The 144,179-nt window shown below is 41.1% G+C and overlaps 1 protein-coding gene across 1 annotated transcript; it reads right to left on the reverse strand.

Annotated features, from left to right (window-relative positions):
• Nucleotides 1–4,685: 4,685 nt before the first annotated feature.
• Nucleotides 4,686–83,467, reverse strand: CSGALNACT1 (chondroitin sulfate N-acetylgalactosaminyltransferase 1; the record flags this gene model as incomplete). Its single annotated transcript, XM_084231692.1, has 7 exons — nucleotides 4,686–4,975; nucleotides 8,145–8,226; nucleotides 18,022–18,116; nucleotides 18,982–19,160; nucleotides 28,119–28,220; nucleotides 39,278–39,494; nucleotides 82,843–83,467. 7 exons carry the CDS (start codon nucleotides 83,465–83,467, stop codon nucleotides 4,686–4,688), a joined length of 1,590 nt encoding a protein of 529 aa, XP_084087818.1.
• Nucleotides 83,468–144,179: the final 60,712 nt, after the last annotated feature.

Here is a 144,179-nt window from a genome sequence, read left to right on the forward strand (position 1 = left end):
CTGAAAATGGAAGTAAGAAAATTACCTACCTTAGGAGGTTAGCATTATGTACAGAGGTGCCTGTCTCGGCTTTTTACTTCAAAAGCCTCTAATGTCTCTCAACTGCCTAGGGTGTCAACAACTCCAAATGACTGAGCATGGAGTTGAAGGTAGAAATTATCCATTTTAGTTTATAGTCCTAGTAACCCTTCTTCTGAGAGATTGAGATTGCTTTCAGAATGACAAATAAAGGACAACAGTGTACACAATGGGTTCACAGTCTCTATGTGTGACCCATATGGCCTCTGATTGTACCCAAGAGGTGCTGGCAGCCGGGCGGCACAGCAGACACTGCCAGCCACACAGCAGTGAGGGAGGACTAGGTGGTGAATAATACAGTAGCTGGACATGAATACCTGCTATGCCCTGATGTGTACAAAGGACTCTGCATATGCATTCAATCAGCCTTCACGGCAATTGTGGGATACAGATGTGACTGCATGCACCACCCTGGAGGAAAGACTGCAGAGCGACTGGCTTAAAATCATACAGGCTGAACTGGTCCAACCACTGTGGAAAGCTGTGTGGAGATTTCTGGACCTACTAAACATAGAGCTACCATATGACCCAGCAATTCCACTCCTAGGTATTTACCCAAAGGACACAGAAACATCAATTCCAAAGAACACCTGCACCCCTATGTTTATAGCAGCACTGTTTACAATAGCTAAGCTTTGGAAACAACCCAAATGCCCAAAAATAGATGACTGGATCAAGAAGATGTGGTACATATATACCATGGAATATTACTCAGCATTCAAAAAAGATAAACACATGCAATTTGCAGCAACATGGATGGCGCTGGAAGGGATCATGCTCAGCGAAATAAGCCAAAAAGAAAAAGAAAAATACCGGATGGTCTCACTCATAGCAGGAATCTAGAAAACTTAAATAAGGGACCAGGAAAATGAATAACTATAAGAAAGTGAAAATCAAAATCAACAAAAAACTATGAACCAGAGACACTTTTAGGGGGGCGGGGGCGGGAGGGGAGGGATTGGGGTCAGAATGGGGGGTTGCAATTGTATGGGGAATATAACAATAAAATTTATAAAAAATAAAAAATCATACAGGCTGTAGGTAACTGGAATTTGAACCCAGGAGAACTGCCTGGGGAAGCTGATATTCACGACCACACTGAACTGGATCCTGGTAAGATCAGATACAATTAGAGAACATTGGAAGGTTCTCCCTGAAACAGAAAGTATTCAAATTAAGCACTGGCTAACTATTCCTTTTATGTTTTTTACTTTTCTTCATGTTCGATGTCTAACATGGTTCAGACAAAATCTTTAGAGGAGGCCCAGGTGAATTTTGGTTACCCATTGAAAATTCCTGCCCTGGCCCGCTCCTCATCACTGATATTGGGAGATGAGCGAGTTGGCTACATTTATGAATGCGAAAGAGGGGTAGAAAGTAGATGACTAGAGGGGAAAGTGGGCACTGAGAGAACAGGTGTGTCCCCTGAAGGCTGAGGGGTATAGGCTAAGTAGTTAATGGGCATTTGGGGGTGGAGGGTAAGGGAGGGAGGTCAGGTAGAGCCTTTGTCAATTGCCAGCTTCTAGTGGTGTAAATACTCCCACTGAGTCTTAGGGCAAGTTAGGGTTAATCTGGCAGTCAGGGACAGCGCAGGCAGGGGCTTGGGGAGAGTTAAAGAGGCTTCTCAGATAAGGGAAACAAAAGACATTAGAGAAGCTCCAGAGAGAATGACAATAACTCCCACAGGGGGTTAATCAAGCGCCCCAGGACTAGGGCCAGTGGATGTTCCTGGACAAGGGCAATAAAGAAAGGTATGCTAAGATAAGGGCTGGACACAGAGACTTAGTTCTGGGCACAGAAACAGTAAGACAGTGAGACCACCAAGAACTAGCCAATCCCGAAGAGACTGGTGGAGCTTTAAAATAATTAGGAAAGAAGGTGTATATTCCCTGAGACACAACTCCACTTCAGCTTCCCTCCCTGGCCTGGTTCCATGGCCTGGGAGCCCTACTCTGTTCCTTTTCTCCTTAATCAATTTTTCTTTCTTGAAACAAATCTGCCTCTTCTCACTTGCTTGCCTGAGCGTCAGTCAAGTTCCTGCTGTGGCTTCATGAGACACCAACATTTGTGGTCTAGTGGCTGGGACTCAGCGCTGCCACTGCAACCTGGGATCCGTTCCTGGCTGGGAGACTAGGCCTGAAAACCTGAAATTACACCATCACCACCATGGGCTGCCATAAGGAAGGTGGGAAGAGGTGCTGACGATGGGCTTTCAGGAGGCTGCTGATGGGAGGACACCAGAGGTTTATACGAGACACCCCAACTCCAGGGGAATGATTGGGGCTAGCTACTGGTGATTCATATAGAGCAGGGACACAGGGAGCAGCATGCAGAGAATTGGAAGGGTCTTAGACAAGCCCAAGAGGGCTCCTCTTAGAAGACGGGATGTGACTGTCCTAAAGCCACAGGCTCAGGACCACTTTCCTTGGCTGCTAAAGGTCCTGACACAGGACGTAGTAGTGGGGCTTTTGCCTACGCTTCTGTTGCATGCAGGTTCCCTCTGAGGTCTAAACACAGAATTTTCCTATTTGGTATGATTTGGTAAGTTCTTTTTGGGGTCTAGGAATGCTCAAACTTTTCCCACATAGATGTATGGTAATCGTACATGAAAATATGAAACAATTAGGAAATCACTTCTCAATTTACTATTTAAAAAGTAAGTAAAGTGCATTAACAACCAGAATGTTCATTATGGCTGTCTCTTCCCGCTAGAGCAGTGGTTCTTAACCATTTTCATTTTGCCCCCAAGGGCACTTTTGGCAACAACCGAAGACACTCTGGTTGTTGACCTAAGAGTGTGATACTCATGGCATCTAGTGGGAGAGGCCAGCGAAGCTGCTTAAGATGCCACAGTGAACTGGGCAGCTCCCACAACAAAGAATAACCTAGCTCAAGCAATCTGTTGTGCCAAGGCTGAGAAACCCTAATCCATGCACAAAATACCATTTTCCTAAAGCAAAAGACATAACATTCTTAATAAGAAGAAATTATATCCACAGATCATATTTTATTAGCTGTCCATTGCCACCTTCCATTCATGGCTTGTGTTTTAATTAAATTTTATGAACTACCAGGACAAATCTATACAACGTATTTTTTTGACACACCAACCAGCTTGGATGTTCTTGAAGCCTTTAAACAATGAGTTGACTGTGGGCAAACAAAGGCAAGAAATCAGAGGGGGAATTAGCTCATGCATCTGGTGCTGGCTAATAAATAAATAATTCTCACATGAATGTAGAAACCACTCACTATTAACTGTATTTTTTTAAGTTGTTGAAATCTATAATAAAATGCATATTTCAGAAGCATCTTAATGACTGAGTAGAACTGCTTAGCTTAAAAAACAATTAAGTTACTTCCCCCATCTTCTGTCCCACTTGCCTCTAGCAGGTGGAATGATCCTTCACAAATACATTTTTCTCTATTTCCTTTCATGGAACCGGAAGCCAGGAAGAGCACCCTGCTTTTAAAAAGATTGTTTGGTTCACACAGTACACTTTGGTTTATTTAAACAAACAGGTAAGAAAGTGGTCCCCCATTCTCCTGTGGAGAAACTGTGTTTTCTGACTTTTGAAAAAGTCAGGTTATCACCAGTTGCAAAGAGTTTCCTTTTCTGGAAGGAAAAGCATATTTTCTTTCCCTCCAGTGTTCAGCTGCTCCTTGTCAGAAATCCTCTTCAGATGAAGTATCTCTATGTCTTGATCTGTCAGTCACCGCTCATCAGGCCTTCTGAGGGTGACTGAGGGTCTGCCGAGCAGAGCCTGCAGGTGATCCCGCGTGCCCCCGGACACTGGTATCTGATGCGCTGAATGGAAAGTTCTCGCGATACATGTGAAAACATCTTTTAAAAAAATATAAAAATGTATGCTAACTTGTGCTCTCAGTAAGGCTTGCAAATTGATATTTAAATAAGCAGAATATAACTCAAAAGCAAAAAGAAATAGAATGCTTTAAAATAAAATTAAGATATGAAGATGATTAAAACTATAACCAAAAAGGTGAGCAGATTATTTTTGGTTAATCTTGGCAGGAAGGAATGACATAATAGTTACAGTTTATTTTTCTTTTTAGTCCATTTGGTTTGGCCTAAAATACCCAAAAGGGTGGCCATGCATGTTCTTTGCATTTCTCACGGGTCTCTTTGCCCGCCTTCTGACATTTTAGCATTTCTAGACACCCCAGCCCTGCTGGTACAATCATTCATATGGAAGAATGTGCTTACTTTTCATTCTAATGAACTTTTTACAAAATTCGTCTTAAATCATGAACATTTCAATGAGCATAGGAAACAACAGATCTCACTTTGCTGTAAACACCATATAAAACCTCCACGCTGTAAGGGTTATTATCTCACAATCATTCTGCCTTTGACAGACACTGCAAGGGGAGCATCTGGTCTGCTTTTGCAGGCAAGTGGGAGATTTTAATTCCTGTTGCATAAAGCCAAACAGGTAGAGAGAGGCTGAAGCCCTCTCCTCTCTTTCTTTGACTGTTCAGTCAGATTCTTTCTTTTGCCCTTTATGGAAATCATTTCCTTATTGCAGCCACTCACGTGGCCATCACAGAAGGAAAAATATAAAATGTCTCCCCAAATTACTGGGAGTTCATGTTTTTTTGCTACTTGTCTTCTGTTTCTGCTTGCGAAGGTGCGCCTCTATCTCGTGCCTGAAGACCAGCATGCCCAGCTGCCCGTGGGATGCCTCGTTCATGGCCTTGGACTGCATGCACATCTTGTACTGCTCAGGTGTCAGCTCGTCCACGCAGCGCTTCTCGTGCCACAGATGGAAGAGCCCCCGCACGGGCGTCCGCACCACTATGAGGTTGCTGTGCAGGTATTTGCGATAGAGGTGCACGTCCTCGCCGCCCCAGCCTTTGATGTCCAAGTCAAACCCACCTGTCAGGAGAGAGGACACACCGCATCAGGTTCTGCCCTCCACCTGGTTTACTGAGCTGGGTGTTCAGGAGGGATGTGTGTGCCCCTGCCCCTCTGTATTTCCAGAATGTCTGCCCGGGTCAGGGGACTGAGGAATCCTAAATGGAGGGGACAGCAAGGCTGCCAAAGGAATCTCAGCACCTGCCAGCTTCGAAGAATGAGCAGCAATGTTGGGGAAGAGCCCCCTGCTGCAGATTAAGAGCTGTAACACACCCCAAATCTTTCAACTTAGATCCACGTCACCAGAATTCTTGTGTCTGTCTGAATGTGACCTTCTGCTGACATCCAAAGAGAACAAACCTGGGGCTTGCAGGGTAAAGGTGTGACACGGGAGCTCAGTGTGAAAAAAAGCATGTCCACAAAGGCTCTTTCCCTTTCATTTTTTTTTTTAAAGATTTATTTACTTATACAAGCACTGGAGATTTATTTATTTACTTATACAAGCACTGTGTACAATCAGAAGCGCAGGAGGGTGAAAGAATCCCCCAGAGTCAGAGCGGGGAGCAGAACAGGCAGACCAATGAAATACACTGCTGAGGGGAGCAGCGGGCGCGGCAGGAGACGTCTGCGCGCCATGTGGGACCCCTGCTGGTGGCCGGGGATCGAACCGGTGCTGCAGAGGCTGCGGGCACTTCTCAGCCCAGTGCTCAACCGCTGCACCACCGGGGACGCCCTCTTTCCCTTTCATGATTAAAGAGGACCCACAAAGCTGTGTGGCCCCTGGTGGGTGAAAAGAGGCATCTGAAAGAGACTGGCCTCCCAGTCAGTGCTGATGTTCTACTCGGAAAATCTTGCTTCACTTTGTTGTGGACTCTGTCACAAAGTAATGGTCACCCAAAGTCTCACCCTTGCAAACTGAGATGCCCCATATCTGTTACCCCAAAGCTCACTGCATCCTAGATAGAACCAAAGCAGCACTATCCTTTTTGTCACTTGTCCTTTCTCACCAAGGAGAGTTCCTTGACTCTTACAAGAAACTGACTTGTTGTTAAATATCTTTCTCAGTTACTGCATATGTCCCCACTTTCCACTTATTGCTGGAATCAGAAAGGGAGGCCTAAAGCCAGGGAAACTCACAGCAGAGTCAGGGCCCTGCAGGTGAGTGATCTGTGACCACAGTGGTGGGCAGGCAAAGAAAGACATGCAACCATGAGTCTAAGGCATTGGAGTCTAAGTTCTCTTATAAGCTGGCACTATACTTCTCTAAGTTTTCATTTCTTTAGGCTGAAGTGAAGTATCATTAACAGATGAGACAGTAATGTGAGGGGCAGTGCTGAGTGCTGTAATGATTTATTATTATCATAGGTATCATTACAGCTTATTAAATGGAAGTGCACAGGTAAGATGCTTGCAAACAGACACAAGATTGCAAAGAATGAGTGGGATTCAAATGTGACCCAAGAATTCTGAGGTCAGAGCGAGTTTACTGAGGCAGAGTTTCCTTCTTCACCCACCATTCCCACATTTTTCTTTTCCTAATGTAGCTTTACTTTTATTATTTTTATTTTTATTCAGGTAACATTTTTTTTTAAATCATAGCTATGTCCCATCTTCAGGGAAACCCAATATATTATAGCTCCAAATCTCATAAACATACAGCATCATAAAATCATCTTTTCCTCGTACATATAGGAATGAAACAGCATTTCTTAAAATGGAAAAATCCTCCAGAAAAGTTTTAAAATGTCATTTTTGGAAATCTGATTTGTACAAAATTTAGAAATATTTCTTAGCAAAATCAAAGAACACCTGCGGTTAGCTGCTGAGCATCTAAGAGCAGCCACCACTCCGAGACCAGCATCTTGGGGGTTCTGCTGCTGCTTGCAAGACTTAAGTACTGTTTTTCCTTCAATAACCCAGTGATTCCTGGGAGGGTTCATAGTCCCTGAAGTCCACCTCACCTCTGAACAAAAGCCTGGAGCTACTCACTGGATGAGCTTCAAAATAGATGCCCTGGGCCTCTGTCTAGGAGGGACCAGGATGAGGACTCCTGGGAGGCCCACAGTGGGCAGCAGGTGGGGGTCTCCACACTGTTGAGGGGAAGGCCTTCCTGACTTCATCCTGGCTCAGAGTCTACCCAAGGTTTGAGGCTGCACATCACACCCTAGGCAGGTAAAAGCCCCAATTCTATTCTCAGAGGCATAGGGGTAAGCACCACCATGAGGAGGGGGTTATGATATGCCAAGAGGGGCAGGAGACCCTCTGTTGTCATTCTGACTATGTCGCTCACCTGCTGAGAGGGTCCTTTGCCTCTGAGAGCCACAGTCTCCTCACTGGCAACCTAAGTGCTTTCTTCTCTGTGCTCAGGGAACGTGTGTGTGTCTATGTGTGTGACACTTAGGGTTTAAAGTAACATCTAGAATTTTCAAAGGTTCCCAGGGAGAAATTTAGATCTTTTCTGGTGCATGATTTTCCGAAATCCCCCCACATTGCCCTTATTTATTTATTTATTTTTTTTAAAGAGGCATGTATTTTTATTTATGTATTTATTTGTTTGTTTGTTTGTTTGTTTATACATGCATTGGGTACAGTCAGAAGCACGGGAGGGTGAGAGAATTCACCAGAGCCAGAGCGGGGAGCAGAGCAGGCAGAAGGACCGAAGTACACTGCTGAGGGGAGCAGCGGGCGGCAGGAGAGGTCTGCGCGCCATGTGGGACCCTCCTCCTGTGGCCGGGGAGCAGCCGGGGATCGAACCGGCGCCGCAGAGGCTGCGGGCAGCTTCGCAACCCAGCGCTCAACCGCTGCGCCACCGGGGAGGCCCTGCCCTTATTTATTTTTAATGGCTGCCGTTATTATGGAGGCCCCAGATATGCTGTATGAGAAGGCACAGGAGTCAGACCCAGCAGGAAAGAGGCAAGAGGGGACTTGCTTCGAAGTTGCCTGCATGCAATAAATGGCCTCAGGTTGGTGCCTTACATGGGGCGACTGAGAGGCACTGGTGGAGATGACAGAGGCTCGTGTGCCAGACGCTGCCAGGTCCAGTACACACGGAAGGGCCTTTCTCTGGACATGGCACTACCTCTGCCACCAGACTCCTTGGAACCTGAGGGGACATCCTCGTGGCCACACAGGCCAGTGGCCTCTGGGTGGCAGCAGAGAAGCAGTCTCGCTGCAAGTCCATCTGTCTTACCTATGTTGATGAAGTCTGAGCGATACTGACATGTCATCCCAAATCCAAAGTCTCTCCAAAATCCAGTTTCCTTCTTTATGACCTGCAGGGAGAGCACTGTCATTTGAGGGGAAAGGACAGGGTGGATGCAAATAGTTATTTGCAAACTCAGGTGAGCAAAGTGAAACGAGAGCCACAGCCCAGCCCTGTGTGGGAAATGCAGACGAACTGAGTCCTGTCAGGTAGTCAGGAAGACTAAACTCACCAGTCCCCAAATGAGGCCTTGTGATTTTTGGCACCTCTGACTTGGAATGTTTCTAGGGTGTAGGCATGAACACACACACACACACACACACACACACACGCTCACTCACACAGGCACACACACACACACTCAAAAACAAACCAGGAGAGCAAGTTTTTGAGCAGCACCGTGGAAAAGCCACCTACGTGTCTGGCCCAACAACAGTACCAGTGAGAATTCGAGGCCGCAGCCAACCCCTCACACAGGGCCAGGCAGGGAGCCAGCAAAGGGCTCAGGAAGTTGAGAAAAGGGATAGAGAACAACTCAGAATTCAGCTGCCCTGGCACAGAGCACAAATAGGACTCCCTCAGGGAATAAAACGAAAACCCAAGATTTTAGTGTGTCGCTGCAGCCCAGTCAACTCTCACTTGCTGAGGAAAAGGGCCCTAAGAGTCCAGGTTCTGAAAAAAGACTGTCCATTCATCTTAACACCAAACGGCTCCAAAAAGCCTCTGCAGTGGTGCCAGGCTGCAGGGCTGCCGAGCAGCCATCCAAGCAGCGCTGCCTTTAAAAAGCCGCTTGGCCCTGCTCAGTCTCTTCCTCTGCAAGTAAATTTCCAATGTATTTGCTGAAGCAGCAAGACTTAAAAAAAAACTGTTTATATATTTTTGTCCGAGGTAATTCTGGGGATGGTTTTAGGACCTTCAGGGTTATCTATCATGATTCCTTCTTGTAGTTCACACAGGTGCTTAGATGAGGAGACCTCTGCCCACAGAAGGAGGGGCGGCTGCAGCAGGTTCCATCCTCTCAGAGTCAGCAGTTTCTGCTGGGACGTGCTATATAAACAGTTATTAGTGCAGTGGGGGAGCAGTGCCCGCATCTTGTCCCAGCTTGACCACTGGAGACTTTCTGCTGAGACAGGTGCACACTTCTTCAGGCTATGTCCTTTCCTGCAAGCGAGGACTGTGAGCCTAGTCACCCTACATCTTCTGCAGCTCCAACACCCAAGCCTTCCTCCTCTCACTGCCATCCCACCTTCCAGAAGCTTCGCCTATCCTTTATCTCCACTACTGGTGAAATCGTATTAGACAAATGGCTTGCAGAAGATTGATGAATTTAAAATTTCTTTTACCTTGTAGCCTATGGAACTGTCTTCTTTTCTTTTCTTTTTTTTTTTTTAAGATTTATTTATCTATGCACACAGGAACTGGGGTATAAGCCAGAGATGGGGGGGGGGTGAGAGGATTCACCAGAGACAGAGTGGGGAACAGAACAAGCGGATCTACTGAAATACACTGATGTGGGGAGCAGCGGATGAGACAGGGGAGGTCTGCTGCGCCATGTGGGTTAGCTTCCTGGCCGGCTGGGGATCACACTCATGCTGCAGTGGCTGATGATAGCTTGACAGCGCTGTCTTTAACCCCTGTGCCACCAGGAAGGCCTGGAACTGTTTTATTTTCACTTCTACAGAACCTGGATGTTGCTGACACTGACGCAGCTCATAGGGACTGCCTGAGGAAATGAGGACCAAGGGGTTCAGTGGGGTAGAGCTATCCCTGGCAGATACGCTACAATACTGCTCTAGAACAATAGCCTGTTATACAATATCTCCCAAGTGACAAGACAATTTCATTAGTATCAACTGAAAAGATTGTACAGTGCAGGAAAGTCTGGAAAAATCTCCACTGATTCATCTTTTTTCTAAATGGTTTCTGTTCCATCCCAGTCCTACCAGACTCACTATTTCTGCTGCAGTTACTGGCTTAATGCTTCCTGCTTGCCAGGACACCTAAGTCCACTAACGTCATGGGTAAAACACACTGAGAGAGAAGTGCCAGTATTCAAACTTCAAATATTTGGCTGAGGTCTACATGGAATCTAAAAGAGAAAAGGCCAAACAAGAAGACAAATGGACCTGGTCCCAGGAGGAAACGTAAGAGGGATGAAGAGGCAGCCATCCCATGCCCTGGGCTCAGTGGATGCGATACCTGGTGAGGTTTAAGCAAGGGGAAGTGTGCCCTGGGGACAGTGTGACAGGGACCAAGTGATGTGTAAGCTGGGAACATGCTATGTAAACAGTTATTAGTGCCAGATTCAAAGCTGGCAAACCCCACCAAGCCACAACTAAGGAGCTCTTTGGTGGAGACTGATTTGGTGGTGCTGCAGAGTACAATGTCAGGGTAAGTGGGAGCTCTCCTTGGAGGCCACTCACCACCACTGAGCCAGGTCACTACCTGGGTGGGACACTCCAATATACAGCACATCACAGCACGTTCTCGTTTAAAAATCTGCAGTGGCTTTAACTGCATTCTCCCTAATGCATTAGGCTAAAATCCACAAAGTGACCTCTAGTCCACAAAGGCCCTGCCTGCCTTGGTCATCTCATGTCCTCCTTATATATAGCCCCTTATTTATATCCTGACTCTTGAAGGCACCGGTACACAGGGCTCCCAGGATGGACACTGCAGTCCCTCTGTCTGGTCACCCCTTCCCTGCTCATCACTGGGCTCTGCCCCTTCCTTGCTCACAGCTTTGACACTCCCTCTCCCCAGTTCACTCTCTCACCTATTTATATTCTGGAATATTCTCTAACAGCATGGCTCTCTGAAATTGCCCTGTGTATACATTTCCTCATTTGCCAACTATCTTCAGCCACTTCCACAGGGCAACACAGTCTCAGAGTCTCAGTGTTGTTTGCAGCTATATCTCCAGAATCTGAACACTGTCCAGCACACAGCAGGTACTCAATAAATACTTCTCCTTTGAGTGAGTGGGGCACAACTCCTAGGGCAGAGATGGCTCCACCCGGTAGAAATAGACTCTGTCTAAGTAGGGAATTCTTGTCAGTTTTCAGAGAAGGCCTGGGAATATCAGTGGGGAGCTCTTAAAATTGCGTGGCTCTAAACCAACATACACAGCTGTTTCCCCCTTCTGGGGTCCATGCAGAGTGTTTGACTCTTCAGAACCTTGGGCCCAGTCTTAAGGAGCTGCAGTAGCCTACCTCAGCACTGTAGAGACACACACCGTGCCGTCTCCAACAGCAGAGGAAGCCCTAAGAACATCTCCTTCTGTCCCAAGTTTCATTGATCTGTTTTTAAGGGCTATCATCATTTTTCAAAGTCTTTCAAGGACTGGCTTCCCCTAACTCTCCACGGCACCCTTCTCTCCCACTGTGGAGTCCAGCAAGCACTGCAGGCCATGAACACACCACACCACAAAGGACAGTTGTCAAGTCCTCCCGCCCACAGGAAGTTTTCAGACCCACAGCTCTGTAGGCAAGTCATGTGACTGGGGCGATTATTTTCTATTTGGCCCCAAACACAAAGCACAAATCAGTGTCTCTCCCCAAAGATGTGGGAAGGCGCTGCCCAGCAGCTGCACAGGGATCCAGAGGGCAGTCAGCACTCATCTGGTTTAATGGTGCTGGCTTGGACAACCGCCCGAGAGACAACCCAGGCCCTAAAAGAAAATAAATAACAAATACTCAAGCAGATCATTTCTTCCTAATCCAGGAGAGTCTCCCAAGAATGGAGAATACCTTTGACCAGCCTCACATTTACCAGGAATGCAAGTGGCATGCACGCAAGCAGATAACAGGCTGCATGCTTAGAATCCTGTGACCCAACATCAGGCTCATTGCCTTCCACAGAGTGCTTTAGGACAGAGGACGTGGGCCCTGCCACTCAGCATCCTCAGCCCATTTTCTGTCACACAAAGCACCTGATCCCCACCCCAGTCACTCAGCAAGTGTGGGAGCCTGGGCCAGTACCTTGCGCTGATGAGCTTCCAGTTTCTCATCTGCAAAATTAGCATAATGATGCCTCTGGCCTTACTGAGCATTTCAGGAGGTAACGCATACAGAGCAGGTTCACAAAGGTGGCACAGACAGGGCCCGCTAACATCACGCCAGGTACACAGTAAGAGTCTGCTTCCTAATAACTGAAGACAGATCGCAAGGATGTACTATGGCTAGTCGACAATTTTTTTTTTTAAGAGGCATGTATTTTTATTTTTATTTATGATTTTTATTTATTTGTTTGTTTGTTTGTTTTGTTTACACATGCACTGGGTACAGTCAGAAGCGCGGGAGGGTGAGAGAATTCACCAGAGCCAGAGCCGGGAGCAGAGCAGGCAGAAGGACTGAAGTACACTGCTGAGGGGAGCAGCGGGCGGCAGGAGAGGTCTGCGCGCCATGTGGGACCCTCCTCTGGTGGCCGGGGAGCAGCCGGGGATTGAACCGGCGCCGCAGAGGCCGCGGGCAGCTTTGCAACCCAGTGCTCAACCGCTGCGCCACCAGGGAGGCCCTAGTAGACAATTTTTTAGAAGTTTAAGCTGAAACACAGGTCAGTGGTAAAATTCTTTTTGAAGGGGGAAGAAAGGTAAGGCTGTCATCAGAGAGAAGACAAGGATGAGAGCCAGTGTACTAGCACACACCAAACAGAGTGGCACAAAGATATCAGACTGAAGTGACACGTAGGACTGCAGCGCTGACCGAGGATATTCAGGCCCGGACCTCAGTGCAAGGAATCGGGGAAGGTGTGCAGGCCTGGCAGGGGCCTGGCTTGGGCGTCTACTGTGCTGGTACCTCTTTCCAGGTGCTGGGGATTGCAAACATTTCCTCTGTATGCAGGCAAAGAGTCAGTTTGTAGAGACATTAGTCCCAACACGACTCAGGACGGCAGGGCTGAGTGGGAGTCGGCTGGTACCAGCTCCCCACCCTGGTGCAAGTCTTCTCAGCTCTGTGTTCAGCGGCCTGACTGATGGTCTCCAGTAGCTCACAGCAGAGGGCTGACACCACGGAAAATGCAAACACTAGAAATCAGGGTCTTCCCCCTGATTTCTTCTTCTTCCCTTTCAGAGAATGATGGTGAAACATTTACTGGCACACTATTGAGCTTATGCCATAAAGTTGTTTATTTTTTTAATGGAAATAATTTTTTTTTTTGGAAACATATTTCTGGCAGAGGGTGAGTTAAGATTGGAGTTCAGGGGAGAGAAGTTGTTTAAGAGAGAAGTGGTAAGAGGTTTCTCAGTGGCCTCAACAAGAACTGAAAGGAAAGTAAAATGTCTGAAGTTAATAATCACTTTAGATCCTCCCTTTCAGAGAGCTATTTCTACATTAAAGCATCCACAAGTTTCACCTTAAGGATTAAAACTCAATAAATTAAATATTAGTAAAAATCCCATTACTTCATCTATTCCTTATTACTTAATGGTCTACATTCAAAGTGTACTTGCCTATATAAAAGTAAAGGAAAAAGTAGCTTGAATTTGTAAAAAACCCAAAAAACAAAAGGATTTGGGTTTCTTGCTTTTGTCTGAAGGTGAAATGTTACCAAGTGACAGTGACAATAGCCAGGAGAAGTAAAAACTGGCATGTCGACCAACCACATCATAATTGCAGGGGCTACAGGAAAACACTGTACTGTTTGCAAGGTGACTTTTTTTTTTAAAGATTTATTTTATTTATACAAGAACTGGGGTACAGGCCAGATGTGCGGGAGGCTGAGAAGATTCACCAGAGACAAAGTGGGGAACAGAACAGGCAGACTGATGAAATACACTGCTGAGGGGAGCAGCAGGAGAGACAGGAGAGGTCTGTTCACCATGTGGGTTGCTCTGAGGCTGGTGGGGATTGAACTGGCACTGCAGAGACTGAGGACAGCTTCATAGTGCTGAGCTCAACCACCTGCACCACCAGGGAGGTGCTGCACAGTGACTTTTGTAACAGTGCGGTTGTGGCTGTGTCTTTCCTTCTCTGATAGTGACGTATTTCCGATTTCCAGGGAAGGCTAGCAAGCATTCATTAGTAAAACTGTGTCATATTTTTCAAGGCTGAGCCAAAATGAACCTTTGGTAGAAAGAGTTTCCTGATTTGCTATCTTCAATCATTACTTTACACCTTCTCAGTCCCTGCATGTTCTAGCTCTAGTACATTGCCTTTTGCAGTTCACTTTTGGGATTTCTGTCAGGTCATTTCCTTTTTTTTAAAGATTTATTTATTTATTTATTTATTTATTCATTCATTCATTCATTCATTCATTCATTCATTCATTCATTTATATGAGTACTGGGTACAGTCAGAAGCGCAGGAGGGTGAGAGAATTCACCAGAGCCAGAGCGGGGAGCAGAACAGGCAGACTGATGAAGCACACTGCTAAGGTGAGCAGTAGGTGCAGCAGGAGAGATCTGCGCGCCCTTTTCCTTTATATTTCAATGCTGATCTAGATCTAAAGCAAATCTAATTCCACTGCACTGGTGTGTAGAAATCCTAGTTTTGGACTGAGCTCTGCTACTAGTTGACTGCATGATCTTAAACAAGTCTATAAAAAGAAAAGTGAGCAAGTGAGATGATCTCCAGAATCACTTCCAGGTATATGAAATGTGAACTGTGTCCAGGTATAGAAGCCATTTCAGTTCATCTGGACTCCTCCACTCCCACTCATTCTCTGTGGGCAGCAAGTGCTCAAGAAAAGGTTCGCTCAATAAAGAAAATAATCATTACCTCTTTTCTTTTTTGGATGGAGCACCCTTTCAGAGACAAATGCTATGCTTCTCTGGGCTTAATAGTCATAAATACTGAACTCTCAAACATCAGGCCCATGTGCTCTAAAAAGACTTCAGCGTATTTGGAAGTTCATGTTAAAGATTACAGGGTAATCTAGAGGCTCCAGTTATTGACACAGTAGTGTGAGTTCTATGTCTGGTATGATCACTAAAACTCTGGATCTAAGAAACTGGCTCACTCACACCCTCCTTACCTCCAGCTTCCCTTTACACCTATTCCCCTTTTCCCCTTCAGGGACAGTTATAAAAGAATACAACTCTTAAATTGTAAAATGAATAGAATTCCTTGCAAGTAAATAAAGTCTTTTTGAAGTGGAAACATTCATTATATTTGATGTCAAATGTAAAGCAGTACTTTATTTAAAATCAAAGGAGTTTTTATTCTGATTATTTGAAAGAAAATGAAACCTGTACCCTATTCTTCAAGCCCTCCTAAAAGCTTAGAACTCTTACAGAAAGAAACTAGTTTCTCAGTGGGGGTGATACTGTCCGTGAGTAGATAAAAACTGGTTGGGAATGACAAATTCAACTATGTATAAGGCACACAGACACATACAGTATGTAAGGAGATATACCGTAGGTCTGTGGTATTAGAATTTCATGGGGGTATTAAGAACTACTTTTATTATTAAATATATTTAATTGGGATACAGGTTGGGATGGAAAACACAGGTTTTGCTATTTCCAGAAGCTTAAACACAAAATCATTCCATCAAAGAATTTCACAGAATACATGTTTTCAATGAAAATCAGTTTACCTTCTGTTATATTATAGTTTACAAGAAATATAGAGAGAGATATATATCTCTATACATCTGGCCTGTGCCACAGGTTCTAGCTCACAGCTCTCAGAACCCTTGTAATTTTCACAGTGATTAGAGCAATAGGAGCATCTTTTGTTAAAACAGTTGGTCTCTTGTCCTTGGTTCTTGAGAAATGCTTCAGAGCCTTAAAGGTGAAATGTTGTCTTATTATCCATAACAAATCCCTTTCCACTACAGTGGAATTTAATGAGGTGACTTTAGGAAGTAGCTAGGGTTAGGGCTGGTTGCCAAGGAATCAACTATGAATAGAGCTTTCGAACTTTCTGTCCCAACCCCTCACTGGAAGGGGCTGGAGGCTAATCAGTTGCCAATGGTCAGTTATTTAATCAATCATGCTTAATGAATGAAGCCTCCATTAAAAACCAAACAAGGAGGAGGTTCTGAAAGCTTCTAGGTTGGGGAACCAGAACGCTTCCTCATGCCACTGCGTCAGGCCCTAGACCCTAAGAGGACACAAGTTCCTTTGTTCACAAGCTTAGCCTGTGTATCACTCCATCTACTGTTGACTCCTATCCTTTAATGTTCTGTGTAATAAACCAGTTATCTGGTTTATAATGGGTTTCCTGAATTCTGTGTGCTTCTCCAGCAAATTAACCCACCCCAAGGATAGGGTTGTGGAAACCTCTGATGTATAGCCAGTGAGTCAGAAGTCCAGGTAATAACCTGGACTTGCCATTGGAGAGGTCACTGGAATCTCCACTTTGTAGCTGACTGGTAAGAAGAACCTGACTTCAGACCCCCAAGTGGAGGGCACCATGTCCTTTACCTGTGGAATCTGATGCTATCTCAGGTAGATAGTGCCAGAATTGGGTTGAATTTAGGACACCCAGTTGTTGCCTGGAGAGTTGTTCAAAGAAGGGGGAAACCTGGCCTCCATCTCCCCAAGTTAGAATTAAGTGAGCAGAACCCAAAAGACTCTCCCAGAGAATACAAACACAAGAGATTGGATGCTATCACTTCTTCACATTCATGCACCAGGATTCCTTTCTTGCTCCCTAAGAGGGGAAGAAATAGGGAAGAAATATGGCTTTTCCTCAAAAGGAGATAGCTACCCAAGACAATGAAGAACAGACAGCCTGCAGATCAGAGGTCTCCAAGACTCAGCAAAAGTTCCTCCACCTTTAGATAAACCAGAATCATCTCTGCCAACTCCTAGCCCAGCTTGAGCATGGGAAAAGAGTCTCCTTCTCTCTGCCAATGCTGGAAACAGTAATGGTAAGTTTGGTCTGGGAAGGGCAGGCCAAAAGCACACAGACTCTCTTCTGACTTTACCCATCCTACTCCCCCTGGCTCTGTGTCTCTGCTAAATATCACCACTACCATGGAGACATCTCAGCCTACAGAGATCCTGGGGGCTGTCACCCAAGCAGACAGGATCTCAGCAAGTCTCTCCAGTATTCCTTTCAAAGTCACCTTACCAGTGACACTTTCAATGTGCCATCCCTCCACGGCACTGTGATATGTGGGATGGTGGTGAGATGGGAAGGGCACTGGAGCTGGTCCTTGCCTTCCCAATGACTCAACATGTGCCCTGAGGTGAGAACCACTTTCTGACTTCCTTTATTTATCTGTTGAATGAGAACATAAATCTCACCTTTCTTACTTTGTAGGATGTGTAATCAGAAAAAGAAAACATGCTACATACATCTATAAGGCAATGCAACAATCTCCCCTAATTCAAGGGGATCTATTCTAAGAATGCCAGGGATGCCTACACCATGGATAGGCACAAAAATCACATAGATGCAGTATGTCTTTTCTATACATAATTATAAAGTTGAATTTATAAATTAGGCACAGTAAGAGATTAACAATGAGAACTAATGATAAAGCAGAATAGTTATAATAATATACTGAAATAAAAGCTAAGTGAATTTGGTCTCTTTCTCTGCAAAATACCTTATTGTAGATAGTATTTTCCAGCTGCAATTGACCAGGGTAACTAAAACCAGGGAAAATAAAACTGTAGATGGGGGGGGGGGGGATACTATAATGACAACTTCCAATAACCATAGAAGAAAACTATGAAGGTGTGAAATTACCTTTCTGTACAGAGCTGTTCCTATTTATTTTCCACTTTTAAATATTGCAAGGACTGTGAATCAACAAGGCACTGGAGCAAAGGCCAGAACATGTGCCAAACTTAAAAATTACTCTGGGAATCAATCTACAGGTTAGACTCCCCTTTGCTCATGGTCAGGTGCCCCTGGTAATGAAAGACACGAAACAGCCACACAAAGGCACCTCTGGGGTAATTACTCACCAGCTGCTGTTCTAAGGGAGGGATGGCATCGTGATGGCCGTAGATTATGCCAGGGTTGTACTGACTGAAAAGAACTGGATAAAACACCTTCTTCCCTGCAAAGCAGAAAATAACATCCACATAAAGTGACAGATCAAACTATGAGGTTTATTCATTTACAATCAACCCTTTGAAACCTCCCAGATGCCAGCATCCACTTTTCCTTTCATGCAATGTGAAAACAGATCTTAGAAGTTCTGCACCAGGTAGACCACACAGACTGTTAAATATGTCTGACCTCCTTGCACAGGCCTGATATTCAAAATAATGACAGTCAGTGGCCTTGGGTATCAACGAATGGGAGTGAGTGTGAAGAGAATTCTGGGGCTCTCATCCTGCTAGATACGAACCCTTTATGTGCAGCTTGAAGCATTGCCAAGGGGGCCCAGGTGACTTTGGGCAACAGGATTAGACTTAGGTTTCCCAGACACTTGTCTTTAGCAATGATCACAGAATTCCAGTATTATTAACAACTGACATAGTCATTCCAGTAGTTATCAGCTGAGTATCAGCCACTCAGTATAAGCCTGAAAATAAGTTTTATATTGTTGGTTTTTCTGCTCACAGTCCTTCTCCCTGGATAACCGGCCCTAGTTATGCCTTTCTCTTTAGTTTTAAGCAGCTTTTCCAGGTCCTTGTCTCTCCCGAGACAGGTCAGTAAAGCTGACCTCCCCATTGAAAATCAAGAAGGGGTTATAAACATGAACTTGAGACAGAGCCCCAGAATCATGATGGCTGGCAGACATCATATTGCAACACCAAAGGAGAAAAACCAGATGATTTTCCCTCTGTTGTCACTGGGTAAATAAGGCTGATTCAGTAGCAGGATGTCAGAGAGAACGGTGGAGAGAAAGAGCCTGACTGTGAGCCAGCTAAGTGCCACCTCACGGGAGACAAGGAGTGGATCCAGCAGACCCATACCTGGTTGTGTGTTCAGCCTACACGTATTGAGGAACTCGGAGGTGAAGTAGATGTCAACGTCACAGAAAAAAAGAAGGACGTTGCTTCCTTTCCAGAAGCGGGCTCCAACATCAAGTCCCTTTCCTCGAGAAAATTCTCCATTCAGTTGGATGAAGGTAAAGTTCCTGAAGTTGGCAGCTCTAAAAGGGAAGACCAGATAGTCACTAATATACCCAGTGCATGCAAGGGCGACAGAATCCCCTAGAAAATGCATGACCAGACCCCAACCAGGTCTTGCCACATTTCTCTTATCACCCTGAAGGCACTGAGATGGCTCAGTGGAAACTCAGTGGGACTACAGGTACCAAGATACCTAGTGAAGTTTTAGCATCAGTTTATTTCATTTTTCTACCAATTGCACCATGTTAAAACCATATTGTTATAATTACAAAATTCTCTTTGTGATGAAGAACACTTGAACCAGAGAAGACTAGATCACAGAACCAGGGAAGTTTCCATGTCCCCTGAGCCATCCAAATGAAACCACCAGGTCAAAGATATAAAATCACATTGAAATGGCCCCAGGTAGCACCTTATCTATTCAGCTCCAGGAGTCAGGTACAACAGCCTTGATGTATGTCTGTCCTCAACAGATTCCAACCTGGATTCCCTCCCCACCTTCCGATGAAGCAGGAGCACATGGTAGAGAAAGTGGCAGACTTGGATTCAGAAGACTCAACTTGGCTCTCCTACAGATTAACTCTGTGATCTGTAAACCCATTAATCTCCCAGAACCTCAGTTGCTTCATCAGCAAAATAGGAATAATAACACCTTCCTCAACTATCTCACAGTTATTAGCGAAGTGCTGCCAAGTGTATAAAGTACACTATAAGCATCAGCTACTGTTATTAGTGTGGGCGAGGATTCCCACGTGTGTGGCAGCAAAGCCAATATGTCTCTTCATTTGGCTGTAATTTCCCAGGTACAGAAGAGCCTTTGGAAATGGAGCACATTTGAGCAAAAATTCCAGGAATTCATTTAGGACCTAGTGAGACAGGGACTGTCTTCTACCAGATGAAACCAGAGAACCACTTTTAGTTCTACACTAGCTTGTAACTACTTATGCAGAAGGTTGGCATTTGGCAAATCCCCCTTTTCCTGTTGAAATGACCCTTCTTATGATTTCCTCTTCTGCTTGCTGAGTCCTCTCTGCTATGCAGCTTATCCCCATTCACCAGCTTTTCTCTAATCTTGATATATTCAAAACAAGCACAATAACCCATTTCCATTTTTTTAAGCTTGTATTTTAAGTAACTATCTCGGGTAAAGGTCAACACAAATATAGAATAAAATTTCAAATACTATGTTGCACTTTTATCTGGCAAATTAATCTGTGAAACTCGTTCTGTTACTCTTTCCTTGACTCGTCATCTTTCAGATCTGGGAGTGAGCTTGGTTTTTTATCTTGGGGATCTGCGGGTCCAACCTTGTCTGAGTCTGATGCCAGACATGTTTTTCAGATTGAGATCAAGGCAGGAGGCCGGCTGATTGGAAGATCACTGGTCTACGAGTCAGGGACCCAGATCCAAGGCTGAGAACCACATCTGGCCTCACTAGGTTGCTCAGTAGATGTTTGTGAATAAATATGTGAATAGATGAATGGTTCCCATTCTGGTTCTGCCTCTAATTTATTTGAAGCAAGTCACTTTACTTCTTTGGGCTCAGCTGCCTCCTTGCAAAATCTGATAGAGAGCTCAAAGGCCCTTTACACCTGAAAATTCTATTTTCCTATGATCCTGCATTCAGTCCAAGCACTCTACATTTGAAGGGATTCTCCTTTTTCAAACTTTATCTGATTACTCTCTCTGGATGGGTGACAAATAAGGTGATGGCCTTATGTATTCTTTTTAATGAATTTCTACTGTTTTACATCCTTGTTAATTTTTTGACAATATAGAATTTCTCCCCTCGGGTGTAGCTCTTCCACCACCAAAGCACCACAGTCTTCCACCAAAGTCCACAGTGCTCTCCCACCTGTTCTGACCCCTCCCTTCCATGGGTGGCCCTCCTAAGGTGAGTGTTGCCTCCTAGCTCTAAAGATGTTCGGGTGAAGGGAGGTCTTAACAGTCAAGCTCTTATCTCCTAGAGGATTCTACAAACCATTTCCGTAAGTTGACCTCAACCCACTTCTCCCTGCACCATCAGATCCAATTTTAAGAAAGTATCACCCTGAGAGCTGCCTGGATTTTACCTGCTCATCTAAAAGAGTCTTTAGTTGGATGTCACAGGACTTGTCCATCATCCTGTGCACATAATCTCACATCCAGGAGCAGGTCTTTTTCTTTTTTTGTCTCAAGTCTTATACTCCTAGGGGCCCTCCCAGCATACAGGGATATCTGTTAGCTAATCTGCAGAGCAGGAGGGGCTGACATGCTGAAACAATGAATGAGCAAGGCCTTCCTTATCCAGGCTATATCCAACTCATAATTTAGGTACCTCCTCTAAAAGATTTTCCAGGATCTATCATCAGAGGGCTCAAATACAAAAATACTTGGCATCTGGGCCTCCTTGGTGGCGCAGGGGCTGCAGACAGCTCTCTCAGGCTGTTGCCAGCCACTGCTGCTTGAGTTCGACCCCCAGCTGGCCAAACAGAAACCCACATGGTGCAGCAGACCTCTCCTGGCTTGCCTGCTGCTCCCCTCAGCAGTGTATTTCGGTGGATCTGCCTGTTCTGTTTCCCACTCTCTCTGGTGGGTCCTCTCACCCCCCACACCTCTGGCTTGCACCCCAGTTCTTGTATTTATAAATAAATAAATATTTAAAAAAATACTTGGCATTTGGATACCAGCAAGCAACTTTTGCTAAGGGAAGAGGAATGCAGTTTCTGGATATTCTGTATTAAAGAAATGGCTGGATTTTCTTCCTTGAAAACCAGATAATCTATCTGGGTAGAGATACCAAATACTTACAAAAATCAAGTTATGTTGAATGCTTGAATACAAGCTAAGAAAACACAAAGGCATAAGAAAGTGAGGTAATAGCATTAAAAATATGACAAGACTAGGGCCTTCCTGGTGGCCCAATGGGTTAAGTACAGCACTTTGAAGCGATCCGCAGCCTCTGCAGCAAGAGTTCGATCCCCGGCCAGCCAGGAAGCAACCCACATGGCACAGCAGACCTCTCCTGTCTCACCCGCTGCTCCCCTCAGCACTGTATCTCAGTGGATCTGCCTGTTCTGCTCCCCATTCTGACTGGTGAATCCTCTCACCCCCTGCACCTCTGGCCTATACCCTAGTTCTTGTATGCATAAATAAACAACTCTTAAAAATTTTTTTTTAAATATGACAAACCTAGAGGTAATTAATTGTTAAGAACATGATAGATGAACTCTACAAATTTAGACAGGAGAGTGGTATCTCGGTCTGCAGATGACAAACCCTGACTTATGATGGTCCAACTTAAGATTTTTTTTATTTTACTGTGAAAGCAATGCATATTCAGTAGAGATGGCGCTTGTAATTTTGATCTTTTCCCAGACCAGCAATGTTCAAAGTGATATATTCTTATGACACTGGTCAGTGGCAGCAGCAGCAGCTCCAAGTGAGCCACATAGTCACCAGCATGAACAATCAATACCCTACAGGGTGCTGGGTTACCAGCATCTTTTGGATATTATGTTTTGCATTCCATCATGTCCACAAAACCCCCAACTGTGTCTGAGATATTCAACACTTTATGATAAAACAGACCGTGGTCTTAGATGGTTTTCTCTCACGGTATGAGAATGTAAGTATTCTGAGCATGTGCAAGGTAAGCTAGGCTAAGTTGTAATGTTTAATAGGTTATGGGTATTAAATGCATTCTTGACTCACAATATTTTCAGTATGAGCTTATTGGGATGTCACCCATTGTGAGTTGGGGAAGATCTATACCTTTACTGTACATAAGTTCATCTTAGTGCTGTTCAAACAGTCCCCACATCTTGGATTGAGCTGCTGCTAATAAATTCTGTTTCCCGCTTTGCCTGACAGGGTGGGAGAGAGAGAGGCAGGGCTTGTGTGTCTGTCACAGTCATGGACAAAGGGTGGGAGAATCATTGTTACTAGTGCTGGAGATGAACTTAATTTAGAGGAACTTTTTAAAAGGTCTTACCCAATCAAAAAGTGGGCAGAAAAGCTAAATAAGAACTTCTGCAAAGAAGACACACAGATGGCCGAAGGGACATGAAAAAATGCTCACTGTCATTTATCATCAAGGAAATGCAAATCAAAACCATAAAGAGATACCATCTGACACTTGTGAGAATGGCCCACATAAAAAAGTCCAGAAACAACAAATGTTAACAAGGATGTAGAGAAAGAGGAACCTTTGTCTTTGTACACTATTGGTGGGAATGTAGACTGGTCCAGTCCTTACAGAAAATAGCATGAAGGCTTCTCAAAAAATAAAAATATATCTCCCATATTATCCAGCAATCCCACTCCTAGGTAGCTACAGAAGAATGCAAAAGCACTTCTATGCACTCCTATGTTCAATACAGCACATTTACAATAACCAAGTTATGGAAATAGCCTTAGTGCCCAAGGGCAGATGAGAGGATTAGGAAGATGTGATATATGTACACAATGGAATACTACTCAGCTATGTGTATACACACACACACACACACACAAAGATGAAATCTTGCTATTTGTGATAACATAGATAGGACTGGAGGGAATTATGCTAAGCAAAATAAACCAGATGCAGAAAGATAAATACTAGATAGTTTCACTTGTATGCAGAATATAGGAAACAAAACAGTCACACAACACCAAACCAAAATCAACCCCTAGAACTGTGACTCTAAAACTGAGGCTACCGGTGCTGGGGTGGGGGGTGTCAGAGAGGAAAGGGAGAATAGGGCCCAACGGAACATGGTGGAGGCTACGGGTGACGTGGTGGTGGGTGTAGAGATGTAGCATATACCTGAAGAGGTGGGATCCTGTATTTCTGAATCCTATACTGCGTTGTAAACCAGTAATACCTCAATGAAAAAAAAAAAAAAACAGAAAGTCTTAATCTATGCTTCAATATGTTTCCTCTGGAGAGAGACTTCAAGAAAACGGATGCTGAGGTCTCTCCATATGGTGTAATGGAAAAGGCAATCTGCTTCCTTTTCTCTTCATCCAAGGATAAGGCAATTCATGCTCTATTGGTGGCGCTACCCAAGCTGGATCTGCATGTCAAACTCACTCAATCGTGTCTGCAGGCTGGGAAGAAAGCTGGAGAAGCCAGCACCCAGCTCTTTCCACAGAGCAGCCCCTCTGCCCCAGGAGGGCCAGCGCATGTCCTTCCCTTCTCCCCGACACGGAACCCTGCCCCACCGCTCTGCCTGAAGGAGACCCGCACCGTTACTGCCGGGCTGGCCGCATGCCCAGCGATGACCTAACTCGAAGACCTGGTTAGGGAGCAGGCCACACGTGCACACACAGGCCAGCGGGGACAGTCATCACTGGCCTAGGAAGCATCGTCAGCCAGTCATAGGCTGGAAGAGACCCAGGACTAACTTTATCACCCATCTTTGGTTCCTCATGTGGGTCAGATCAACGCGTTCAGCTAGGAGTCCGCTGCAGATCGATAACGGCACCTAGCACTTCCGGGCGGAGAAACCCCACCTTTTCCCCTCTTGCCCTCAGAAAGGACCGCTGATTATAAACAAGCATTCTCTGCTATGAAGGAGGGCTGAGTTGGAAACATTAGAGAAAGAATCAGAGCAATCTCCCTGTCCCTCTTCTCCAAAAGAGAGAGACTACATTGTCAAGCCAAGGGCCTGGGGGCAGGCTGGCCTCCCCTCATCTCCAATTCACCAGCACCTGCTCCAGAACAGAGGCGACAACAGTGTGGAGAGAAAGTGGCTTCTGCAAGAAAGCTGGGTCCCTTCCCGCCACAAGCCCTGTATCTTTACACAGAAATGCTGCTTCTTGGGCCAGAGCAGCCCCTGCTCAACAATGTATAAAGTAGTGTGTGAAGAGAAGTGAGGCCATGTAAAAGCAAGGACACGTTTCAGTGCAAAACACTCATGTGTCTCCATGGGTCTGACCATTGTGGGTTTGGGGTGTGCACAACATGGCCAGGCCACAGGCCCAAAATGCAGACCATGGAGATGCACAGGCTGGACCCCATTTGGTCCTCTCTCCATCCCACATACACACAGTCACTGGGCTGAATATGGTCACTGATGGTGTGGACATAGCCGGGTCTCTGCTAAGGGGGCCTCCCCATAATGCACTTTCTTTCTCCACTCCAATGAATATCCCATTCAGTCTTCACCCACGTCCAGTGTCCCTGCCTCCCATGCCTTGCTGTAAGCTGAGTCCCTCTGTGGGCTCCCAAGATTTCTGCCCATTCTGCCTCTGTCCTCATGTCCCAGTGCCCACTGTGTCTCTGTTTGTACAGACATGCACACAAAGGCCTAATCCTTGGAGGACAGGGACTGCCTTGCTTTCTTTTTTTCTGTCTTCAGAGATTATCTGCCACTGTGCGGTAAGTGGCACACACAGGACACAGTGGGTGAGCAACAGACACCGGGTGGATTGAAAGCCTCATCAATGGAGAACACTAAGACATCTCAGACTGAGCACTGCTGGAGGGTGCTGTCCTGTGTGCCTCTTCCCTTGGGCGGTTCCCTCTATACATTCTAAGTCCACCTCCACATCAGAAAGTGGGTCCAACTAATGGATTCCCAAGGACAGACACAAATCCAAGCTTTTAAGAGGATGACAAACATGTAAGTAACTGAAAAATAAGCTGCAATTTAATTTACCCATACAAAGAAATGCCTAGCAAGGGCCCAGCATTTTTCATGGCGGAATGAGGGCACTATATTCTACACTACATAAGTTCTAATTGTGAATTGTAGTATACGATTCCAAAGGCCGCATGGTTACTCACGATTATTTCTTCTCAAATTATATTATTAACTGAGAAAGCGCTTGAGTTTCTCACTCAATTTCTTTCTTTTATATAGTAAGTCTGGTTCACGGTACTCTTCAAATTATCATCATTCTAACAGAGGTTATAATGACCCGAGAAAGCTACTGTTTCCACCGGAGATTTAATTTCTCTAATTGACTACATTTCCCAGAATCGTTGAATTAAAAATGATAAAGGATCTTGCTGTCTAATATGATTTACTCTAATACAGGCTTCTTCCCATCATCACTAGGAAATTCTCTTAATGTGATAATTCCCACAATAGCCATTTATTTAAAAAAAAAAACAAACCAACAAATTTTAAGTAGAAACCAGTATTACCTTCAATGTATAATTTGAAATTTTAAATCTAACTGCTCTAAAGACTGACATTGATTATGTGTTCTACTTACTGGAGACATTTGAATAAAGAATTTAAAACTAAACATATTCCTAGCTACTTTTTCATAATCAGCACTTTATCCTGCCAGGAGGAAAGCAGGAAATCTCCTCCCCAAACTTTTGTTATTTATACTTTTATTAAAGGGGGTCAAATGCTCCAAATTATAAATTCTTTGTTAATAAGTATTGACATGCAGCAAAAATCAATTGATTGGAACTGAGGTGGTGGCAGAGGTGATGGTTAGAAGGTGGACCAGGGTGGGAACAGTGGGGGTGGGGGGTTAGGGGGATGGCCATGAGGAAAATGGCTCCACTGACTCAGGAAGTGAGTTTTTCTCACTCCAAAGGAAAAGGAGGTGCAGAAAAGGGTGGCAGGTGATGAGGAAAGAAGGGAGGTGAGGAGGACAGTTCTAAATTTTCCAAAATTTTGAGTAAACCTTTTTAACTGTTCAAATGATTTGATTTTTCTTGGCCAGATACTATTTATTCTTTGTTCACTAAGCAACCTTCTGATGGAGGGGGTTTGAAGGAATAGAAGGCCTTAATAAGAGACCTAGTCATTAGAGTCTATTTCCCAAAACAATGTTTACACTGGTCTTCATTTATCCATGAGACTTGTGTAACTTTGATCATATGCTTCTCCTAACAAATATTTGGCCAACCTTTGTTGATCTGGGAAGGTGATATGCCCCACGGGATGGGGGTTCCCAATCCTGGCTGCAGAGGAGAGGTACCTGGTCAGCTGCTTAGAAATATAGTTAACCCCTGAACAATGTAGGGGTTAGGGGAATTGACCCTGCACCGTCTAAAATTCATGCCTGCTGTTGACTGGAAGTCTTACTGATTACAGAAGCAGTCTGTTAATACATATTTCATATTATATATATTAATACATCTTTATATATTATATGCTATATATTCTAAGACTGAAGAGAATTCTTAGAACAAAGTAAGCTAGAGAAAAGAAAATGTTAAGAAAATTATAAGGAAGAGAAAATACATTTGAGTATTTTTGACTATGCAGGATTCAAGGGTCAACTGCATATTTATTGAAAAAAAATTGCATATAAGTGGACCCGTGCAGTTCAAAGTTGTGCTGTTCAGTGGTGAACTAGCTGTACATTGTAATGGGGATGCTGGCTGCAGTCAAGATTCTCCTGGGCAGCCCCTCGGGTGAGCCAACACCTTCTCAGACAATGGCTCTTAATCATGGCTGCACAATAGAATGATAAAGAAACTTAACTGAAAAAAAAAAAAATCCATGTCCAGGGATGAACACTTCCAGAGATGTTAAAAACTGTCCACCGACAAAGGACATGAATTTGAATCATTCATTCAGAAGGGTGGGAAGTGTGAGCCTATTTGCTAGCGGATGAGACCCAGCATAGGTATCACTCTTAGCCTTACGAGCTGTGCCTTACGAGATGGCACTCACTGCCCAGTGAGTTTTCCCCAGTGCCCCATCTGCCACATCAAGTCCCTGGACCTGCAATGCCAAGAGTGCTGGCATTCTGTCATGTGGATGCCTGAAGCAGCCCATGCTCCCCAACCGTGCTACTCAGGGTAGTTTATATCAACTGTCAAAGTCAACACCCAGCACAATAAGGACCAGTGTCAGGCAGTGTGGTCTCCCAGGAAGGGGGGCACAGAACTCCCCCTACACATGGCCAGCAGCTCATCAATCTCCAGCTTGTTCACAGTGTTAGGGAAAACAAAACAAAAAGAGAAGTTCCAGCCTTGAATCTGTACTTGTGAACTCAAGTTACCATGGTTCCTCGTTACAGCTCCACGTCGTACTTACTTGGAAGTGTTTTCTAGAATTCCTTTGACCTCATTCATTTCTTCTTTGCCAAAGTAAACAACAGTGAGATGAATTCTCCCATCCTGTTGGATGCACATCTCCCTAGAAAACAAAACACAGGTATGTCTGGTCCTCTAGTCATAATAACAGGCAAGGCCCAAACAAGAAGTGCAAATAAAGTAAATGAACTGCTAGGAGAATGGAAAAAGGACACTGAGACACTTCTGGCCCCACAATGCTCTGTATTTGCATTTATTTTACCAAGAGGACAGTGACACTTAATGTACAGATCTACTCAATGAAAACTCAGCTGCAAGAGGCCATAGGTTCATCTCCAACAGCTTCAGCCCATGGGGCCACAGAGTGTCATGAAAAGGACTTTGGTCCTCATGTAAGAAACCAATGAAGTATAGAAACAGCCATGCCATGTGACAGATGGAAAGTTAAAGTTCAGTTAAAGTTCAAGGTAAGACGACTCTTGTCAGTGACCTTCCTTGTGTGTGCCAAACACAAATGTCTTAGAGACTGAAGGAGCAAGGGTGAAAAGCCATTCTTCCACTGAGGACCCTAGTGTCAGCACAGCCAGCGTCATGACAGCTCCCTTTGGGATGGCAGGGCAGGCAGACACAAGTACTGTCATCACCTCCCCATTTCTCTTTCTGTGGCTCTGCCTGTCCTCACACTGGACACCACAAGTTCTAGGGGCCCAGCTGCCCTTCCCGGCCAGCTCTGGTTCTGCACTGGTCTACTTCTGCTTCCCCACAGAGACCCCTAGTTAATCTGGGGAGATCCTCTGCTGAGGGTTTGTCTCATATGTACATACAAGTGTGAGTAAATGCCTACAAGTGTAGACATACATGTATATGGATATATACATATGTGTGAATATGTGCCTTATGTGTGTGAATATGCACATATGTACATGTGTACGTGCATAACTTTAACAGGAATTCTCTGGAAGCTAGTTAATGGAAAATATCTACTGGTGGGATATTTTATGATATTTTGTATGTCCTTCTATCTGTTCTTTTAGTCTCCATGTGGGCTACTTTCCTTGACTCCCAAACAACAATCCATAACACAACTTTCCAAAAATTCCTGAGCTCTAATTGCAGAAGCCAATTTATTCAATGCTTTTATAATGGCATAAAAAATGAGTGACTGCCTTGCAGGGATTGCTGGGGAGAAATTCAAAGAAATAGAAGATACAGTTCCTGCCCTCTAAAACATGTCCTTGAAAATAGAATGAACTCAAAAATAATCAGATACCTTGTGACACTAATAAAAAGTAGACAGAATTCAGAAAGCAGAGTAAGTCCTGTGGGCTGGAATCTGGGGTCCTGAACAATGGGCTGGGTTTAGAGAGAAGGAGGGAATTCCAGATGGAAAAAATATCAGGGAAAATATATTGACCCTGGGCAAGAGGCACGCAGGGTTCACCCTGGTTCTAGGCTTAGTTCTGAGAATTTTGTTTCTTTCTTGTAAGAAATATAAGTGTTGTCTCAGGAACCCAGACTGATGACAGAGCACTTAGAGATCAACAAGAGACATGGAACCCAGGCCTGGAGAATGACAGCACACTTCGAAACCAAGCGCTTCCTCTCGGCCTTTCCTTGCAGACTGAATCACCACCTACACACAACAAAAGCCTCTGGGCATAAAAGATCCCTTTTCACAAACTTGCCAGATAATGTTTTCACTTCCTGTGCCAGGGTAGAATAAAAGCACAGACACAGCGCCAAGCGCCCAAAAAACTGTGCTTTAAAATTGTGTGTGCAGTTGGAAAAAATCCATCCCAGAATCAGGAGAGGGTCACCCACTGAGCATGCATAAAAAGAATTCTCATTTTTCTAGTAGCATCTTTGCTGACATTTTAAAATCCATTCAAAGCACTTCCTGTTTTCAAGGAATAGAACAGAGATACATTGAACTTTTCTCCTTCATTCACCAGCTGAGGCTTCCCACAAAGGGTAAGTGGAATTTGTTCTGACGTCCACCTCTAGGATTCTATTCCATTTATTCATTTATTCCTTTCTTCATTTATGCAAAAAGCAGCAACTAAACAGAAACATACCATGCGCCGCACACTCCCTTAAAGGAGCTTTAAAAATGAAGAAGACATTTCTGCCCTTGAGAAGTTCTCCATCTAGTGTGCGCGGCAAAAACTAAACACAGTTAACACATACTCTGTGAGAACAGGAGGATGGTACTACAGAAATACCATTGCCTGCTGTCTGAAGGCTCTCGAAATTTTTGTGCTTTTTCAGAACAATTCTCACTAGACTCCATCCTCTGGAGAGTGCATATGTGGGTGACTGTGTACCTGGAGAGATGTGTTTGGGTGTGATTATTTACACCTGGACATATGCTGCCTGGCTCCCTTAAGCTAACTTGGGTGCGTCAATAGCACATCTCCATGACAACCATGTAGTGTTGTAGGGAAACTTATGGATGAATCTTGGGGAATACCAACTTCCTGAGAACCTTTGGGGGAGCTCCATTTCACACTTTGCTTTGCTTTGGTGCCACAATCCTGCTTGGTCATTCTTAATCTGGAAAAGCCTGAACATTCTGTTTCTGTGTCATAAAGATCATGTCTTTTCCGGCAGTTTTTCCTAGAAAACAGTTGCTTCTCCCCCAGGATATTTTAACACAGACTACAGAGACCAATGAAGATATATTTTCAGTCAGAAAACTCCTATCACAGTTACTTATATGCCTATGTTTCTCTCCCTCAAGGGGCCCAGTGAACGCCTGCTCTGTGAGTTCTGTTACTGATCTGTTCAAGTGCACCATGGGCAGACAAGCTGGACAGTTGTCCATACCCCAGCAGATGGGCAAAGAGACAGCTAGGCAGGCCAGCCAGGATTCCCTAAGACCAAGCTGGTGTCTGCCTCACCCCCAGGTCACTGTAGCATGATGAGGGATGTACATAGTCTTGCTGTCCAAGACTCCACCACCAAGCTGAGCGGTTTGCAGGGCCGGGTGGGAGGAGACTCAACAAGACTCCAAATGCAAACTGGAAGGACTGGGCACCATGACTTCCTGCAGTCTGACCCCAGGCCTGTTTGGAAGAGAGCTGAACTCTTAGCCTAAGAACTCACCCAAAGGCAGGATTTCTCAGCCTCAGCACTACTGACACTTCCCTATCGCAGGAAAAGCAGTCATGTGCCTTGCAGGATGTCAAGCAGCATCCCTGGCCTCTCCCCACTGGACGCCGGGAGTACTCTGGTGATCCCAATTGTAATGGCACGTCTCCAGACCTTACTACATGACCTAGGACAGTGGTTGCAAAACTGCACCTGCTTCCTCTGTCTTAAGGAAGAATCAGAACAACACCTGAGTCATCAGAGGGAAACGTGACTGAAAATGATGCACATGCTGGGGTCTTCTGCTCTCCAGCTGGTTCCGAGACTCATGGGTGAGTCCTAGGGAGAGTGGGAGTTGCAAGAAACACCAAGAGGCTTTCTTTACAGAAAACTAAATGATGGAGGCTGCTGGAACTCAAGCCAGGATTTTGGGGGAATTAATATGGCAGTGCAGCCAGGGTGGTGGTGCCAGTGGTGGGGGCAGCAGCAGGCCCTATGGCATCAGAGAATGCCAACCACTTTGCTATTCTCAGAGCAGTTGATGTGCTGCCTGCGGCTGATGCCTGAGCAGTCGGCGGAGGCAGAACTGGAATCTGAACAAATGAGACATCCCTAAGGATTCCTGGAGACTGGAGGGGACAGGAGACCAGAAAGCTCTGTATTGCAGGTGAGAGAAAGCAAGGAAACTTATTCTCATGCTTAGGGGAACCTGTTTTTCTACCCCAGCTGGGAACCTATGGAAACAGAATCAATAATCAATGTTTATTAAGCACCTTTGTTGGGCTTGATATTATTGGGCTTTGTATTCTTTTCATTGCATTAAGATGTGAAAAGAACAATCACAAATGGTTTCTGGAGGGGGACTGCCCATCCAAGTTTGCCCAGGATATACCACATTTTAGCTCTGGATGTCCACATTCCAGGAAACACCTCAGTCCCAAGCAAACTGGGGCCTCTGCTCACCCTACCTGGCTCAGGGATTTTCCGGTGTATTGGAAGGAAAGGACAGCTGAAGAGCTATACTATAAGGCAGGGTGGATACCTATAACATGGGCTCCATGAGCCAAGAGCACGTAGAGGAGAGCGAGGTGATTCTTAATAAGTGATGGGGAAGATGTACCAAGGAAGACAGAGCATCCAAGCAGAGTCCTTGCAGGTGAGTAGGCACCACCCAGGGGGACAGGAGCAGAGAAAAGACCCTCAAAGGTAGATGCAAGGAATTCCCATCATTCTTCTCTTCTAAGTCAAGTTTTTACTCAAATAAATTAGGGATGAGGAGAACAGCTACACTGGCAGTGATTACATCCCATTTAAATGAAATAATACATAATGGTCCATCGGTCTCCAAACTCTACCTGTGGTCTGCAGTGACAGCAGGAAGAGCACTGTTTAGCGACAAGGGGAATGGAAATGAAGACTAGGGGCTAGCCTGAAGGAGGAACAGAGGCTTTAAAGAGTAATATTCTTCTTCTACTGGTTTTGTGGGTCCTTTCTCTTCCTCCACTCCCAAGCTGGAGTAATACACAATTCCTCTACTCCACTATTTGAGTAGTCTGACCAGTGCTATAAGAACTGAAAGCGAATGCTGACTATCAGCCAGCAATTGGGTCCTACTTTCTTGGTTGCCTGTTTCAGAACATCAAACGAGATCATTTACCAAATCACCATTTTCTACATAACACGTGGCTCAAATGAGATAACAACTTCTAGTAGACCTCCAAAGGTAAGTGTTTATGCAAATAGAGTAAACAATGCAGATTTCTGTTTTTCAAGTATATTAACCATAAAATTACCCACGGTGCACCTCTGCTGTATGAATAGAGAAAGGGTCACAAGAGAGGTAGCAGAGAATGGCAGAGGTGGGGAGCATACGATGAAATGACATTAGTTTTCCTTTTCAGAAACACAAAGAAGTCCAGGAATTGCTTTCAGTCACAAGCCTACATTTGGTGGCCTGAGGCCTCTCTGTTGTTACATCCCCAAATTATACCAGCCAGCCTAGCCATGCATTCAAGGTTCATTTTTATCTCAGAGATTGTATAGACGTTGATTAAAATAAAATAAAAAAAAACAGATGTCCAGCAACATTTCAAACGTTCTAGGCAGAAATAGAATTTTTAAATTTGCTTAAGAAAATTCAAGTAAGAGATGTCCCTGATACTGCCCTAAAATATCATAAACACCATGAGAGGAACGACAAAGGAGTCAATAGAACCAAAAAAGGAGAATTTCAGAATAAAAATAACCAACAAAGTCTAAGGAGAGTCATGGCAACATGAAAAAAGGAGTCTCAGTCTTTCTGGAGGTAGTCAAAATAAAAATAAAGCTAACTTGGTGCAAACTGAAAGGATTTTTAGAAATCATAAAAAAATTTCCATAAAAATCCATTTTTTTTTCTGGGCGACTCAGAGAGACACAAAGACAATCTATAGCTTTGCTACTGAGGTTGCTCCTGCTGTCATAAATGACACAATGAAATAATAAATGAGCTTAAAACCTGGAAGACAAGGGAAACACAGTGGCTGAAAAGCAAATGTAAGAATAAATTTGAAAAAAAAAAAAAAGAATAAATTTGAGAAACTTCTCCAAAGAGGAAATGCAAATGGCCAACAGGCATATGAAGAAATGTTCAACATCACTTGTCATCAGGGAAATGCAAATCAAAACTACCATGAGATACCATCTTACACCAGTGAGAATGGCACATATTAAAAAAACTAGCAACAACAAATGTTGGCGAGGGTGTGGAGAAAAAGGAACTCTTCTGCACGACTGGTGGGAGTGCGAACTGGTCCAACCACTATGGAAAGCTGTGTGGAGATTTCTCAACCTGCTAAAGATGGAGCTTCCATATGACCCAGCAATTCCACTCCTAGGTATTTATCCAAAGGAGACAGAAACATTAATTCAAAAGGGCATCTGTACCCCTATGTTTATAGCAGCATTGTTTACAAGAGCTAAGCTATGGAAACAACCCTAATGCCCAAAAATAGATGACTGGATCAAGCAGATGTGGTACATATACACCATGGAATATTACTCAGCAATCAGAAAAGATAAACTCATGCAATTTGCAGCAACATGGATGAAGCTTGAAGGGATCATGCTCAGCGAAATAAGTCAGAAAGAAAAAGAAAAATACCAGATGGTCTCACTCATAGCAGGAGTCTAGAAAACCTAAATAAGGCACCAGGAAAAAGACTGACTATAATAAAGTAAAAATCAACAAGCAACTATAAACCAGAAACACACTATGGTGGAGGGGAGGAGGGAGTAGGCTCAACACAAGGGTGGTGGGAATTTTATGGGGACTATAACCAAGATGAAAATGCATACACTGTGCAAAAATGAAAAATGATGTTAAAAATATATAAAATAAAATTAAAATGCTCATTAAAAAAAAAAAAGCCCTGTCATGGCCACGAGCAGCTGAGTCACAGCACACACAGGCCTCCCAGCAGCCCAGGCACCAGTGCTGAAGGATCCATCTGCTTCCCAGGAGGAGCAGGTTCTTCTTTCCCCCACACTGAGAGATGAAGTTCTTCTAAGTCTTAGAAATACCACTCATTTAATGTTTGCCGTCTCTTAAAAAATGGCTCTCAGGAGCCAGCGCAAGAAGAAAGTTGGTCTCATCCATCAAGTAGTGAACTTCTTTTCATTAAAACTGAAGGCTAAAGAAAAATAGTGACTTCTTTTCCCCCTGGTCTCCCAAGTTCAGAGATGGCTGTGTTGATGAGGTGGAACTGTTTCCCTTAGTCCCTGCTCCCAGGTGTGGTACCTGACCCCTTTCTACACTGTTGCTGAGTCCTTGTCTATTGAGCTTCACTAAAATTATTTTATTAAATTTGTGTAAATACAAACAACTTTTAGGATTAGCTGAGATAATTATAATGGCAGTAAGAATGAAATATAATGACAATAAATATTGGTCCATGTCTTCCATGGCGCAGGGGTTAAAGATATAGTACTATCAAGCTATTGGCAGCCACTGCAGCACGAGTTCCATCTCTGGCCAGGTGCCTAACCCACATGGCGAAGCAGACCTCTGGTCCCCTCAGCAATGCATTTCAGTCAGTCCACCTGTTCCTGCTCCCCACTCTGTCTGGTGAATCCTCTCACCTCCTGCACCTCGGCCTACACCCCAGTTCTTGTATGCATAAATAAATAAATCTTAAAAAGAAAGACTAAGGCATTAGAAAAATAGAGAAATTGAGGTGACCTGTGAAATATATAATTGTCTGTGAAACAGAAAATACAAAAGAAGTACTCAAAAACAGAATGCATATATAAAAAAAAAAAAACTCCCTGAAATGGAAGAATCTACCAAACCAAAAAGGAAACTGATTACAGGAAAATCTGACAGAGAACAATAGACACTGAAATGAGACATATCCTGATTAAGTTATTTTGAGTCAATACTAAAGAAAGAATTCTTTAGGTATTCATGCCCAAGAAAATAATTTTCAGGAGAGACAAAATAAAGTTTGTCCTAAAACTTTTTCCTGGCATTATTAAATGCCAGAAGAAAGTCAAAAAAGGTCCTGAAGAAAGAGTGTCTCAAGAATATTAAATTCAGGTAAGTTACCCTTGAATTATAAAGAGTGTAATTAGACATTCTATTTTTGAGCACTTATGACCCTTCCTGAAAATATTTCTTGTTCATGAAATCTAACCAAGAACGCAGGAATAGAGAAACTGCTGGTAGAAGATCATTAATGAATCCACCAAATGCATTTAAAAATAGGACTGTGGTTACAAAACAGAATGTAAAAGTTGCAAACCCTGACAAGGTGAAAATAATACCTAACAAAAATTGAAGACAAGACAAAGGAGAGGGAGAAAATATAATTGCGATGATTTCCTCTTAGTGTAATTTTTCAGTAAATCTAGTCTAAAATTAAAATGGGTAGTAGAAAATATATACTTATTCTAATCTTTTCTGTTTTACAAAATCGCTGCGATCTCTTTGGTATTAGTATCACACACTGAGAAACACTTACTTAAAGATCAGCAATTTCTTCTTCAGATTATTAAATATTTTTATATTTTCTTCTACAAAGTAAGGTAATTCTTTAATTAAAAACAGAGTTTGTATTATATCTCTTGATGTATTCAATTTTTCCTTCTATCTGTATATACGCAAGGAATGGTGCCTGGAACAGCATTCAGGTAATGTTAAAAGTGGTTAATTTATGGAGGCAGGGTCAGGAGTGATATTTTAAATAGTTTATTCCTTATTGTGTTCTTTATTGTCTAACCATCTTATAATAATCATGTATCACTTTTACAAACTAAAAAGTAATGTTTAAATTATAAATGCCAAAAAACACTATCACTGAATTTTTAAACAGAACATAAAACATATGGTAGCTACATAAAAATTTACAAAGCAGAGAATTCAAAAGAAGGAAATAAAAATCACTCACAGTGTCATCTTCAGTGCAAACCAGTTAACAGTTTCCAACCTTGGGGTGGAAGGGGCTTCATAAAGCTAGCATCAAATATTTAATAAACAGCCTTACATTTTCTCCAAGTAATTTTATGGTCATGTTAAGTGCATTTAAATGTTTAGTTGACTGGAGTTTATTTTGGGTTTTGGCGTGAAGCAAGAATTACTTTTTTTTTTCTGCTATGGTTGGTTAGTTGTCCTGAAACCATCTAACTGAAAACTCCACTCTCTGTTGGCTTATTTGAAAGGCCACCTTTACTAAGTTCTTACATGGAATTAAATACCTTCAGTTTGAGTTCTCGCTCCTTTTTTTCCCCAGAGACCTCAACGCACTCAGAAGCCTCTGGATCAGAGAGCAAACTTCCCACCCTGCCTTCTGCTCACTGTTCTCTATCCTGGAAGTCCTTTTTATATCCACTCTCCCTCATCTCTATTTCTGCTACAGCTTCGAGCTCTGTCTGCATAGATTCTACTTTCTGTGTTGGCAGGTACTACGTCTTCAACCTGTTCCTGGTCCAGTGTCAGGCACACATGCACAGGCCCTCCAGACACCCAAGTTAACCATCAAGGCTCCCCATCTGTCCTCTTCTGGCTTCATAGAGGGATGGGCATCCCTATAGTGCAAATCAAGAGAACAGGGCCTGAAATTTATTTTTTTAAACATTTAGTAGAATTACTTTCATTATGTCACCTCAATTTTGAAGACTTAAAAGTGATCAGTTTTACTTTTTCAACAATATTTCCCTTCTAGTTTTATTCTTCTGTTAATTACTTGAATCCTTGTGACTCTAAGATAACAGTGATCAGATACCCAAGAAAATCCTGCTATTTCAGCACCAAGTCCTACACGAGGACTGCTAGGGTGCCACCCACACCACACCCCGCACGGTGGTCAGCAACGGCCCTTGTGCTGGGGTGACTCTCGGGGCCTGACTCTGGCAAGCCGCAGGCAGCATCCTCGCCAAAGGAATCTGCTATAAACTAGCCCTAGAAATGGGCACACCAACTTCTGGGAGTAATAATTTGATTTAATGTGTTATGCCAACCACAGGGTGGGTCATACTTAGAACATAATGCTTAAGCAATTAGTAGCACTCAGCCAGGATGGGGAGGCAAGAGGAGGTAAGGGAAGGAAAGGGGAAGACAGAGACACCAAAGGAAAGCAGGAAGAAACCAAAGCTATGGAGACATTTCAGTACTGAAGGCGGAGGGACGCCACAGACCAAGTGCTGTCCATAAAGAGACCTCCTGCCACTGGGAACAGAAAAAAGGTCATCCCACCCTCCTCTAGGTTATACATGGTTAGTAGCATGGTTCTTTAGCCTGGAAAAGACCAAGGGATTTGTGAAAGCCTTATGCAACTATTTGAAAGGTTATGATGTTTAAGAGGAAATGGATTTGGCCATTCATTTCTTCAGAGACTGGAACTAAACCATGAGGAGAAATTACAGGAGGCAGAATCAGGTCCATGACAGCAGCTTTCTTGCTAGAAAGCTTTCTTGCTGGTCAACGTTGACACAACCTGCCTCGTGAAGGGGGAGTTACCTGGCGCGTGTGCGCACACACGAGCGCACACACACACATACATACACACACGCATGCATGTTGGGGATGCTATGGGTTTTCTGAACTAAGGGGGGATTTGACCAGATGATCTAAAAGGTCTCTTCTAAAATTACTGAATTCTGACCTTAAAATTTACCTAGAAGAGAACTACTCTTCAAATGTTACCAGGAAAAAGTTTGTTTCCCAGAATCTTGAGAAGTTATCAAGCACACCCGTACCCTGAGCAGTATTGACTTTTAATAATGTGAACATAATGATAAGAGATGAAACATTGTTAGCACTCCCAGATTTATAAGTAGACACTTAATGCCTTTCCATTTTTAAAACAAGCTGGTTAAGTAAATTAATTAGCTGATTAACCTCAACCAGTTTGTGTATGTCAGCCGCGAGAGCTCAGAAGGTGCCGCAGCACACAATAAGGAGCTTAAAGACACGTGTGTAAAAACATTACTGCATCTGAAAATAAACCCACTTAGTCTTCTTGGGGAGCAACAAAAATGAGTGTTTGGAAACTTGTTGGCATAATCCTAAATTAATCCCTGAGGAGCTGTCAGTTAATACACAAACTAGATTCTGAGTCGATGCATTCTGGTTGCAGCTGACAGCATGGCAGCAGGAGAAGCCAACCCAGAGCACCTTCTGGAATAGTCTCCAGCATAACTCCACAGGCCACATGGGCACTGGGCCACCGTGCCCCCTGGCATCTGGGAGAGGGCCCCACTCATGCACTGGCACGGGCCCTGCCATCCCCAAACCTGCGCCCATCAAGTCAGACTGAATACAGCAGGCACCAGGCCTCCAGTTAGAGATTGATGAAAACACAGTCCCTTCTAATTTTCACTTCTGGAGGTAAATATGCTAATCTGGCAGTTTCCTAATTTCTTTAGGGAAAAGGCAAATACAAATGATAAAACTTTATATGAAAAAAACAAAGTTGAATGAGAAGAGAAAGGGGCCTTTGTATTTGGCAGGGGAAATGAGGGAGATGACGGGAAATGATATCACATTTAACACATACCACACTGAGGAAGATAAACATGTGCAATCAAACGAACCTGAAGTTCTGCATGAACTGCCGGAATTTGTCCACTCTCTTTGCCAGGGGGACGATAACATTGATAAGCGTGTTCGCCATGCTGAGTTTTTCCTTTTTCACTTTCACGATAGGGCCAAAGGGTCGAAACAAGACAAGTCGTCTGAATTCGTGTTTGTGGTCCCCTCTGAACGTGAGCTCATACAAAGTGCCTTTATCCTTTTCTGTTCGGTAGATACCTGTTAACAGAAACAGAAGGAAAGATCGTTTTTAAGTTAACCTTGACTGCTGAGTGCTTATTTTCTAGCTTGAGACCTAGGACAAAATGCCCCTTGCGCCTCCCTGGTGGCGCAGGTGGTTAAGCCCTGCACTGTGAAGCTGTCTGCAGCCTCTGTAGTGCAGGTTCGATCCCCGCCGGCCAGGGAGAAACCCACATGGAGCAGCAGACCTCTCCTGTCTCGCCCCCACTGCTCCCCTCAGCAGTGTATTCTGTCAGTCTGCCTGTTCTGCTCCCTGCTCTGTCTCTGGTGAATCCTCTCACCCTCCTGCACATCTGGCCTGTACCCCGGTTCTTGTATAAATACATTTTTTTTTAAAAATGCCCCTTAAAAAAATTAAGTTAATATTAAATCTCTACATCAATAATCACAAGAAAACTCAAAGTGCCCCCAACTTAACCCCCCCCAAATCAAAATGCCATCAATTAAAAAATCACAGTTATAAAGACTTCATGAAAATAGGGGGGAAAGTTTGTAATATTGGGTATGAAATTGATTTACGCTATGTGCAACTATTTTAAAAAGACTAAGGATATAGTCAAAACGAGACTGTGATGTGAAATGGAGGTATGTCTCTTTTCTGTTATTATCCACATTTTCTGCATGATGACAAGATAAATATTATCATTATTATCTTTGTTTTATAAAGTGTGTTAAAATGATCTCTGGGAAATTATAGCCATTTGGAACTGAGCATAGACAGAGAACATACTGATGGTTGCCAGAGGTAGGGGAGAGGATGTTGTGGGAGAAAGGGCTGAAGGGGGTCAAGAAGCATACGAGTTTGATCCCCTGCCAGGGAGCTACCCCCATGGTGCAGCAGACCTCTCCTGTCTCACCTGCTGCTCCCCTCAGCAGTGTATTTCAGTCAGTCTGCCTGTTCTGTTCCCCACCCTGTCTCTGGTGAATCATCTCACCTCCTGCCCTCTGGCCTGTACCCCAGTTCTTTTATGTATAAATAAATAAATCTTTATTAAAAAAAGTAATAAACTTTAAAAAAAAAGAAGCACAAATTTCTTATAAAAAGTGAGTCATGGGGATGTAATATACAGCGTGGTGACTGAAGTTAATAATAATATATCATATGTCCAAACATTGCCCAGAGACCAGACCTTAAAAGTTCTCATTGCAAGAAAAAATTTTCTAAGTGTGTGTGAGAAATATTCACTAGACTTAGAATGGTGATCACTCTCCAAGATATACACAGAGCACATCATTGTGCTTTATATCTAAAACTACTGTTGTATGTCAATTATACCTCAGTTTTTAAAAAACCTAGCTGTTTCAGATGAACCAACCATAGTGACATGTTTGGTGCACCTGGGAGAGGCTCAGGATCAGTCACATGGGTATATGGCTCTTCGGAAGCTTCCAGAAGCATTAAGGCAAACCAAACAAAGTATTCAGCATAATGGCAGGCACACATCTTTGTTAAATTCATACCTTCCTTTCTGCCTTTGAGATGCAGCATAACTCAGGGTTTAAGAGCCAGAATGCTTGGGTACAAATCCTCATCCTCAAGGTTTACTCTGGAAAATTACATAAACTTCCTATACCCCATTTTCCCCATAGGTTACTGTGAGGAATAAATGTGCTAAGCCATGTGAGGAAGTTAGAATCTAAGTGGCACATGGCACAGCCTCCATAAAGGTAATGCAGCATCATTACTCTCCTCTGTCAGTCTGCTGTAACAGGGCTTATTGAGACGTGATGGAAGCAGGAGGGAAGTCTACTCATGAACTCCCCAAACTATTCTCTACCCTACGTCTCTGTTACTGAAACTCCACTTGTCAGGTTGAAGATGGGACGCAACCTCTCAGCTCACTTCTCAGGTGGAGTCTCCTGAGGGCCTGACTTGACAGAATTTCCCCATCAAATGAGCCAGCAATCCCTGACCTCCAGCCTTCTTGTTTTCCCACTATCACTGGTGTGGTGGGTACTTTTGCTATAGTCAGAAAAAAATGCTGTAAAATTCAACAATTTGCCAGATAAGCTCCTTCATCTTTTACCTTAGTTTGTCACGCTTCCTAGCTCACGTCTCTTTCTTCCTCTCAATCCCCATGTTAGCTAGAATGCACCTCCCATCTGCTTGTGGTCACCTACATGTTTCATGGCCTCTCAGAACCCCCTTCTCTTCTCTTCTTTTGTGGGAACCACACATCTTCACAAACATTGCCAAGTTCTCCATGTTCAGCCTTTTAGGAGCTTTTCATCCTATAGTTCTGGTTTTACTGCTTCTTAGATCCTGTTCAAAGTTTGGATCTCTTTCAGATGCCAGAGAAGAGTGTGGTGCTGCGAATTTTCAAGGTCCTCTCATTTCTCACAGCTGTCCCCTGCGCCTGCCTGGAGAGTCAAACTGTGCCATCAGCTGGCAGCAAAGCACAGATGATTTAAGGACCTGGGCACAGAGGTACAGGGACTAAGCTCTCTTCTGAAGCTTCACTGATTCCTTGGGTAGCAGGGCACATGGCTCAAGGCCCTCAAAGGCTGGGCAACTTTTACCTTTGCTGAGCTCACAAGAGAACATAATTCAAAGTCCCTGCCAGGACAGTCATGGAAGAAAGTTCATTTCTTAGGAAGCCCAAAGGTCTTCCTTGAAAATATTTAATGGTTCCCGTCAAGGTCTGCTCATTCTCTTAGGCAATTAGCCCTCGCTGAGGAAACAGGCTATTCCACCTCTAAACGCTGTCCAGAGCATCTGGGTAAACCACCTGCTCTCAGGCTCTGAAGAAGGTTAGGTTGTGTCAGAAAGGGGGATGTTCATGACAGAGCCATCTTCACAGCTGAAACAGGCCTGCTGGGGCTGATGGTCATTCAGTGTCAGCAAACACGCCTTCTCCACACAGCAGTGAGTGTGCAAAGGGCTGCTGACAGTTTAACAAGCAGATAAAAATGCACATGGGCGGGGATTGCTTCTGCTGTTTTCTTTCTCAGCACCAAGATAAGAATCATTAACTTTTAAAAATCCAAACCTACAGAGTTGAAAATACAGGTAGACATAGCTCAAGCCCATCTTAAGAGATGGACATCTATTTGTAAAGAGCCCAGAGAAGGTAGTAATTCCTATTAATAACGAGTCCCATAACCTTGCAGGAATAGAAGCCTTGTGGCGCATGCCTTGTCACCTTTGGGATGGTTTCTATGCTGCTCACATCCAGGCTAATCTCAATACCACGGTATCAGCTACTTTCTCATTGTCTTCCACACAGGACGCCTTGGAACACTTATTATCCTAACTTTTTTTTTACATATTTCCTCATACTCTGCCTAATTAATTTAATGATGCCTCATAAATCTGATTTTAGATCCCTTAATTCCACCTATTTTAAATGTTAGTTAAAACTCTCTTGCCACCAAAGCCTACACCCAGCCATTCACCCACCACACCCACAGGCACAACCTTCCACACCCCTACCCCAGGGCATTCCCCAGCTTCTTCCAGCACAAAGGACACCTAATGATCCTTGTGCCTGCTGGAAACCTTCAGTGCAGGAACACAAATAGACTGAGAAAGGAGACAGAAGCATCTTGATGGGGTGGATTTTCTGCCAATAAGCTATTTGAATACAATGCAAATGCAGTGAAAATCCAGCCACACACACACACCTTCCTCATAGCATTTTATAGGATAGTATGATTTTTATGTACTATGTGAATTATAGATCAAAATAAAAACTCTGGAGCAAGCTTAGATCTTAGTTTAGACACCCTAACTGACACCTTTTTTTCCTTCTTTCTTTTCATAGGTGTTCAACTTTGAGTTCCTGCCCCTTCTGCAAGCATCCTAATGCCCATCCTATCCTACTCAAGAGGGCCAGCTGAGGACCACTGCGTAAGTGGGGACACCTCCTGGTACCCAAAACTCAGCTCTGCAGTCTGCTGCAAATATCTAGCACTTTGGTAGGCAGGAAATAAGCAGAAGCAGGCCCCATCTCTGTATCATGTCTTCAACTTAGGACCTCAAAATTCATGATGCTGAAGTTCCAGGAGGCACCATTCTGTACCTTCATATCCCTCCCTCCCTCAATATGGTACATAGGTTGTGCCAGTTTGGCAACGCTGGGCCCAGAGAGTTGCCACTTTCATCCTTGTCTTTCTTACCTTTCCACAAGAAGCCTGACCCTTCAGGCTCAATAACTGAATCATCTACCACTTTTAGGGCCTAATTCATCCTGCATCTATCTCCTTTGTCCTTAATCTTCCAAGAGTACCACTCTAATGAGCCTGGCTTCACAGAAGTACTCATCAGATTCCCAAAGCCTAACAGAATAAAGTATCAATACAAGGGCCAGGCCTTCAAGCCCCTCCATCCTCTGGCCTCAGTCTACTATCCTAATTGCAGTCCTGCCTCTGCCATATGTGAAGTCTGTGCTGTAGACCAGTTAGTTGGCTTATATTGTGTGCACGCAATTGTTCTCCCTCCCTGGAGAAACTGAACATTCATGCAGTGTGGGTGAGAATGGAAAATAGCTCAGTCACTATGGAAAATAGTTTGGCGGCTCCTCAAAAAGTTAAATATAGAATTATCATATGATCCAGCAATTCCATCTCTGGGTATAGACCCCAAAGAATTGAAAACAGAGATGCCAACAGAAACTTGGGCACATTTGTTCATAGCAGCATTATTCACAATAGTCAAGAGACAGAAACTAATCACAATTAGCTAAAAAATGGATAAACAGAATGTGGTATACACATATAATGGAATACTACTCAACCTTAAAAAAGAATGATGTTCTCACGCAGGCTACAACATAAATAAACTTGGAAAATATTTATGTGCTAAATGAAAGAAGCTAAACACACAAAGACAAATATTGTCTGATTGCACCTGTATGAAGTAGCTGGAGAAGTCAAATTCACTGAGCCAGAAAAGAGACTGACAGGTAGTCACCATTCTGTTTCACATGACGAAAAGTTCTAGAAATGGGTAGTGGTGAAGGGCACACAATGTGAATGTGCTGAATGCCACTGAACTGTACACTTAGAAATGGTTAAAGGGGTAGACTTTGCTATACATATTTTACCACATTAATCACTATCCTCTAAGAAGACCTTGCCTTTCTCCAGATACACATCCCTACCTGTTTGTCCTTCCGTCATCCCTTCTAAAACAGACCCTCCTCCTTTGGGAAGAGCCTCAGGACATCACTATCCAAAGTGATCATTCAACCCTCCAGACACTTTGGTCTTAAAAGTTTTTTGGGTTTTTTTTTTAAAAGATTTATTTATTTATGCGTTCAAGAGCTGGGGTACAGGCCAGAGATGGGGGGAGGGGTGAGAGGATTCACCAGAGACAGAATGGGGAACAGAACAGGAAGATATACTGAAGTACAGTGCCAAGGGGCGCAGCGGGCAAGTCAGGAGAGGTGTGCTGCGCCATGTGGGCTGCTCCCTGGCCAGCCAGGGATTGAACTCGTGCTGCAGAGGCTGTGGATTACTTCATAGTGCAGTGCTTAACCCCTTGCGTGACCAGGGAGGCCCTTAAAAGTTTTTAAAGTCTTCTTGTTGAACTCTTTTTTGGCACATGAGAACATGAAAGGACCTTGGAGACCATCTAGATCAGATGAGCAAATGACCCAAAGAAGTTATGATTTGTTCAAACTTACTCGTGACTTACTGGAACATGCTACGTCCAAGAATTTTCTCTCTAGAGGCCACTGTTCACATGCCAGTGACTCAGAGGAGGGACAGGAAAAAGAACTCTGGGAAGTCAGAATAAGCCAGTAAAGCCTGTAGCAAAAAAAAACCACTGATCTTAGCTCATTTATCCAGATAATCATCACAGCTACCCTTTGAGCTTTTGTTTTAACACACAAAGGTAGCCATTGTTAAATAACAATTATCTGAATTCATAGTCTGTAACACATTGAAAGTAGTAGATTTAGAAAAGAAGGGTTTTCATGAAAAAACATTTTCAACGAGAAAAAGAAGAGTATATCAAGAAAAAAAACACTCCATGTATGTAAATTGCTTTGGGAATATCATTGTAAAAGCTTCTACTTGATTACTCTGTTATATTCTACGAGCACAGTCTCCTTACTAGACTCAGGAAGAGAAATATCTGAGAAAGGTAAATAACAGAAAAGGGAAACACCCGAGATAATTTCAAAATACTAATCTTTTATGATTTTGGTGGGTGCATCAGATATCTAGAAAATACTGCCTAGATGAAATATCTCATTCCCAGACCACATGAGATAAATCAGACCTCACTACACTGCCAGCTGTTGTCAGCTCTATTTTCTTACTGAAAATCATATCCATTTAACATTTGTGAAAGAGATGTCCTAAGACTGCCATGAAACCCCAGTTCACCAGAGAATAAAGAATTCCCTTCCATAAAAGACAATAAGAATGCATCTTCCGGGCTTCCCTGGTGGCGCAAGGGGTTGCGTCTCAGCACTATAAAGCTGTCCACAGCTGCTACAGCATGAGTTCGATCCCTGGCAAGGGAGCTGGCCCACGTGGCGTGGCAGACCTCTCCTGGCTTGCCTGCTGCTCCCTTCAGCAGCGTATTTCAGTCAATCTGCCTATTGTGTTCCCCACTCTGTTTCTGGTGAATTCTCTCACCCCCTGCACCTCTAGCCTGTACCCCATTTCTTGTACGCATAAATAAATCAATCTTTTTAAAAAAGGAATGCATCTTCCAAGGCACCCCCTAATTCGCCAGGTTATGGAAATGTCTATGTGAACCCCACCATGTCAGGCATCACGGAGCATTGTTCACAGGGGCACTTGGACATGACCTGACTCAAGTGTATCCCAATTTCAACTTTTACTAAACCTCCTTTCACTTGGTAAGAAATGGTTGCATTTATTGATATCCTGGCTAAAACAATTCAGCAATTGCCTTTCCTCATTTCTACTTGTTTTATTTGGGTGTATTTGTTCCTGGTATAGGTCCACACAGACACACTCAATACTTCATTCTTAGTATCAGAAATAATTTTTAAGAAGCTCACTTACTTAGAGCTCATCCTCACATCAACATTAGTGCTAATCAGCAGTCACTTTATTTTCAGGGCCATATTTTCCCCTGCAAAACTACAACCTACCTATCACTTCACACAGGCTGCTCTGGATTTGAGTAGATAGGAAGCCAGGGTGGGCTATGATTCCTAGGCTGCAGCGGCCTGGGCTCTCCAATAGTCTTCATGACTCATATCCAAATGACACGGTTGTTTTTATCCTTATTGAGTTTTTTTCTGGCTATTACTTATTGTGGAATTTGCTTTACAGATAGAACGATGCACATAATAAAAAATCATTGTGCTTTCAGGATTCACATTCTAGTGAGGAAGGCAGATAAGCAAGCAAAACAGACATAAATAGCATGTTAAATACCTTCAAGAGTCTGGTCCTGGTAATGTGAAAGAAAGGAGGAAGTCTCCACCTGCTGGAGGGTGTGGACATTTTGATAGAAGCTGTTTCTCTAGAACTGAACACTGAATGAGTGTGTGCTTAGACTACATCAGAGAGGGCATTCTAAAGAAAAGAGCATAAGCCTCTGCAATTTCTCTCCCATAGTGCTCTGCAGTGGACCATACCGGACAATGTGCTTCCCAAGTCCCCAACTATTCAACCACTTATTCATCCTCGATTCTTATTCATGGAGAGTGGGTTTCTTATTTAGAAACAGCAGATCCATCTCTTTCCATAAATTGACTTTAGGAAACCAAAGGTAGAAAGTTACACAGACTAGACAACTACCTGGACTAACCAGAGTTTAAGAGGCAAGACAGTCATGGTGGAGACTAAGAGAGTGGGGAGTTTTGTAAGGATTCCAGAAAAACCAAGAAAGGGAAGTCAGAGCAGCCATTATCAGGGCAGGTTTCCTGACAGCTGTGGAACTTCCTATCAAAATACAACAGGATGTTGCAGAAAAGCAGAAAACTCAAGATACAGGCAGCAGCAATAGCAGGAGTTAAAAGGTCAGAGAACAAGAAATGTGTGACCACACTATTGTCTTTGACTAACCATTGAGTGTGCCTATGCATAACTACCTTACAGCAACTTACAACCAAATTAGAATACACACAGTCTAGCTGGTTGCATCACCCCAACTTATGTCTGCTTTTCAGACCACATTCACAAATACCATCTTGATTCTAATTACATCTTCCAAAAACATTAACCATTTACCCATGTCCTTTAACAAATGGATGCATTGATAGAGGGGTGTATTAATAATAAATGGGTGTATTAATAGAAGTTAAATGAATAACTTGTTCAAGGTTTCAAATGATGTAATCATAGTGATGGGCATAATGACTAAATTTAAGAACATGTCATGTTAAGGTTCTTTAAAAATAAATTCACTTTAATAGCAAAAGAATTCTTATAACTTGTCCTTCTTTTCTTCTCTTCCTTTCTTTCTGAGATTGACTTTTGAGAATAAACATCAATAAAGACACTTCAGAAAGCAAATCAACTGTCCAAATATCAGAAACATCAGTTTAAAAACTCATCTTTGAAGAGTAAGATAATGTATTATTGATTCACTGACATAGATTTCCTCATCTTTAAGAAACAGGATTAACAATAATACTGATTTCTTCAGAGAACTGTTGTAAAGATTAAATAAGTTAATATATGTAAAACCTGTATGCCTGGTACATGGGAAATACTAAATGATATTGAAACTGAAGCTAAGTGGTTAAACTGGTCTCAGACTGTAAGAGCACAAAAGAAAAAAAAAAGGCATCCAACTTTTTCTCTGAGGCTTGCTTTTACAGACACAGCAGAATCTAGAGGCTTATCAATTAACCTCCCTTGAGTTGAGCCCAAGAGGAGGGGGAATGGCTGAGGTAAATTCACTTTAATTCTTTAAAGTGAATTCTTTAAAGAATTTTAAAGAATTTAATTCTTTAAAGCCACCAATAGAAATCAAAACTTCAATCTGAAGGAAAGCTTCTTCATACTTCTTTATATGTGAACTAGCCAATAAACTTCAGCCAAGTCTACATTTCTTTGCCCTTAACTTGTTATTCTACCAATAAAATCAACTTCTTTGTTCTCAGCTCTTGCCCCTAAACCCTATATAACCTCATTCCCTTTCTTAATCAGTGGAGCAAATTTGAGTTTATATCCTGTCTTCTTGTCAATTAATTCACAATAAAGCTGAGTTCTCTTCTCAAAGCCTGATGTTGTGACATCAGTGTCTGTGTACATCAGGAGCAACCTCATTTGTTTGGTAACAATGTTGGCAAAAGCAATGTGCCAACAACTGTCATTCCCACTATTACAATGACATCATCTCCCTTTGTTCCATTGGCCATTTTATGTATTACGGCTCCCCATCAGCCAGATCAGAGTTCTGGGGCCCTCCTCTTGCTATGCCATACACTGGCATTAAAATATGCTTGAATTTCACTCAAGCAACTATTTTTTTAATCAGTACCATAGATCTAGATGTGAAGATTCTTGATATGCTGATAAAAAAAAGTCTGGTGAAATACAAATTAATGTGGTTGAGTCAAGGTAATTTTTTAGCAACACTGAAACAATAGCAACACTGCTATTGCCTGAGAAATGAATTTCTAATGTGAAATATCAACCAGAATTTTCAAATCATTGATCCCAGACCCCTTCATGTTCACCATGGCCTTTTTCTGACTATCTGCCCCTCATAACACCTTGCACATAACATCATACCCACCCCCAATCACTAGCATAATTAGAACAGCTTCCTTCCTGATGCGAGACACACCAAGTTCCCTGGCTCTTGCTTAACTCACTTCTACATAATCTATGAGTCAAAGAGAGAGTCTCAAAGAAAATTTAAAAATCCATGTAACTAAATAGCTAACTTGCTGTATAAGGCTGTGAAATATAAAAGAATTGACGTTATAAGACTTCTACCACGACAAAATATTTTGAAAAGATTGATTTTAAGTTGTTTTCTGACAGTGACCCTACAGGGCCAACACCCATTCAGAGACTGGCTTTCTGACTCTGGCTTCACCACTGATTTAGTCCCACCTTAAATAAGATACTCAGTGACCTGGTGCTACTTCCTAGTCTTAAAAATTGAATCACAGTGACATTCAAAGTATCAACTGCATCAACTGCTTTGTGCTTCAAGGAAAATCATACATTAGGATTTCTTATAAACACTTACCTTTTTGACTAACACTTTTTTTCTTAAAGATTTATTTATTTATGCATACAAGTACTGGGGTACAGGCCAGAGGTGTGGGGGTGCGGAGAGAGGATCCAACAGAGACAGAGTGGGGAGCAGAACAGGCAGACTGAAATACACTGCTGAGGGGAGCAGCAGGCAAGTCAGGAGAGGTCTGCTGCACCGTGGGTCACCTCCCTGGCTGGGGCTCTAACTCGTGCTACAGTAGCTGCGCATAGCTTCATAGTTCTGACACTTAATCCCTTGAGCCACCAGGGAGGCCCCTTGACTAACTCTTCTAATTAGTGAGTGATAAGAATTCATCTTAGTTTTACTAATAGTTTATACCATGGGACATTTAGGGGAAATATATATTATTTCTGCAAAACTATTTTATTTTATTTTATATATTTTTTACTTTGCATTTTCATCTCGGTTACAGTCCCCATGAAATTCCCACCACTCATTCACCCATGAACTATCACCATGGCCTCTTGTGCTCTTCCCACCCTTGTTTTGATCCTACTCCCTTCTCCCCACCCTCTTACCCCTCTGCAGAATATCTCTGGTTTATAGTTGCCTGTTGATATTGATTTTTACTTTATTATAATTACTTTTTTCCCCTTGATCCTTTATTTGTATCCTATACATTCTTCCTATGAGACCATCCAGTATTTTTCTTTTTCTTTCTGGTTTATTTCAGTGAGCATGATCCCTTCAAGCTCCATCTATTTTGCTGCAAATGGCATGACTTTATCTTTTTTTAACTATGGATGAGCCACAGCAAGCTAAAGAGCAACAAAAGGATCAGAAGGCCCAGAACGTAAGTCACAATTTTTAACCATGACAGACATTGATAGTTATTTTTAATTTAACCTCTTAGTGAACTCTCTAAAATCAAAAGGTACACTTGTTATGTAAATAGTTAACTTGGGAGACATAAACTGTAACATATCAATAATTACCTTAATCTTAATGTACCAATTAAAAGGAAGAGACTGGAAGCACAGATTTAAAAATACACAACTATAGGTTGTTTACAAGAAACTTGCTTCAAATTCAAAAAATGACAAGGAAAGTTAGGAAGAAAATGATGGAGAAAGATAGAGTGTGCAAACATTAATTTAAAGAGGAGTGTTATTATAAGATAAAGTAGACTTTAGAACAAAGAAAATTATTAGAGACAAAGAGGAACATTATAATATGATAAAAGGACTGAGCCACAGGAAGATATAATTCTGTATGTATATAAACTAAACAACAGAGTCTCAAACATGAAACAAAAACTGATAAAGCTCAAAGAATAAATAGTTCCATTTATAGTTAGGAACTTCAATCCCCTTGTCAACAACTGATAGAATTACTAGACACAAAATCAACCAAGGTGATATAATTGACATATGTAGATTATTCCACCCAACAAGAGTTTAATATACATATTTTTCAAGCACTCATGGAACATTCAACTTGGGCCATAAAACAAATGAATCATTTCAAAAGAATTAAAAATTATACAGAGTGTGTTCTCTGTTCATAATGGAATCAAACTAGAAGCCAGTAACAGAAAGTCAGCAAGAAAAGCTCTCTGAACATTTGGAAATTAAATTACTCACTTCTAAATAATCTACGAGTCAAAGAGGGAGACTCAAAGAAAATTTAAAAATCCACATAACTAAATAGCTGACCTGCTGTATAAGGTTGTGAAATATAAAAGAATCGATGTTATAGGACTTCTACCAAGAAAAATTATTTTGAAGCGATTGATTTTAAGTTGTTTCCTGACAGTGACCCTACAGGTCTGTTCTGTTTAACCATCCCTAATTCAATAATAATAGGAATATGAGAAAGAGTATTTCAGCAGTGGCTGGAACATCAGAGGTAAGTGCTCTATAAGTATTTGTTTTGATTGAATCAGTGCTTGACTTTTTGTGCAGATTGAGAGGCAGTAGATTAGGAACAGGTAAAAATTCAGGCTTTAAGCCAGTGTGCCTGGGTTCAAGTTCAGCTGTGTAGCTTGGGGCAAACAACTGAAACTTCTTTATCTCTGTTTCCTCACTTATAATAACAGTCATAATAGATTACTTGTCATAGGTTTGTTATTAGGGCTGAAATACATATATCAACAATTAATCCACAGAACATTTTAAGCACTCAGTTTTTGGAAGTGTGGGAAGAAAGGCTTCAGTTCAATTCCCCAAAAAAATGAAGGTCAAGTACGAAAGAGACTGGAAAAAAAAAATAAAGCATTAAAGAGACAAGGTCAAATAGATTTCATGATGTTCCACAAACAGTATCACAATTTCCAGAGTCTCTATTCTGAATAGGCAAAGGCTTGAGAACTCTCCCTGTTCGGTTCCAGGCCTATTTCAGCTCTAGATCCGGCCTTCCCTTCAAGGCAGTGGTCCATGCTTGTGGCTGCACCCCGGAATCCCCTGGGAGCTTTAAAAACACTGATGCCAGGTCCCACCCACCCTAGATCCTGATTTAATTAGACTGCAGTGCAGCCTGGGCTCCCGGAGAGATTGTAACGTGCAGCCAACGTTGGAAAGCACTACTTTAGGGAATATGATTTCAATGCTTCCATAATCTAGTGATTCCTAAATGCCAGCAAAGTCATTCACAGGCGGTCACGGAGCATGGGTACTATTCAGAATGACTCTGGGAGTTCAGTAATCACAAAAAGAATGCCTCCCCTTTCTCCACAGCCGAATCTTTCTATTACCCTAAATTGCATCAGTAAAGGAGCATTAATGTTGCGGAGGCCTAATGTAACAGAGGTTTTTATGCCGTGAAGGTCTAATGTTCAAATGCAATGAGAGTGAATAACGGTGGAATCAAAGAGCATTTGGTGATCTGCACCTATTATTCTCCTTAGAAGGATGTGGAAGTACAATGCACATCTTTGCCACGCGTGGTCCAGGGATGGGTGTGAGGAGCCCTGATTTTCCATTACATCAAACTCATTCTAGAGTGTTAGTTAAGATGGTGGATATTTCTTCTTCTTCTTCTTCTTTTTTTTAAGGTAACACTCGTTGACAATGCTGTTTGTGTTTTAAAGATACAGGATGTCCCCTCCAAAGCACTTACAGTCCTTCACCACAGTCCTTCCTCACTTACTCCTCCTCTGGTAGCCTCAGTTCTATAGTCAGATTTCTAGGGTTTGTTATCAGTTTGGCTTTATCTGATCTTTTTTTTTTTTTCCTTTTTCTCTGTATTCCATGAGTAAGTAATACCTGGTTGGTGGATATTTCTATAAGAACATGAAAAAGAAATATTGGGGAGCACAAGAAATCATGAATGCCCAGTAATGGCTTATTTGAGGGTGTTATAAATGTGAAACTCAAAGCAAAAGCCCAAAAGGGTAGGTCTTAAGAGAACTGCTATTATGAGACGTGAGTTGTTACAATGTGAGGAGATGGGTCTGGGAAGAGAAGTGAGAAAATATTATACTTTGGGACAGGGCCCCATCATCTGTAAAACTTGTGTGAAAGTTGTCCCTGGGCCCCTGGCCTAACTATTCCAGCAAAGAGGGCAGCCAGCACATCACAGCTGTTATGGAGAGAATAAGACCCTTTGGGGCCACAGCTATGAAGAAAAGACTCCAGACTCTGTCCCTCCTTGGTAAGTCTTCCTCTCCGGGTCTCTGAGGATGGTCAACAGAGTCATGGTAATGGGGTTTCAAAGTCGTCTGGGCAACAGCTATGCAGGTGCCCTGCAATTGGTCTTTGGTTATATCAATGTTAATAATTTGATAGAGCCAGATTTTTTCTTCTTTTTCTTCCATTACTATTATACTATAAGGACACTTTATGCTTCATTTTTTAAATTCTGTCTTATTCTCCTGCATATGCTTATGATATTTTAATAGCAGTGGAAAATTGGCACATAACTTAAGAGTCAGCCATCCATTTAGGTGCTTCCACATCTCAGGACTCAGCCCACCCACATCCAGGCTGGCTGAATCCATGAAAGAGGACCTGAGAATAGAAAAATATCTGCCTATAAGTAGACCTGCGCAGTTTTTGAAGCTATTAAAGTCAGTGGGTCAACTGTCATTAATATTCTTTTTCCAAGTTTTAAAGGCTGTCATTCTCCAGGCACCAGCATTATAATGAGAGTGATGCTCATGTGCAGCTAATGAAATCACAATTGCATTTTACAATCACAGCTTGCCCCTGCCCTTCCTTAGTGACCATGGCTCCCCCAGACCCCTTCTGTACCCAGGGTGTCTGCCACTGACAGTTGCCTCCCTACTCCCTTTTACACCTTACTAATCACTGTCCTATTTTTATCTTTTTGCAGTTACAATATCTCATTTTCCCAACTACAGTAGGGGTTTATTTTATTTTAAAATCTTTGCTATACTGCAGGCTTAACAAATGGAATGACACTGAGCAGGAGCTTAGTAAACACGTGTAGGTAGTTGTAACCTTGGGGGCTGCCATGCAGCCACGGATGTGAGGTCACAGGTCTCTATCTACCTACTCTGCTCAAGATCTTCAGCAAAGGCTACCCAAACTCCCCTCAAACTATAGTATGGGGCCTACCCAAGTGTACCCTGGGGAAAAAGTTCAAAATTAGGGACATGAATACATTGTTAGAGTAAAAATTTTACAATCAAAATTCATTTCTATACCCTCAATGCCCAGTACAGTCACCAGAGCATACAAAGCGCTCAGGATATGTTCCCCATGTGATAATACAGCACATTACATGACTAGAATGTTAACACCTGATAGTAAATCAGAATTTAAGATAACAAATGTGCATCAACCTTATTTTATGGGCAAAGCTAAAAGACATGAAGATATAGGGATAAAACAATATTTCCTCTTAAGTAAAAATTTTAACACATCTAGCTGTCTTCAAAATAATTTTAAAAGCGTTTCAAAATGCTGGTGGGCGTAGACAGGATATTTTTTCTATATACTACAGCTACCTGATAGAACAGAGGCAAGCATACACATGCATTCACACACAAGCTCTGTCCATCAACCCTAGCGATCATGTCTCTCTCATTGAACACACACACACACACACACACCCCTACCCCAAATATATATACACAGTGCTAAGAATAGCTACTGCTCCATGTCTTTCCTCTCCTTTACAGCGAAGCATTTAGATCTGCACTGTCAAATAGAATTTTCTGTGATAATAAATATATTCTTAACCTGTGCTACCAAATGATGACTGGCCACTTGAAATATGGCTAGTGATATTGAGAAACTGAATCTTACATTTTCTATAACTTGAATTAATTTCACAGAGCCACATGTGGTCATCAGCTATCATGTTAGACAGCACAGTTCTACATCAGTTCACTTTCTTTTCTTTCCTCAAACCACAGCAATCTTATTTCTGTCCCTGCCACACCACTGAAAATGTTCTCAGCAACCCAGGCATCAATGACTTCTTGTGGCTGAATTCAGTAGCCACTGCAAGTTCTTATCTGGCTCTACCTCTCCATATTCAATGCAACATTCATTTTCTCCATCAAAAACTACTGTTTTTCCTTGGCTTTTAAGGTTCTAGGGTTTTCTGCTTACTTCCCTGGTTGTTCCAGCATAGCCTCTGCCCCAGGTGCTCTTCCTCTCCCTGTCACTCAGTAGGGGTTGTTCCTCAGTTTTGATCTCAGGTCTTTTCACTCTAAACATCTCCACCAGAGAATCTCATTCATCTGGACAGTGTAAATTTACCAATAAGTCCCAACTCAATAGTTCCAAATTTAACTTGTATCTTGAGTTCCAAACCCATATTCCAACTGTCTTAGCCATCTCTCTTATGTGCTCTCAAGACACCGACCAAAACAGGGCTGATCATCGCTCCTTGTCCAGCTCTCCCCGTGCTGCAGAACAGAGAGTAGCACCAGCATCCAATGAAATGCCCACACCTGAGATTCACCCTAAGCACCCCCTCTCCACACCGTACCTGGCAAGTGAGCATTATGTGAACGTTAGCTCTCATTATTATCAAATCAGTCAACAAGCCCCACGGCTCTGTTCCCCAGTATCTCACAAATTGTCTGCTTCCTTTATCCCTGATTCTGCTACTACAGGTCAGACTAGCATTGTCTCAGCCCTGAAACACCACGGCAGATCTCTCTACCTCTGGGCTGAGTCCTAATTCATTCGCCACAGAGCAGCTGACAATATTTCCAAATACAATGCGGATAGCATGATCCTCTGGCTAGCCCCTTTCAAAGGCTCCCTGGTGTGGGCAAGGGAAAGCCCAAAGGCACGTAAAGTTGGAGCACTTCATCATCTGGTTCTCAGTGCCATTCCAGTCTCACTTCAACACACCCTGACCCCAAACCCAAAGCTCTAGTCACAGTGGATTCCAGCCCCAGGAACAAGAAGTCCTGCCCATCCTACAGCTTTCTACCTTGCCACTACTGAAGCCCCCCTACAACCCCCTTCCCATCCCTGAGCACCACTCATCCCTCAGAACTCAGCACAGAATATCTTCCCCTGGGAGCAAATCCTTCCACATCCTACATGAGTGGGTTTGACGCGTCCATGTAATCTGTGTGTGCGTGTATGTTTAGGAAATCTATTATATATTATCAGATTCTGTTTCTTATAATCATCTCAAAAAACAAACTTCATGCAGATTAGACATTTGAAAGACACCTGCAACTTGCCAAACAGGCCCCTGTTCTTCTCCCCGAAACACTCATCCCCACTCCTGCTCACAGACCTCCCACCAACTCCCACAGTCCTCAGAGCAGTGCACCTTCCAGTTGCTCAGGCTAAAATCCCTGAGTCATCACTGAGTCCTCTCTCATCCATCCATCAGCAAACCACTCTGGTTCTACCTTCCAAGTATGCCCAGACTCCATCCTCCGCTAACCGCCGCCACTGATCACTGCCAACACCCTGTCCCATATGCTGCCAGGTCATGTGACCACCCCCTAATGTTCTCCCATCTCTACCCTGCCTCCCACAGTCCACTCTCAATACAGAAGCCAAAATAATCCTTTTAAAGCTTAAGTCAAATTGTGCTAACTTTCTGCTCAAACAGCCAGGGTCTCCCCACCCCACTGAGGGTAACAGCCATAGTGCCCATCAAGGCCCACATAATGGGCCCCCCATGCTGGCTTCCCCTCTCCCATGCTGGTTCCACGACAGCAGTCTACCTCCTGTGTTCCTCCCATGCCACAGCCTCCTGCCCAGACCCGGGGCACCAGTTATCTCAGAAACTCTCTTCCTCCTGATGTATAAACAACTCACTCCCTCACCTTCTTCAAGTTTCTGTTCAGCTGAGAACTTCTCAACAAGGATTCCTCTGACTGTCCTAAGATTGTCATATATTTCCCCACAGCCCCCACTTCCCTTAAACAGCTTTATTTTTCCCCTATCAGGAAATCACTGTTTCTTGTATATAATCTGCTTATTTAAGCTGATGCTCATATGCTCTTCTCCAGCTAGAAGTGCTTTTTGACACACTTCTGGAGCCACGGGCCTTTGACAGTGCCTAGCACACAGTAAGTGCATAATTATGGTTGTGAACAAATGGGAATGAAAAGGGCTTTCTGTTCTACAGCTGTGTGATCAGGTCTTCAGGTTGACTATGTGTCCTCTAAGAAGTTAATGCAAAGAGAAATCCTTTAACCATTAATTTTGGAGGGAGAAAGTTAACCTACATTCAGACGCCAACTCACACTGTTATATGATGTTTTCTTCTGAAGAGCTACCTCAATGTTTCCTCTAACTGACAACTCTAAAGATCTTAAATTTTATTCCTGAGAGTTAGTGCTTTAAGTTTTTTACTGTTCTACCCCAGAGACTCATCTACCATGTTAATATTTGAAAAGCACTATGATGTAAGCTATATCCTAAAACACTGCATTCCTATCAAAAGACAATTTTGCTCCAACACCCAAAAGAGATCACTATTTGACCTCTTAACAGCAACCTTGGTGTCTGGAAATAAAAGGAAGAGTTTCTTCTACTGTTCTTAGTCATTCAGATTCCTAAAATGCCCTGCATACCCTGTATTTGTAACAGGGAAGTTCTGGGGCAGAGTCTGAGTGGAGGCAGAGGCTGCCAGGGGTCACGACCATGTTGGACTTTTACTGAGTGAAAAGGGTCAAACAAATGGGTGCTAGGCCAAAGAAACCAAAACTGAAGAGCAATTAGCATGATGAATAGATAGTAAGAATGGGTATAAAACCCCATACAAGAAAAATGGTTGGGTTTAGAAGGACTTAGCTGTTCATAAACCCCTAGAGGGAGAGCCACAGCCCCAACAAGTTTTCCTGCAACTCCAGCTGAGGGGTCTGGACATGTTTGCTTTTCACAGATGTGTCCTTTCTTAAGCCAACTGCAGTATTCTTCCTATGCCATCCACTTTCTAAGAGAATTCTAAGTAGAAAAACATTGGAGAGACCATGAAATCACTGAGGTCACTAGTGAAAGAAGGCGTGAGGTTTTAGAATGGAACTCAGTAGCTCCAAGAAAGAAAAGAGAAAGCATAAAAACACATTCCAAGATATGATGAAATAAATGTGAGTGAATATTGATATTCATCCTACATCAAAAATTCTCCACATCATACACTTCCTGAGATACCCTCTTATCTCAATAGATACTGGTTGCACCAAAATGATTAGTATGATAAAGACATTTTTAATATGACCATTGATAAACAGAGAGTTCAGAATCCTAATTCTGTGAACAGAACATCTAGAGATTTCCACATGGAAAATCTGTTAATTCTTCTTATATTAAAAGATAGTTTGGAGATGAGTCAAGAAAGGGAAATGAGGGCCTCCCTGGTGGTGCAGGCGGTTGAGCACCACACTGTGCAGCTGTTCGCAGCCTCTGCAGCGCGTATTCAATCCCAGCCGGCTGGACAGAATCCCACATGGCGCGGCAGACCTCTACTGTCTCACCCGCTGCTCCCCTCAGCAGTGTGTTTCATCAGTCTGCCTGTTCTGTTCCCCGCTCTGTGTCTGGTGAATCCTCTCACCCTCCCGTGCATCTGGCCTGTACCCCAGCACTTGTATAAATAAAATAAATCTTAAAAAAAAAGAAAAGGAAAAGGATGGAAAACAATTCTACAAGCAAATGGACCAAAAAAGAAGGCAGGAACAGCTATATTCATATCAGATAAAACAGATTTCAAACTTAAAAAGATAAAAAGAGACCCCAGTGGTCATTACATTATGATCAAGGGGATAATACTTCAAGAAGAAATAACACTCATTAACATATATTCACCAAACGAAGGAGCACCAAAATATATCAGACAACTATTGGCATCTCTGAAAACAGACATCAGAGAAAACACATACGTAGTGGGAGACTTCAACACACCACTATCAACAATGGATAGATCAACAAGACAAAAAATAAGTAAAGACATTAAAGCTCTAAATAAGGATCTAGAGTGCTTAGGCTTAACAGACATATATAGAACACTAAACCCAAAAAAATCTGAGTGCACATTTTTCTCAAGCGCACACGGATCATTCTCTAGGATCGATCATATACTGGGGCACAAGACAAACATCAACAGATACACCAAGATTGAAATCATACCAACCATCTTTTCTGACCATGAAGGCATCAAACTAGAAATAAACCATAAAGAGAAGGCAAGGTATTCTCCTACCTCGTGGAGATTGAAACCCACACTACTGGAAGTCCACTGGACTAACGAGGAGATAAAAGAAGAAATTAAAAAATTCTTTGAATTGAATGACAAGGAGGACACCAATTTCCTAAATGTATGGGATGCAGCAAAAGCAGTAATAAGAGGAAAATATATAGCAATAGATGCTCACATCAAGAAACAAGAAAGAACTCAAAGAAACAACCTAATCTCGAAACTCAAAGATCTAGAAAAAGAACAACAAAAAAGCCCCAAAACCAGTAGAAGAAAAGAAATAATAAAAACCAAAGCAGAAATAAATGAAATCGAAACTAAAAAAACAATCCAAAAGATCAATGAAACCAAGAGCTGGTTCTTCGAAAAAATAAATAAAATAGATAAACCCCTTGCCAGGCTCACAAGGGCAAAAAGGGAGAAAGCACAAATAAATAGGATAATAAATGAAAGAGGAGAAATCACAACGGACACAGCAGAAATCAAAAGAATTATTAATAACTACTATGAACAGTTATATGGAAACAAGTTTAACAATCTAGAGGAGATGGACAAATTCCTACAACTCTACAATCACCCAAAGCTAGATAAAGAAGAAATAGAACACCTAAACAGACCAATTACAATTAGCGAAATTGAAATGGTAATCAAAAACCTCCCCAAAAACAAAAGCCCAGGACCTGATGGATTTACAAATGAATTCTACCAAACATTCAGAGACGAAATGGTACCTATCCTTCACAAACTCTTCCAAAAAATTGAGAAGGAAGGTATAATACCTAACACGTTCTATGAAGCCAACATTACACTAATACCAAAACCGAACAAGGACAACACAAAAAAAGAAAACTATAGGCCAATCTCCCTAATGAACACTGATGCAAAAATCCTCAATAAAATTTTAGCTATCAGAATCCAACAGTGTATCCATAAGGTAATTCACCACGACCAAGTAGGATTCATTCCAGGGACACAAGGATGGTTTAACATCCGAAAATCAATCAACGTTATCCAACACATCAACAAAAAGAAATATAAAAACCATATGATAATATCAATAGATGCTGAGAAAGCTTTCGACAAAGTGCAACACCCATTCATGATAAAAGCCCTTGAAATTCTTGGGATACAAGGAACGTACCTCAACATCATAAAGGCCATATATGACAAGCCAACAGCCAGTATCATTCTCAATGGTGAAAAGCTAAAAGCAATTCCATTAAGATCTGGAACAAGACAAGGATGTCCACTTTCACCACTGCTTTTCAATATAATACTGGAAGTCCTAGCCAGAGCAATAAGACAAGAGAAAGACATCCAAGGAATCCAAATAGGAAAAGAAGAAGTCAAACTATCACTCTTTGCAGATGATATGATAATATACATAGAGAACCCCAAAAACGCCACAGAAAAACTAATTCAACTCATCAATCAGTTCAGTAAAGTGGCAGGATACAAAATCAACACGCAAAAGTCAGTAGCCTTCCTATATACAAACAATAAATCTGAAGAAGAAGAAATCAAAAAAACCATCCCTTTTATTATTGAAACAAAAAAAATCAAATATTTGGGAATAAATCTAACAAAAGAGGTAAAGGACCTATACAAAGAAAACTATAAAACACTGTTAAAAGAAATAGAAGAAGACACAAAGAAATGGAAAGACATCCCCTGCTCATGGATTGGGAGAATAAACATTATTAAAATGGCCATCCTACCAAAAGCAATATACAGATTCAATGCTATTCCAATCAAAATTTCAATGTCATTCTTCAAAGAAATAGAACAATTATTGATGAAATTCAGATGGAATCACAAAAAACCCCGAAGAGCCAAAGCTCTCCTGAAAAAAAAAGAAGGGAATGGAGGCATCACACTCCCAGACTTCAAACTATACTACAAAGCCATAATCATCAAAACTGCATGGTATTGGAACAAGAACAGACATACAGACCAATGGAATCGAATAGAAAATCCAGAAATAAACCCACAGATTTATGGTCAACTAATCTTTGACAAAGGAGCAAAGACTATGCATTGGAGCAAAGAAAGTTTGTTCAATAAATGGTGCTGGGAAAACTGGGTCGCTACATGCAAAAGAATGAAGCTTGACCACTACCTCACACCATATACAAAAATCAACTCAAAATGGATTAAAGAACTAGACATAAGACCTGAAACCATAAAATACATAGAAGGAAATATAGGCGAAACACTACGTGATTTGCATATCAAAGACATCTTTACAGACACATCACCCAAAGCAGTGATAGTGAAGGCAAAGATCAACAGCTGGGACTACATCAAATTAAAGAGCTTCTGCACAGCAAAAGAGACAATAACAAAAACAAAGAGAAACCCCACCAACTGGGAGAAAATTTTTGCACACAACACTAATGATAAAGGACTGATCACAAAAATCTGCAAAGAGCTGATGAGACTCAACAACAACAAAGAAAATAATCCAGTCAAAAAATGGACAGAGGAACTAAAAAGAAACTTCTCTGAAGAGGAAATGCGAATGGCCAACAGGCATATGAAAAAATGTTCAACATCACTTGCAATCAGGGAAATGCAAATCAAAACTACCATGAGATACCATCTTACACCAGTGAGAATGGCACATATTAAAAAAACTAGCAACAACAAATGTTGGCGAGGTTGTGGAGAAAAAGGAACTCTTCTGCACTGTTGGTGGGAGTGCAAACTGGTCCAACCACTATGGAGAGCTGTGTGGAGATTTCTGGACCTACTAAACATAGAGCTTCCACAGGATCCAGCAATTCCACTCCTAGGTATTTACCCAAAGAACACAGAAACATCAATTCCAAAGAACACCTGCACCCCTATGTTTATAGCAGCACTGTTTACAATAGCTAAGCTTTGGAAACAGCCCAAATGCCCAAAAATAGATGACTGGATCAAGAAGATGTGGTACATATATACCATGGAATATTACTCAGCATTCAAAAAAGATAAACACATGCAATTTGCAGCAACATGGATGACGCTGGAAGGGATCATGCTCAGTGAAATAAGCCAAAAAGAAAAAGAAAAATACCGGATGGTCTCACTCATAGCAGGGATCTAGAAAACTTAAATAAGGGACCAGGAAAATGAATAACTATAAGAAAGTAAAAATCAAAATCAACAAAAACTATGAACCAGAGACACTTTTTGGGGGGTGGGGGGCGGGAGGGGAGGGATTGGGGTCAGAATGGGGGGATTGCAATTGTATGGGGAATATAAAAATAAAATTTATTAATTAAAAAAAAAAGAAAAGGAAATGAATGAATAAAGAAGCCTAGGTGTATATAAACAATGGAATATAGCTCAGCTATAAAAACAGATGTAGCAACATGGATGAATTTGAAACTATGTTAAGTGAAATAAATCAGAAAGAGGAAGACAAATACCATATGATTTCACTAATGTGGAATATAAAGTAACAAGTCCAATGAACAAACAAAATTTAAGATTTGGACAATAGGTGGTTTGGGGAGGAATGGATAGGGGGTGTCAATTAGACGGCAGTGTAAGGTAACCAAACCTTTGGGGGTGAGCATGGTATGGGATATATAGTTGTCGAGGGATGAGACTCTGTACCTGAAATTTCGGAGTTGTAAGCCAGTGTTACCTCTGTCAATCTGTCAATCGATCAAGTAAAGAGAAATGAATTGACCACAATCTCAATGGAGTCTTAAAGAAAATCAAGTATAATTTAGGAAGGCTTCAAGAAGCCAAGAAAATGTTTAAAAATTTTCTGGAGCTATAAAACTGCCCTCCCCAGGGCTGCCAACAAGTAACAAAAACAGTAATAGTAATTATTAACATTTATTGTGTCAGGCCCTGCTATAAAAACATAACAGTGTATTAATACACATATTTCTTGCAACAACCCCAAAAGGTATTAATAATGTCCATGTCATAGAGACAAAAACTGAGGGTGTTTTATGCACCCTGTGTGGATAAAACAGTTAGTTAAATGAGTGGGTCAGCTGAGATTTACATCCAGGTTGATTCCAAAGTCAACCTTATAAGAGAAGATAACAGGGATGGAATTGTCTAATAAATATTCCTTGCCTGTGCATCACAATAGCACAGAGGTGGGGAGGCCAGGTTAAAAGCAAAAGCAGTGGTTAATAGCAAAAACAGGAATGAATTGTAGTGCTGCAAGGGTGTCCTGGGAGGAGAAGCAAGATGAACAAGAGAGAAAACCAGGATGGTTACTAAAATAGTACCTCAAGTGTACAATTAAATTAATTTTCACTTTGAAGACTCAAATCAAAACAGTGAGATATGAAAGGGGAAAAGTATCTTATGAAATTGTCACTGTCAAACATCTGTTGAATAGCACAGTGGTTACTTGTATGTGCTTAGAGCTGAAATCCTAGTCTCTCTCCCAGAGGAAAAATCAAATAAGCAAAAATTTAGTCCTCACTTTGCACAGCCATCCTTTGTCCTGGTCTGAAAGGGAGCATTCTCCCTCCTCTCATATAAGGCCAATCCCTCCACCTGTGCTCTTACTGCTGCTCTCTCTGAGAGTTCATTTATTCACTCATTATTTATCAGTGTCTATGTACCAGGCCTTCCGGTTAGCACTGAGGCAAGGAGTGGCATGAGAAACGGTCCCTCAGCTCAGTCTAGTGGGAGAACCAGGAAAGTCGGCAACACAAATGCTTTGAAAGAGGAGTTAGGGCTTTTCCTGGGCTGGATTTTCACTGGCTCCCTTGACAATGACATTCTTTCCTAGCCCTAAAAAACAGAGTTGCATATCTTCAAGTTTAAATTGAAAACAAAAAACAATATTTCCTGCCATCTTTTTGCTAGAAGCCCTATACTTGCACAGCCATATTGAGCCACTATCAACTGCGATGAATCATTTATAGCCATTTTGTAGCCCTTCATGTTCTAACCGAAGTCTCTGTCCACAACTTGAATGGCACAACAGAAGCAAAATTCTGCTCCAAGCCCAGAAAATGACCAATTGCCTCCATAGACTAATTACCACGTGGGCCAGCTGCTTCACAGACCATCTGTTCACTTGCTGTTCCCAAAATATCTCTAACTTCTGGGATTCAAGGATAAGCGCCAACAGCATCCAGAAGCCAATCCTGATCAATAGCCTTGCTCTTCCATCTGACTTTCCAGCTCCTCTTTAAATAGCACATGGAACACTACTAATTTAGGCATTCTAAATATATGGCACACAGTACAGACCAAGCTACAGATGGAGGCCACATACAAGAGGCTGCTGCAGCTCACACTTGCTTCACAAACAGGCTGCAAAACATATTTTTGGGAAAGAAAGGAAAAGAGAGAGACTGGTTAAAAAAAAAAAGGGAACTGTTGACAGTAGGGTCTTTTTTGAAGAGAAGGAAGAAGAGGTGTTTTGTTCTCTTCTTGCCATTTAAAACTTCTATTCCTCTCATAGGAGCAGTGGGAGAGCTAAAAAAAAAAAAAAAAGGCAGGTGTGTAAGATGTCACTAGGAAGGGATTCAAAAAGCACAGAACTGCTGGTGATGGTGATGTCGGTAGAGAACAGCTTCTGTAAAACTAGTTTAGGGGCGATGAAGACCCAGAGCTGCTGCCCTGCAGAGCTGATAGATGAGGGGCACCTGCACCCGCATACAGCTGTATATGGAGTTGCTCCCTCCAGCACTGATGCTGGCTGGAGATCTAACAAAGGAGAAAATGGAACTCAGGGCACAAAGAAGCCATCCTCAAATTTCTTCCAAAACGCTGACAATCCTCTTTTGCAGGTTGGTTGCCTCCTCCAGTGCAGTGATCTGCAAGTTTTCTTCTCAATTCTGCAAAGGGACTAGTAAGGAGGAAGGAAATGCTTCCTATTCCACCTTGAATTGTGTCTTTTTCAACCACCAAAAGATATTGAAGCGTAGGTCAAACACCATTTTCTTTTCTCACCATGTCAACATGATTCAATTTTTTTCGCAAAGTGTAAGAGTCATATTTTCAAAATATTGATAGAATGTCTGTAAAAATACTATCACCTGTAATTTCATCAATTAGGTGTAAAAAACAATAGATGTTTTTGATAAAGCTACATAGAAAACCCAAGAAACTACACTAAGAAACTGGTAGGAATAATAAATCAGTACAGTAAAAAGGCAGGGTATACATGTAACATACAAACAATGAACTAGAAGAAAAGGAAACCAAGAAACAGTTCCACTTACAATTATACCAAAAAGGACTTAAGTACCTAGAATGAATAAAGGAGGTGAAAGACTTTCAAGGTGAAAATTATTAGACACTGTTAAAAGAAATAAAGAAGACACAAAGAGATGGAAAGATATTCTATGCTCATGGAAGAATTGACTCTTTTAAATGGCCATTTTACCCAATGCAATATACAGAACTGCTGCAATCCCTACTAAAATACCAGTGACATTTTTCAGGGAGATAGAACAAACAAAAAAATTACTAGATTTGTATGGAACCAGAAAAGACCCTGAATATCTGAAACAATCCTGACAAAAGAATGAAGACATTATGCTCACAGACTTCAAATTATACTGCAAAGCAATAGCAATCAAACAGTATGGTACTGGATTAAAAACAGACACAAATTAATCATGTAGAAATGAGAGCCCAGAAATTAAGCCACACTTAATAATTTATGGACAGTTAGTCTACAACATACATAGTAAAATCATACAATAGAGAAAGGAAAATCTATTCAGTAAATGACGTTGGGAAAATTGGGTAGCCACATACAAAAGAGTAAAACTAGATGATTATCTCACATATACAAAAAATTAATTCCAAGTGGATCAGAGATTTGGAAGTAATACACAGAACCATTAAATACATAGAAAAAACCCATAGGCAAAACACTTCAGGCCATTGCCTTCATGGACACCTTTGGTGTCAGGAGAAACAAAAGCAAAAATAAACAAATGGAACTAAATCAAACTAAAAAGCTTCTGCACAGGAAAAATATCCAACAACCTATCACTAAAAACACAAAGACACCCTACAAAACGGGACAGTATACTTTCACATCATCCATCCCACAAGGGGTTAAAATCCAATATTAACAAAGAACTCATACAAATCAACAAAATGAAAACAAATAACCAGTCAAAAACAGGGACAGATGAGCTAAACAGACAGTTCTCCAAAGAAGAAACAGATCCCCAACAGGCACACGAAGAAGTGCTCATCCTCATTTATTATCAGGGAAATAAAAATCAAAACCATAATGAGATGCCACCTCACCCCTGTGAGAATGACTCGTATCAAAAAGAACAGAAACAAGTGTTGGTGAGGGTGTGGAGAAAAGGGAGCCCTCATTGACCACTGGTGGGAAAGTAGAGTGGCCCAATCCCTATAGAAAATAATATGGAGATTTCTCAAACATTAAAAATAGATCTACCACATAATCCAGCAATTCCTCTGCTAGGAATTATCCAAAGAATACAAAAGATACTAATTCAAAGGGATATAGACTCCTATGTTCATTGCAGCCCTATTTACAACAGCCAAGCTATGGAAACAACCGAATTGCCTCACAAGAGATAAGTAGATGAAGAACATGTAGTATATATACACATATACACTATGCAATACCACTCAGATACTAAAAAAAAAAAAAATATATGAACTCTTGTCATTTGCAACAACATGGATGCAACTGGAGGAGATTATGCTAAGGGAATAAGTCAGAAAGAGAAAGACAAGTACCCGATAATTTTGCTCATATGTAGAATATGAAGCAACAAAACAAAGGAACAGACAAAAATAAAACCTTATAATCTGACTGCAGAATTGAGGCTACCAAAGAGAAAGGGGGCATGTAGGAGAAAAACGGGTGGGTGGGGTCAATGGACTATAGCAAAGGTCTATTGGGGCTCTGGTGGTGGGAATGGTGTAATAACATCTATTTACAGAGGTGTGAACTTAAACCCCTAAAACACATACAGTATTTTAACTCAACATTACCACAATAAACATAAAAAAAAAAAAAACAGAGCTTACATCAGGCTCATGTATAGCTTTAACCAAATAAATTGTTTCTAGATTTTACTGTTAGCATTTCATGTGTGTCTCTCTGTTGTTCAACCATCTGCAGAAGATATGACTGATTAGAAATAAATGTGGTACACAGTTGAAGGGTACTAAGATATAATTTTACATCCATAAATTTTATGTGAGACCATAGAGTGTGCTGTTTTTCACAAATTCCAGTACAATTTAGTATGTGGGTAGAGGTTACATAGATTAATGATTCCATTAAACATGGAGGGAAGGCCAAACCACACTGCACTATTAATAAACTCTATTTACTTATTGACCTCGAACATACCCATAATGTGAGAAGCTTCAGCCATGAACTTGAAGATGAATAATGAGTTTAAACAGTTGCCTTACAGGAACATTGGTAACTAGTGAGAATCCTTTAGAAAATATCTAGAAATTTATACAATTTAAGCAACAAAACATTAACTACAGGCAAACCATGAAGACACCTTTGCAGAAAAGCACACATCCAGGCAGTCAAGAGCTCCTGCCTTTATCCTGAGATAACTAACATGCCTAGCGCTGTGCCTGGCATGCGGCAGACATTCACCAAGTGCTGAAAAAGTAATCCTCCCAGCGCGGTCAACTCACCAGCCTCGTCAGGTTCCAGCACACTGCTGCTGGCCTCCTGGCTCAGATTGCATCTGAGTGTTTGAATCCCAAACCTATCCATGTCCAGACGCTTGAACTTGGTGCCATCTGCCCCACATGGGCTGGTCCAATGCCAAGCCTTGCCTGTGTCGGGTCTGTGCCTCAGTGTGACTTGGTTTCGCCCTGAAGGCTTTTACGATAATGGCATCTCCCACTTCAACACCAGCTGCAGGCCCAGCTGTGTGTTGGTCTCGTTGCTGTTTCATCCTGCCAGCCCGTAATCGGCTATGTGCCGCCAGCTGCTGGCCCAGCAATGGCATGCATTGCTTTTGGTCATTATGCTTGAATATTTATCCTCAAACTAATGATAACATGTTAGGAAGACTTTTTCCAGATTGGAAATTCATTTTTAAGGCAACCAGTTGACTATGATCAGAAACATATAAACAGATTTTTCGTAATTTTGTCTGTTGAATTAACCTTATAGCAAAAATAATATTTGGGTCTTTTTCAGCCCCTACCGCATCTTCTGTGCCCAGTGTATGCCCATATTTATGTCTTAAATAAGGATGTGATTTAGCACTTACATAAGTGGGAGAGATATTTGACATCAATAAATAACATAGCTGTACTAAATTCTTTTTTGAAAGTCATTACATAAATAAATGTGTTCATAGTAGTTTATTCATGAAATACACTTGAGAAATGTCAGTAATTCCTCAACATCACAATCTCCTGAGCATATTAAGCACCCTTCCTACTCTCTTGTCCCACTTATTGTACCCCCAATTCTGGAGCTCCCATCACCTCAACTATTTTGAATGCCTTTTCATTTGTTTGCCAGTTTTCACTGTTTTTTAGGGAGGAAAGGAAACAGAGATTTTGTCATATTTAATTCTATTTATTTATAAGTAGCTTTATGGAACTATAACTCACATACCAAATAACTCAGCATTTAAAGTATATAACTCATTTTTCCCCTATATTCACAAAGATGAGCAATGATCACTGAAAATAATTTTAAGAGCATGTCATCTTCCCAGATGTACCCATATGCATGTTATCCCTACACTGGGAACCCTATACCTATCAGCAGTCACTTCTCATCCTCACCCACCTATCCACCTGGAGTCCCAGACAACCAGTTAATCTACTTTATGTCTATAGATTTGTCTATTCTGGACATTTCATATAAATGGAATTATACAATATAGTCTTTTGTGGCAGGCTTCTTTCAAGGGATATTGAAGTTATAGCATGTATCAGTATGTCATTTCTTTCTATGAGCAAATAATTTTCTATTACATGTCCATGTCACATTTAGTTTATAGTCCATACACTGATGGACATTTGGGTTGTCGCCACCAATTGGCTATTATGAACAGTGTGATTACGAACAGCATGGACAGGTTTTTGTGTGAATATATGTCCTCATTTCTCTTGGAGATACACGTAGGTGTAGAAATGCTAGGTCATATGATAACTCTATGTTTAACCTTTACAGGAAATACCTGACTGTTTTCCAAACCTGCCTCCATCTTAACCCACTCCTGCTATCACAGTGACCCAGTCAGAAAGCAAATAGAGGGGCCTAACCTGGTGGTGCAGTGGTTGAGCACTGGGCTGTGAAGCTGCCTGCAGCCTCTGCAATGCCAGTTCGATCCCCAGCCACCAGTGAGGGTCCAACATGGCGCAAGACCTCTCCTGCAGCACCCGCTGCTCCTCTCAGCAGTGTATTTCATCTGTCTGCCTGTTCTGTGCCCCGCTCTGGCTCTGATAAATTCTCTCACCCTCCCACACTTCTGACTGTACTCAGTGCTTGTATAAATAAATAAATAAATCTTTAAAAGAAAGCAAATAGAACCGCGACAGATTCCTTATTTAAAACAGCTCAAGGATTAGTTTCAAATTCTTAGGTAGTATACAAAGTCTTGATAACCCTGGCCCTGCCCAACTCCTTGCCATGCTCTCTCCTCCTATCCCGATCTGTCATGGAACTGACATTCCAGTATTGTCGGATGATCTGTCATTCCCTGAATACATCAAGCTTTCACATGTGTCCAGGTTTTGTCTATGTCTCTTCCATTGCCTAAAACACTCCCCACCCCACATCCCAGACCTGAACCAATTCTTATGCATCCTTCCAAACTCTGCTCGAAGATAACCTTCTCCGTGATGGCCTTCCTGACCAGGCTACCCTACAGCTGATTCTCTCCACTGCCCCACTATTGAAGGTTTGGCCCTGTGTATGTGGCTACCCCTCCCACTTTGCTCAGGGCCCTGGAAGGGGACAGGATTATGTGTGCAGCTCTGCCCATCCCCAGCAACAATAATGCCAGTGGACTGGGCATGTCCAATGAGAGAGCAGACTAGTGACTAGTCAAGTCTTCAAAGTCTCGGAGCAGAAGTCTCATGTGTCTCATTGCCCATCTTGTCCTACGTTTAACAAACTACACAGTAAAAGGTAATGCTAAAGCTAATCACGTCCTCCGGCAATTTAATCTCTTTTTGGCTCTGCTCTCTACCATCAGAATCCTCCCTACAAAAACCTTATGATGAAGTCACCTCTCAGAACTGTGTTTTTCATACCAATTGCTAAGCTAAAAAGAACCAAGTGCGTGTAGAAAGGTCTGTCCCTTCCCTTCATCTATGTCCACAGAAGACAGGAGGCTGCAGGCAGGAGGAGGAGGAGGACCTGGTGGGATTGAGGAGGCATTTCCATGATGGAGCTACTCTTCCTACTGTTGGTCCCTCTCCCACCAGCTCCCACAGGTCCTGTAATGGGAGCAAAGTCAGCTGGGAAATAGGCTCAGCCGACCTTCCACTCCGTCTGCAGAAGAGCAAGCCTAAATCTCTCTGAGGATGTGAACTTCTAATCAGCATTCTCAGTGGAAACAGATGGAGAGGGAGGAAAGATGCTTTGCAGACCTTGTCTCCTGCTCACAGTCAAAATCATCTCATCACTTCCATCCATACGCTCCCTTTGCCAGAAAATCAGAGATTCTGACTTGTGGTGCAGAGAAACCTTGGCTGGGCTGACTATGACATTTATAATCAGGAGGAAAAAGTTTATTTGTAAATCACTCAAAAGGCAGGGAAACAATATTATCTGTTGTGGTGAAGTTCTCAGACAAGCCCACTGAAGCCTCTCTTTTTTAAAATGTTTCTTTTTTTTTTTTTAACATTAATCACACTGGGATGAACATCACTGCATTTACATTACTGTATACAATAAATATTATCAATATTTTTTTTCCTGGAACACATCAATACCTCTTCTTTTTATTAGTACATTTCCAAAGGATCTTTCAATGCAGCAATGTATTCTTAGAGGCTACATATCCTGAAATTATTCAACTTTTTGAAACAATTATTTATTTATTTTGTGTAAGTCTTCTTATTCTCCAAAAAAAAAAAAAAAAAAGCACACTCTAGGTGTAGAGATACCACTGGAGAATGTGTCCATTAGAGAAGCTGGATGCCCTAGTGGCAAATCCTTGTCATTTTTCATGTCTAGAGCACCATCAGTCCCCAGAGCTTCAGTCTGTGAGCAATTGGCCTAATGCCCAATTTACTATAATTTAGTCATGCATGACCCCTTAATCCGAGGCAGTCAATCTCCTTTAGGATTTCTCTGTGTTTCTCCCACCACCATTTCTTATATCCTCTTATACCCTCTTTTCCTCTCTCTCCCTCTTAACCTCATTTCTCTTATTAATGATCCCTAGCTTTTAAATGTATTTTATTTTATGGAACTGTCCACTAAGTAAATGTCCAATATTTGCCTTGGTCATTCTGACTTGCTTTATCGTAAAAAGTCTCCTTAACCCATCACGTGCCTGCACGCAGGAGTTACAGCACTATTATATAATCGACTGAACCATGTCACTGTGAAATTCATTCACACTCATAATTTCAACAATAGAAGAAGAAACTATCCTGTCCCCCGACAAGCAGTGTCTAGGGACGGATGAGAGCGCCATCACTGGTGATGCTTCCTTAGGTCACAGGCTCCAGGTCTTGGAGATGTGCAGGAAAGAAAGAAGCAGAGGTGAACGCTTAGGACAGAGCCCAGAGGCAAGGACATGAAAGATTCAGAGGCGTGCATGGTCTCCCGCAGTCTTCAAACGATGGCTTTGCTTCTTAGCCAAGAGTTTGTGTAGGGTGATGAGAAAGAGATGGAGACAGAAAGTATTGATACTTCACCACCACTATGTCTTCAGGTCTGCAGGGGTAGGTACAGGCAAGAAGAGGGGGGTACTTGAGGTCGAAACCAGATGCTACTTTTTCTCTTCCTTCTACTACTCTTTAAACTCCCTGAATCCAGCTAACCCAGGATTTGGGTCAACACTGAGATGAAAGTATTAGGGATGCTAGGCAGACTAAGATAAAAGGAAGAAATAATAGAATTTCCCCTGCCCCCCCAAAAAAGGGTGTAAAATAATAACCCCAAATTCTGGCAATGAGGAAGGCAGAGATGGCTCCACACCACCAGTTTGGGGAAGTATGTTTGTAAATTATTAAAGTAAGAATAATTTTACTTTTCATGATAATGCAGCTTTGAGAGAAAAAAATCTAAGCGGCTGATACTTAAGTAAATATTAAAATTCAAAGAATACAGATATGGTAAAAGATGGGGTTTTAAGAAACAATGCTGCTCTTTGATTCATGGTCATAGAAAAGAGATCATGGGATTTGAGGTTTTTACTCAAAATAAATCTTCTAATAATGGACTTCCAGATTTGGGACATTACCACAACAGTCCTACTCATGAGTAAAATCAATGCAATTCAGTTCTTTTAAGCTGTTGGATTGCACATGATGGTTGAGAGTAGGTTGTGAGAAGAGGTTATTGATTTCCAGAGAAATGGAAGTAGACAAAGTAATCAATAGATTTTAAATTATTATTTTAAAAAATGGTTTCACACTTCTGCTTCCACTCCAGGATATAATGAGCTTGAAAAAGCATCTCTTACAATGAAAAACAGCCAGATTAATTTCAAATGCAAGACCTTTTCGAACTGAGTGGACAACTGGAGTCACAGAACAAAGAGTTGGCCCAAAATCTGAGGAGAGACAAGTGCCTGCCAGGAGAGCAGAGGCATGAGCACTGAAGACTGGGAAGAAGAAATTAATGAAGTGATGAAAGCCAAGTGCAGGCTGACAGGATAGGGAAACCCCTGAGGTTCCAAAACGTGCAAAGTCTGCACCCTCCTGCAGACTTTCTCCAGGAACCCCATTGGATACTCACATAAAAAGCAAAGAGCCTAAATAAAGTGGCCATGTAGAACAGGCCTGGGGGAGAGGGATTGCAGCCATGAGACAGTGGGCAAGAAACTCCTCCAGGACCCTTCTTTCCCGCTTCCTGAGGAACAAACACCTTATTGATGGGCAGAAGGCAACACCCTCACCCTCAGGGAACTGGAAAAAATTCACTGCAGCTGTGGGAAGGGAGGAGTAGAAAAACCTTATTCCTGAGGTGGGGCAGAAGCACACCCCAAGAAGCAGTGATATGGTGCCTGCCTACGACTGGAATTTAACTGGGTACCAGAGACCGCCCTCTCTCCACTGCCCTGCAAAGCTAAGACAGTGAGCCTGAATAACAAGTGACAGTGGCAGCAGGACAGAGGCACAGGAAGAGCATCTCCATGGGGCAGAGCACTGAAAGTCACCATGGCAACAACACACCTCAACCTGGCCCAACTGGGGTTGGATGGACTCCCCCCACACAAAGACCTAGGAAAGGGAAAAGTGTGCCATTTATAGGCGTGGTCATTACTCATCTCAGTCTCTATCTACTAGCTACCCAAGATGACCAGCTTTCAACAAAAATGTGCCTCAACGAGGCACAGGAAAGGCAAGAAAAAAATCGAGACACAAAACAATGATCAGAACCAGACAGAGATCTGACAGAGATGCTGGAACTATCTGACAGAAAGCTTAAAGTGGTTCATATGTGAAAGGCTCTAGAGAGAAAAGTGAACACCATGTGCAATCAGATGGGTACCTTCAGCAGAGATGGAAATGACAACAAATGAAAATGCTAGACATGGAAAACACAGTCAGAAATAAAAGGCACAGTCATGTGCCTTGGATGGGCTCAGCAGCAGCCTTCTCTCTGCTGAGGGAAGAATCAGTTAAATGGAAGTGAGTCAATAAAAGTTACAGAGACTAAAATGCAGAGGAGAAACATTAAAACAAAGAAAGGGACTGAAGACCCAGGAGCTGGGGGACAATGTCCCATAACAGTGGGGCACACAAATAATTGCTGTTCCAGAAGAGGCAAGGAATTGAGCTTAAAAAACTGGAAGAAATATAGCTCAGAATTTCCCTGAATAACTGACATACCCAAGCCAAGGTCTAAGAAATTCAGCAAACACCAAGTAGGAGAAATACAAAGATGAAACAAACAAACAAAAAAAACCTTAGGCATGACTTAATTATAGTATTGTACCAATGGTACAATATGTATCTGGGTTATGGGAAATATTGACATCAGAAGAAGTTGGGTGAAGGGTATACTAGAAGTCTCTACACTAGCTTTGCAATGCTTCTGTAACTGTAAAATATTGATAGTAAGGTTTTAAGGAGGGATTTTAGTGTTAGATACTATGTTGAGAATGTAGTAATGCCTAAGACAGAAAAGGAAAATAACTTTCTAAAGAAGCTATTTTCCACACCTGCTTCTCCCCGCCCCTACCATTTGTATCTCTGAGTTTGGAATTTAAATCAGATGTGTGTTTATCCCAGGAATCCAAGTACTATTCAAGGTATTACTTCTAGAAGAAGTGCCCTGAAATCCAAACAACTCATTTACAATGGAACTTTAAGAGCAGGGCAGATCTATAAGATGAATATTGCAGATACCTTGGAATTTCTCTAAGCTTCCCTTCCAAAAGGTTTCAAGCAATTTCTTTCATACATATTGACCGTGCAGTATATACACTGGGTGTGAAAGCTGAATGAGATGAGGACCCAGCCCTCTAGCAGTGCAGAAAAGGCACATGGAAGAGTAGGAGGCCAGGCTCTGGCCCCTGCAGAAGGACCCCTCAGAGTCAGGCTTCTCCAAGGCTGGCTTGGCAAAGACGGCTGTGAAGGCAGCGCAATCCAGGAACAGGAAAGCTTACTGTGCTCCAATTTCTGCTGCTAGAAGCCATCTGTAAAGACTGTCTGAATCTAAATGAGAGTTATAAAACCAGAAGGACTTATAGTACAACAGTTTATTACTGTTTTATTAGATACTGATTTATAATGATGCACAGCTGAAAGTTATATAATGTTATAATGCAATGCTAATTCAATGAAAAAAAAAAAAAAAACAGAAACACTAGATGGGGTCTGAGAAGCGCTGCAAGCACAAAACACTGGTTTGGGAAGAACAAGAGAGAACATCCAGCTGGAAGAATCAGAAAAGATTTCAGAGAGGAGACAGAAGGTCAGACAGACATTGAGTAGAGAGGTTGGGGTGCTGGGTTTTTTGCGTGAAGGAGTCTGCATAGAAAGGAGAGAGGCAGTGAATGCACACGAGAGAGAAGGAATCAGTGGCAGGAGGGGAAGGGCAGAAAAGCTGAGTTGGAATCAGATTGTGGGGTCCTCATGAGAGCCTACATTGTGGATTTACTAAAAAGCTAAACCTCCATGAACCACTATATAATGTAGAATATACAGAAATGTAAACCCTCTCTCTTCCCTTAAAGAACGGACAAGCACTCCAAACAGCTCGCCCCTTAAGGGCTCTCAACTAGCAGCTCTGAATTCAATATTCCCTCCTGACTCTTCCAGCTCTCTGCCCTCCCCATACTGCGCCAGTGGTTCTGAGAAGAAACACAGTCTGAGAGCAGTTTAAATACAGCTTTTCGAGCTAACAGTTCCAATTTCCAGATGTTTCTACCTCCGTCAAGTGAAGGATTTGTGAGCCTCTTCCTGTGTCTCTTCTGCTCATGTCTCCAGGATCATGTGATTTTCCTTCTTTCCTAACAACTCTTTCCAAGGAAATTTATATCACTCACCAGCGTAAGACCTCTCCCAAGGGTGTCTGCAGGCCTGGGTATATTCTAAAAGATTTTTCCGCATCATTCCTGGATCACAGAAGTGTGTGGATGGAGGCAAAGCCCCTCGGAGGTGAGAGGGGCAGAGTGAGAAGCAAAGATCCAAGGCGTGGAGCCGAGCCAGGCTCTGGCATGTCGGCACCATCACCAGACAGTAAGTGACCTAGGGGACAGTACCTAACCTTTTTGAGTTTTGCATTCCACACTGACAAAATAGGGAGTATGAGAGTGTCTACTTCACTGGTGGAGGAGAAGATTAAAAAAGCTAGTGTTCGTGAAGTGTCAGGAAAAGTGTCTGTTGCATGAATGAATGAACCATAGCAGTCCCCATCTCTGACGACTGAGACAGAAGCGCCACAACTGTTTGTATGCTTGGGCTCCACGGCAAGAAGAGGCAACAAGGGGGCTACTGGGACTCAAGAACTGAACTCACTGCCTCCTGGGATGGAAGGATCTCCTAACACCAGATTCAAATGGTTTGTCTGAGCCAAACCACTATGGCCAATGGTCAGGTTCCTTGTGATTATATTGCTGGTGACTCCCACGTCCTGCCTGCTGGTTACGCTGATATCCCTCACCATATACTACAATCCTATTCCCAGATCAGTCAGTTTTCTGGTACCCTGCCCTCTGACACCAATCGGTTCCCCACCTCACTCCCTTTCTGGTCACCTTTTCTCACCTCTCGGGACTGGCTCAGGTACCACCTCCTCCAATGTTTCCCTGGTTTGCATCCAGATAAGTTCTTTTTTTTTTTTTTATAGAGGCATGCTTTATTTATTTATTTATTTGTTTGTTTGTTTTGTTTATACATGCACTGGGTACAGTCAGAAGCGCGGGAGGGTGAGAGAATTCACCAGAGCCAAAGCGGGGAGCAGAGCAGGCAGAAGGACCGAAGTACACTGCTGAGGGGAGCAGCAGGCGGCAGGAGAGGTCTGCGCGCCATGTGGGACCCTCCTCCAGTGGCCGGGGAGCAGCTGGGGATCGAACCGGCGCCGCAGAGGCTGTGGGCAGCTTCGCAACCCAGCGCTCAACCGCTGCGCCACCGGGGAGGCCCCATCCAGATCAGTTCTGAAGCCTGAGGTACCAAGAATCAGACTTCCCACCTCCAACCTCAACTGAATCCTTAATCGCGTAAGAGTTTTGTCTCCCTGTGGAGGTAACCGGACCCTTCAGGACTGAAATGTGGCATTCTCCTCCTTTCTCTCCCCCCAAGCAGCTAGGGACATTCTGCACAGTAACAGGAGTTCTATCGGTGCAGGTGGATAAGCTTTGGTGCAGGAGCTCATCCATGACCCCAGCAAAGGATAACTGGGGATCTGGTTAAAAAACTACAGATCCTGGGCCTCCCTGGTGGCACGGCAGTTGAGCGCTGGGCTGCGAAGCTGCCTGCAGCCTCTGCAACCTCTGCAGCCTCTGCAGTGCCGGTTCAATCCCCAGCCGCCAGTGAGGGTCCCACATGGTGCGCAGACCTCTCCTGCCGCGCCCGCTGCTCCCCTTAGCAGTGTACTTCATCAGTCTGCCTGCTCTGCTCCCGCTCTGGCTATGGTGAATTCTCGCACCCTCCCACGCTTCTGACTGTACCGAGTGCTTGTATAAATGAGTAAATAAATCTTAAAAAAAAAAAAAAAAAACTACAGATCTTTTCCTACAGACACCACTCCCTAACCAACATGGCTGCGCGGGCTGAAGTCTGAGCAGCAGCTCCACTCCCCCACTGAGGTCACACCAGTGACTCATCACTTGTGTGAAGGTGGCCCCTGGCCTGCCTGTCAACCCCCCACCCAAACTCACACACAGAAAGTATGTCTCCTGGTAGTGTGAGGTCTCTGTTCAGACCCACCAGGTTCAAGTTCCTCCACCTTTAACATCCCGCAGCACCACAAGAGCTCACTTACAGCATGTTCTTAATAGGAAAGATAAGGCAGAGAATAAGAATACCTCTTTTTTTTTCTTCCAAAAAGCCCCTGGGAACCAAACTGTGTTGAGTGAGTACAATAAAAACACCAACACCAGAATCATCATAATGCAAAGTCAGACTTCCTAGGCTCTGCAATCTTAAGACAAAATATTCTGTACACAGAAGATGTCTGTCAAACCCCAGCCCACTGGATTCGCCCCAGCCCACTGAAGGCCCATGGAGCTGAGCCTCAGCAAAGGCATCAGGAAGCCTGGCTAAGCTGCTAATGCCATCTCCCGCTTCCCTCCTGTCCCCTCACCTGGTAAGCAGGGTCCACTGCAGAATGAAAACATGGAGTCCCTATTCAAAATTATTAAGAACTTCAAAATAGTCCACCACAGCAGAGCATTACTCTAGCATGGAGTTCTTTGGCTGCCCTGACAGAAGGGTTCCTTTCTTTCCTTACTTTCTTTTTCATCATCACAACCAGGAAGAACCCGCTCTATAAACTGTAGCCACAACCCCTTAATTTGCATGCAAGCCTCTCATCTCTGATTTTGGAATCAAAAGCATTTCTCCCTCCTTACAGCAAATAATGAGGAAACTTGAGGGAGGGAGTGGGAGAGGGGACCCCATGAAGGGAGAGCAGAAGCAGGCATCATGGAGCCCTGCATGAGGATGCTGAAAAGGGTGGTGCTGAGTTCTCAGGCCCTCGCCACCCAGGAGGTGCTTGCTGAGACCCACAGTCTGACTCAGGACTTAAAGTCCTCTTGCTGTCCTGCTTACCTGCAAATTGCCCCCAGCAACTGTCTCTCCCTCCATGCCCCAAACACGGTTTAGACCCCTCACTGTGCAGAATCTTCACTCTCTGTTATTTCTGCACCAGGTGTGCACCTCACTGGTGGAGGAGAAGATTAAATGAGCCAGGGTTCGTGCATGCTCAGAAAGTCAGACTTCCCCTGCATGCTCAGAAATGCCCCTGAATGCCTTTCTACCCCAGGATACAAAGTCACTGACAAAGAAGCAGATAGCTAAAATGCACATTAAGGGACCATTTCCAATCCTCACAGTCCCAAAGGCACTGTTCTCCAAACACCCAGGATCTGAAAGTGAATTTGACTTGTCTAGAAAAATTTTAGAAAGTGGTCACATGGCATCCTTTTAAGGGTTGATGATACTTAAAGTCCAAACTTCTGTATCTACAAGGCTTGACTTAACTTTCTGGAGAGCAGAGCGTGAGATCTCAGCTGTAGAGCAGGAAGTTGGGGGTTCACTGGGGTTCACTGTGCAGGCAGATATAAAGGTTTTATAGCTATTTTCATAGCCCACTTTGTAAAAACGTATTTGAGGGGGCACTTAAAACCTGCACGTCTTGTGGATCACAGTTTGGTTCCATCTCATCCCAAAATGAAGGATTCTGGATTTAACTACTCTTGTCACCACCAACCCTGCTGAAGTTGGAGGGACAGAACAGGCTGGTAACAGAAAAATGACCCCATGAAGATAGGACACAAATGCCTAACAGAGAAGTCACATTATCTGAGGTTTGGATTATAAGCGAGGAATACAGCTGACCCAGTTAAAACATGGGTTTGAACTGTGCGGTTCACCCATACACAGTTTATTTTCTATCCATTGGTTCCACATTCATGGCTCACCCAACCATGAACATCAGCTGGCTAAATCTTCAGATCTGCAACCTGTGGATACAGAGGGCTGACTACAAGGGACTTGAGTATCCACAGGTTTGGGTATCTATAGGGTCCTGAAACCAATCCCTGAGGATACCAAGGGACCGCTGCAGTCAAATTCAAGGGGGAGTCCAAAGTTACACGTGGGCAGTGTTGCTCAAGGGTCAACTGTAACCCAGAAAGCTAAATTGTTTTATGAAATGATATCAAATGATACCCAAGTGTTCTACTTAAAAATATGAACCCACAAGAGTTGTGCCACTCAGATGTAAATAGCAGTCTATAGATCCCACACTGAAGGAATAACTAAACCACCAACATAAAGATTTTCTGTCTCCTAGAGAAAATAAGCAGTTTGGCATTCTAAGGCACAGGATCTGATCGTGTTTCTTGACTTTAACTTATTTCCCCAGATGGTTGTAAAAAAGCTGTGCTATTATGTGAAAATTCAACACAAAAATCAGGGTTAACAAAGCATCTGGGAAAGGGAAGCAAATGTTGTTCTCTCTGTTTTACAGGTAGATAATAATTAAATTAAATCAGTTTAGATAATAAATTAGATAGTCATCAGTGTGCCAGTCTCCCAGCACAAGCCTCATCAAGTTGTAGAAAGAGTCTATAGGCAGATAAAACCTTATAAATAATTCTCCAGCCTCCATGGTCCTCATCCCAGAGTTGGGACCCTCTAATCATGTGGCTGGTTCTCCTAACAGTCCTCAACTTTAGGTATTTCCAAAAGCTACCTTATTCACATAAAAAAAAAACACCTTTATCACTCTCAATACTTCGGAAATTCCAAGGGTTTAGGGAGCTCTGAGTCAGGAACTGTGGACAAAGATGACCAAATATATATAAGATACTAAGATACATATATATCTTATCTGATATGTCTGAATGATCAAATATATATTTCTTATAAATCATAATATGGTACCTTTTTTTTTTTTTTTAGAACATTGACAGTATAAAACAACCCTACTTGTAATCCATAATTTCCCCATGGAAATTCTAACTTTTGGTTAACTTGCTCCAACTTTTGGAGCAAAATCAATCTACAAAAACAATCTCCCCAAGGTTATGTTTAGGTTATTTTAAAGACACACTCCACCCACATAAGCCCCCACCACTAGTTTTAGCTCACAGTAAACAGATCTCAAGTCGGACCCTTTCTCTTCCTTTCTTTTCCCTCTTTCCTAGGTGTAGATCAAAGAATCATGCAAAAGAATTGAAAAGGTCCTCAAAAGTAACTCAGTGCAACCACTGCTCTGATACCATGTGACGTAGACCCTCCAGGCCACGAGAATATCCAGTTAATGACAGAATTCTTGTAGTGACAGAAATTCCACTTTGTTCAGAAATATCACTATTGGAAAGCTACGACTTATGTTGAATTTAAATTTACCTTCCTGCAGTTTCTTCTGACTCGTGGCATCTTTCATAATGCCCCACTTCCTGCAAACATGAAAGATTGCCTCCACAATCTTGTGTTAAGAATTTTAAAATGAAATTAACTGTGCATATCACAGTTGAATATGTATAAATATATTTCAAGTGTTTGTATCAACTTACTCATCATATGAAAACAGTTGATTAGACTGTCACCAGATTTGGAAGGTATCTATGTATGGATGGATCTGCCTTCCCAAAACATAGGCTGTGCACCACACAAGAAGGGAGCATTGGGTAGGTATGATAACTGCACCTTCATAAAAAGTCTGCCATATCTGAGAGCAAATAAACTCAGGAACAAGAAGTCTGCGCCACTGCTGATGGAGAACAAAGGGCCTTATGCATTAAGACCAGAAAAGTAGGCAGAGATTTCAAATATGAATGCAGATTAAAAATCACCAGGGCAAACACTCCAAATTGCTGGCATTGATTTGTAATCAGGTTCCTTTGAAATTGCTCTATATGTGGGCAGCTCTGTGCAGTACACTCCAGGGTGAGTGGGAACCAGGTTTTGTATTTTAAGGATGTTCAATGATTTTCCCTGGGGTTAGGCTAGTAAGATAATATATGTGAAAATGTGTCATAAACTGTAAAGCACTATAAAATGTGATGCTGTGTCATGATATTTCAAACGCTGAGTGATCGCCTTGTGCTCACACCTGCTAGCTGCCAAAGGGGCCAGGCATTTTTTAATACCTCATATAAATGAATAAAAAAAAAATCCTCACACCAAAAGCTTGATCTTGTAAAAGATTTCTTTACATGGCACTAGGTATATGAAAAATGATACTATATCGAAATTGCATGAAATTATGGTTCACACATATAGTGGGGGAAAAATCTTAAGATGGGAAAATGTCCAAAGAGAACAGGCATAAATAACAGCCAGAAGGTTTTTAAATGACTACAGAGAGAAGTCTTGCCTATAGGTTGATGCCATGGCAGTTGCATAACCCCAGAAGAGAGAGATTAAGTAGACACAGCTCCAAGTCTGGGAAGCTGAAGTTCATTCTACACAGACAAGGGGAAGAAATGGATGCCCTAAGCTGCTTCCTCTCCCAAGTTATCAGTTGGTTTTTAAACCAGTAACAAAGGGGAGATTTGTATCAGGAGAGACTAATGAGCCTTCCAAGAAACTAGACAAGGCTGCTTTCTTCTAAAATTAAACACAATCAAACACAAATCAGCATTAGGTTAAAAAGTCGAGCCCTTCATCTCTTTCACTTCCAGCACTTTGACAAGCTGTACAATATAACCTACAGGTTAAGGACATGGACTCTGAGGTCAGACCGTCAGGGTCCAAATTTTGACTCAGTCACTGGCGAACTAAATGAAGTTGAGTCTCCATTTCCATATCCCTTAATGGGATCCTTATGAAGAAAAAGTGTAAAGTTCCTAGAATAGTGCCTGGCAAACACGAGTGCTGCAGAGTACATGCCTGCTATTCTTGGGCTCCCCGGCACGAACACCAGGCCCAATTACTACAAGTGCCTGGGAGAAGGGATAAAATTAAAAATGCCTTTCATATTCTATTTGGGTTTCAACGTTTTATGTTTACATATTGTCTTATTTTATTTCTTTTTTTCCCCTAACAAAAGCATTTCTACCTTCTTTTGCCAAAGAACAATGAACCTGTCCACCAAAGACTGTGGTTTCCATGAGAAAGTAATTGGAAACAGATGTTTCTAAAAAATAAAAATCCATGCTCTATATGCCTTAGGCGTCACTCACATAAACTTTCAACAGTCACCCCCAAAGCCAAGTGCACTCTCCCGCAGCTGTGACCTGCCCAGCGCCCTGGACCCAGAAGCCTTTTCTTCTACTGTCTACCCCAATCCACAAACTTGCCAACCTTCTATGAAGTCCGAGGCGGTGTAAGGACGCTGATTGGGGCTGCTCTCCGCAGGGCTGTTCAGGGTCTCCAAGGCCGACTCAATAGCTTCCACCAACTCGTCCCGCTTGTCCTTCCTCACAGGTTTCTCCTCGGGGTGACGGGTCAGGCCCGTCTCCAGCTGGTACACCTTCTGCAGGGTGAAACTGTCAAAAGGCACGGCCGCATACTCGGTGGCCAGCTTGACGCCGGCGTGCACCTCCGCTCTGTCCACTTGGGAGTGCAGGAAGGCCAGCAGATCGGCCTGGGTTTTCTCAGGGGGCCCTGGGTCGAGGCCCGGGGCATCACCCGTGTGGTGCTGTGTGTTCTTGAGCTGTGCGCTCCTCTCCTGTAGCTCCTCCTTGAGCTGTGCGATCTGCCGCTTGAGGCTGCTGATATAGTTGCGGTGCTGTTCCTCCCACTCCTGCAGGACAGCCTGGTACCCCTCCTTCCCCGTGGGGCCATTGGCCCGGGGCAGCCCCAGCTGTTCCTCATCGCCTTTCGGAGTGCAGGCCAACATATAGAGCACAGAGACTGCACAGCAGAGAAGCACGAGTAACACCACCACCCGCGAGATCCACGCAAGCAGCCCCCGGCGAACCATCATCACTCAGCTATCAGCCATGCGTGCAGAACTGGAGACATCCCAGAATGCCAGGGCCGTGCCCGAGGGCTCCCTGGACGAGATCACAGGAAGCACGCCTTTGGGTCCCCTGAGCTGCCTTCATCCATTTCTTCCTATGAGGAGTCTTGTCCCTGGGAGTCAATCACCACGTGGAGCATTTTCCTGTTTCTAAGGGATGGTCTTCCAGGCAGAAGCACTGAGTTAGGTGAAACCTCCACATTTTCCCATTCCTTCCCATTATAGCATTCCAGATGTGCAGCAGACAGCAAGAGACCTGGGAAAGAGACCAAATGACAATAACACTTAATCAAGATAATAACACCCTTATGTGTGGATATGGCAGTCAATATTCAATAGTCCTCCCATGAGGTTTACGGCAAATGCTTAGTACAGATGATTAAATATTGTTAAATGTTTCTAAATCAGAACATAAATATGCATTTGCAGTGTAATGCATCAAGAGCACAGGATGCAGAAAGAGGATTAGAAAGAAATACGGCAAAATGAGTAATTTTCTGAGGGGGGAGGATTAATGGTGATTTTTCAGTATCTTGTAAACTCTCCACAGTGATGCATTATTTTGATGGTTAAAAGAAAAAGAATCAAAACCCCAATGCAATGGAAATTACAGGCAGGGACTTCTCCCAGCAAAGCACGCCCAGCATCGGTGGATGCAAAAGGTGGCGTCCACCCCAGCTCACCTATGCACACTCACTCGGGGTGGCTGAAAGCCGGCTCAAAATGGTTGTCAAGCTTTTTATGAGGCAGTGGGGAAACACCTGGAGGCTCAGATATGTAATTAATAAATGTGGGTGATAACTTATTTAGACGGGATCAGGGGAGTTGTGCCAGCAAACTCTCCAATTCAGCTAACAGCCCTAGGGGATGAGTTTACTATAGGAAGGGATGGGAAGGAAAGAAAACAGACCCAAAATATTGTCCTGTCAGTACCTCAGGCAGTTCTCTGCTCCTGCCTCTAGGAAGAATTCTGGGTCCTGACTGCTCATCATTTTGTTCAAGACATATTCTGCACCTCAGCTCCAAGCTCCTTGTAATGAACGAGAAGCCAACCCCCCTCCCACTTGACAACCTGACCCTTCTCCCCACCTGCATCTGACATGGACTTCTCCACGGTACATTCTTTTGTCTGTGTTCTCCCTCCTTTAATCCTCTCTCACTCTCTCTACCCAATGTAGCCAGAAAAAATGAATAGATAAATAAATGAGCCACCAAAGGAAAGATTAAAAAAACTGTTTAGAAATCTTAGATGCATCTTTTTATATCACTTGCCTTAAAAACCAGCTCCCTGAGGGTGTGTGTACTGCCCATTTAAAAAAAAAATTGACATTTTTCACAGGCCCCACAATAATGAAATCATTTTTTATGTAGTCTTTACCCAACCCAGAAATCCAGATTCTGGTTAATAATTGTCTAGCTTACTGGTGTTCTATCCCTGTACTGACGGGAAGAAGGATTCCAGTCAGTTAGCAAACCCAGGACCCTTGGGAGAAGACAAAGATGTTGCTTCTATCATTCTTCCTTATGCTAAAAATCTAGTAAATCACAACCTCCTGACTTTATCTGAAAATTTTCTTACTATGTATGGTGGTCACAACTGAGAGTTTCTCTCCTATTGCTTAGCATATGTGCCTCTTACAGATATCATTATGTTATTGAAATAGTTTATTTCTCATTTTTTCTTAAAAACTCAACACATAACTTTCTCTCCAAATTTTCCCTTGGCCTGAGGATTCTCTCTCCTATAATTTAGAACAATACACAGTTATTAGTGCTAAGTTTAAAGTGCATGTTTAGCCCTGGAAGCCTTTTCTGCGTGATGAAAATCTTGGGATTTGTATAATTACTATAATTCTGTGATTAAAAACATCTCAGCTTTGGTATTCAGGCACCTTGCTGTTCTTAATGAAATCTCTCAGATGAACTCATTATATCCAAGTATTAAATTACTAGTGAAGACATGTTATCACATTATTCTGCCACTTTAAAGACTTTTACTTTAAATGGGTTGTCATTAAAGACAAAATAAGCAAAGCAAAAAGTAAAAATGGAACATTCAACACAATTTATTGTGTTGCAGAAACTTCAGTATGCAAGCTTCCAAACAGATTTTTTAAATAGAATAATTGTTACATTTGCATAATAAATTGAAATCATGTTGGTTAACTGAAGCAATATAGTAAGGCTATAGCTAGAGAAATATAAAACTGTACAATAATTATTTCATTCTGCTTTATACATCTCTTTAAAATGTAGTCTGGCTTTTGACAAGTATATATTTTAGTTATTTGGTATTCCATTCTTCATGCAAATAAGGAGAAAAATAATTTTTAGAAGAAATAACAAAACTCATAAAAATTACTGCCTAGAAAATAATGATGAAGTTCTCATTTTTAAAATGTCAGTAGATAATGTACTTCAGAAGCAAAATTATGTATCTTTTAAAAGACAAAACTTTTTCTAATGATTCAAGCAGTTTAATAGGCAATCAAAACAGAAACAACTAGCTAAAGCAGTGAGGCTAGGGTATCTGTTTGCTGATCCCTCAGACTCATGCTTCTAAGGAGGTTTCAGGTTTTCTATTCAACAACACAGGACATCATTCTTAAGAGCTGAGGTTACTTTACCAGCTCTCCCACATCCAGGAAAGAACACCTCTATGACACATGCTGTACAGCCAAACCAGGTGTGCAGCCGAGCTACAATGGTACCCCGCCATCTCTCGCATCTGCAGAAGTGCTGGGAGAACTAGAGTTAACATTTACAACGTTAATGTTACAGTTTACAGACTTGCAGATGGAAAGCACCGTGTAATTACCAAGCACTATTACAAGTTAGAGATGACAGTGAAAATATAGCTTTATGTGCTCACAGCAGCATTGTGCGACTATTTTAAAATCTTAGAAAAGGCATCCAGATTTTATACGAACTCAGTGTTTGGGAGTGGGAGGTGGGTGCAGGGAAGGAGTGGAGAGCAAGAAGGGATCCCTCTGCATAGATAATTTAGGATCTTTGGGGAAAGAGAAATCTACATTCCTTTTTTGTTAATTACACAATATCCTTTGTGCTCATGAGATTTCTTAAAACTTGTATTTTTAATACAGCAAGACACATAATAGTAAAGCTCCCAAGAATCCAGGACAAGGAAAAAATAATGAAGCTGGCAAGAGGGAAGAAACAGATAACATTCAAAGGAAAACCAATCAGGCTGACATCAGACTTCTCCGAAGAAACACTACGGGCAAGGAGAGAGTGGAGGGACATAGTCAACAGACTCCAAGAAAACAGATGCCAACCAAGAATACTCTATCCCGCAAAGCTCTCCTTCCTCTTTGAAGAAAGAATATGGACCTTCCCAGACAAACAGAAACTTCGGAATTTCATTGCAACTAAACCCCCACTCCAAAAAATACTACAAGGAGTCCTAAAGCCAGAACCTCAGAGGGACGAATAACAATGAAAGAAGGCCAAAAAAAAAAAAAAAGTTATTAAAAGAATAAATAAATAAAATCAAAGGAAAGACAAACACAATGGCAAATACAGATGTTAACATATCAATAATAACTCTAAATGTAAATGGACTAAACTCTTCAATAAAAAGACACAGAGTTGCAGCCTGGATTAAGAAACAAAACCCAACCTTTTGCTGTCTCCAGGAAACACATTTAGCTACAAAAGATAAAAATAGGCTCAAAGTTAAAGGATGGAAAACAATCCTACAAGCAAATGGACCAAAAAAGAAAGCAGGAACAGCTATACTTATATCAGATAAAACAGATTTCAAACTCAAAAAGATAAAAAGAGACCCCAATGGTCACTACATTATGATCAAGGGGACAATACTTCAAGAAGAAATAACACTCATTAACATATACTCACCAAACGAAGGAGCATCAAAATATATCAGACAACTGTTGTCCTCTCTGAAAACAGACATCAGAGAAAACACATACGTAGTGGGAGACTTCAACACACCACTATCAACAATGGATAGATCAACAAGACAAAAAATAAGTAAAGAAACTAAAGCTCTAAATAAGGACCTAGAGCAATTGGGCTTAACAGACATCTATAGAACACTAAACCCCAAAAAAATGGAGTACACATTTTTCTCAAGCGCACACGGATCATTCTCCAGGATCGATCACATACTGGGGCACAAGACAAACATCAACAGATACACCAAGATTGAAATCATATCAACCATCTTTTCTAACCATGAAGGCATCAAACTAGAAATAAACCATAAAAAGAAGGCAAGGAACTTTCCTACCTCATGGAGATTAAAAACCTCACTACTGGAAGACCATTGGACTAATGAGGAGATCAAAGAAGAAATTAAAAAATTTTTTGAATTGAACGACAAGGAGGACACCAATATCCTAAATGTATGGGATGCAGCAAAAGCAGTAATAAGAGGAAAATATATAGCAATAGAAGCTCACATCAAGAAACAAGAAAGAACGCAAAGAAACAACCTAATCTCGAAGCTCAAAGATCTAGAAAAAGAACAACAAAAAAACCCCAAAACCAGTAGAAGAAAAGAAATAATAAAAACCAAAGCAGAAATAAATGAAATTGAAACTAAAAAAACAATCCAAAAGATCAATGAAACCAAGAGCTGGTTCTTTGAAAAAATCAATAAAATAGACAAACCCCTAGCCAGGCTCACAAAGGAAAAAAGGGAGAAAGCACAAATAAACAGGATCATCAATGAAAGAGGAGAAATCACAACGGACACAGCAGAAATCAAAAGAATAATCAGTAACTACTATGAACAGTTATATGGAAACAAGTTCAACAATCTAGAGGAGATGGACAAATTCCTACAACTCTACAATCACCCAAAGCTAGATAAAGAAGAAATAGAACACCTAAACAGACCAATTACAAATAGCGAAATTGAAATGGTAATAAAAAACCTCCCCAAAAACAAAAGCCCAGGACCTGATGGATTTACAAATGAATTCTACCAAACATTCAGAGACGAATTAGTGCCTATCCTTCACAAACTCTTCCAAAAAATTGAGAAGGAAGGGACAATACCAAACACGTTTTATGAAGCCAACATTACACTAATACCAAAACCGAACAAGGACAACACAAAAAAGGAAAACTACAGGCCAATCTCCCTAATGAACACTGATGCAAAAATCCTCAATAAAATTTTAGCTATCAGAATCCAACAATGTATCCATAAGATAATTCACCACGACCAAGTTGGATTCATTCCAGGGACACAAGGATGGTTTAACATCCGAAAATCAATCAACGTTATCCAACACATCAACAAAAAGAAATATAAAAACCATATGATAATATCAATAGATGCTGAGAAAGCTTTCGACAAAGTGCAACACCCATTCATGATAAAAGCCCTTGAAATTCTTGGGATACAAGGAACATACCTCAACATCATAAAGGCCATCTATGACAAGCCAACAGCCAGTATCATTCTCAATGGTGAAAAGCTGAAAGCAATTCCATTAAGAGCTGGAACAAGACAAGGATGTCCACTCTCACCATTGCTTTTCAATATAATACTGGAAGTCCTAGCCAGGGCAATAAGACAAGAGAAAGACATCCAAGGAATCCAAATAGGAAAAGAAGAAGTCAAACTATCACTATTTGCAGACGATATGATATTATATATAGAGAACCCCAAAAACTCCACAGAAAAGCTAATTCAACTCATCAATCAGTTCAGTAAAGTGGCAGGATACAAAATCAACACGCAAAAGTCAGTAGCCTTCCTATACACAAACAATAAATCTGAAGAAGAAGAAATCAAAAAGACCATCCCTTTTGTTATTGAAACAAAAAAAATCAAATATTTGGGAATAAATCTAACAAAAGAGGTAAAGGACCTATACAAAGAAAACTATAAAACACTGTTAAAAGAAATAGAAGAAGACACAAAGAAATGGAGAGACATCCCCTGCTCATGGATTGGAAGAATAAACATTATTAAAATGGCCATCCTACCAAAAGCAATATACAGATTCAATGCTATTCCAATCAAAATTTCAATGTCATTCTTCAAAGAAATAGAACAATTATTGATGAAATTCATATGGAATCACAAAAAACCCCGAATAGCCAAAGCTCTCCTGAAAAAAAAAGAAGGGAATGGAGGCATCACACTCCCAGACTTCAAACTCTACTACAAAGCCATAATCATCAAAACTGCATGGTATTGGAACAAGAACAGACATACAGACCAATGGAATCGAATAGAAAATCCAGAAATAAACCCACAGATTTATGGTCAACTAATCTTTGACAAAGGAGCAAAGAATATGCATTGGAGCAAAGAAAGTTTGTTCAATAAATGGTGCTGGGAAAACTGGGTCGCTACATGCAAAAGAATGAAGCTTGACCACCACCTCACACCATACACAAAAATCAACTCAAAATGGATTAAAGAACTAGACATAAGACCTGAAACCATAAAATATATAGAAGGAAATATAGGCGAAACACTACGTGATTTGCACATCAAAGACATCTTTACAGACACATCACCCAAAGCAGTGATAGTGAAGGCAAAGATAAACAGCTGGGACTACATCAAATTAAAGAGCTTTTGCACAGCAAAAGAGACAATAACAAAAACAAAGAGAAACCCCACCAACTGGGAGAACATTTTTGCACCCAACACTAATGATAAAGGACTGATCACAAAAATCTGCAAAGAGCTGATGAGACTCAACAACAACAAAGAAAATAATCCAGTCCAAAAATGGGCAGAAGAGCTTAAAAGAAACTTCTCTGAAGAGGAAATGCAAATGGCCAACAGGCATATGAAGAAATGTTCAACATCACTTGTCATCAGGGAAATGCAAATCAAAACTACCATGAGATACCATCTTACACCAGTGAGAATGGCACATATTAAAAAAACTAGCAACAACAAATGTTGGCGAGGGTGTGGAGAAAAAGGAACTCTTCTGCACTGTTGGTGGGAGTGCAAACTGGTCCATCCACTGTGGAAAGCTGTGTGGAGATTTCTGGACCTACTAAACATAGAGCTTCCATATGATCCAGCAATTCCACTCCTAGGTATTTACCCAAAGGACACAGAAACATCAATTCCAAAGAACACCTGCACCCCTATGTTTATAGCAGCACTGTTTACAATAGCTAAGCTTTGGAAACAACCCAAATGCCCAAAAATAGATGACTGGATCAAGAAGATGTGGTACATATATACCATGGAATATTACTCAGCATTCAAAAAAGATAAACACATGCAATTTGCAGCAACATGGATGGCGCTGGAAGGGATCATGCTCAGCGAAATAAGCCAAAAAGAAAAAGAAAAATACCGGATGGTCTCACTCATAGCAGGAATCTAGAAAACTTAAATAAGGGACCAGGAAAATGAATAACTATAAGATAGTGAAAATCAAAATCAACAAAAAACTATGAACCAGAGACACTTTTAGGGGGGCGGGAGGGGAGGGATTGGGGTCAGAATGGGGGGGCTGCAATTGTATGGGGAATATAACAATAAAATTTATTTAAAAAAAAAAAAAAACTTGTATTTTTAAATGGCCACCCCACAAGTGCTTTCCCCAGGACCCTCCTGCCTCTGGCCAAATCCCCAGGATGGCTCAGTGACCTACCTTTGTTCACAATACTGGATTTATACATTAGACTAAAGAGAATACCAATATGGCTTTGCTGCCATTCTTACAACCTCCAGGCAACAGAATAGCGGGGAGAAGCTTTCTTCATAGTCTACTGTGAAGGCAAGACAGTGCTACAGGGCAGTGCCTACTGGTACCCACCTAAATTGGAGCCATCTAGAGTGCAAACTGGTCCAACCACTATGGAGAGCTGTGTGGAGATTTCTGGACCTACTAAACATTGAGCTTCCATATGATCCAGCAATTCCACTCCTAGGTATTTACCCAAAGGACACAGAAACATCAATTCCAAAGAGCACCTGCACCCCTATGTTTATAGCAGCACTGTTTACAATAGCTGAGCTTTGGAAACAACCCAAATGCCCAAAAATAGATGACTGGATCAAGAAGATGTGGTACATATATACCATGGAATATTACTCAGCATTCAAAAAAGATAAACACATGCAATTTGCAGCAACATGGATGGCGCTGGAAGGGATCATGCTCAGCGAAATAAGCCAGAAAGAAAAAGAAAAATACCGGATGGTCTCACTCATAGCAGGAATCTAGAAAACTTAAATAAGGGACCAGGAAAATGAATAAATATAAGAAAGTGAAAATCAAAATCAACAAAAAACTATGAACCATAGACACTCTATGGGGGGTAGGGGGCAGGAGGGGAGGGATTGGGGTCAAAATAAGAGGGTTGCAATTGTATGGGGAATATAAAAATAAAATTTATTATTAAAAAAATAAGCAAATAAATGAATAAATAAATAAATAAATAAATAAATAAAATAAATTGGAGCCACCTAAAGCCAGGTTATTCCAGAAACTCTCAGACTGAGAAAAAGGCTCTCAGTGCAGAACAGAGTTCCAATGTCCTCAGAACAGAACCACCATAGGTGCTTTCTCCTACTATGTACAGGTAGGGGTGGTGAAGGAATTTATAGCACTTTCTGATCATTTTAGGCATGAAGTCTAAAAGACATAGTGTTCCTATGCTAAGGGGTCCAGCAATGGAGTGGGTGTCTCAGAGGCCAGGTGCAAGTTGCCTGCCTGCCTGGCGTCCTGCCCTGAACAGGCATCACCCAGATCTCCAAATGACACGGCAACAACCCAACCATGGGTCCAAGCTACATTCTGCTCCATCAACCACATCATTGTTTTTCATCCTAATAAAGAGTTACTAAGCATATGTTACGTTCAAAGTGCCAAGTAAGAAATTACAGGAGACAAAAAGACAAATTCCAACGTGAGAACTTCATACATTGTAGAGGAATGAAGGTTATGACTGTAATATGAGCCCCAAACAGGAAATGACATTAAAATCATTAAAGTCAGCCTTAATTCCATGCTCCCATCTCCAAAATGTATATGGGGTTGAGAAATATAAGTAAATAAACTTTAAGATGACGGAGGCTTAAAATAAATGTTAGGAATCAACACCATTTGTTAAGATAAGCAAGTAACTATGACTACAGTTTATCCCTTCATCTCAGAATGGAAACTCTTATTGGGCCTCCCTGGTGGTGCAAGGGGTTAATAAGCACAGCATTATGAAGCTATCTGCAGCCTCTACAACATGAGTTAAATCACCAACAGGCCAGGGAGCTACCCACATGGTGCAGCAGACCTCTCTTGACTCGCCCACTGCTCCCCTCAGCAGTGTATTTCAGTAAATCCACCTGTTCTGCTCCCCACTCTGTCTCTGGTGAATCCTCTCACTCCCTGCACCTCTGGCCTGTACCCTAATTCTTGGGCACATGAATAAATAAATCTTTAAAAGAAAAAAAAAAAGGATGGAAACTCTTAGTGAGTGAAATCAAGATAGGTCCAAACTGGACTGGAGTCTGACATGTACCTCAAATGGACACAGTGGGTGCTGGACTCTCTAGGGCCAGGACAGATGTGACTATCAGGATGGGTGTACATATTTTACTCTAAATACCCCAGAGGACATTTTGGTCATGAGGACTGTGTACTCACAGAGGGCCTGCTGCTGTCTTGTAATGTCCACAAGGGATTTATAAGTCACAAAGGACTCTAGCATGACCTGCCGATGAAGTGCTTTCAGGGTCAGCAGCAGTCAGAAGGACTTACCTCAGGATAAGTCCAAGGCACATATCCCACTCCATTGCTGGACCCCTTAGCATAGGAACACAATGTTTTTTAGACTTCATGCCTAAAATGATCAGAAAGTGCTATAAATTCCTTCACCACCCCTACCTGTACATACTTATTTCAGGGTCAGCAGCAGTCGAGGACTTATCTCTCCACAGTGAGGCTGTCAGGCACTACAATGACAGGCTTGTGAGTGATAAAGGAAACTATTCAAGAGGTGAGTGGCAATAAATTCTACAAGACATCTCCACCCCGTGTGCAGGCACAATCAAGAGGATTGATGAGGAAAAAAACAAGCAGTGTTCATTGGGCCAGGAAGCGGTAGACCAAAGCCCCAGCACCACCGTGTGAGTCTACTCCACGTTGGCACACACAAACAGGTCTTTGATGGCAAGGGCACAGGCTAAGCTTCAGTGAATGGATTAGCTGTACTAAGAGAACATAAACTGAGGTCATATCTCTTGGATAAACACACCATCCTGAATGCGTGTGGAAAAGCCACCCTGCAAGGATTCTTACTCAAAGAGTTTGCAAATGCTCTCAAATATGCATATAAAGCTAATACTGTAAATTTTACTAAAACACATGGTTTCATTTAGAATTCCCTGCACCTCAGCTTCACTCATGCATGCAGGGCGTGGAAGCTGGCTTCCAAGATGGCACCATCCCGGCCTCCTGGCTTTCAGGCCATTGCGTTACGCCTCCCACACTATACTAGGGGTTTGAAGTGAGTGACCAACAACATACGGTAGAAGTGGAGGAACATTCAGCAAAATTCAGGGAAGACAGACAAAAGTCAGTCTGAGAGTAGAAAGATCCTAAACCTCCCAGACCCAATTCCCAGCACATTCTGTTCATGACTTTTCTAATTCTTTTTTTTTCCATCTGCCTTCTCTTAAAGGAAATAAGTATATACAACTAGTCTCTGCCACTGCAATGCTGAGTCAACAATTATTTGCCTCTTACATACACTTAACTAGTTTAAGGGTGAGGTACTTGCATAGTTAAAATGGCCTGAAAATGGGCATAACAACAGCTTATAATCTCACCAAACCACATCCCCTGGAAGCTGCAGAGCAAGGTTCCTCTGGTGTTGTAGATCTTTCTGGAATGCAGGTTCTTTTATTTCACTGAGGCTTTAGTCAGCATCTACTTGTGTGCCAACTGCTTTATCCTTAGGTGTGTCCCTGATAGCAGTTGAATGCTTGAGGCAGGATGCAAACAGGAAAGGTTAAACCCCAGCACAGGGAAAGGGTTTCCACATGAGGTCAAGAATCAAACACTGAGGGCCTCCCCTGGTGGTGCAGCGGTTGAGCACTGGGCTGCAAGGCTACCCACAGCCTCTGCAGCACCGGTTCAATCCCCAGCCGCCGGCGAGGGTCCCATAAAAAAAAAAAAAAAAGAATCAAACACTGAGTGTTCACTCTCCCAACATCTTTCAGCCCTGACCCCAGTCTCCACCTCCTACAGAGGGGGGTCCATGGGGCTGAGACCTCTGCCAGTCCCAGCAAGACTAACTGCTTTCCTCCTCTGACCCTGACATTCCAGATCAGCCGTCTCCAAACTTGTTAAACATAAATAGCACATTCCAAACAGTAAATAACTTGTGGACATGTATGTAATTTATTCATTTATAAGTTACAGATAAGATTTATGGTGTTATTGGATTATGTATCCATAAAACAACTCCAATAATGAAGCTTCAAAATAATATTTCTTAACGTTAACTCACCCCCAAAGGACCATGCTGGGCACTCCCCTGAGGCCCTGCTAGATTCCCACATACCTGACTTGATTTTCACAGGACAGAGGTCTTGCCACAGTTGATGCCAGGGCTCCAGTGCCAGGCTCCTGTCTCACTGCCTCTGCTCCTACCCACTGAATCCACCCCAGAGTGCCCATGCCTGCTGCCAGGACATACTCTCAGACCACTGCTGGGCTCCGCCAGGATTTCACTTCCCTCCCTTCCTAATGGGAGGAACTGGACTCTTAATGGGAGGAACTGGGCTCACCCTTCAAGGTGCCCCTCGAAAGTTAGCTGTGTGAGCCCCTCCCTATAAGCCAGCTCTAAGAGCATGTGTCCAGGGACCCACACAGGGGGCCCAAAGCAATGGTCTAATTGCTTCTGTGCTATCATCAGAAGATCATTTCCCCGTCTCACCCCCAAATCCACAATAGTTTCCTGAAAGAACATGTCCATTCCTTTCCCCCTACTTTGAATCAGGAAAAAGGAAATGTGGCAAAAAGAAACTGGGATGCACTCACCAAAAAATGAAAGCTGGTGACCTAAATGCAGAGGAAAATTGAGGCAAACTCAATTGTCAAATAGATTCATTTTTTTCAAAAATAGCCAAAGGAACTGCAATTCAGATACAAACTGTAGCAAGTTACAGGTGAGTCCATTGCAGTTTTGCAATAGGCTGGTCTAAGTGGCAGGGAATGTAAAGAGAAGAGAGTTCAGTTTGCCTGTTAATATAAAAAAAAATAGACCAGCCTGTTCCTGGAAATTTCCCAAGCAGACAAAACCAGCCTGGTGATAGAAACCAAGACGAATCCAACCCACTTTGTGAGACCAACCTGACATGGGTCACTTCTTGTTTATGTCTCTGGAAACCATAAGCAAAACTTTCCGATAAGCTTCCGTTTTCTGTAAATCGGGCATTTATTGGAAACCAGTCTCTTGGTCCTTAGCAGTCCTTAAGTTTTGTTTTCCTGAGTGCACATGCAGGAGATTTCCCTTTTTATATCCTCCAGTTCCATTTTAGATTGAAATTCTTTCACAAGGCACAGAGAACAAGCACAATTTCACACACAAGTCAGTAAACAGGTCCAAACCCTTTTTGCTATCCTCTTTTGTTCTGGGTTTTCAATTTGCTGGCAAACTTTGAAGAGAAGACTTGATAGAGAGGATCTTCCTGAATATGCATAGATTTTCCACCCACTTCCCAGACCACTTTTGTTTCAGGAAGAATCTCCAGCAGCGACCACCTTGCAGTCCAGAGAGTGAAGAGAGATGGTGCTGGCACCAGAAGCACCACTGAATGACTTTGATTAAATAGAGCCTTTACCCACAAGAAGATGTCTCCAGCATATATATATACACACAGCTGAGTCAGCTGCCAAAACCTTGCCTAGTCTCCCCCTCCATCCCTCGGGGCTCCTTGAGGCCGAGAGAGCTGCCCTGCATCACGAAGTGAGAACCCCGAAAATCCAGACTTCCATCACCCTCCTCTTGCTCATAATTACAACCACTTACTAAGTATTTACTTTGGGCCAGACATCAGACTAAGCACTTTATAAACATTATCTCATTTAATCCTCAAACAATCCTATGAGCTAAGTTTTATTATCCCTGCAAAAGATAAGGAAACTGAGGGTGAGCCCACTGAAATAACTTGCCCAAGGTGTGCAGTCGGCAAGCAGCCACGCCCGGTTTCAAATCCAGTGCTAACACTCTGCCCCTACCCATGAGGCTTGACTGCTCACCACCCTTCATAATCCTCAACTGCCTGCTCAGACCCGCTCATTCTTCCTGCGCACAACTTGTCCAATTCTTCTTGTTTCTGATTTCAGAATGAGTCTTCCTATTTATGAGCTTGCCCTGCCCCTCAGATGCAGCATTAAGCACTGTTTCTCCCTACATAATATTTTTGCCTCCCCATTAACTGTGATTTGCAATTCTACTTCCTTACCAGCTATACTCACTCACACTCTATATACAAATAATGGCCGTTCCAGCCATGTCCAGTGCAAGTCCCACTCACTGTTGGGGCCAGGACAGACAGTTCTGCAACATTCAAATGTCTGTGAGCAGATACCAGGGACTTCAATGCACATTTTAATTAGGTTTAAGACAACTGAGAGATGTTCTTTGAAAGGAGAAAAAGAGACACCACGCAGTCAGTTAAGATGCTGGTTAGTGTCCCCACAAACTTCACTCCTGCTGAACACCGAGTTCTCACTTCGTGCCTCCCAAACACAGCAAAAAGCAGGTGCTGGCACCACATGTCACTCAAGACCCTTACGTGCAGGCAAAAGTCAGTGAACCCCAGGGAGGCAGGTCTCCAGGTCACACAGCACCCCTTCCAGGGAAATGAATGATAATAATTAACAAGGAGGGGTCTAATTAAAAGTGAGCAATGCTCCACAGTCAAGGACCTTCTAGCTAAGCCTAAGTTAGAGCCCTGGGCAGATGCCAGGAGGAGTTGCTGAATTGTGAATACCAGCCCGGAGGTGAGGTCAGTGGTGTGGTGAATCACACCATGCTGCTGTGAAGGCCATGGGGCTGGGGAAGGGGAGAGCGCTCACTTTAGAGTGACAGCAGCACAGAGAAGAGAAACAGCTCCCTCCTTCCTGCTAAGATGATATGTGCTCCTTATTAGCACACAGGAGAAGGAAGAGGACCATGAGAAATGTTTACAGAACATCTCTACCCTTTCCTAATGGTTTTCAAACCATCTCTAGACAGCGAGCTCCCAGAACAAAGCATAGGGAAAGCCCAGTCATTAACAGCTACAACAAAAGAACTCACTTGAGGGTCACAGGCAGTGACCCAGTATCTTTTCAGGCAGCCCTGGAGTGGCCTCCATTGAAGGCCAGAGAGAATTCCCTGCCCTCATGCATGACCTTCGTGCTACCTAAACCGCGTGTGAGTCACTGATCTCTATTCTCTGAGTTTGGGGTTCAGGTAGGCGGCAGTGACTTTCCCACTCAGCTAGAGGTGTGACATGCACAGAATTAAACCCAACCAGCAGAGGGGAGGCAGTGCCCAGGAGCAGGGCCATGTAGCAGGGAAGTGGCAGAGACAGGAGGAAACACAGTCGCTAAAGACAGTTAGAGGCAGGTGCCAGGTCCTAAAATGCAAAATGGCAATGTGACCTAAGGTGGAGAGTTGGGGTGCATGCGACACTCTCCACCCCCTCATCGCAGGCTACCCCAGGGGAAATACTGATTTAGTGCAAACAGAGCTAGCAAAGCCTGTTTTTCTGTGGTACCCATAGTCACCTCATGACTGCTGTGTGTCACCCCCAATCCTAAGCATCAGTCAGCAGGATGGGTGAGCTTGGTCCTTCCTTCCCCACCAGCATGCCCTCAGGAATGACCCCCAGAAACATCCTGAATGTAAAGGTGCTGCTGGGACCCATTCTCCTGAGTCCTCTGCTGTGTTTCACTGGGTGTCAGAGGTTAAAAAAAAAAAAAAACAAAAAAACCAAGGTTAAGAAGGAAACTGCTACTTTTAGTGAAGATAAAATAAACAGTATAACTCCTCTCTGTTCCCCTCATCCCTCCCCACCTACAAGGAAGACATCAGCATACAAATAAGGGGCTTTCTTTTAGAAAGTGGTTATTATATAACCGGACTAAAGAAAGCACCACTTGTGCAGAATGATTTTAGAAGCCCGGTGAGGCTAGTTCAGCAAAGCCTTCTCTCTTCATGCCATCTATGTAAGTGCAGAAATAGAATCAATAATGCAGGAAAAATTAACAGGGGAAACCCAGTATTACATAAATGTAAGATGTATTATTAGTTTTTCACAAAAATAAAACTGAGAGTTGGTTGCAAATGACAGTTTTAAGGTTCTGGTCTGAGCCCAGCACTCCGTGATCTTGTCTCCTGGTTGCTGATGCTTTCCTTGGCTTCCTTTCCCGACACGCAGTGACCATCCGCCCTAACTTGTAGTCCATTACCCCTGGTAGGGGATTCACTGATTACTAAGCTATTCGCTAAAAATATTTCAAGATATTAACTTCTATCAAGAACTTTCTCTGCAGAGAGTATTGTCCTATTTTTACACAAGGTAAAGGGTACAGTGTGTATTCAATACGAATTTGTTTTTGTTTAGTACTAATCAATGTTCTCTCTGCATTACTCTGTGGCTGTGGTCCAAGTTCTTTCTGCAAATTTTCACCTTTTATCTGTGACCCGCTCTATTGGAATCTTCTCCTCCACTTCTTTAATGTCCCCTATGAAGCCGGTTCTGTTATCTTTTTACTACCATTTTGCAGACAAGGACACTGAGCCAGAGGTTTAGTCACTTACTCCTTTCACTCTGCAACAAACTGACAAAACTGGGTTGCTAAGCCAGGTAGCACGTCTCTGTTCTCTCTGTTCTTGATCACAAAGCCACCCCGCTTCTCTGTAATATTCTATGTGCTGTAACAGAGGTCTGTGCATGGCATAGGGAATGCACAGAGGTAGAAAAGGCTGACCTGGGGTGCATGACAATTGTTCAAGGGACAGTGGTGGAGTGTGAGGCAAGAGGGGGGACAGGAGAGGCTTTCCAGCAGAGGGGTCTGCATAGAAGATTGCTCTCACCAGAACCCAACCACACCAGCACTCCACTTTCTGACTTCTAGCTTCCAGAACCATGAGAAATAGATGTTTGTTGTTTAAGCCCCCCAGTCTATGTTATTTTAAAACAGGAACTTGTACTAAGGCAGGGAATTGAAAAATTTGTCCAACAGGCAATGGTCATTCAGTTGTCTAATAATTTAAACAAAGGAGTCACATGATTAGAACTGGACTTTAGCAAATGAACAGTTCTGTGATAGAACTGTTAGGCAGGCCAGGCATGAGGCCACCATGCCGCAATGTTCCAAATAAGGGATGTGGAAGCTACAGCACTAAATGGGATGGGTGGGAGAAACGGATTCAAGGGCTATTTCTGGATACCATGTCCATGACATGGAGACGATTCAAATGAGGCAGAAAGACAGTATGCATCAAGAACAAGAGCCAGCGTAGAGCAGAGTGTCTCAGAGGAGGCACTCCATTGAAAAACTCAACACACATGAGACTTAGCAGACAGATGAGTTTGATTTGGGATGTGCCAACTTGGCATGGCTGGCACCAATGATATGTGATCGAGGACTTATAAGGGAGTGCTCTGTGGCTTTCTTCACATGATCTGCATAGGCAGACCTGCTCCGCCAACTCCTGCACCTTGACAAGACTTTATGTGGATGTGCTTTGACTCCCTAAAGTGCTTGCATATTGCAAGTCTCCGTTCATCTCAAGGGTGAGAACACAGGTTCTGGGTTCAAACCACTTGAGGGCTAGACCTACTTGGCTTCTTTCAGCCTGTGTTTCCTGCACACAAGCTGGTTCTCTTCTGCTTCCTCGACACAGTTTGGGCCTCAGGACAATATACTTCACCACAGTAGGCAAGAGATTGCAAGCAACCAGTGTGCTTTCTGTCTAGACCGACCGCTGGACCCTGGGCATATTCGGCTGAGTTTTGATCGATCCGTCCCTATTAAAAGAACAGCAGCACTGTGGGAGAAATCTCAGAACCTCCCAAGATATTTTTGAAATGCAATTTTCCAGCCACTCAAAATGGTATGATTCAATACACCAGTGTTCTAACTTCAGCTGCTGGTACCAAAGCTATTCCTGAGGCTCAAAAAGAAATTCAGAACAACAATAAAAGCTGCTTCCCAAAATAAGGCTTCACTCATATCTCTGGAGAGAGCAGTTCCTGACCCCCTCCTTTGACTCACACCATTGTATGTAACAGCTCTCATCCCAAAGCTTCCCTGAACAGGCATAAAATGCCTCTTCCTGAAAAGTAAATTGGAATGTCATCCTTTGGATTAGACACAGGAATCTGAAACAGTTGCTAAAATTACTACAACTGCACTACACAGTCTCAAAGGAACAAGATAGAGTTTTATCCAGCTACAAGAAGCTAAGGGCAGCTGCTGCAGTTCTGAAACCAGCACACAGCTGTCCACACCCGTCCTGCTTCACTGGAAAGGGGGCAGATTCATAGGCAGCACATGCTCCATAGTGACATGAAGACAGAAAATAACTTTTCTGAAATTCAGCAATGATGTTACAATTAACATGACTGTTACCCACCCACTCGCCACATAGGTAATTGAACGAGTCGCTTAATGTGTGAAAGGGACAGTGTCAACCACAGCAGGAGATAAAGAGAAGGGTCCTGTCTTCACAAGAGTAATGACAGTGGGAAGGACAGGTGGAAAATAACGAGGGGAATAACGAGGTGGTGAGTCATTGGTACTGTAAACAAAACACTGTCATATTTCAGAGAGAGAGAGAAGTATTGGTGGGAAGATCAGAGAGGTTTCAGATGAACTTTCCATTTCAAGGTGGATATAATTTCCTACGTAGAAATGGGGACACTTGGGAGAATCCCTTAATGATCACAGGTATAAAATATGCAGCAGATCTAATTAAGGTTTCTCCATGCCCACTCTAATTTCACTATTCAGGATGTATATCATCATCATCATCATCATTTTTAAAAAAGGTGATTAGAGAAGTCTAAAAAATTTATTGATGGCATCTAATTTTTTTCTAGATTTTTTTTTTCCTAGTCTGATAGTGTCTCTTGGTGTTCAAACCTTTTTCATACAACCAGGGCAAGGTGAAAATGCCACGGGCCTTGTCAAACTCCTTATTTATTTTTTTTAATATTAGCTCCTTGTAGGTAGAAAGAGTTGCCTTTTTTTTCCTTCTTGAAACCAAGCTAATGGATCTCAAGATTGATTAAAAAATGCAATTATCTTGTGGTGGAATGAGTATAAGAAGGGCTCAGTTTTAAATGAACATTCTCTATCTCTGTTAAAAGCTTATACTAAGATAAGATTTTTAAGAAGTCTCCTTAGCTACAGAAGGTTAACAACACCCTTGCTTGCTGACATTCGGCAGATATTTATCTCCAAATTTCTGGCTCGATGACACAACTGACATAAGCAAAACCATAACAGAGTGAAGGGTCTCTCTGTCAAACATTCCACAACCTCAGTTCAAAAGACAACAAAACTATGAAAGGAAAAGGAGACTATCTCCTTTGCAGATGTTTGTAAACCAGCACATCCTATGGTGTGAAACACAAACTGACCACATCTTTAGAAATTTGTTGCTTTGTTACCACTTTATCTCTAACAATTCATCCTTCGCTACAGGAAATTTGTGTTCTTCCTCCAATTTATTCCCCAGACCATGGTCTCCTTCCAAGGCATATATCCCAGCGGCAAAGCTGAAGAAAATGGCATGTGAATTTTCTTTAAACACATGTAAAAATGCTTTGCAGAACACACAATCAGACACTCACAATGTGTAGTGTCCTTACTGCTTTTATCTTCATGATGATGGGCACTCAGAACTTGCAGAAATTCCAAAGGAATACAGGAGGCCATAATCAAGCAGGGTACCTCCTTATTGGCACAGGAACTTAAGTTCAAGCCCAGACTACTTCCAGATCACTGACACTTGTCTTCCCCTTCCCCTCCCTGCCTCCACCCCAGCCGCACCCCTACACGCTGCCCATCCCATACACAGGACCAGGTTTGTTCTGAGGGGCCTTCTCTGCTCTGCCCTGCCCAGACAGCTTCTATCTCTGAGCCTCCTGTTCACTCAGAGACAGGATGGGCAGCTGGCAGAGACTGCTCAGTAAGGGTTTGGCTCAAAAGATGAGCCAGCCAAGCCCAATAAATACCTCACTCAGAGCATTCCAAAGGGAAGTTCCCATTGGAAGCAGGGCAAGCAGCTGGCCCTGGGAGCACAGATGGGTCACAAGGGAGCTGCCTGCTGTCAACTCCCATCTGCCTGTGCCCCGAAATCCAGTGAGGTAAGAGCTAAGTCAAGAAGAGGACCCAGTTCCTGTTGCTTCATGAGTCTCTAGGATTTGTCTCTAAAAATATTTTATTGATCATCACTGCAACTCTCCTTACCTGTCACTGACTAGTAAGTATTAAGAAGAGGCGTGATGGGTAAAAAGGGCCAACCGTATGGTGATGAGTGCACAGAGAATTCTGGTGGCGAATATAATGTGGCACATATAGATGCAAATTTTAAAGGTCATGGACCTGAAACCTGTAAGAAGTCATAAACCAAGTATGTCAATCAAAAAAAAAAAAAAAAAAACGAAGAATAGTGATAAATAAAAAGATGATATGTAAGAATGGTACTTATACACTAAAACCCCCAAGTTTTGTATCTATACAGCTGTATATAGAGATAAAGATATAATTTACATATATAATTTCATATTTGTAACTCCATAATATAGACAAATAATAAGCTTTGCTTTGTAATTATTTTCATCATGATATACTTTACTATAATTCACATGCTACAACTCTTGCTCCCCAAAAATTGTGAAATCAATAGCAAAGCAGAAAAGCAACTGTCCCCTGTTTATAAGAAAGGGACTGGTGAAGAGTCCCGCGAAACAAGTGACAGGTACAATCTTGTTCAACACACACGTCTCACTGCAATCTAGCATCTGGGAAGCCGCTGCTTCCAACACAGCATGACCCACATTTTGGCCACTTTCAACACAAACTCACTGCATGACTCTTAGCCCAGCTGGGCCTGAGTTCAAGTCTGGAACTACAGTTGTGCTCTGAGTTCTAAGAACCCAAATCAGTGGTTCCTGGAAAAAGCTGCCACGTCCTACTGCATGAAACAGGATGGTGATCAATTTAAAACCTCAGGCTAATTCCAGGGCATCTGAAAGTCTTCACAGACAAGACTATTTCCTAAATCCTCATGAGATGCTGCTGAAGGAACAGGTGCCTATAGTCCTTAATTTTAAAGAGGGCAAAACTTACAGTCCTCAAAGTACAAGCTTTCTAGATGAATGTAAGTTAATTGATTGATTACTCAGGCTGCCAGAATGTTCACTCATCTCTGTACATAATTAACAAAGGAAGGTACATCAGATGGAATCGATATTAATTTCACTCAGTCCATCAGATGAGTAGCCTGGACTGAGGAGAAATTCCAGAGAGTTCAGTTCAGCCCTAACCAGAAAGACCATGGTGAGCGGCTAAAGTCATTTTAGTTTTTTTATTCAGAAAAACTCTAAAGTTGGATTAGATCATTCTGGGGTCCCTTTGTTTTCAATCAAAATTGGTGCTGCAGCGGGCCTTCCCACCACTGCTTACTGACTAACTAACCTTGGCAAACCTCTGGCCTTCTCTGGATCTGAGTTCTTCAAGTGTGAAATGAGGCAAGCCTTCCCCACCTCCAGGCTGCTGTGGGCTCGAACATCTCATCTCTTCAGAGAGTAGCCAAGGTGAAATTCTATGTCAACAACTACTTTGGAAGAAAAGATTTTTTATTTTCTACAACTGAATTCAACTTGGCTTTCACGCCCAAGTCCACCTGAAAGTCCACTGCCTATCCTTCATGGTTTGGATATACTCCCTGCAATCCAGAGATTGTTTTCGGCCAGACTAAAATATTAATGTGTCACTGTCCAGTCCAGCGCTCATTCCCTTTCCCAGAAATAGAGCTCCAAGATCTCTCCCACCTGCCCCTTCCCTTTTCTCTGGAAACGGATGTCCCTGCAAAGGAGCAGAAAGGCCGTCTCTTTGCAATCTCTCTTTTTCCTGCCTGCATTCCTAGAGTTTCTTTTCTATTCTTAGGAAAACAGTCCTGACACCGCACCCCGCAAGGACAGTATGGCTTACTATAAACTGTCCATTTCGACTATCAGCTTTGCTTGTAGGAAGGCACAGTTCCTTTGATGTTGTGCTGCTTCCTTCTATCTCCCTATTGACAAAGCCTGGCTTTTGGAAATACTGTAGCATGCTCACTTTCAGAGTATCTTCTCACTAGGGACCTTAAATTCTTGTTTGGATCCTGGCAGCCCAGCCATGGCTGTTTCATGCAGGCGGTACCCACCCTCCTCCAGAAACAAAGACCCCCATTTCAATAGATGGAAAGCCACACATGAACGAGGAACAATTAAGGGTTCCTGGGAACAAGAACCCATTCTGTTCAGTATTTCCAACAATTATCCATGTTAGATATAAAAGCCTTTTGTACACTCCCTCTCTCTTCTACTCCCTTAACCATCTCTCTACTTTAGGTTCTATTCACTACAAAAGTGCTCCCTAGCCAGTCTTCCCACTCCGCATCCAGTTCCATGCCTGCCGTTATAGGTTCTCTGCCTCCACAGCTCCAATCATGATTTTAAAATAAAGTAACTGGAGACTTCATGCTGCCCTTCAAAGTGTCTTTCATCTGGACCTCTCCCTGCACTCCAGCCTTGCCTCCCTCCATGGTCCTGTGGAAGGGACACGCAGGTGGCAGAGATGCCTAAAGAGGTAATGAGCTCTCCGTCTCCAGGGATGCCCAAGTTCAGGCTGTTTGACTTCTTGGAAGAGATGGCACAGAAAACTAGGTAGCAGCTACATGGGTCAATTTGGAACTATGTAGCTCCTCGGAACAATGTTTACCCATACCCCCCACTTCTCTGCACTAAAGTTGAAGTAGAAAACAAGTTGCTTGTCTATCAGGGCTGGGGGTGCCCCATGGACAATGGTGCAGGATTACTGGTGTCTTGGTGATGGGCACAGACATTTGAAGGGGTCTCAGCCTATATACATTCACTTAAAGCATATAGACAGTGTTATAACTGTCTATATAGACATATAGACAATGAGTTATAAACTCACACTATCTCAATAAAAAAAAATTTTAGTCAGAAAGAAAAAAAAACAAAAGCATGATTTATAAAAGCTGCATAACAAGAGTCTTTCAACAAAAATGCTTCCAGAAGACACTGGTTAATAAAATGTCTTAGAAAAAAAACGTTGTCAGTCATACCCAGCACTTTCCTACAGCTTTACATTTGTTCACGTTACTAATCTTTCTCTAAACAGTCTTCTTTTTCATTCATTACTTTTAATGTATCCCCTTTCCAAATCTCATTCCTTCTTCAAGACTTCTCTTAAATGTCAAGTTGTTTCCGAAGATTTCTTTCCTACTATTTATTCTATCCTCTTAAACACTTCAACTTCATTTTTTCAAGCCTCACATCATATTCTGTCTCAGACCATATATTTTTATATACTTTACATCTTCCCAAAAGATTGCAAGCCCCCTGAGAGCAGGGACAGAGTCTTGCCTATATTTTTGTGTATCAGTAACAGGGAGGCACAGTGAGGCACTTGGTTCCACTTTATGGAGCACCTCACAATAGATTTCTAATGCTTCTTGCTGTGGGTATAAAAGAAATACCTAAAGATCCTTTTAGCCAAAGAATAAGCTATCTATGTGGAGAGGGGGAAATCAGATACATGAAAAACAAAACAAAACAAATTTCTTAAAAAGGTAAAAATAAGATGTTCCAATCATGAGGAGGGGGGTTAAAAATCTTTAGTATTTAGTGGTCATATAATATGGCCTCAAAATCTTCTGCCTTGCCTTTCAGCAAATCAAATGTTTGGAGGTGTTAAGCATCAGCATTTGGTCTTCTTCCCTTTCAGAGATCTAAATTAAACTAAATATAATAATGAAAATATATCTTATTCAGTGATGTGTGAAAAATAGGATAAAGTTTGGAAGAAAACCACACTTCATATTAGCAAGCTCATAGTTGGATGCAATGTTCAGCTGCAAAAGAATGGTTATATAATAGAGAAGCAAGTTCCAAGAATCAAATGCTGATCTCTTTGCACTGCTGTAGATGGTGGTATATAAGTGGGAAAACATACTGATCGTGACCCTGCACAAGCCATTAAGCCAGGGACTGGAGAAGATTAAATGAAATCCACCAAGAACTATTTCTTGGAAGAATCAAAGGCAGAAGGAATAGAAAATTGAATCAGAAATGGAAAAGCCCCAACTGACCTAAACTCTCTCACACATATCTAACATGCACCGGGAATGACAGTTTAAAGAGGCATAAAAAAATGCCTGTAAGAAATCAAATAGTAATAATAGACAGTTTATTAGGACTGATCTTGCATTTGGCAATATTTTTTTTCCTCTGCAAGCCACCTGGGGAGTTCGTAATCCAAACAGTTTTGGTGATTATAACAATATATATTGTGTCTATCTGCTGCATTTCACAGTATTTCCTCCCAGAAGAAGCTGAAAATTCCAGAAAGCTGCTAAAATATATGTGCTACATATATGTGACACGGCCAAAAGATGGTGTGCGTTAAAGTAGGAGGACATAGCAGTTAGGAGCAGAGGAGTGTTTAGAAAGGAGATGAGCAAAGGTTTAAGGCTTAAAACCAGCTGTGGTAAGGGGAAAATGTGTTAAGGACAGATTCTAATACATTATAAAATGTAAAACCTATTTCCAAATCACCAACCCTGAGCCTATTCACCACAAGTAGACGACATCATTAAATAATAAACACTCTTTCCCATGTTTAATTTTATAGAGTAATTGAGGGAAGCTTTCCAGCTCTCTAAAGGCCTGAAAAATTTTAAGGGTGTTCTCTCAGCACTTCAAAGAAGAATTCATCACCCAAGTTGCTGCTTAAACTATTTCCAAAACTGATGGCCTAAGATAACTTAGTAATTTACAACTTCTATTCCAAAGATAGCAGTAAAAAATGTGATAAAGGTTGAGTACTATTTAAAAAGACCTCCTTGAAATGGGTGATTCATCAACTGAAATCCTCTGATTAGAAGGCTTGGAGAAAGCATACACTCATTTTCAAAATCACTATTTAATTAAACGTTCGTTAATAGCAACAACAATAACATTTTAAGCATTTACAATCATTTAAACAATGATTAATAGGCCCAGACTAAGAACAGAAAAGTGTTCCGATTCAACTTCTGGAAATTCAAAAGCTTGAACATCGTTCCATTTGCAAGATGGCAAATCAATTCCATGCCATCGAGTCCATGCAATTCCATGCAATTAATCTAATATAACACATCATATATTAACAGATTATTGAAGAAAAATCACATGATCTTATCAACTGATGCCAAAAAGTATTTGACAAAATTCAACATCCATTCACATTAAAAATTCTCAGAAAATGAAAAACTGAATCCACTCCCTACACTTGCTAAGAAGCATTTACAAAAAGCCTACAACTTGCACACTTGATGTTAAAATACCAAACTAGGAACAAAGCAAGGATGTCTATTTTTACAACTTTTATTAGATCTAGTATTGGATGTTGTTCTAGTTAATGTAATAGTCAAGAAAAGACAATTCAACATGAAAGAAAACTGACCATATTGTAGGTGATTTGACTGCCTATGTAAAATTACAAAGATCTATTATATTTCTCCATACTATCAATGAAAATTGGACAATGAAACTAAAAATACAATAGCATTTACAATCACCCAGAAAATTTAAATAGATGTAAATCTAATAAGATATATATGACCTATGTACTAAAAACTATAAAAAAATGATATAAGACTTCAAACATCTAAATAAAAGAATTCAATGATTAGAGAACATATTAGGGGATTTGGGGGATGTATTAAGACATAAGATATAAATTCTTCCCAAATAGATCCACAAATTTAACACAACTCCTGTAAAAATCTCAGCAAAATTGTGGTATTGGCATGGAAGGGAAAATCTATATGAGAAGGTGAAGGAACAGGAATAGCCAAAACAATTTGAAAAAGAATAAAATGGAAGGAATCAGCCTAGCCATTCCAAGAATTGTTATTCAATACAAAGCTACAGTAATCTAGACTGTGTGTGATACTGGCAGGATAGACACAAAAACCAATGAAACAGAATGCTGGACCTGAAATAGACCCAACTGATATTTCATAAGCCTGCAAATGTAACTCAGTGGATGATGAATAGTCACAAGTGGTGCTAGAGCAACTGAATATCCAGAGACACTCCTCTCAAAAAAAAATCTCACACCTTATACAAAAATTAATGCAAAGTAGATCACAGATTTAAACATTAAGACATTAAGAGTTTTTAGGAGAAAACACTTGGGATCTAGGAGTTTCTTGACTTGGCACAACATATACAATGAATAAAAAGAAAAAAATGGTAAACTGGTTTCAGTTTACTGGTTTCAGTAAATTTCATCAAAATTAAAAACTTCTGCTCCACAAATGACTTTGTGAAGAAAATGAAAGATAAGTTATAGACCAGGGTGAATATTTGCAAAGCACATATCTGATAATGGACTAGTACCTAGTATATATAAAGAACTCTCAGAATTCAACAGTAAACATTCTTTCTGTACACTTGATTACAAAGGGTTATAGAATACTTCTACCTTGGTCTTTTTATTCCCATGATGTTCCCACATTGACCTGCCATTCCTTCTCTAAGCCCACCAAGCTCACTCACTCTTACCCTCAGACTCATATGCATGCCAGACTCTCTCTGTCTGGAACATGCTTCCCAAGATTTCTGCTCTCCTGGCTCTTTATCTGTCAGATCTCAGTTGACATATTTTCTCCTTAATGAGCCAGTACTGTTCATACACCAAAGAGCAGTACTTGACCCCAAAGCATTCTCTATCACATTCTGCTTCTTCTTTCATAAAAGAAACTATCTAAAATAGTCTCATTATTAATTTCTTATTTATTGTCTGCCTTCCTTCCCACCCACCCACACTAACAAAGTTATGTCTATTAGAACAGGGATTTTCAGTGTCCTATTTTCTGTCATAATCTTAGTGCTTAGGACATAGTCTAGCATATAGAAGGTTTTGAATGTGAACTTTTAGACTAGAAGGGAAGGAGAAAGGGAAGGAATTTAGACTCAGGTTTCTGTAAATCATGAATATCAGGGAAACTGTTAGATAGAAAACTGACCTCTTAAAAAAGGCCAAGCAATATAATACAATCAAGATATCCTCATTAATACATTCCCAGATTAAAGGAGGTAGTAGTCCCACTAATTACTGCACTAAGCACAGCATCAGGAATATGCATAGTGACATGAAACACAGCAATATTTATCTTTGAGGAAAAAATGGAAACAAATGATACTAGAAAAATTAGTCATGGTGATGGTGATTCCTTGGCTGTCCCTCCCAGCCCCCTTTAGCAGGTTATCTGGTTATTACTTGGGAGTCTATTTCTTGCTATCAAAATAGTCTAGTGACCTAAACATGCAACCAGAAAAACCATATCTTATCCAGCTAATTTTGGTTCTTCTATCTTGTTGAATTATTCTATAGGTCCTTAAAATGATTGCTAAAATGGCTGTGTGGTAAACACATACTTATGTTGTCATGCCACTTGTCAGGATTATAAAGTAGGTCTTCCATCTCCATTCCCTGAGATCCTGCCACACTGGCTCATTGTGCAGATGCAAAATTGGCAAAATTTGAGCTCAAAGTTTCTGGCACATATTATATGCTTATAAATATTGTTATCAAATAAATTATTACACTGTGATTACAATTAAGGAGAGGCTACTAAGCAATTAAGTAAGAAACTGGAAGGAAAAACACCAAAATGAGCATCTTCTAACCTCTTAATACTTCAGGTCATGTTCTTTGTGATATGATCTTCAGTCACCTCCCCTACCTCAACTCTTACCCCTTACATCTTAGATTCTGTGCTACCGCTATAGAGGCTGATGATGATTCTCAACATGTTGCACTTTTTTCTTACCTAAAGAGCTTGTCCTGTCCCCTTTGCCGGGCAAGTCTTTCCTTCCAACTCCCCTGCCTGAATAATCCCCATGTATCCTTCAGCATCAGCTTAGATGCCTTCTAGGAAGTCTTGTGTGACCCCAAGTCAAATGCCCCACTCATGTGCTCATCTGAAATAGCATACCTCGCATTGTGCTGTAGTTGCCTGTTCACCCCACTCTATCCCCAGATTGTTGGTCATTTAAAGAAAGAACTGTCTGTTACTCACGCTACCTCCATAATGCTACCTTATAACACAATCTTAAATGTTTTCCCTGGATAGGAGACTAACAAAGACTTTTTTACCATTGTTAGTTTAGTTCCTATAGGTTTTTAATATTTATTTTTAACAAAATATAATTTGTAATAGAAAATAAATATAATCCTTGAGTGTTTCCATTCCTATAATGAAGACCATCTTAAAATGAAGTCCCTTTCAGCTCACGGGGAACATCACTTTTGGCAGTTCTCATTTGAATCTCATAGCATTTGACAGAAAAGGTCTTCAGTTATCAACAAATACTGGAATGGAGACAAGACATGTTTATACAAAAGAAGAGGAAAATCTGGCATGGGTACATTTTATTATGGAAAATATTTCCTATCCAAGGAGACTGCCCAGTTTTTAAGGAAGTGTGGGGGGAGGGAGGAGTAGCTAAATGACAAGGAATCATTTTCTAAATGTTCTCTTCTATGAAGACTTTGGTATTGACAAGAATTTCATTCCAAGTACCCAGGAAAAAATAAAGAAAGCATAAAAGCATAAGGAAATGTTTGTACACACCTGGGTTGCATGCCTCTACACACACACACTCACACACACACATACACACACACACATACAGTGTTATTGGTAGCCAAAATCTATTAGGTAAAGTCAAAGGAAAGTCAATCAATTCCTTATCAAGAAAACACTGTCACTCACAACAGAGCTGTCTTACCTAAGCCATGCCATGACAAGAAGGGAACTGTGTTGGTGGCAAATATATCATTAAATATTTTATTTATTTTATTTTTAAATATTTTAAAGACAGACTGGGCAGTATGGTTCCTCTGACAGTCTTCCCAGCGCCAGATCTCTCAATCTATTTTCTCCTTTCCCAACAAGTTCCAGCTACCCTCCTCATCTCAACCTCCTGAGTGACACCCTGTGAAATCCTAACAGAGATGATGATTCATTTGTATTGGGGGCGTTTTAGAATCTGTGTGGAGGAGCAAGACACACTTGTCTTTCAGCATGAAGACAAGTAGAAAGCCACTCTGCTAGCCATTTCATCATTTTTAATTATTTACCAACCTAAGCTTCTTGAGTCATTTGATTTTTAAGAATAGTTGCTCTTCAAAGCAAAACCAAAATAGAAAACACAATTTCTAAACTGTTTTTGTTGCCTACATGCTATAAAACCATTGGGTTAATTTTATAAAAGTAACATGGTAAGCCCTTTACGGATTCCTTCCCTCGATTACAATTCTGTTCCCTGAAAAAATCCAAGTTGGTTTCCATATTTCAATATCAGAGAGGTATTATGAGCTAGGTCAAGTATATTCACCCACAGGTATACTCACCCAGCAACAAGAAGACAGCATATTCTAGTCTAAGCTGATGGCACTAAGCATCCATTTAAACTACATGATGTCATGCCCAAGGATTTCAGAAACAGGCACCTCCATATGCAAAATGTAACCCAGGTGATGACTGAATTGTAATTAAAAAACAGTAGACTTGGAAGGTTCATGATATACATTATAATCTGATGCTGTCAATGCAATGCATTTTCTATTATGAAGACCCTACTGTAACTTTTTATAGGTTGTCTGCTGCTATTTACTTTATAGGAAAAGAATAGTTTGGTGACCACAGGATATGGCTGTCAAACTATAGATTTAGACAGAGTCTGAATAATATATCTGCTCTTTGCCAGAGGCAACAAAATGGAGCAGGGCAGACAGCTGGAATATGTACTATCACTACAGAAACTAAGATTGTTTCCCTAATTCAATTTTAAGAAAAATATAATTTTATAGGATTCATCTCCACTATTTTTAAAAATAAATATAAAGATAATGAAAATAAATCATTACTGAGTAGCCTTTATTATGAAATGAAGAACACAAGAAACATGAAAACTCAGATGTTAAAAATGTGGAATTTTTTCTCCAAAAACCATAGTTTCCTGATAACTTGAATGGGAAAAAAGCTGTTTTTTAAAACTAACCTAAAACTGACCCCAAATAAGTATACACCTGCTGAATGACATTCTTTTTTTTCTTTTCCAAGTAATGTGTATCAAGGTAAATTAGATATACATTTTTCTTCCTTTTAACCACTCTGATGTTACAATTTCAAGGAAGATCCCAAAACTGGGCTATCCAAATATTTCATTGTATTTCTAGAGAAATATAGGATCGGGTCCCCTAGCAATGCTGGGCGAATGCCAGGGGTAAATCAATGAACCACTAGCAGCTAACTGTTAAACAATTCTTGTATATAGTTTTGACTATACAGTAGGTCTGACCTGGAACTACCTTGTTAGAAAACTATGCATACACAACTCCTCCTCCAAGCAGAAGCTATACAGCTAAGAAATGAGGCAAGTCCACTAAGAAGATAACAAAGGCGAGTATTGTTCATAGAAGAGACTTCTTCAAGCCTCTTTCCTTTCAAAAGAAAAGGTGGGACCCATGGAAGAAACCAGCCCATTTTTTAAGACACCTTCTATTTTCAATGACAGCCCCTAGGAAGAGGAGGAAACCACACCTGCTTAGAGCCCCCCCACCAACCCTGAGATTAGCACTGAGCTCAGCAGGGCCACTCCCAAATAACCACAGATGCCAGAAACACATTTTTTTCTATGAAACTGTCAGTCATATTTCTGGACTCCCCTGACCCAGGCTTCATCTTCCTGTCACAAGGGAGCCTGTTCATAGCACTTAAATGCCGCCATACTTGCTATCTTTGCAGCTATAGCAGGATATAGGCTACCCTCTTGGTCAAGCAGAGAAAAAAAATGAATGAAATCCTCAAAGATTTTAATAGAACACTCACATTTAAGTTCATAGATAAACTGCCCATGGAAAATGAAATTGTGAGAATCTTCTCACAGACTTACCCTAGAAAAGCAGCCCCTTCGCCTAAGACTCTTCTTTGATAATAACTAAAGCTGAGAAAATATAAAATGCCATCATTGATTTTGCCAGATGAGTTACTGGAAGCTGAGTTTGCTGGCAGCAAGAACTCTGCCTTTTGTTATTCTTTCCCAATGCCTGGTTCAGGGCTTCAAACCTAATGAGTACACAATAAATGTTTCTGGATGAATGAAATGAATATGTTAAAAAGATAAGGTAATAAAACAACAGATAAGAAAAAAACTTTGAAGAAGTAATGAGTCAGATTACCAAACTAAAACACAATACCCGTTCCCTCCCAGTTTTTAGGAAGTCAATGAAAGATTCTGGTGATAAATAAATACAGCAATACCATTTTTCTAAAACAACAAAACAAAACACAAAAAAAAGCAAATAAGCAAGGCACATAGATTATGAACTGCAAGTCGGTTAGGGGATATGACAAAGATCTAGATAATCCAGAAAAACTCAAACCATGTTCCTAATGTTGCCATAGTATTAGCTCAAGTCAGTACTTCTCTCTTCATTTAACACAGGGGATAAAAAATTTTGCAAGGAAATGGCGTACCGATTCTTTAAAAATAAAAAGGGCTTAAAGTAAAAAAAAAAAAAATCTTGCAAGGAAACAAGACAAGACTTAGTATGTTTACATATGTAATTCTATTACACAAATAGATGGACACAGATAAATTCAGTAGAGTAGAATACTTGGTACTTTAATCCAATTTCTATATTCATCAATATTTACATATCAAATATATCAATGCATTAAAAATACTTCACTGACCTTAAGTGAACATTTGTATAACAAGTGCTGGCTGGAAAAGATATTGAGAAAGAGCTTGTACACTGTTTGTGGGAATCAGACTGGCCCAGTTCTTATGGAAAATAATATGGAGTTTTCTAAAATATTAAAAATAGATCTACCCATAAGATCCAACTATCCTATTCCAAAATATCCACCCTAAAGATGCAAAAACACTAATTAGATACAACCCATGCACTCCATGTTCACTGTAGCACTATTTATAATAGCCAAGTTATAGAAGCAACCTAAGTTCCTAATGTGACATACTGGAATACGATTCAGCTATTAAAAAAGATGAAATCTTCAGGGAAGCAAAGAGCACAAAGGACTATGGTGATGGACCATAAATGTTATGGTGGTGGAAGAATTGAGGGGACTAAAATGAACAGTGATGCAAGAAAACAAGTAAGTTTAATAAAATATATATATATGTGTATATAGTGCCATTTGTGATAACATGAATGGTACTAGAGGAGGTTATACTAAGCAAACTAAGTCAGAGGGGAAAAGACAAATATTGGGTGATTTCACTCATGTGAAATATAAAGAAACTAAACAAAGGAACAGAATATCAAAACCAAAACAAACCCTAGAAATCTGACTATAAAACTGAAGCTATCATAGTGGGAAGATGGGAGGAGGGGAGTAAAAGGTAGGAGGCCCAGGGGACTGTGGTGGAGGATTATGGCTATTTGGGTGGTTTTAATTTAATTAAATTCTAATTAGAATTTTAATTAAAATTAAAAATAATTTGACAATTTGTTACATATATTTTACTAACTTAAAAAAATTAATGACATACTAAAACCACTGAGCTGAATTGAAGACTTTAAATAGGTGCTAATTTTTTTAAATAGGTATGTAAATTTACAACTCAAGAAAGCTCTTTTTAAAAAACAGCTGGCCTACCCAAAGTGACAAATGCCCAATTTAATTCAATCAATGGCAACTGAGACCCTCCCCCCCCAACAAAGACAATGCTGTACTTAATGAATGGAGCCTGACTAAATGCAGCCGTTAATTAGTAATGGCCAGAATCAGGCTGTTTAAAGGGATTGGCCTTTAAACATGGATTGGCCATGTTTCTCTCTGCTTGAACTGCCATCCACCCCTTGTTCATCATGCAATTACTTATGCAGTCCTGATAAGTTGCTAATAAAATAGTATCATAACAGTTGTCTTGATCTCTCTGCAAACTGAAAAAATAAACCCAACTGTTCTTTGCAAAGAACTTCAATTGACCAAGCAGCGATCACTAAGGCCCAGGATCAGCATCACATAGGTCCAGGGTGCAGGTTCTCCTGGGGCTCACAAAGTGGGTTAACTGCCCATATACTCTTCCCAGAGGGAGCTGACAGTGGCTGAGTCATCAGAAGCTTCTCCCCTACAAATATCTGACAGTGATTTTCCAAAAATGTTTTCTGAGGACACACCAGTTACTCCAAGTAAACTCTCCTGGTATTTTTAAACACAAGAAAACAACAGATTCAAAAAGATATCCAGCATCTTACTAGCTAAAAAAAGAATATGTTAGCCAAGATGCCAACGGGTGATGCCATAATAAAAGCACATTTCACTGTAAGACTGCTTATAACTTCTGGATTGTTTGAGTCATAATGTAACATACACAAGAGTAAGGAACAGAAGTAAAATCTCTTGCTTCTTATTCATGGTCCAGACCTGGTCATTTGAAATTAGAACTGCATTTAGGTGCTTTAGCATAATAAAGAACAGTATAGCCTAGGGATTTGCACTTACATCAAGAATAATAATTTAAAATTCCTTGGAAAAAGAGAAAACACTGATGTCTAAAATGCATTCTGGCTACTAAGTAAGGGAAGAACAAATCGTACAGAAAGGGCAAATAGGACAAGATGACCACTGCCTGACCCTGAAGGGCGGGGGTGTGCTCCCAGTGGGAGCATTGTGATTGATGGAAGGGGAGAGCTAATATTTCACTAAGTTTCAGCCATATTCCAAGAATTCCGTATGACTGAGAAACACAGCAGTCATACTATGAGGCTGAAAGTCTGGATGTGGTCAAAACTGAAAGTAGGCCGTTACATTGAATATTATGAATATGAATATTTAATGTTTCAAATAAACAGAGCATTCACATTATTTCAGTCAAATGATAATCAACACCAATCACTAAAGCCAGAAGATGTAACTTGACTATTTCATAACAACTGGAATTTTCTGAAGGAAGGACAATTTGAGTCCAAAGTTTCTGGCATCTTTTTCTAAGGCTTACTAAACACTAAAGAATAAACTAGATACTATCTGTGTGAATAACAAAACTATTCTCACAACTCCCAGTGCTGAATATCAAACCAACATAACTCTGAATTCAAGATTCATGACAAACTAAAAAATTGTTACCTATGCAGTACATTCCAAAAACACATTCTTGTTAGTTTCTCTCAAATAAACATTAATTTAAAACAGTATTTTTGATATATATAAATTTATACATGCAAATACATTTTTATGTAAATGGATTTACTTTACTTTCATCAAAATAACACATGGACATAATTTTAAAATTCAGTGGTGCCACAAGGCTGACATTTAAAAGTCCTGTGTCCTCTCTTCCCTCCCATTGTTAAATTCCAGTGACCAAACTAATATTTGACAAAGGAGCAAAGAATATGCACTGGAGCAAAGAAAGTTTGTTCAATAAATGGTGCTGGGAAAACTGGGCCGCTACATGCAAAAGAATGAAGCTTGACCACTACCTCACACCATGCACAAAAACCAACTCAAAATGGATTAAAGAACTAAACATAAGACCTGAAACCATAAAATACATAGAAGAAAATATAGGCAAAACACTACACGACATGCACCTCAAAGACATCTTTACAGACACATCACCCTAAACAGTGATAGTGAAGGCAAAGATAAACAGCTGGGACTACATCAAATTAAAGAGCTTCTGCACAGCAAAATAGATAATAACCAAAACAAAGAGAAACCCTACTGACTGGGAGAACATTTTTGTACACATTACTAACAATAAAGGACTGATCACAATCTACAAAGAACTGATGAGACTCAACAAAAACAAAGAAAATAATCCAGTCAAAAAATGGGCAGAAGCCAAATGCCCAAAAATAGATGACTGGATCAAGAAGATGTGGTACATATACACCATGGAATATTACTCAGCATTCAAAAAAGATAAACACATGCAATTTGCAGCAGCATGGATGGCGCTGGAAGGGCTCATGCTCAGCAAAATAAGCCAGAAAGAAAAAGAAAAATACCGGATGGTCTCACTCATAGCAGGAATCTAGAGAACTTAAATAAGGGACCAGGAAAATGAATAACTATAAGAAAGTGAAAATCAAAATCAACAAAAAACTATGAACCAGAGACAGTTTTTGGGGAGTGGGGGGCTGGAGGGGAGGGATTGGGGTCAGAATGGGGGGGTTGCAAATGTATGGGGAATATAAAAATAAAATTTATTATTTAAAAAAAATGGGCAGAAGAGCTAAAAATAAACTTCTCTGAAGAAGAAATGCAAATGGCCAACAGGCATATGAAAAAAATGTTCAACATCACTTGTAATCAGGGAAATGCAAATCAAAACTACCATGAGATACCATCTTACACCAGTGAGAATGGCACATATTAAAAAAACTAGCAACAACAAATGTTGGCGAGGGTGTGAAGAAAAAGGAACTCTCCTGCACTGTTGGTGGGAGTGCAAACTGGTCCAACCACTATGGAGAGCTGTGTGGAGATTTCTTGAACTACTAAACATAGAGCTTCCATATGATCCAGCAATTCCACTCCTAGGTATTTACCCAAATGACACAGAAACAGTAATTCCAAAGGGCACCTGCACGCCTATGTTTATAGCAGCACTATTTACAATAGCTAAGCTATGGAAGCAACCCAAATGCCCAAAAATAGATGACTGGATCAAGAAGATGTGGTACATATACACAATGGAATATTACTCAGCAATCAAAAAAGATAAACACATGCAGTTTGCAGCAACATGGATGGAGCTGGAAGGGATCATGCTCAGCAAAATCAGTCAGAAAGAAAAAGAAAAATACCGGATGGTCTCACTCATAGCAGGTATTTAGAAAACCTAAATAAGAGACCAGGAAAAAAACTAATCAATACAAAGTAAAAATCAAAATCAATAAGCAACTATAAACCAGAGACACACTATGGGGTTGGGGGGGTGGCCCCAGGGAAAGGAAGGACTAGAGTCAAAATAAGCTGGGGGGGTGCAATTGTATGGGGAATATAACCAAAATGAAAATGTATACATTGTGCAAAGATGAAAAAAAGATGTAAGAATTTTATAAAATAAAATATTTAAATAAAAAAATTCCAGTGACCAAACACAATCACTTTTAATAGTTTATTTCTTTTTTTCCAGTCTTATTGAAAAATAATTAACATACATAACTCATAAAGATATAATAAATAGAAAAGAAAGAAGAAAAAAGAAAAACAATCTCTCCTTGTGATGAGAATGCTTAGGATTTACTCTCAACTCTCTTCAATCTCATATAGCAGTGTTGGCTGTAATCATCAGGTTGTACATTATCTCTCTAGAAGGTATGTATCTTGAAACTGGGAGTTTGTACCTTCTGACCACCTTCCTCCTGTTGCCCCTCCCCTCATTTCCTTTTCTATGAGGCTTCTTTTCTTTGTTCCAGATAAAAATGAGATCATACAGATTTTTCTCTTTCCCTAGCTGATTCATTTAATAATGCCTTCCAGGTCCATCCATATTGTTACAAATACTAGGACTGATTACTTCATTTTTTATGGCTCAACAATATTCTTTCACATATTTCATATAACATATATGTGATATATATGTTCTTTTATCCATTTATTTACCCATTTTCTTTATCCATTCATCCATCAACAGATGTACAGGTTGTTTCCATGACTTGGCAACGAGTACAGATATCTTTTCAAGTTAGTGTTTTTATTTCCTTTGGAAATAGTCCCAGACATGGAAATGTTGGCTTCTATTTTCAATTTCTTGAGGTGCCTGTTTTCTACAGTGGCTGCACCAATTTATATTTTCACCAAAAGTACATCAGAGTTCCCTTTTCTCCACTATCATGCCAGAATTTGTTCTTCTGGCTTTTTGATGATGGACATTCCAACCTTGATGGAATATGATATTATAGTTTTGATTTGCACTTTCCTAATAACTAGTGGTGCTGAGCATCTTTGCATGTGCAATGGGTAATTTCAGTTTTGGTTGGCGGTTTTTTGTTTTGTTTTGTTTTGATTTGTTTTGCTTTTGAGTTATGTGAGTTTTTATGTATTTTGTCTATCAACTGCTTATCAGATATAAAGTTTACAAATGTTTTCTCCCATTCAGGGGATTATCTCTCACTTTTTTGATGGTTTTCTTTGTTGTACAAAAGTTTTTTGTATTCCCACTTGTTTATTTTTATTTTGGGACATGTATTTCTAAGTCATATCCAAAAAATTATTACCAAGACCCATACCAAAAAAAAAAATTTTTTATTTTTTCTAGAGGCTTTTTTTATTTATTTGTTTGTTTGTTTGTTTGTTTTGTTTATACATGCACTGGGTACAGTAAGAAGCGCGGGAGGGTGAGAAAATTCACCAGATCCAGAGTGGGGAGCAGAGCAGGCAGAAGGACCGAAGTACACTGCTGAGGGGAGCAGCGGGCTGCAGGAGAGGTCTGCGCGCCATGTGGGAGCAGCTGGTGGCCGGGGAGCAGCCGGGGATCAAACTGGCGCCGCAGAGGCCGCGGGCAGCCTCGCAACCCAGCGCTCAACAACTGCGCCACCGGGGAGGCCCACCAAAAAAATTTTAATGTTATGTTTTCTTCTAGGATTTTTATGGTTTCAGGTCTTCATTTCAAGTCCATTGCTTCTGTTAGTCGTTAACTTCATATTTTAACTAATATTCTTTAACTGTTATTTCTTACATTTTTAATGTCTATTGGCTGCTTACTGTGGAAAATTTAAATCTCTTACCATCTATGCATACTTCCCCTACCAAAATTCTCTCAACTTAACTACATCACAAATTTTGATGACAATAATATTCAATATTTGCATTACATTATATGTGTTTAAATATTCATTACTGAGCCTAATAGCTTACTAAAATTATATTTCTTTCTTTATACAACTTTGTGTTTTTTCTGACTATAACAATATCTCAATTTTTCATTTGCTTAATTTTTTAACATATCTAACACTAATTTCTCCCATATGCTAATACAGAACCAAAACACTCATCACAGATAAATATCAATATATTGGGTGATCTGTGTTGTTGGTTCCTGGACCCAACTCCACAGGGGGTGCATGGAAGCTTTCCCACAACAGTCAATTCTTAAATGCAGGCAGGGCATCCAAGAATTGTACTGAATTCTGACACTACATGGATAGCATCAGATTCCACAGGTTAAGGGCTTAGTTTCCCAAGACCACCCTCCACCATAGATGCCAACAGCAAGCCTCATGCCATTACCTGTGCTTTTGTCCACAGCTACAGATCGGAGGTTCCTGCTACCCTACCCTTTTTTAGACTGCAGGCACCAGTCACAAGCACAGATTATTATCTGTGCTTCTACCAATTGGCTATAAATCAGAGATTCCTGGGACACCCTCCTCAGGTTTGATTAATTTCTAAAACAACTCACAAAACTCAGGAAACTCATTTACTCAGTAGATCACCAATTTATTACAAATGATACTAAGATTATAAATCAAATGTCAGATGGTAGAGAGGCATAGGGCAAGTTATGGGGGTGGGGGAAAGCATGGAGCATCTATGCTCTCTCCAGGCACACCATTCTCCCTCAAGTCTTCATAACCCAGAAGCTCTCTGGAGTCCTATCTTCTTGGAATTTTATGGAGGCTTCATTACATAGGTAGGACTAACTCACTGGTTACTGATACTTGAACACACCCTCCAACCTCTCTCTCCTTCCTTCAGGTCTGGAAGTTCTGGGGGTGGGGCTGGAAGTTCCAACCCTCAATTCTTCTTAGTTTCCCTGGCAACCAGCCCCATCCTCAGGTATTTCCAAATGTTGCCTTCATTGATATAACAAGAGATATATTTATCGCTCACAACACCCAGGAAATTCCAAGAATTTGGAATTTCTCAAATACATATGTGAAGAAATATGTTTGGTTTATTTCTATCTCTCCTGGTCTCTCCATCCTCCAGTCAGAACTGAAAGGGCTGTCCTCCGGGCCTGACACAGGTGATAACCAGGTCTGGAACGTCTCTTTACTTCCCATCAGGGAACTTCCTTTGCTTTCCCCCAGTTCTCAAATAATTTTTGGCTATTCCATGCACATGAGAGGCCAGCTCTTTCAACCTTGAATGTTTCTCTGAAAGAATCTTTATTCTACCCTTGCATTTGATTAACAGTTTGGTCAGATGCAGAATTCCAGACTGGAGATTAATTTCCCCAAGACTTGGAAGGGATTGCTCAATTTCTTCTAGGTTTCATTACTACAATTAAGAAGTCAGGTTCCAGTCTGCTTCCTGAGACTTTGTTGTGACTTACATTTTCCTCTATTAAAACAGGTAGGGGGGAAAAACTCATATTCACAAACTTTATCAGGAGTGTCTTGGAACAAGCCTTTTTTCATCACCACTCAGTGTCCCCTTTCTATTGGAAATGTATGTCCTTTAATTTTGGAAAAGTATTCATATCATTCTTCTATAATTTTCTCCCCTGCATGTTTTTTGCCTTCTCTCTAAAACTCTTCTCAGGGGCTTCCCTGGTGGCACACGGGGTTAAGCCTCAACACTATCAAGCTATCACCAGCCACTGCAGCACAAATTCAATCCCAGCCAGGGAGCTAACTCTCCTGTCTCACCCACTGCTCCCTTCGGCAGTGAGTTCAGTCAATCTGCCTGTTCTGCTCCCCACTCTGTCTCTGGTGAATCCTCTCACTGCCACCCCACCCCACCCCGGCCACATACCTCTGGCCTATACCCCAGATCTTGTATGCATAAATAAATTTTTAAAATAAATCTAAAAAAAAAAAAAGAAACTCTCATTAAACTGACTTTGAACATCCTAACAGGATCGTTTTATCTTCCTCTTTCTCTCAGGTTTTCCATCTCTGCCTTTCCATTCTACTTTCTGGGCATTGTCATCAACTTTTTAACTCTTCACTGAATGTTTCATTTCTGCTCTCATATTTTTAATTTCCAAGTCCTATTTCATGATGTAATGATCTTCTGTAATGTCTCAAAGATTATCACTTACAATTTTGAAGTTTTCTTTCTCCCTGCTTTTCCTTCTGTTTCTTCTGAGCCTCCTTTTCTGATTGTTTCTTTTGGTCCCAGTCATTCCTGTTAGAGATGATCTTCAAATATGTGGAGGTCCTCAGCTGTCCACTGGGGATCCTATAAACTGAGTGAGGTGGTATGGGGACACAGATAACTTATGGGAGATTTCCAATGTCTTTTCTCCACAATTAGTCATTTTCCCCAGAAGAGAATCCTCTAACAAAGGACTGGAGAAATATAAGCCTGACTGTCAGAGTTCCCAGGATCTAGGAGATAGCACCTCCCATATGTAGCCTTTTACCGAATACTCTCTTTTCCTGACGATGTCTCAACTATACTCTCATCTATAACTGTTGTTTCTTAGTCCCATGCTTCTTTGGACTGATTTCCCTAGAAAATATACCTATTAGGAGTATTTGTCCTGGTAGGTATTTGTCCCAGCACCTGAGATGGAGGGGAATCTAGCGATTGATTTAGATTTCCCACTCGTCCCAGTTTCTGGCCTCGCCCATCATAGCTTGTGGTTCCATGTCTGAAGCCCTTCTAGTCCTGACCACAAATCCATTTCTTCAGGTTGGTTTATTTCCCTGTGGGTGCTTAGCTTTCCATTTTCTCCCCTCTGCTGATTCAATTCCCATTCATGCATTTGCATTCTATCTTACAAAAATCTATTGGCATCCCTCATCCAACCAAGTCTCAGCACCTGCTCTCTTTGTCCATGTGCATTTGTGTGTAAACATTCTCTATCTGTCACTTATTATTTTGTGTAGTCTTAGGAAGCAGAGGTAACCAAGTGTGCTCAAACTGCCATGGGTAGGCTTAAGTCCAAAGATTATTTTATCATGGAAAATCAGGTTAGCTGTCTTGGCCAGAAAAATCTTTAAAAGAGTATTGTTCTGAATGATTAACTAGCATTGGATCATACCGTGGCAACCTTATGAGGTTCAAGTTTTGATTCTATAAACCATAATTTGTAGATGACATGGAAAGAATTCAGATATGACTTTAAAAATAGCAGTTAGAGGATCTGCAAACTGGCTTAAGAGAAAGACCTAAATAAATAGATTATATCACAAAGAGAAGGTTGATGTAGGACTTAGTAATGCCCATGATGTAGGATTATTCTAGACACAAGATGGTTAGTCCAATTTCTGTTTCTATTTGAAGCAAATAAGAAAACAGGCTGAAGATGCAGCATAAAGAAAACTCACTGATGGTGAAACATATTAAATACTACCAGGAGAAGGTGTGGAATTTTCATTTCTGGATTACATTAAAAGTGAGAATGGTCCACTTCTTAGAAGTAAAATCCTACACTAAATGACATCTTAAACTCCTTCCAGCTGTATGTTTTTTTTCCTTCCAAAAGACCTGTATGCAGAAAATCATCACTGCTATTCCAAACTTTTTTTTTCTTTTTTGGCTAAAAGAAGCATTCTTCTGGATATAAGACAGACTATTAATAAAGCAAGTTCAGTTCAATTTGAAAATTCACATTTGCAAGTTCCAATAATTTTTGACAAAATTAAAGATTGACTTTCTACACATGGAAAGCATGACTGCATTCAAAATGTAGGTGGCACTTCAATACTGAGAGAAAAATGAGCATCTCTGAAATTTCAGGTTTTGCTTCGCAATAAGTTTCACTTTAAAAAATGATTTCATTTCCTTGAGTAAAAAGACTCATGAAAATAAAGACAAGCTACAGCAAAACTAAATGCTTATAAGATCAAAATATAAAGCACTTTTCCTTTTCCATTCACCTTCAAGAACTTACTGACCTAGAGCAGGTTGGGGGGTGGGGGCGGTGGGAAGGTACAGAAGGCAAGAAGACAGGCTCCCTGGGGAGACTGGGGCGAGGAGGGGGTAGTGAGGATGGGTGGAGGATGGTGAAGGGCTCAACCACATGAGGTAGTGCTTTCCACCACCTGCTTGATTTTTATGTTGCTGTTGCTAAAGAAACATAGATTTGTGTCCATTTGGTTTTAGCACAGAAATTTGAACCTGACCTCAGACTACACACAAGAATCAATTCCAGATAAACTGCAGACCTAAATGTGACAAAGAAAGTTTCTAGAAAAAAAGGAGTAAGATAACATCTTCTTGGCCTTTTATTAGGAAAAAGATTCTGAAATAAGACAGAAAAAGCAGTTGATCCCTTGGATAACATTAAAATAAAAACCATTTGTTAAATGATACCCTCTGGGAAGTTAAAAAACAAGTCACAGAGTGGCAAAAGATGTTTGTAACACATATAACTGGCATAACTGGCAGATCATATGAAAGCAAAATATGTTGGGCTTTTTTTTAATGCTGACAACTTGAAAAGAAAATAACCCAACAGCAAAGAAGAAATGCAGAGGGGCAATTGACAAGTAAAAATGAGTCATCATTAGTCATCAATAAAATGTAAATAAAAGCTACAATAAGATGCCCCTCTAGACTCACAGTAAAAAAGAATTTTTTTAATTGGACAGTATGTTGCATAAATTAGTAGAAGTGCTTTATAAAATTGCTTGGCAGTGTCTAGTAAAACAGAAGATAGACATGCTCAAGGACCAGCAATTTCACTCCTCAGTGTATACTTAGCAGAATAATGAGTGTACATTTATCTGTACAAGAATGGTGGTACTAACAGCATTATTGTCAATAGTGTAAAACTAGAAACAACTCAAATGCCCATGAATAGCAGATTGTACAAGTAAATTATTATGTATTCATATCATGAAATATTTTGTAGCAATGGAACTGAATAAGCTACAGTTACATCCAATCACAGACATGCATCTTAGTAAACCGAAGTTAAGTCAGACACCAAAGAATATCCCATTTAGACAGGACTGTATATTATAATTTCACCTAAGTCCCAAAAAAGTCATTGGGAATCCATTCTGAGGAGGTAAAACTGTAAGGAACTGCAAGGGAGCAATAATCTTACAGATGTGGAGAGTGGTTACTTTGAGAAGGGCAGTGGGATTGGGAAGGGACTTCACAGAGCTTCTGATGACCGGTGGTTTCCTATTTCTTAATCTGGACAGTAGCTACATAGGTAGTGACTTTAAATTATTCTTTCAGCTGTACATTTATGTTTTTGTATACTTCTCTTTATGAGGTTTTATATCAAAATGTAAATAGTTAAGGAACACAAATACAGCATTACATAAAGTAGATTCTTTTACTCCTCATCCACTGACAAAGTATCAATAACCGGCATGTATCCTTCCAGATGTGCCTGCATATACTTTTTAATAAGTCCAAAAAAAGAGAAAAAAATGACTGAGAAGAATCCAAAATGGAATTAATGCAATACCAATTTCACTACAGAAATCTCACTGTGAGATGTTAATATACCGTCTCCTCATATAAGTAAATCAAAAATTCATGGTGACTCCTGGAACTCATAGCAATTATAGCAAGGTCACAAGATACAAAGTTAATATACAAAAGTCGATAACTTTGCTACACACAAGCAGTGAACAAGTATAATTGAAATTGAAAACATAATCTCTCTCACATTCATGCCCTAAAATATGAAATATTTCAGCATAAATCTAAAAAAAATTAGAAGAGCTATGTGAGGAAAACTACAAAAGTGATGAATATGCTCAAAGAAAAACTAAATAAATGGAGTGATATTCCATGTTCAAGGACAGAAAGATGACAACACTGTCAAGGTGTCAGTTCTTTCCAACTAAAAATTTAATGCAATCCCATACAGTTCCAGCAAGTTATGTTGCAAATATCAACAAACTGATTCTGAAGTTTATGGAAAGAAGCAAAAGAATAAAATAAAGCTACACTAATCAAGAAAGCTTAGTATTGGTAAGAGAATAGACAAATAGAGCAACAAACATGAAACATGATAGAAAACCCAGAAATATGCTCACGTAAGTGCAGTCAGTTGATATTGACAAGAAGCAAAAACAATACAGTGGAGCAAATAGTCTTTTTAATAAATGCTGCTGGAATAACAACTGGACATCCATACATTAAAAAAAAAAAATCAGTCTACACATAGACCTTACACTTTTCACAAAAGTTAACTCCAAAGGGATTATACACCGAAATGTAAAATGCAAAACTATAAAATTCTTAGAAGATAACGAAAGAAAACCTAGGTGACCTTGAGATTGGGAGGACTTTTTTAGCTGCAAGATCAAAGATACAGCCTACGGAAGAAATAACAGATAAGCTAAAGTCCATTAAAATTAAAAAACTGTTCTACTGTGAAATGGGGAAAAAAGTGGCAAAAGATACATCTGATAAAGGACCATTACTCATAATATACAAAGAACTCTTAAAACATAGTAAGAAACCCCAATTTAAAAAATGAGTCAGGGCCTCCCCTGGTGGCACAGGCTGTTGAGCGCTGCACTGTGAAGCTGTCCACAGCCTCTGCAGCGTGGGTTCAATCCTGGCCGGCCAGCGAGAATCCCACATGGCACAGCAGACCTCTCCGATCTCGCCCGCTGCTCCCCTCAGCAGGGTATTTCGTCAGTCTGCCTGTTCTGTTCCCTGCTCTGTCTCTGGTGAATCCTCTCACCCTCCCACGCATTTGGCCTGTAACCCGGTTATTTTATAAAAATAAATAAAATCTTTAAAAAATAATAAAATAAAATAAAAAATGGGTCAAACACCTTAACAGATAACTTACTAGAAAAGATAAACAGATCGCAAATAAGTATATGAAAAGATGTTCCTCATATGTTATCAGTGAAATGCAAATTAAAATAAGATACCACCACACATCTATTACAACAGTCAAAGTCCCAGGCACTGACAACACCAGTATTAGGAAGTGAAGCAATAACAACTCTCATTCTTGCTGAACCAGCAAAATGGTTCAGTTACTTTGGAAGATAGTCTGGTAAGTTCTTACCAAAATTAACTTACTATACAATCCAGCAACCATGCTCCTTGGTATTTTCCCAAAGGAGTTTAAACTTATGTTCACACAAATACCTGTACATAGCTGTTTATAGCAGCTTTATTCATAATTGCCAAAACTTGGAAGCAATTAAGATGCCCTTCACTGAGTGAACAAATAAATGGTGGCATATTCAACAACGAAATATTATTCAGCACTTAGAAGAAATGTCCTTTCAAGCCATGAAAAAACACGGAGGAAACTTAAATACATACTCATAAGTCAAAGAACCCAATCTGAGAAGGCTACATACTGTAATAAGATGGCAAATATACGACCACCTACTAACGGAAAAACTATGGAGATAATTAAAAGAAATCAGTAATTGCTGTGGATGAGGGTGGGATGGGGGATAAACAGCAGAGGATTTTTAAGACATTGAAAATACCCTATATGATACTATGTCATTATAATTTTGCCCAAACCCATAGACTGTATGACACCACAAGTGAATCCTCATGTAAAAGATGGACTTGAGGTGATTATGATTTGCCAATGTATGTCCATCAATTACACCATATGTCCCTAGTGGGACAAACTGGTAATGGGAGAGGGTATATGCACGTAATGGGAGCAGAGGGCACAAGGGAAATCTCTGTACCTTTAAAAGTTTTTTGGATAGAATTATTATTCTCAGAAAGGTGAAAAAAAAAAATAAGTTCAGGATGTAATGGAAAAAGCAATCCCAGATGAATTTATTTTCTAATTAATAAAAGCTTGGAAGATAAAGCATAGAAAACCTTCCATAATATTGAAAAATAAGAAAATATAGGCCTCTAAACGGTAATTTCTGGTTTGTCCTATCGACTGCTGGCAAAGGTGAAACAATTAGTAAGAAAATAATGGAATACGCATGATTTTTTTAAAGCACACATCTGAATACAACATGGGGAAATTTCAGAACTGCAAAGTGAAAGAGAACAGTCTAAAAGTTTCTAAAGAAAAATCCCAGATCAAATAGGTTGATATGAGACTTAACAAACAACACTGGATAACATAATGTAGTAATGTCTCAAAACTGAGCAAAAATAAATTTATCAAATAAATGGTATCAATTTTGATATCTGGAAAGTCAGTGCACAGGAAAGAGGAGATGGGGAACGGGGGTGGGGGGGCTACAGGGAAGGATGGAGGTGCTATTTCTCAGCCTCTAAATCAGGGATCAAGTGAGTCCATCTAAAAGTGATGAAGCAAGAAATCAAATATAACTAGATTACTTAAATTACTCAAGTAGAACTGAAAATTGTGATAGATCTACATTGGGTAAAGGAGGGAGGAGAGATGGGAAGCATGGCAGGAAACCAGTAGGTGCTGTCCAAAATTGATAAATGAGGAAATGACAATGTAAGCACAGAACTTAGATACACAACAACAACTACCAGAAAAAGCAGTTACAGGAGTTGAATGTGGTTCCGCTTGGCAGGGGGAGGGGGACACTGTGAGGCAAGGAAATGATGTTTTCATTCTAAGCCATTCTTCACTATTTAATTTTTTAACCATGGGCTCACTTTGTTAAAAAAAAAAATTAAAAGCAGCTTTTTTATAAAATATATTTAGGAAGGAAAAAAGATAGGCTAAGACCTGATTATTGATTTATGTTGCAGGGGAAGTTGTAAGTGACTGAAAAGGTACTGATAGGGGCAGAATGAAGAGTCTGGTGGGGAACCTGTAGAGTTTGAGGTGCCTATGGCCCTGCCAGGAAGGAATGACTAACTGGAATTGGATACACAGAACAAATGCTCAAAGGAGAGGTCTGGGCTGGAGATGACAGCTGGACAGGCCTCTGTCTCCAGATGAGGTAAAGCCAAGCCTGTGAAGGAGACTACCCAGGAAGAATCCAGGATAAAGCAGTGGGCCAAGGACTCTACAGTAGAGGGAGGATCCTGCAAGAGACCCAGAGATGTCTGGTGTTAATGGAAGTCAAAGGGGTAGAGTTTGAAGAAGGAAAGGGACAAATCAAGAGAGGTCGAGGTCAAGGGCTAGAACTCCCAAAGTTTTCAAGATTTTACGTGCTGCCTATAAGTACTCTCAGACCTAAGTATCTGAAGTCTCTCCAATAGCCTGAAGCGTAAATCCCACATATCCAATAAGGAACAAAATGAGACCGAGACACTGGCTCAACAGGAAACATCTGTGAGCATTCAAACACATCTCTGTAGTTAACATGCTGCTTCACTGTACACTTTTAGACTTCACTTGGCATCTTCCAGCAGGTTATGCTCCAGGGGAATGAAGACAATCCATCTCTGCTCATATTTGCTTATAAAGCGAATGCAAGCTCTGCATAGGCTCTGCCTAAAATGTGCTGTATCTGTTTTGTGGGAAATATTTAACCTGGTGTAGAAGCTACTGAAAAGGCAACTTTGTGGAAATACCAATCCACACATTCCTCTGCTGGTAACTTAGCAGTGTGGGGAGACTAACAGAAATGGAAGTAAAATGCTTGTCTTCATTCTGCCTCTGGAGTCCCATTTTAAAAACAACCATCTGGAATGTGTGTTCTGTGGTGTGTTTCCCCTCAAAGGTAAGAATGGCAATAACACTGTAAGTTGTGATGATAAGCATGAGCAACATCCTGCATTAGTAAACTACATTGTTGAAAGGAATATTTGATTAATGAATGATATCCTGATTTGACATGTTTTTCTTCTAGTCTGAAGGGGGAGGAAAAACAGACAACAATAAGTATTCACAAAATCCAATGGATCTGCCTTTGGCATCAATTCAGAGTTGAGACTCAGTGTCACTGCACCACAGCAAGGAAACTGCTCTCCAATGGTGCTGTTCCCCAGCCCATTTAATGAGTTGGCATAATCGGAACTCCGCATTATTGGAACTGTTCTGTATGCAAGCTCCTGTCTGCTGCAAGCAGGCCCAAGCTAATAGATTCTTTCTCTCTCTCTTTTTTTTCCAGGATAATTTCTTTAGTGCCAACACCCAGAGCCACAACCATCATGTTAATGCAGCATCAATCTTGAAGCAAATCTAACTTCAAAAAGACCTAGCAATTTTCAGGTCAATGCTGAGATTAAAACATTACGAAGTTGCTAGATGTAAACTGAAATTGAACCAGGTGCAGACATTTAAAGTAAATCAGATACAAAGTTAGTGCCACCTGTGGGCAGGTACACTATAAATAAATCATACCACTATAGAGACACAGGATCATCTGCTAACAAAATTTTAAAGTTGACTTGAAAAGCCTTCGGTTTAAAACAAAAGCAAAATTAAATCCTGGAAACTCTTTCTATTGTAACATGGTCTAGTCAGGTGAAAGAAAATAGACAAAACTGCTGGGGTACCTGGAATTTCCCTTAGATCCCACATCTAGTGCTGCAAATCTTGTGGTTCTGCCATTAAAATGTATCAAGAAGCCATCAAGCTGTCACTATCTCACTGCTCTGAATGTCTGGTTTCCATGGTCTCTTAACAAACACTGCTGTAGCCTCACACCTCTAGCCCTCTTCCAGCCTTATTTCTCTCCAAACTGCTCTACAGCAGCCAGAGTGGATCATTCCAAACCAAAATCAGATCATGTTATTTCCTTGCTTAAAGCTCTCCAATATCTTCTTGCATATTTAGAAAATCCCAAGGTCCTCACATGGCCCCCAGGCTACTAATAATCCCTAGCCCATCTCCCACCTCCAGGCCCACCACCAAGACTTACCTGCTTTAGCCACACTGACCTTGGTATCTAGGAACCCACCCAGCATCTGCACTTTGTTCTTTTTTCTAGAACATTCTTCCCTGGATTCCTACAGGGCTTATTCCTTCATTTCATTCAGGTTTTGTCCCAAGGTCATGTCCTCAGTGAGACTTTTCTTGCCCATTTTACCCAATACAGCATTACTTATCAGCATTATTCCTTTTCTTGCTATAGTTTTCTTCTCCCCACTCAATACCTGTCATTTCATTATTTAGCCCTTTGTTTGTTGCCAGTCTCCAACTTTGGAATATAAACCCCACGAGGGAGGGACTTCACTTGCTCACTATCTATCCCCATTAAGTAGAACAGTAACTCACACATAATAAATTCTCAATAAATTTGTGTTGAGTAAGTGAAGTTAAAAATAAAGTTAGTGCCAACTCTAATAAAAAACGCCTTTCTGATCTTAGCAATTCACTGGCCTCATCTCTGGGGCAAGAACATGAGACAGCATGGCTGTCTCCTCTCATTCTAAAACCTTAATATTTCCTGAATCATTGCCTTTGCCACCACAAAACACTGGAACACTGCCATTTCAGTAGAATAGATCATGTTTGTTGTAAATGGTATTAATAGTTCAAGTATACATTAAAATGACCTCTTACCACACTTTGTTAAATTTCCTTCTTTGTGAATTCATGGTTTTTTAATATATCCCATTTGTTTCAATAGTCAGTGGCCATGATAAACAATCATACAAACCATATATATGCATGTACATATACACCCATGTATGCACACACACGACTGCACAGCCCCTCCTGGGAGGCAGGCACCCTTTCCTCAGGCTGACTACTTGGCCCTCTGACCTGCCCAATACTGCCTCTGGGGTGTATGTGTTTCATATAATTAGGGATCGAAGGGCCCCTTTGTTTGAGCAAGTTCTACCATTGAGGTTCTCAGGTGATTTCTGAACACTTTTCAAAAGAATAAATTAGCATATAAAAAACATACATAGGATCCAGAAAGTAAACATCAATCAAAATTACATTAGATATGATACATCAAATGGCCTTTATCTAGAGTTTGACTTTTTTAACTTACAACAACACAATGAAAACTTGCTTTAGAAAATAGAGTATTCAACTGCTGACTCAATACTCACTATCTAAGACAAGAAATATTTGCTCCACATTGACAGTTTAATTTAGAGATTGAAGTGGTATCAAAACAAGTTTCAACTCTACTTACCTAAAAAATTATTTTATGAAAGGATGAGGACACTACAAACATGTTGCCAACATTCTCATGAAAATATTTTGAAAACAACTCTTTCTCTATAAAATAATTTTCTCTATTAGCCAAATTGAAACATTCTGAACATGATTTCCAAAGAAAACCAGTTCCTAAATATTTAATATTCCTTAAACTACATGCATGGGTAAATAGCTCTATTTCAATGCAATTGTGCCTTTCACATCAGAAACACTTAATTTTTATTCTTCAGGGAAATTCAGAATTAAATTAAATATTTCAATGCCTTATTTTTAACAACAAAGATAGTGTAAGAAAGGAAAATCATAGACTACACACTCTCATGACACAGATACAAACCCCACTCAAAACTTTAGCTAGCCAAGTACAATAATATGTAAATTATCAAGTTAATTCTAGCACAGACACTTAGTTTGTTTAACATGCCAAAATTAGGAACTTAATTTCTCACATTAACTCAGAAAAATCATACCTCAATAAATGCAAACAACATATTTAATAAAATTCAATCTTCATTCTTTAATGCCCTTAGAAAAATAAGAGTAGGAGATCAGTTCTTTCCCCTTTATTAGATTATCTACTCCCACCCAGAACTGCCATAGCAATCATCATACTTAATAGTTAAAAGCAGAAAATTCCCCTTCAGAATTAGCAGTAGAATGCCTAGCATCAGTAATTCTAGTTAACAGTCAAATGGGACCCTAGCCACGCGTAAGTAAATAAAAGGCACTAGAATTAGAAAGGTAGAAATAAAGCTGTCATGACTCACAAATGATATGATTATGTTTGTGGAATAGCCAAAGGTACTTACAGATAAGTTGTTAGGCTAGGAGAAAATTTAGCAGCATAGGAAAATCAATTAGCAATGTAGAAAACCAACTACCTTTCTATATAAGAGCAAGCATAAAATTGAATCTTAAAAATATCAATTTAAAAAGTATTAAAAAAACATATAGTACCTAGCAATAACTCAGCAAAAGATACGTAGGATGTTCAAGGAGAAAAAACTGTAAAATCTTATTAAGACATTTATTAAAAAGATTTATAAAGACTCAATATTGTAAAGCTATCAGTTTTCTCCAAAGCAATTCAGAAATTCAATACCATCCCACTCAAAATCCAAAAACTTTATTTAGGGGCAGGTGGAATTTGATAAGTTGATTCTAAAATTTTATACGGAAATGTGAGGGACCAACACTCTGTTGATCACAAATGCCATCTCAAATATTAACTTGATTTAAAGAGACATCATAATTAAACCAGTGTGTTATAGACAATGAATAGACCGATAAAGCAGACCAATGCTCAGAATCAGAATTAAACTCTTAAATGTTATACCTCACAGAGGTAGCAAGGGGTCTTTTCAATAAATGGCAGTAGGATAATTGTTATCTCCATAAAGAAGAAATTAATTTGTATCTTTACCTCACACTACACATAAAAATTAATTTCAGATGAACTTCAGACCTAAGCATGAAAGGCTAAACTCTACAGGTTTAGAATTTAAGACAGAAACTATCCTCCTGACCTCGGGATAGGGAGAGATGTCTTAAGCATGAAACAAAAAGCACAAACATAAAGGAGATGATTTCTAAATTTGACTACATCAAATTAAAATTTTCTGTTTACCAAGAAACACCATAAGGAGAGTTACAAGTCAAGCCACCAGGTAGGATAAGAAATGAGTCATATCTATGTTGAACAGGAGACTAAGATCCAGAATGTGTAAGGAATTCTACAAACAATTCAAAAGAGGTAGACAACACAACAGAAAAATGACCTGCTTCACAAAAGACAAACTCCATATGGCCATAAAGATGAAAGGATCAACCTTACCAGTAAACAGAGAAGAGAGAGTCATAAAGAGAGATGAATATACACCCTCATCTTAAAAAAGCAAACAAACCCTACTAAACATAGAGCTTCCATATGATCCAGCAATTCCACTCCTAGGTATTTACCCAAATGACACAGAAACATCAATTCCAAAGAGCACCTGCACCCCTATGTTTATAGCAGCACTATTTACAATAGCTAAGCTTTGGAAACAACCCAAATGCCCAAAAATAGATGACTGGATCAAGAAGATGTGGCACATATACACCATGGAATATTACTCAGCATTCAAAAAAGATAAACACATGCAATTTGCAGCAACATGGATGGCGCTGGAAGGGATCATGCTCAGCGAAATGAGCCAGAAAGAAAAAGAAAAATACCGAATGGTCTCACTCATAGCAGGAATCCAGAAAACTTAAATAAGGGACCAGGAAAAAGAATAACTATAAGAAAGAAAATATCAAAATCAACAAATGACTATGAACAAGAGACACTCTATGGGGGGTGGGTTGTGGGGAGGGGAGGGATTGGGGTAAAAAAATAAGGGGATTGCAATTGTATGGGGAATATAAAAATAAAGTTTATTTAAAAAAAAAAGCAAACAAACAAGAAAAAAAGTTTGATAATACTAAATGTTGGCAACCACATAAGGTCATCCTGGGACACAAGAAAGGTGAGGAAAGGCATGACCCACGAGTCAGCAACTCCTCTTCCAGGCTGATGAAGAAACTCACTAGGATGCAGTATGAGATTATTCACAGCAGCATCCTTTGTATTCCCCAAGCTGTGAACCAAAGAGGTGCATAAACAGAGTGGTCATATTTTCATTCAATGAGATTCCACATGCCAGTGAAATTTAGCAAGCTATAGTTACACACAACTAAATAAATGTATCTTATAAACCTAACACAGAACAAAAGAATGAGACTCAAAAGATGTACAGTCTAATTCCATTTATATTGCATTAAAAAATAAATAAAATCAAATGACATTATGAAAATAAGATTATTTTCTAAAGCAAGAAAAATTAACGTCATGAAAATGAGAAGAGTGGTTCCCTGGGGGGAAAAGGAAGGAGTGTGAGGGGCAAGGGACATGAGGGTTGGGGCAGGCAGGTGGTGTACCGGCTGTACAGGTGTCTACTTTCTAATTAATCATTAACCTATACATCTATGGATAGCTTTGTACAGTCGTTATATTTTATAATGGAAAGTGGTTGAAAAGAAATACGTAAGTTTTACAGTTTTGTTGGAGGGTTATATAGATAAATGTTTCATTATCATAGACAAATCCCAAAAGATAAGAAAACGATAAGAAATAGACTAAAATTAAGAGTGGAGGCTATTCCCTATTTACTAATCCCTCTTCCTGGCCCCGCTGGTTTCTTTATTTGCAAGTCCTCCACAAATCACAGCCTGGGAAAATATCCAGATGCAAGTGCTGCTTTAGTCCGCTGCTGAGGTACAGAAACACAGTCCGCTGCGCTGTGCTGTGCTCCAATGAGCAGGATATATGAGCCCGGCTTGTCTTCCTCTACAAGGGCAAGCAGAGAAGAGGGAAGGGGCAGGGCGCACAAAAGGAGGACTCTATGACCCCATTTGCTTTGTTACTAGAAACTAGCACAAAGTCAAGAGCAAAAAGAAAAGCTGTGAAGCTAATTCTACTGGCAGCAAACCAAGAGTCAGGAAGACCAACAGAAGCACTAGAGGGCTGAGGGAGAGAGGCCAGAAGGGGCTGAATGGAATCTGTGTCCAGAGGATTGGGGAGGAAGTCCTGTTCCTGCATAAACCCTTAATTCCCACTGTGATTGCTCAAGTATCTTCATCTTCCCTCACCTTCCATCTGGAGCCCCCACAGGACCTGCCTGGGACATCCCCTGACCAGTGCAGGCTTGTGGGGGAGCTGCTGTGGCCCCTGTGAGCACTGCCCTCCTGCTACAACCCTGGGTTCCCCCCCCCATCGCTGGTCAGGATCTTGGCCCCCAGACAGCTGGATCTCAGGCTTTGAGCTTTCTATTCGATCTTTGCCTTTGAAAGGGACCTTCATAATTATTTAAAATATGTTTACTTGCCAGGTTGATTTGTTCATTCCATACAAATTCATTAGGCTCACACTAAAAAATATATTTTGAAGTTCCCTTTAATACTTGACTTAGAAAGAAAATCGTTTCAGCATAAACAACTAGAAGTCTTAGGCCCCTTGCACTCACCTTTCACAGCCCCCACTCTAGGAAAACCCATCCTCCATCCTCCACATCCACCCTCTAAAGTGTCCAATTCAATTGTCACCATCATCTCCCTAAATCTGCCTCGGGTCCTCATCTGTGGTTCTCTGTGACTTTCCCCAGAGCCTCCAAAGCACTCTTCCTCCCACCACCATTCGGTATCCTGAATCCAGTTTTCTGAACACGGATCTGCTCACACCCCTCTAAGTCAGACATACTCACTAACTCCCGCTTTACTTAAGGATTCCACTGAGAGTCCACTGATCCTAAAATAATATTCCTTACCATTTCAAAACCCAGATTTACCATGTCGGTTCAAATCAAATTTGGATTCTTATGGGAACAAACAAAACAACAATGGATCCCAGGTTCTGCCTCATAGATGCAGATTTAATTTGGCCAAGATAAGATAATTTTAGAGAATTTCTGTAGACATTTGTAATGTGAAACCCAGATTGAGAACCACAGCACCATGTGATCATACTAACTCCCTCTCCCATCTCACTTTCCCCTCATGAACCCTGCACCCACTATGCTTCATTTTTTGGTTCCTCAAAGATGGCAAGCTCGTTTTAGCTGGGACCACTGCAAAAGCTGTCTCCACAGCCCTGTGTGCTTCTGCACCCACCGAGTCACCATCTGGCTCATTCTGTGTCCTCTCAAATTCATCCTAATATCATCTCCTAAAAGAGGTCTTCTTGAATCACCCATCAAAAGAAGTCCCTGGGGCCTCCCCTGGTGGCGCAGTGGTTGAACACTGGGCTGCAAAGCTGCCCGCAGCCTCTGCAGTGCCGGTTTGACCCCCAGCCACCAGCGAGGGCCCCACATGGCACGCAGACCTCTCCTGCCACGCCTGCTGCTCCCCTCAGCAGTGTACTTCGGTCCTTCTGCCTACTCTGCTCCTCGCTCTGGCTCTGGTGAATTCTCTCACCCTCCCCCACTTCTGACTATACCCCAGTGCTTGTATAAATAAATAAATCTTAAAAAAAAAAGTAGTCCCTGGTCACTCTGTAGCATATCTTATTTCAATTCTCTGCCTACCACTTATCATTCTCTAATATTTCTGTTATCTAATGATTGTCTATTTTCCTCACTAGAACATACACTCCATGAAACTAAAATCCATACCTGTATTGTTTATCACAGTTTGCCAAGCTCCTAGAACAATGCCTGGCACACAAAGGCATCCAGTAAGTATTTTTTGAACAAATGAATGATAAGCAAATGAATACAAGCAAGTCATCTCCATCCATGATGTTGCACTGTGCTTTGCACACAGAACAATCTCAATGAGTCCATTCCACTCAGGAACTGAAAATAACTACTCTATTACAAATCTGGCTAAATTTTAAAGGCTATATTTATTATCATTCTCACTGAAAAATATCCTTTTCCTACCTTATATACAAAGAGCAGAAGTAAACATTAAAGACTAAAATATCGCTTTCAGAAAAGTTCTAAAATTGATAAACTTCATACAAAAAAGTTATCAGACTCACTCCCAAAGTGAGTGAATTAAAATTAAAAAAAAAAATCCCTTCATTGCACACAACACTAATGATAAAGGACTGATCACAAAAATCTACAAAGAGCTGAAGAGACTCAACAAACAAAGTAAATAATCCAGTCAAAAAATGGGCAGAAGAGCTAAAAAGGAACTTCTCCAAAGAGGATGTGAAAACAGCCAACAGGCATATGAAAAAATGTTCAGTATAACTTGTAATCAGGGAAATGCAAATCAAAACTACCATGAGATACCATCTTACACCAGTGAGAATGGCACATATTAAGAAAACTAGCTACAACACATGTTGGCGAGGATGTGGAGAAAAAGGAACTCTCCTGCACTGCTAGTGGGAGTGCAAACTGTTCCAACCACTATGGAAAGCTGCGTGGAGATTCCTCAACCTGCTAAAGATGGAGCTTCCATATGATCTAGCAATTCCACTCCTAGATATTTACCCAAAGGACACAGAAACATTAATTCAAAAGGGCACCTGCACCCCTATGTTCATAGCAGCACTGTTTACAATAGGTAAGCTATGGAATCAACCCAAATGCCCAAAAGTAGATGACTGGAACAAGCAGATGTGACATATATACACCATGGAATATTACTCTGCAATCTAAAAGATAATCTCATGCAATTTGCAGCAACATGGATGAAGCTGGAAGGGATCATGCTCAGCGAAATAAGCCAGAAAGAAAAAGAAAAATACCGGATGGTCTCACTCATAGCAGGAATTTTGAAAACCTAAATAAGGCACCAAGAAAAAGACTAATTATAATAAAGTAAAAATCTAAATCAACAAGCAACTATAAACTAGAGACACACGGTGGGGGCGGGGGGGAGAGGAAAAGGAGGGGAAGAGGGATTAGGGTCAAAATAAGGGGGGTGGGAATTGTAGGGGGAATTTAACCAAGATGAAAATGCATACAAAATTGTGCAAAAATGATGTAAAAAAATGTGTAAAATAAAATTAAATTTAAAAAAAAATCCCTTCATTTTCCTTTGGGCAATATGGCATGGCTGGTTATTTGTCAGGGTACAAGTGCTACATTCTTCATTGTCATGTGACATTTTCAATTAAATCTTTTTTTTAAGATTGATTTATTTATGCATATAAGAGCTGGAGTGCAGGCCAGAGATGCGGGGGAGGGGGGTGCGAGGATTCACCAGAGACAGAGTGGGGAACAGAACAGGCAGACTGACTGAAATACACTGCTGAGGGGAGCAGCAGGCGAGACAGGAGAGGTCTGTTTCGCCATGTGGATTGCTCTCTGGCAGGCTGAGGATGGAACTCGTGCTGCAGCGGCTGCGGATTGCTTCATTGTGCAGTGCTTAACCCCTTGCGCCACCAGGGAGGCCCTCAATTAAATCTTTTAACCTACATTTATGACATGCATTCATACAACCAGTTTGTCAGGGTTATCTTTCAAAGTAGGGTGCTCTAATAATTAACTAGTAAAAATAAGCATGAAGTCCAAAGAATAGACAAAGGGATATTCAAATGTTATTTTCTCTAGCTGTACTTTCTGGATACTAAAAATAGAGGAATCTCTACTTTTGTATTAAAAAAATTTTAGGTTGATCTAATCTTTATGTTCCCATTAGTTATCCTGAGAAAAATACTGTCACCAAAAAATATAGTATGCATTGATTAGTGAACTGAATGGTGGTCTCCAAAAGAAATGTTCACATCTTAATCCCCAGAACCTGTGAATATTATCTTACAGGGCAAAAAAAGTAACTATTACCTTATCATGGCAAAAGATACGATAAAGTTAATGATTATGACAGGAGGAGCTTATCCTGGATTCTCTCGATGGGCCTGAAATGCAATCCCATGTCTCCTCATAAGTAAGGAGCAGAGGGAGTTTTACCACAGAGAAGGAGCAAGCAGTGTGACCACAGAGCCAGAGACTGGAGCTGCCAAAAGCCCACGAATGGCTGCATCTTCCAGAAGCTACAGGAGATAAGGAATGGATTCTCTCTTAGAGCCTTTAGAGAGCCTGCTAACACTTTGATTTTTTGACATTTTGCCTCCAGACCATGAGATAATAATTTCCTATTGTTTTAAGCCACCCAGTTTATAGTCATTTGTTATAATAGCCACAGGAAACTAACACACACTTACTCCATTGACTATTACTATGTGTTAGACATTACGAAAAGAATGACACAAGAAATATGAGTCATAAATTCATCCTTTCATTGGAATGATTTTAAATCTCTGCCTTATTTTTTAGCCATTCTCCCTGTTAGAGCTTCCCTTAAATATGGTGGAAAGAACAACTTCCCTTAGTATTTATAAAGCAGCTTTCTCAAAGTTCTCCATTAGCCTGAAAACATAAAAATTCAAGCATTAATGGTTAATTCCTTTGAACTAAGACACTATGTCTCCTGGAATCCGTTTTTAAAAGGAAAATATTTCTTGGAGGAGATAACATAAATGAGCCATTATCCAATTTTAACGCCAAATTGAATTTGCCTGACTCAGAGCAAGATTTGGGAAAATCAATTTGATAATGTAGAGGAGAAAGACAAAGTACTTTTACAGAGGCAGATTTGGGAGTACCCTGTGCTACCATTAGCCAGGTGGGTTGGCCGAGTTTGTATCCTGGAAAGTTACTGAGTTAACAATGCCAGTGAGCTGCAGGAAAAATGAAAAGGCACTGGAGACAAGCATGATGCACTTGACAATTTAGCAGAGGACAGACTTAGTCCTCATGACAGCCAAAATTTGGAAAACAAATTGTCCATCAACAGTAAAATGGATAAACTATAGTATATTCATACAACAGAATACAACAGGCAACAAAAAGAATAATCCCCTGGACCCCTCCCCTTCCCATTACATACAGCAACATAGATCAGTCTCACAGACAGTGAAGGAAGCCAGATACAAAGGAGCACATACCTCATAACGACATTGATACGACATCCAAGATGGTGATTAGAACAGAGGAAAGAACGGTGGCTTTCTTTGGTGACTATTAAGTATGAGAAAGGAGGAGAGAGGGACCTTTTTCTGGAATTAGAGGTGTTCTAAATCTTCAAATGTGTGGTGGAGACACAGGTATAGTCACATGCAAAACTTCATGGAGCTGTACACCTAATATTTGTGTGCTTCATATAAATTATACCTCATTAAAAAGGTAAATAAGAAAAAAATGTTGGCTGTTTTCCAATGTTTAATATTTGTTTTAATCACTTTAATTATGGGAAGCCAATTTTCTTTAAATATATTTTTGCTCTTGGCTATAATTTGAATGGATGAAACTTGAAAGGACCCTCTAGCCAATCAAATGAGTAGTGCTCTCCCTATACAGGTATATAAGTCATTTAAACTGTCTCCATAGCTTGCTCCTGGAATCTTAATCAAAATCCAAACATAAATGGAGAGCCAGAGGTAATGAGGACAGGGGTATGAAAATGAGAAGCACCTCCAACTTCATGATTGAAGGGCCCTCATGGGAATAGCTCCCACTGTTCCTGAGGGTTCCACTAATTTAATAAGACATGCACAGAGATGACTGTAATTCTTGAAGCTCGACATCTGAAATGCATAAGACACTCATCTGCTGAACCATCTGTCTTATATGAGGCAGTCCAGAGCTCAGACCTGTTATTTGGGGAGACACAGAGGTCCAGAGTGGAAAACACTTGAGAATTATTACTGACATAAGTCTGGTGGAAGTCCAAAAAGCAATGGAGAGCCATCAAAAATCAGAACCAGGGAAAAAGTTAACTCTTTCTCAATTGACTAATGTGGCTACCAAAAAGCATTTACACTAAAAGGGTGCTAAATATATTTGTTAATGATTAAAACAGAAAGGAGCTATTTTTTTAAATACTCCAAATGAAAATTGTTAATATTTAGGAAAATATCTATTGAAAAGTCATAGAGAAAGGCAGTCATTTCAAATTTCATAGCCAAAATTCACCTTAAAATGGCCTCAGCTACTTTAGCCACTGACTTTTCAGAACTCTATAACAAAACCACATGCCACCAGCAAAATGGGAATAGAAACTTTTGCCTTCCTTGCTCAAGACAATGGCTACATTAAAAAGCTAATGTATGCTATATCTGAATTTCTAAGAAGATACTCAAGTTTTCTGTGGGGCCTACATCGATAAGTTGGATTCATTTAAAAATATTTGGATTAAAATTGCCTGCCTCATTTTCACCAACAAACAAGTCATCGCCTTACTGTTTTCTCTTTAGTTGACGTCCCACTTGAATGGGAACACATTCATCATAATATGTAACATCGTAATTTTGTCTTTTAAATGGCTAGATAAAAGCATCCACCAAAACACTTGCAAACGGTAAAATCTGCCTGTCAAGTAGAAAAACAGCAGCAGCAGCAACAACAAAACAAATGTAAATCCTTACCCTCAAAATAATAATCATGTTCTCACAGGTTCCTCTTCATTTTACAGTTCCGTTTCCCTTCCCCCATAGCTCTGCAGCGCCACTTCCCCAGACGACCTAAGTGCTTATCTAAATACACAACTTCATCTCCCTGATGAAAGTGATGAAAGTTTTAAAATCCATGCCATTAATTTTTCCCCTTCTTGCCGTTCTTCATGGATATAATGCAGGGAAAGAGGAGAGCTATTGTTAGGTTTACCACTGATTTCAACAAAAGAATCACAGTAATTTTCAGAACTTAACATAGGAGAGCAAGAAAGCAGAGTAGCAAGAGTTCCTCCTGGGACACTAGCCTTGCAAATGATTAAGGGTCAAATATCAATAAAAGGACAGAAGTTTCTTTGGCCAGCACAGGCATCACTATGTGTATGTATGCATGTATGTATGTATGCATGTGTATATGTATATTACAAAGAAAAAAATTTAATTTGGCAAACATAATACATTATTTCAGTAGTTCAACTAATTTTATTTACCCAACTACAAATAAATAATTTACACTTCGGGTAATGTTGCAAGGCATACTTTCTATGCAAAAAGAAGGGAATTGGATGTCAAATATTCAAAAGAGTATTTCATAAGGGCTAATAAATGTTTACACAATTTAATGTTTTATTATTTGGTGTCTCTTATGATAAACCACACTAAAGCTTTACATGGAAGTCCATAAAAGACAAAAGACACTGTTTCTCATTCGGTCTCAGTTAAAATAAATAACCTGTAATGAGATACAGTTGAGTACTTTCTGTAGAAAACTGCCATGACCCTAAAAATCATGTGCTTGTTACAACCTGTGAAAATGACAGAGAAATAAATCGACAAAGGATTTATTTATTCTCTCACTGGCGGATCATTTAAAAGAACACACTTCTATGGTTTCAGCATTAGAAATATTACTTTGATATCAAGACATGAAAAAGACGGCGGGGGGGGGCCTCCCTGATGGCACAAGGGGTTAAGATGCAGCACTGTGAAGCTATCTGCAGCCACTGCAGCACCAGTTCGATCCCCAGCCAGGAAGGTGACCCACATGGCACAGCAGACCTCTCCTGTCTCGCCTGCTGCTCCCCTCAGCAGTGTATTTCAGTCAGTCTGCCTATTCTGCTCCCCATTCTGTCTCTGGTGAATCTGCTCACCCCCTACACCTCTGGCCTGTACCCCAGTTCTTGTATGCATAAATAAATAAATCTTTTTTTTAAAAAAAAGACATGAAAGAGATAGTCATCTTGGCTCATCCACTCCTCTCCTGGCCACACCCATCAAATTAGCTCTTACCTATTCGTTCACTCAAACACTGCCCAAATCATCAACCAGAATGTCCAACAAGCACAACTACAGAATGTGATCAAAACAGACTCCTTCCTCTGCCTCCCCCATGAGCTTCCCTTGCTCTTGGGGAAAACTTGGGCAGGTGTCAGGTCCTCTTTGTTCACTTTTAGGTCACTGAAAGTCACTTAAAATCCTAAAACAATCTTCACTCAGAGATT

Source organism: Talpa europaea, assembly GCF_964194135.1.
Source record: "Talpa europaea genome assembly, chromosome: 4".
In the NCBI taxonomy this organism is placed as follows: domain Eukaryota; kingdom Metazoa; phylum Chordata; class Mammalia; order Eulipotyphla; family Talpidae; genus Talpa; species Talpa europaea.